At 40.4% G+C, this 121,182-nt stretch overlaps 8 protein-coding genes across 8 annotated transcripts in view; 4 read left to right on the top strand and 4 right to left on the bottom strand.

The window, feature by feature from the left end:
* The window catches only part of LOC109464562 (hemicentin-2-like), a 23,229-nt gene extending 11,331 nt beyond the window's left edge, over positions 1-11,898 (bottom strand). The window contains exons 1-9 of the mRNA XM_019761567.1: positions 11,862-11,898; positions 10,231-10,334; positions 9,380-9,671; positions 9,112-9,259; positions 8,831-8,946; positions 8,368-8,622; positions 7,733-8,044; positions 7,432-7,557; positions 7,117-7,281 (exon numbers count right to left, since the gene is read on the bottom strand). Of these exons, the coding sequence (XP_019617126.1) occupies positions 7,117-7,281; positions 7,432-7,557; positions 7,733-8,044; positions 8,368-8,622; positions 8,831-8,946; positions 9,112-9,259; positions 9,380-9,671; positions 10,231-10,334; positions 11,862-11,898 (1,555 nt within the window). The remainder of the gene's footprint in view (positions 1-7,116; positions 7,282-7,431; positions 7,558-7,732; positions 8,045-8,367; positions 8,623-8,830; positions 8,947-9,111; positions 9,260-9,379; positions 9,672-10,230; positions 10,335-11,861) is intronic.
* Positions 11,899-14,926: 3,028 nt separating this feature from the next.
* On the bottom strand, positions 14,927-20,516 carry LOC109464561 (basement membrane-specific heparan sulfate proteoglycan core protein-like). Its single transcript, XM_019761565.1, has 9 exons — positions 20,453-20,516; positions 17,164-17,469; positions 16,897-17,044; positions 16,640-16,755; positions 16,165-16,419; positions 15,694-15,918; positions 15,427-15,552; positions 15,099-15,281; positions 14,927-14,976 (listed from the first exon to the last, which is right to left on the bottom strand). The coding sequence occupies exons 1-9, from the start codon at positions 20,514-20,516 to the stop codon at positions 14,927-14,929; spliced, it is 1,473 nt and encodes a 490-aa protein (XP_019617124.1).
* A 7,674-nt stretch (positions 20,517-28,190) lies between these two features.
* Positions 28,191-45,993, top strand: LOC109464560 (hemicentin-2-like). The gene is made up of 10 exons (XM_019761564.1): positions 28,191-28,274; positions 40,022-40,133; positions 40,179-40,339; positions 40,559-40,864; positions 41,352-41,499; positions 41,963-42,078; positions 43,335-43,904; positions 44,453-44,578; positions 45,394-45,518; positions 45,847-45,993. Exons 1-10 carry the CDS (start codon positions 28,211-28,213, stop codon positions 45,991-45,993), a joined length of 1,875 nt encoding a protein of 624 aa, XP_019617123.1. The 5' UTR covers positions 28,191-28,210.
* Positions 45,994-50,460: 4,467 nt separating this feature from the next.
* Positions 50,461-68,803, top strand: LOC109464559 (hemicentin-2-like). Its single transcript, XM_019761563.1, has 11 exons — positions 50,461-50,521; positions 58,224-58,535; positions 58,803-59,108; positions 59,894-60,041; positions 61,917-62,032; positions 62,497-62,751; positions 63,279-63,477; positions 64,047-64,162; positions 66,721-66,906; positions 67,814-67,935; positions 68,672-68,803. The coding sequence occupies exons 1-11, from the start codon at positions 50,461-50,463 to the stop codon at positions 68,801-68,803; spliced, it is 1,953 nt and encodes a 650-aa protein (XP_019617122.1).
* Positions 68,804-71,252: 2,449 nt separating this feature from the next.
* LOC109464644 (PEST proteolytic signal-containing nuclear protein-like) lies at positions 71,253-81,190 on the top strand. The gene is made up of 5 exons (XM_019761655.1): positions 71,253-71,312; positions 71,565-71,791; positions 80,113-80,187; positions 80,511-80,569; positions 80,867-81,190. The coding sequence occupies exons 1-5, from the start codon at positions 71,270-71,272 to the stop codon at positions 80,988-80,990; spliced, it is 528 nt and encodes a 175-aa protein (XP_019617214.1). The 5' UTR covers positions 71,253-71,269; the 3' UTR covers positions 80,991-81,190.
* Positions 81,191-85,385: 4,195 nt separating this feature from the next.
* Positions 85,386-103,842, bottom strand: LOC109464650 (xaa-Pro aminopeptidase 1-like). The gene is made up of 22 exons (XM_019761663.1): positions 103,757-103,842; positions 97,394-97,512; positions 96,856-96,981; positions 96,322-96,385; positions 95,820-95,936; positions 95,379-95,471; positions 93,790-93,936; positions 93,308-93,403; positions 93,066-93,147; positions 91,948-92,143; positions 91,444-91,530; positions 91,006-91,056; positions 90,715-90,773; positions 90,334-90,411; positions 89,888-89,959; positions 89,488-89,548; positions 89,152-89,221; positions 88,681-88,785; positions 87,958-88,020; positions 86,882-86,958; positions 86,439-86,537; positions 85,386-85,952 (listed from the first exon to the last, which is right to left on the bottom strand). The coding sequence occupies exons 1-22, from the start codon at positions 103,788-103,790 to the stop codon at positions 85,746-85,748; spliced, it is 2,103 nt and encodes a 700-aa protein (XP_019617222.1). The 5' UTR covers positions 103,791-103,842; the 3' UTR covers positions 85,386-85,745.
* A 4,753-nt stretch (positions 103,843-108,595) lies between these two features.
* On the top strand, positions 108,596-112,226 carry LOC109464639 (protein shisa-4-like). The gene is made up of 4 exons (XM_019761649.1): positions 108,596-108,714; positions 110,084-110,267; positions 110,587-110,690; positions 111,196-112,226. The coding sequence occupies exons 1-4, from the start codon at positions 108,666-108,668 to the stop codon at positions 111,447-111,449; spliced, it is 591 nt and encodes a 196-aa protein (XP_019617208.1). The 5' UTR covers positions 108,596-108,665; the 3' UTR covers positions 111,450-112,226.
* A 651-nt stretch (positions 112,227-112,877) lies between these two features.
* Positions 112,878-121,182, bottom strand: part of LOC109464558 (adhesion G-protein coupled receptor G6-like) — an 8,708-nt gene continuing 403 nt past the window's right edge. Inside the window, exons 2-13 of the mRNA XM_019761562.1 lie at positions 120,125-120,289; positions 119,597-119,746; positions 119,036-119,163; positions 118,142-118,275; positions 117,355-117,489; positions 117,074-117,143; positions 116,313-116,445; positions 115,716-115,866; positions 115,145-115,246; positions 114,375-114,497; positions 113,553-113,639; positions 112,878-113,363 (exon numbers count right to left, since the gene is read on the bottom strand). Of these exons, the coding sequence (XP_019617121.1) occupies positions 113,251-113,363; positions 113,553-113,639; positions 114,375-114,497; positions 115,145-115,246; positions 115,716-115,866; positions 116,313-116,445; positions 117,074-117,143; positions 117,355-117,489; positions 118,142-118,275; positions 119,036-119,163; positions 119,597-119,746; positions 120,125-120,289 (1,491 nt within the window). The 3' untranslated portion in view covers positions 112,878-113,250. The remainder of the gene's footprint in view (positions 113,364-113,552; positions 113,640-114,374; positions 114,498-115,144; positions 115,247-115,715; positions 115,867-116,312; positions 116,446-117,073; positions 117,144-117,354; positions 117,490-118,141; positions 118,276-119,035; positions 119,164-119,596; positions 119,747-120,124; positions 120,290-121,182) is intronic.

The following is a 121,182-nucleotide window of genomic DNA, read 5'->3' as shown; positions in this document are numbered from 1 at the left end:
CCCCCCCCCGGTCCCCCCACTGTCAAAAAAGCCCGGTCTAGGTAGGGTTAATGACCTTATTCATTTTAATACTTTATAAATCTGTTTGCTTCTTAGATGTAATACTCGCATTGGTTCAACAGGTTCCACAGTTACAATGTGCTTGATTGATGATGCTTTTGGGCCATGGTTTCTGTAGTTTAAATCTGGTCCTCAGAGATTACATAACGAAATTTCTGCATACATAGAGTAACATGTGGTTTGATACGCTTTAATGCATACCCAAATGAGAGAGATTCCGAGAACTTTGTAAGACCCTGAAAAATTGAACATTTAAACAGACCAATACCTCCCCTCATTAGACAGCGATGCCAGTCTATATTTAGTAAGATAAAAATACGTCTCTAAGTTAAGATACCAACTCATATCCCTGTCCATATATCACGATGGTCAAATTTGGGCTCAAATATTCCAACCTTTTCATCGAACAGAATCATGTTCGATATGACGTCATTCGAATCGAATCATGTTCGATATGACGTCAATCGAACCGAACGTCCGTTCGATCCGGGGTCACCCACGGTCATGTACAGTAAACTCGCGGCTTCAAGCCCGTTTTTACACGGCTACCGCCTAACAGTAAAAAATCCACCTTTTCACAAATATAAACCAATTTCGGGACAGTATATCTATGACCTGTTTTATAGTGGATATGTAACATGTAACGAAGCTACTGCCGTCATCGTGTGCGACCTTGAAGATCGTAATTGTTGTTTACGGGGATATAAGTTACCCCCTGCACTTACTCACACGACCTGACATGCGTGCAAACAGGGTATTTAAACCGCAAGAAAAACAAATTCAATTTACCTCAAAAACATTTTAAATTGTAGGTAAGACAAAAATCTCGATCTGTGTCGGACGGATTTTTTAAAGATGGCGGCGTTCTGGAATTATCCGTCTTGGAAGTTGAAAAAGTGCATTTTTTGGCGACTTTTTCTACCTTAGCAACACTTTAACTTTGAAATAAAGAAAACTGTCCGACTCAAATCTTAATTTTGCTATACTGTTCTCTAAAATACAAAAATGTGGAATTTTCGGAGAGATTTGGGGTCGGTTTAAATCAGTTGTTTGGTTATTGACGTCGATTGTTCTAGAATAAGCATTCGACGCGTTGAGAGTGATTTCACGCACATTTAAGCATTGTAATAAAAACACTAACATTTGAGCTATATGCAGTGCTGATTTTATCACATTTGGACAAGAGAGTCCCCGTGAAACTGTTTATTATTGATGAAAAGAATGTTTACCGCTGAGACCGGCTCCACGAAAGCCGCGCGTGGAACCCCGGTAACCTGATACCCTCCATAGAATTGGAAACTTTACCCTAGAAATTGACCGCCGTGTATTTAGATCGGACGAATTAAGAGGTTTATCAGCTTGTAGCATTATGGCAAAACAGCTGATTCTTCTTACGATGCGTGTGCGTGTGTTTTTGCGTGTGTTTTTGTGTGAGTGGTCTGATAGAAATGTTTTAATCGTTTGTGATGATAAAAATGCCTGACTCAAACAATAATCCATTATGTACGTGCTGTTAATGAAAACTATATTTTAGTAATGTATAAAATACATTTAAATTTTGTAATTCTTAGTATAAGCTGTTCCGGTAAAACGTTGTGTTTCAACATCTTAACACCCAAAAGGAATACTGATGGCGTTATTGAGATTCCTTTTTTTATTACATTAATAGTGAGGTCAATTGCAGCCCTGCAATCCTCGTAGATGAGCTGATATATTGTTATAAGGTGCCAACTCAATGACGATGATCGTAGAGTGTTGCTGTATATCTTAAAACGGATCGGCCTGTAATACGGGTGATAACAGAGGTCCCGTAATAGCTCTTAGTAACATTCATGCTAAACCGGTCTCTTTCGTGCTCAGTGACCTGTTCCATGTTACCGTCACGCCAGTTTTCGTCCTAATTGTATCATGGCCAATGGCTAAGTTTGCATGTAAGACTGCACTTACTTTTATAATGTGGTACAAAAAGGTAGGTGAATTACTATTGCTGACATGTACGTTTTAGGACAGAAATTGTATCATTTGTGCGCCAGTTCTCCCACTATTGATTTGACCATAAGTTGTGTGTACTTATATTAATACTATGTCTGCTTAATATAAATGCAGCATACATTATTCTTGAGTTCAGAGTGTCTCCGGTATACAATAATGTGTGTATGGAAGAAATATTTTACATATTTTCGTGTGGCTGACATACCATGAAAATACATTTTTTAAAATAAACGAGTTAAGTTAATAATAATATGATAAAGAATAATGACTTTGATTGACACTTATTGCATGATATACTATCTTGATATTACCATTGCATACTTTAAAGAATGGTGGTAACACGGCCAACGTTATGTGTCTAGTGCACTATAACAATTGACTATTTACAATGATCATGTTATTATAAGATAATTATCTTTCATCGTACGAAATGCATGCTGAAATCAGCAAGAACGTTATTTCACGATAACGTTGAGGCCGATAAGGCTGCCCTCTACAGTCCCCGACCAGTTTTGGTATCATAATAATGCAATGCGCTTAAAAGCGATAGGGCAGCGTAATTAAAACACAGTAGGTCTTTAGAAATCAAAATACGTTTGGCTGAATTTTCATGGAGATATGTTACGAAGCAATTACCTAAACTAAGGGAATAGAGACTAGATTCCGACGGCACGTCACCCTCCCTCACCGATATCCTGAACAGACAGTATCATGCAGCAGTTGTCCTTAGCTGTAATGAAAATATTGATTAGCAGCACCTACCTTGATGAAGAAGGGTGAATAGTCCGGCTAGAGAAAACAGACAGACGTTCAAATAACTAAACATCTTGTCTATTTTTACGCTCAGCAGCTTGGTGGCAAAATGGAGCGTCGACGCCCAGATCGGTCTAGATGCTGCGACTGACAAAAACACTATAACACTATATTATATCATCCATAATGCATGGCCTAAGTCAGTTAGTAAAGATCCGGTGCACAACCTCCAGGGACAATGAGATCATGAACTTGCAGAAGGCTGCCTATGTATCTGAGAAAGCATTTGTTATTCTGACAATGGCAGGCAATTTATGTTGTTTAGATGCATGAAATCATCGATAACCTGTCACCTTATTACCAGAAAATAGCGATTGCTGACGGTTTCTCTTATGTGCCAAAAATATGAAAATAGTTTTCGCATGCGAAAGTGATTTTATGCCTACCTCCTAGGACCATAGCTAATGGACACAGTATCAACCAACAAATGGCGGGTTTGGCGGAAATACTAGGAATTTCATTGACACAAACATGAAACACAGGCAACAGTCATCTTGCAACACGCTCGAAGATCTCAAGAATACAATAAACCTGGTAATTCTTTCAACACAACTTTGAGAGAAAGTAATTGCGGAAATCCTGAGTCGATTACAACAACGGGAATTTTTCCTTAGAATCCAAACTCTGAACTAAGACCACCAAGGGAGCGTAGCGAGAAAGCTCGCCGGCAGGGGAGCAAAATTGCGACACGGACACCCCCGAGAGGCCCACTGATCAATGTAACATTGGAGTAATACAAGCCAAGATACACTTTCAGGATTGTGATCGGGATTTGCACAATTATTTGTTGGGCGCTGGAGAGTATACTAAAATATGAAAATGAAACAAGGCTGGAACAAAAAGCAACTAACAAAGGAATGTATGCGCCGAGGGGCATCTGAGCTATTTGTCTCATCATGGCAACAAAACCGTAACAGTAACCCTGACATGAAGAACAGGGGACAGCAAGCCGGGTAGTTTAAGTTTATATACAAACCACGGCGCAAAAAATTTATGACAAGTGTCGTTGGCTCAAAAGCCAGGCACTATGAATAAAATCAGGAAAAAGCCGGGATTCTCATAACGGGAATCCACAGCACTAAAAATTTATGACAAGTGCCATTGGTTTTGGAGGCTGCCCTCCAGAGCCAGGCACGGGTAACATAATAAAAAGCCGGGAAAACATAGTCCACAGCATAAAATTTATGACTGAGTCTCAGGCTCATGCCAGAGAACAATTCCCGGTAGAAAAATTGGGAATTCATAAAATGGCTTACGGAAGTTTTTTACGCATTTGCCCTAAGCACCACGGCAACCCGCCGAAAGTGTAATGGACACCACGATTGGATCCGCTACATAATTTTGACTGGGAATTAGTTATTTTTTTCTTTTTCAGGATGGCACCATGGCAGCCCGCCAAAGTGCCCACGAAAAAGTTTTGCGATGTAAAGATAAGTTCGGGGAAAATTTCCAGGAGGGTCTGTGACAAAAATTAGTATGTCAGGCATCTGCTCCCAGCACCACGGTATCCCACCGAAGGTGCAAGGGGAGATGTAGTCGATTTCGAAAGCAGAATCAAAAACAAATTTGGGTACCAACGTACACGCCTTTACACGGAAAAATCAATCCATGGGATGATTTCTAAAAGGATCTATCATATAGATAACAGAATTTCAGGCATCCCCCCCTGGCACCACGGTAACCCACCGAAGGTGCAAAGGGAGGTGCAGTCAGTTTGAAAACCAAAACAAGACAAATTTGGGAAGGGCAGTCTGTTAAATTATTCTTTAAATTGAATCCAAAGCCTTCAGGATGGCTCCTCGAATACTCTTGAAATATAAGAAATTTCCATAATCTGAGAAGTGTAAGCCGTCCTGTTGGAAAAGGGAGGGAAGGTAGCGGTCCAAAATGCGGTTGTGGCTCCACCATGTGAAGCCAGGGTTTTGACTTCTGGAAATCATGTCGATCATGCTGTACACACAGCGCTCACACCGGTCATTGTAAGGGATACCTGGCGGGTCAAAAACACGTTTCAAGGGTAGGCCAACTGTGGTCTGACGGGCCTCTGTTTTATTCTTCAAAGCTAAGGCCAGATCAGTTAGCTGGTATGCGACTTCCTCCGGTGACAGGGCTGTGTTGCACAAGTCGTTACAACCTAACTCTAGGTATACAATGTCAACCCGGGGTAGTTCATCCCACAAATAAGAACTGTAGTCAAAAGATCGTACAGTACACCCGGGAACAAAACGGAAGGTGAAACTACAGTTATCACACCAGAAACTCTGATCTATCTCCCTGCCAGAGGCTGTGACCGTGCGCCGTTGCAGGAACGAGTGCAGGCGGGCAACAAAGGAATGACCCAAGATAAGGATGTTTGTATTCTGGGGGGGAGGGGCCTCCGCCCTGACTGTCAAAGGAAACAAATAAAAAAAACACTCACCGCAAACGATTAGAAGAGTATTTCCGCCAAGACCCGCCGTACGGTAACTCACAAACGCACACGATGCAAAAGAAAACAAAGCTGGCAGCAATAGGACCGATAAAGGTCAGAAAAAAGGACGTGAGAAAAATGGGCGTGCGTCTTTTTTATTCAATCATTTTGGTAGATGACAGCAAAAGAAGGACAGGAATTGTTTTTATTAACAATTAAGTTGGGTTTTTTAATATTATATTGTTGCATTTACGGTTAGTTGTCGATATTTGAACATTACTGTCAGTGGGGGCACTTGCGATCGCATCTTGTACTGCAGCATGGCTAAAGCGGGTTATTGTAGTGATAACTCTTGTCAATTATTACTGATCTGTATCCAACCCATATATACACCTTTTATTGCTGTGGATCAAACTGAATTGAAACAAAAAAGGGACTTTTAGCGTCGACAAATAACGCTGAATTAGTGGTATGTTTTATGGAGTTGAAAGGTCTGCGATTTTTTGCGGTCCACCGATAACTGTATTAATTAGGATCTTAGACCAAGACATTAATTTTTTTTTACTATTCCAAACAGTACTATCCAATTGATCTTTTCTCAATACGCTAGAGCTTTAAACAACAACTTTCTGCATGGACTTTTTATTGTTACATAATATCAATTATAGAAACTGTTATCGTATTGAATAAAGAATAATGAAAATTTTTGTCAGGGGTCAAAAAGGTACACAGCGATCACTCAAGTTAGTTTTATTTCTTTTACATATAAATAACATACAATGATTGGCCTGAAGAACATCTCATTTGTGAAATCTACCAGTCCCGCACATATATCTGAATACGCTGTAAAATGAGTAATCAGCCAGTGAGCACATAAGTCACTCATTGCATGTTACGTCAGAAAAATCGTTAGCACATAGCTATCTCTAATATTTTCATCAAGTTAAACACTTGTACGTAATACTCCCACAAGATGTATTGATAAATATGCGTAAACGAGTATATCGTACATCGGTATAGTGTGTTCTTTTGATACAGATGACCGTTACATTTTACAAATGGCCATGCACATGTACACCAAAAGTCCCTTACATAATAAATCTACATCTAATTCCCTAACTATAATCTATAGCTAAAATTCAACAAAAACATCAATATCGATAACGACCGGCCTTTCGAATTGAGATATTCCTCTCCTAGCGTTAGGCTACCCTAATAGTTAAAAGTTTATACCAATTCTTTTACCTTCCAACATGTTAACACGTGTTAGTATCACACATTTACAGTACGCGTATAGGCAGGCGATGTTTTCTCATCATGGGCCCATGTCGCAGGAGTATCATCAATAGCGGTGACCTAGAAAATATATGTTTAAATACATTACAATGTCAAAGATAGCAAGTCTGCTAGTAATTATATTAATATATTCAGGATTACATTTGATATAACTCATTATTATCACATCACATCACCTGGTGAGTATCGCTAACATCGTAAAATGTCATTATTTCAAATAACATCTTTACAATCATCTACCCTAACTCCTTGTAAAAGGATTGCAGTGAAACCATGGTTTTTCGTGGCTCACTACCCAATGTTTGTATGAAAAAAAACTCCTACCTGTTAATTATAATGCGTAGTATCAATGAGAACATCAGCCACGTCTGTGCTACTGCTCTTCAGTGGAATAGGGTGGGAGGGACGTAGAGTGGACTAGTCCTGCATTGGTAAAGATATGTTTGAATTGAAAATATGTGATTGGAAAGAAAATAAATCTTCACAAATATACATAAGCACATTATCGTATAAAAAAAACGAAAACCTTAGATAATTTTATTTACCTGAGTAGGAAAGCCCAACCGACTCCCACTTCTTCTCCATCCGTGGCGGAGGACGTGGTTTGAGGGTACCGTACATCTCCTGTAGCTCCTGTAGGTCCTCCACACCGGAGTCAATGGTGCCAGTGTTGTACACGTACTTCGGTACAGGAGGCATCGGACGAAGGGCTGACAGGTCAAACGATTCTGACAAAGAGGGCATTTGTAAGATTACAACACACACTTGTTTGTCAACGTCGTAAGTATACACCCACACAACTTAGATTTCTATGATATTTTGCCATAGATCAAAATATAAAAGCTTGAACGCAATCATACCGTCAAGGTGAGACTTGCATATCCAACCCTTTTTCTTCGCGATGACTACTAGAATGACAGCGACGGTCACCACTAGAACCCCTCCAGCAGTAATAGAAGTTATAATGACAAGGTTCGGAGCAGACTCTGTGGAGCAAGCGAAAAAGAGTGAATATATATTGATGTCTTAAAAATACGCTCATGTTATTTTAACTTACTATATTTTTTATAAAGGTAATAAAGGGAATGAATCATTAAACTTCTAGTAACAGAAATGTGAGTATTGTTGGTGTAAAATATGATTATAACATATTTTCATGACCTTTGACCTCCAAGTGCATGTCTCGCTTGGCAGAACCAAACATGTTAGTTGTCTTGCAGATGTAGCTTCCACTGTCCTTCATAGCCACATTCTGTATAGTCAGTGACGACGTCATTTCCTGATTTCGTCTGGTCGTGACGATACGGAAATCAGCATCATCTAATTCTGTCTCCTGCCCATAGTTATTTCGCCATATCCAATTGATGCGTGGTGGCAATGGGTCGGCTTCTACTGTGCAACCTAGCCGAAGAGTTTCTCCAGTGTATGCAGATGGCATTGTCGTGTCTTCTTCGCCCTCCATGTAGGGTTTTCCTGTAACAAATAGAAAAATTAAAACTTTTACATTTTCAGACAATTTATTAGTAAGTCGATGAAGGTTAGACATCCAGGTAATACGATATGCCAAAAAACAGTTCCTCAAGCAAGGAGGTCATCCCCATTCAAAATCATATCCAGTTGCTCGAGTAACTGTTTTTTGGCATAATTTATTAGTAAGCTTGGAAGCTGGATTATCCGAGTTGTATTCCGTTGCGACTAGCTAGTACACTTGTTTTTTTTATAGCGATTCTGATTTGCTATAATGGCAAACTATGTCTATGTCAGCTTTTTGTGGAATGAAATAATAGGAAACCAACCTAAAACATCGACGAAAACATCCTTAGTCGTCTGAGGGAACCCATCGCTTATTCCTACGCATTGATACGTCCCCTCCACGTCGTAGCGCACCCGGTTGAACCGGAGTGGGTTTTTCCAGTGCAACTTTGTATTCTTCCGCCGCCACATTACTTTGGGTTTCGGATTTCCCTCGACAAGACAGTTAAGTGAGAAGTCATCATCATCTTGGAGTGCAGTAACCTTGTCGTCCATAGAGGGGTTGATCAAAGGTGGGTCTGTTTGGTGACAAATTTTGAAAATTGGTGAATTTGAAAAGGGTTAAATGTAAAACAGAGCAAGCGTGCTAAATGTTTGTACTGAATCCGGTCTTTGTAGCGTATATCAGACTGAAAGCTATGTGATTTTGTGCACCGCAATCGAACATGTGACATCATTAGGCATGTTCTTATAACGATCTTTTAATGAATAATATGACATACGTACACAGAACCTCTAGAGTCACAGTCCCTACAGCTACAGGTTGAACGCCGTTATCTGCCGTACATTGGTAAACCCCTGCGTCTTGGTGAGAAGTACTGGGAATCCGGAATATCTTCTGCCTAGGAAACAATATCAAGATGTAGCATTATTGGTCTTGTGTAACACTCAGCTTAATGTTTTCACTATGTTGCCTCATTACAGGTCAAAAGGTCAATGTATCTTTGATCACTAATATCTTTAGTTGCTTAAAACTAATATCTAGCGTGGTCACTACGTTTTATTACCCAATATTGTCATTAGGCAAAGCAGAATGACCGGGTCTTGTCCATCTGATGGTGGCAGGTGGATTACTCTCTACCAGGCAGGTCAGATCCGCTGTGACTCCCTCAACCACACGTACCGACGGAACGGGAACAGTGACACTTGGAGGATCTAAGAACGAAAAAAAGAAAGAAAGAGCTGTAATAAACAATTTAATGCTTAGTAATGTGTAGTCTTGTCGCTTTAATATAATAGCAAATCCATTCGTTTACAGCATAGACTTAAACTTACAGTACACCTGCAAAACAGTCCAGGAATCCTGAGCTGAAGTGATCTCCGGAAACGGTTGGCTCGCTCTGCAGGTCAGGTTCATACCGTTATCCCATTTGGTCAGACGCCGTAGGATAAGATCAAGCTCTACTCGACCTTCACTTTCTTTCTGGATCACATGTTGCCCCGTAACTGCCTCCGTTCCATTGTACCAGGTGAGTTGAGCCGGGGGATGGCCTCCTGAAGAGGTACAACTTAGCTCCATCTGCTTCCCTGCTTTACCTGGTATCTCTGCACCTCTGAGTGTAGGAGGCTGTGGGACAGGGACTAAAATACAAATTAATTACAGAATTCAACATCGAAGTTACATTTTCATTAAAAATACAGATTGTGATGAAATACCACCGAGAACTACACACTGTATTTAATCGCTTGTACAAACTGCACACTGTATCTTACCTACTACAGTCAACTTTGCTTCTTTAGATGCAAGACCGAAGATGCTACATGTGTAAGCTCCACCGTCCTCGAGGTGAGCATCCTGAATAAGTAAATGGAACTGTCCTTTCTTCTCGTCACCAACAACCTGAGGGGTTATATCAAACAAATCTCTGGAGCTGAGATTGTAACCTAAGGGAAGGCCAAAATATCTATCAATTCTTCGTTCTTTACTCATTTCAACCGTATATGAGGTGTTCATTAAAACAATAGATCTGACATGTTTTATGGTAGCTTGCACTCACCATTGTTGTGTTATTACATTATTACATTGTGAAGCATTTTAAAAGGAAAATAACCTGGTAACGTTGGTAGGTTGGGTTCACTCTTCTGCCGTATGCAATTGCTCCTCCGGGATACCTAAACCAACTTACAACATCATCTGCTGACAAGTCATTGAAGCTGCAGTGCAGTGTAGCTGTATGGCCCAGTAGCACAGCGGTGTGCAGTGGTACTGCATTATAGCTGACACCGTCAACTGTAATACAAACACCGAGATAAGTGTAAGTTTGCATGCTAAGAATTGCTTAACTACTGAAAGACTTATATAAACGTGGCAGTAGCCCACTTCAACAGTACAAAGTGTATAATAAAAACTTTTCTAAAGGAGTAATACATAGATTTATGGTAATGTCATAGACATGAAAAAGCGACAATCATAGTAGCCTTCTGGCTCGTGGAAGCAATACAAGACCGATTAGATAGCATATTACTATCGATAACCCCATTAGAGTTTTATGGCCACATAATCTTTGCCGTTTGCGTCCCAATTGTTGCAATCAGTCCGTGCGCACTGTGAAAGACTCGATCGTTTGCAGCAGCATCTGTATCTATCTAGCTCAAGGTTGAATCTGGCAATATTGCCGTCTCGGCATCTGGAGAGGCTTTGCCGCCGGCAGATGGCATGTCGCTTTCAATAAACATCACATATGCCGTCTACTGGTATTTGCGTCTGAAAAGGGGCATATAAAAACTATTATCTGTTTCTCTTCAAAGGAGCGAAATATTTGAATTATTTTTCGCATTCAAAATTTACATCTAGCCTGAAAAGCCTGCACATGAGATGTCTAAATTGAATTAGACTTTTTAACAACTAAACAACATTTCACTACTCCACTTAATGCAATTTAAAGCTGAATACTTTATAAATGCCTTTATCGGTTTGCTCCTTAGTCGTAGTACTCGCATTGTTTCAACAGGTGTCACTTTTACAATATGCGTGATTGATGGTGCTTTGGGGCCATCGTTTCTATAGTGTAAATCTCGTCCTCAGAGATTACATAACGAAATTCCTGCATACATAGAGTGACCTAAGGCTTGATATGGTTTAATGCATATCCGTAGATAGCTTCCGATGGAGTACTTAGTAAGACGCCAAAGAAATGTTATTTCGACCGCAACAGAATTGGCATTAAATTAAAAAAAACATCTTCCAATTATATACGACAGTTATGCAAGCCTACATTTTGGGAGATAAAACGTGTCTCTATGTTAAAAGACCAATCGAACTCTATGTCAATATAGTTAGATTAGGCGAATGAGGAGGTTTATCAGCGTGTAGTATTATCGAGAAAAACAGCTGCTTCTTGATAAGCCATGTGTGTGGTCTGATAGGAAAATATTTTCATCGTGTGTGATGTTTAACATTCCTGATCGTCACAAATAATACCTGAGCATGTACGTGCTTTATATTAAAAGTACATGTTAAAATTTAGATCATGTATAAGAAAACATTCACTGCTGGAAATATACGACAACTAACTTCGTGCTTCAACGTCTTAACACCTAAAAGGAATACTAATGGCGTTATTGAGACCAGTCCCATTTGATTATAGTAACGGTGAGGTCAATTGCAGACTGGCGGTCCTTGTAGATGAGCTGATATATTGTTATAAGGGGCCGACTCAATGATAATCGTACAGTGTTGCTGTATATCCTATAATGGATCGGCCAATAATATGGGTAATAACAGAGGTCCCGTAATAGCTCTTAGTAACATTCCCACTGAACGGGTTTCTTTCGTGCTCAGTGACCTGTTCCATGTTACCGTCACGTCAATATTCATCCTGAATGTGTCATTGCCAATGGCTAAGTTTACACGCAAGACTACATCGAGTTTAATAGGGTGGATAGTAAAGAGATAAGTGAAACATTATTGCTTATACCAAGAGATTTAGATACTATTTTAAGAGATTTATATAAATAACCTTGCCTGCCTACCTTGCCTGTAATAACAATAATCCACCTAATAACCATGTATCCATAACTTACATATATAGTTTTTTTAGGCTTTAGTGAATAGGTAATGTTAAATTTGAATAATGAGGGTGAGAAATTGTATCATTTTATTTAACCGTAAGCTGCGTGCACTGTTTTCACTTTTAAATATACTATGAACAGCAATGACTTTGGTTGACAGTCATTAACTGACAGCATATTTAATAAAGGAATAAATATATACACACACACACACACACATATATATATATATATATATATATATATATATATATATATATATATATATATATTAACATTGCCTATTTAGCAATACTGGTGACATAGCCAGTGCTATGTGACTAATGCACAATAATTAATGAGAATTTATCATTATTTTACCAACATGTTATCGTCATCTAGTGTTTCTAATTCTACGAGAGTATGCCATTGCGGCAACAAGAGCATCACCGTTGTGGTAAGGACGCCCTCTACAGTCACGGACCGGTTTTGCTATATGTAGTTATAACAGCCATGCATGGGGTTCGATCAGGGATAGGTCTTCAGAATTACAACACAACAGCAAGTCTTTAGAAATTAAACAACGTTATGCTGAATTCTGTATCAATGAGATCCATTTGTTGCCAAAATTATTTTTTTCTAAAGAATATAAAGACGATATGCTGACATGTTGCCCTCCCCCACTAATACCCTGTGAAGACAATGCTATACTGCAGTTCTATCTAGCTGTAATGAAAATATTGATTAGCAGCACCTACCTTGATGAACAAGGGTGAATAGTCCAGCTACGGAAAGCATAAAGACGTTCAGATAACTAAACATCTTGTCTAGTTTTACGTCCAGCAGCTTGGTGGCAAAATCGTGCTTCGACGCCCAGATCAGTCAAGATGCCGCGACTGACAAAAACACCATATGGGGAAAACTGAATCGACTCTGGGCGCATTAATATGGTATTCCGAAAAGCAAAAAGGCATGAATGCGTCTCGTCTGGCATTTCACAGTCTGATTCAGTGTGTATCAGTGCGCGCACACCCATAGACCCAGGCCCTAAATGAAAGCCTTCTACGGCCCTCGGGGAAAGCTGAACACATTAGTTTGGCTGGAGGAATCCAAGTAATGTGTTCCAATTACATTATGTCATCCATAATGCATGGCGTAAGCCAGTTAGTAATGATTTGGTGCACAACTTCCAGGGACAAGGAGATCATGAACTTGCAGAAGGCTTCATACATGTGTATCTGAGAAAACAATTGTTATTTTTACCGATATAGACAGGCAATTAATGTTGCTTAGATGCATGAAATCACCGATAACCTGTCACCTTATTTCATGAAAAAGAAACGATTGCTGAAGGTTTCTCTTATGTGCAAACAATGTGAAATGAGTTTTTGCTTGTAGATCATTCAGCAATTTTTGGTAGATGCAAGCAGTAGAAGGACTGTAATTGTTATGAGTAACAATTAAGTTGGCTTCTTTGAAATTAAATTGTTCATTTACGGTTAGTTGTCGATATTTGAACGTTACTGTCAGTGAGGCCACTTGCGATCACATCTTGTACTGCAGCATGGGTAAAGCGTGGTATTGTATAGTAGTAACTCCTGTCCTTTATTCATGACCTGTATCCATACAATATAAATATGTTATCACTGTAAGCTAAATTGAAAGGAAGAAGAATTTGTTGGCGTCGAGAAATAACGATGAATTAGTGATATGTTTTATCGAGTTGATTTGTCTGCGACGTCTTGCGTTTTAATGGTCTGCGACTTCATGCGGTCCACTGTTAACTGCATCAATTATGATCTTAGACGAAGAAATTTAACGTCTACTTTGGCAAACCGTACTTTCCGATTGATTTTTTTCGCAATACGCTATCTGCGATGAACTATTTTATTGATACATTGCATATATTATTAGTCATGGTAACTGTAATCGTGTTAAGTCATTAATAATGGCAATTGTACCAGGACTCAAGAAGGTACACAGTGATCAGTTACGTTAATTTTATTTCTGTTACATATAAATTACTTACATTTAATTACATGAAACACACATAGTTTAGGAAATCTGCCAGTACCCAGTATATGTCCGGACATGCAGTATAATGAGTAAATACCCAAAGAGCACATAGCTATAGGTCGCTCAATGTATTTTATGTCTAAGAACATCGGTATCACATAACTTTATTTTTATTATTATCTCTAAAATTTACATCAGGTTAAACACTCATCGTGTGTATTAATACGTTAGCGTATACGAGTAGATCGTAAATTGGTAAAGGGTGTTACAAATACAAACATTTCAGAAATGAGCGTGCACATGTACACCAACGTACAGGTCCCATCAATATTTGGTACACATCTAGCTCCCTAATCATAATCTATAGTTAGAATTCAATTCGATACGAGATATTACTCCTACCCTAAAAGTTTACACCACTTCTGTTACCTTTCCAACAAATGTTGGTGAACCCCCAAATTAATAGCACACGTATACAGGCACGCCAATTTCGCAAGAGTATAAACAACTGCGGCGACCTAGAAAATATATAGAAAATATATGGCATTACAATATCAAATATAGCAGGTATGCTGGCCACGGATAACATTTGATATAACTCATCATCATCATTATCACATCACCTGGTGATTATCACTAAAATGGTAAACTATCATTATTTCAAATAATCATCATAACCATCTTTATCCTTAGCTAACTACCGGTAAACCGATTATATTGTAAGCAAGGTTTGTCGAGTCAATTAACCAATGTTTGTAAAACTCCCACCTGTTAATTACTGTGTGCATTATTAATGTCAACATAGTGACATCCGTGCTACTCCTCTTCAGTGGAATAGGGTGGGAGGGACGTAGAGTGGACTAGTCCTGCATTGTGTTGGTAAAGATTAGTTTGGATTGAAAATGTGTGACTGAAAGCAAGTCAAGTGTTCAAAAAAGTACATAAGCACATCATCGTATGAAGATACGAAAACAGTAATTTTATTTACCTGAGTAGGAAAGCCCGACCGCCTCCCACTTCTTCTCAATCCGTGGCGGAGGACGTGGTTTGAGAGTACCGTACATCTCCTGTAGCTCCTGTAGGTCCTCCACACCGGAGTCAATGGTGCCGGTTTTGTACACGTACTTCGGTACAGGGGGCATCGGGCGGGGGGCTGACAGGTCAAACGAGTCTGACAAAGAATGAATTTGTAAGACTATATATATAGCACACACTTGTTTGTCAATATCGTAAAGTTATGTAAATCACAGATGATTTAGATTTCTTTGACATTTGGTAATTAATCCAAACATGAAAGCTAAAAAAAATAAATATACCATCAAGTTGGTGCTTGCATATCCAGCCTTTTTTCTTCGCGATGACTATGAGAATGACAGCAACTGTCGCCACTAGAACCACTCCAGCAGCGATAGAAGTTATGATGACAAGATTAGGGGTTGAGTCTGTCGAGCAAAAGTGCAAATATAATATGAATACGGTTGTACATTCTTGTCTTATCTTCTTATATCTCCTATAGATTTGTTACAACGCCAATGTAAATGTTAAATGTAAAAGAAAATTTAAATAAGACAACATTTTACTACCTTTAACCTCCAAGTGCATGTCTCGCTTGGCAGAACCAAACATGTTAGTTGTCTCGCAGATGTAGCTTCCACTATCCTTCACAGCCACATTCGGTATATTCAGTGACGACGTCATTTCCTGATTTCTTCTGGTCGTGACGATACGAAAATCAGAATTATCTAACTCTGTCTCCAGTCCATAGTTATTACGCCATATCCAATTGATGCGAGATGGCAATGGGTCGGCTGCTACTTTACAACCAATACGGACTGTTTCTCCAGAATCTGCAGATAGCATTGCCGTGTCGCTTTCTCCCTCCATGTAGGGTTTTCCTTTAAAAATAAGAATGTTGCATATCTAAGCAATCTTGGAAGCTGCACTATTCTCAAGCATTTGCGACAAGCTATTTTACACGTTGCTGCGTTCAGTGTGTATTTGCCATGGCAATCTGTATGTCAATGTTATGTATAATAAATAGCGAAGTGACAAACCCACAACATCGACGAAAACATCCTTTGTCTGTTGACGAAATCCATCGCTTGTTCCTACGCATTGATACGTTCCCTCCACGTCGTAGCGCACCCTGTTGAACCGGAGTGGGTTTTTCCAGTACAGCTTAGTACCCTTCCGCCGCCACGTTACTTTTGGTTTCGGATTTCCCTCCACGAGACAGTTCAGTGAAAAGTCATCATCATCATGTAGAGCGGTAACTTTGTCGTCCATGGAGGGATTGATGAACGGTGGGTCTGTTTGGAGGCAAACATTAACACTAAATGAACGGTATAGGGTACCAGCAATCTAAATGTTTACCCTGTATCATCTGTACGTTTTAAAGGAATACAAGTCCTACCTAGTAGCTAGATTACTGATGTACAGAACCTAACAGACTATTGCTGTCATCATCGCTAACCTTTCAAGTGTAATTTTCGTTTCGATATCAAAATGCTACAAGTATGTTACACTTACACATAACCTCTAGAGTCACTGTCCCTACAGCTACAGGTTGTAAACCGTTGTCTGCCGTGCATTGGTAAATCCCTGCATCTTGGCGGGACGTTCTGGGAATCCGGAATATATTCTGCCTGGGAATCAAGATAAAGAAAAAAAAACAATTCACATGAGATTATGTATTTAATAGGTCAAATAACTAGGAGGAACTCCAATCCTTGATACATTGTTTGTTTTTAACTAATAATAAAAGTAAACATCCGATAAAGTATTACTCGGTATTGCCGATAAGTGATGTAGGTCGACTGGGTCTTGTCCAGCTGATGGTGGCAGGAGGATTGCTCTCTACCAGACAGGTTAGTTCTGCTGTGACTCCCTCAACCACACGTACTGATGGAGTGGTAACAGAGACACTAGGAGGATCTAAGAACGAAGAAATAACATGAAATATTAGTAACAGTTTATGTATCCATATCATCTTTTTGCTTAATTATAAGTGCAAATAAATTCGTTTAAGGCATGGTCTTTAACGTATTACTTACAGTGAACCTGCAATACAGTCCAAGAATCCCTAGATAAAGTGATCTCCGGAAACGGCTGGCTTGCTCTGCATGTCAGGTTCATACCGTTATCCCATTTGGTCAGACGCCGTAGGATAAGATCTAGCTCTACTCGACCTCCGCGTTCTTGCTGGTTCACGTGACGCCCTGTAAATGCCTCCGTCCCGTTGTACCAGGTGAGCTGAGGGGGCGGGTGGCCTCCTGACGAGGTACAGCTTAGCTCCAGCTGCTGCCCCGCTTTACCTGGTACCTCTGCACCTCTCAGTGTAGGAGGCTGTGGAACAGGGACTAAAATACATTCTGATTAATTATTTCTACTGCGAAGTTCATTAAACATACAGATTGATGAAATACCACCGAAAAACAAACTTCATTACACCATGGAATGTATCTTACCCACTACAGTCAATTTTGCTTCTTTAGGCGAAAGACCGAAGATGTTGCATCTGTAAGTACCCTCGTCTTCCAGGCTAGCGTCTTCAATTCGCAAATGGAACTCACCCTTCTGCTCCTCCCCAACGACCTGAAGAGGATGTCAAATGTTTTTTGTCGCGAACTATCTAAGACGAAAATTGAGTTAACATATTGATTTTAGATTCATTACACATCACATTTCAATCATATTAATAGCTGGCGACCATGATGCTATTGTTACTGCTGTGTTTTCACGTTCTGAACTATCTTTTTACATATACAGTGACCTGGTAGCGTGAATAATTAGGGTCCACTCTCCGACCAGATGTTATGACTAGTCCAGGTGACCTGGCCCAGCTAACTACATCATGTGTTGACAAGTCGTTGAAGCTACAGTGAAGTGTAGCTGTATGGCCCAGTAGGACAGCGGTAGGCAATGGAACTGCATTGTAGCTGACACCGCCAGCTGTAATACAAATACGGGGTTTGGTGTTATCTTGCACATCGATCGTTTGAATTAAAGCTTATATAAATTTGGCAATGATACAACTACATATAATACAAAAGATATAACAAAATCAGGTCCCAAGATGCAATACATAGATTCACCATTGTAATTAATAGCATTTACAGAAGAAAAGGCAACAGTAATAGTAGCTACCCTGTAAATGTCATTGATACAAGACCAATTAGATAGCATATTACTATCATAACCTTATCAGAGTGTCGATCAGAATGTACGATCTTCGTCGTTTACGTCTCAATTGCTACACTTTAGAAGCAAACCGTCTGTGGACACGGTGAAAGACTCGATCGTTTGCATCAGCATCTGTATCTATCTAGCTCAAGGTTAAATCTAGCAATAATGCTGTTTCGGCTACTTGAGAGGCTTTGACGCCAGCAGATGGCATGACAGCTTTAATAAATATCAAATATACCGTCTACTGGTATTTGCCTTTGAAGAAGGGCATATGAAAATATTTTGTGTGTCTCGTTTGAAACCTGCCATTCTTTTTAGAGAACCATGAATCTAAATCATTTTCTATAATCCAAATTTACGTCTAGCCTTCAAAGCATGCAAATGAGATGATTAGATTGGATTAACCTTTGTTTAACCAGCTAATATAAAAACTGGATTTTCCTACTTGACTTAATTAAATTAAGCTGAATACGCTATAAATTTTATTTTTTTGCTCTTAACTGTTAGCTATTTTTAGTTGTAGAAGTCACATCTTTTCAGGGATATATGGAGAGACCGAAGGCTTGATATGTTTTTATGTACACCCGCAGATAGGTTCCGATCGAGTACTTAGTATGACGCTGAAGAAATATAATATCGACCACAAAGGAATTGGCATGAAAATAACAAACCCATCTTCCTATCAGTACACAGTTATATATATATACAAGCCTATATTTTGGGAGATAAAATGTGTCTCCAAGTTGAAAGACCAATCGCGGCCTATGTCCATATAGTTTGATTAGACGAATGAGGAGGTTTATCAGCTTGTAGTATTATCGCACAACAGCTGCTTCTTGATAAGCTATGTGTGTGGTCTGATAGGAACATGTTTTCATCGTTTGTGATGTTAAACATTCCTGGTCGCCACAAATAACACTTCTATTAAAAGTACATGTTAAAATTTAAGTCATGTATAAGAAGACATCCACTACTAGAAATATACGCCGACCCGTTAAAACTCAGTACTTCAACGTCTTAACGCCTAAAAGGAATACTAATGGCGTTATTAAGACCGGTCTGTTTTGATTACAGTAACGGTAAGGTCAATTGCAGACCGGTAGTCCTTGTAGATGAGCTGAATGATGATAATCGTACAGTGTTGCTGTATATCTTATAATGGATCGGTCTGTAACAGGGGTGATAACAGAGGTCCCGTAATAGCTCTTAGTAACATACCCACTGACTGGGTCTTTTTCATGCTCAGTAACCTGTTCCATGTTACCGTCACGCCAATTTTCGTCCTGAATATATCATGGCCAATGACTAAGTTCACAGATAAGACTGCATCGAGTTTAACATGGTCGGTGGTAGAAAATGAAACATTATTTCTTATATCAAGAGATTTAAATGATATTGAGATTTAAATAAATCCACAAATTAGATATTTAGCATTTTAGGCTATAGTCAATAGGTAATGGTCATTTTAAGAGCAGAGATTGTATCATTTGTGCGCTAGTGCTTCTACTATTTTAATAAAGAAAACATCAGTCTGCAATGTGCCTTGGGCATGTAATCATGTGTTAATGAAATGATCTTTAACATTTGTAATGTAGCTGATATATAAATATCAGCAAATTATAATAAGTAAGTAAAGTTAATAAAAAACTTAAATATACGATGAACAGCAATGACTTTGGTTGACAGTCATTAGGTTATATATTATCTTAAAAAATATTACCATTTAATTTGCATTTTCAACAATAGTGACATAGCCAGTGTTATGTGCACAATAATTAATGACAGTTTATAATTATTTAACCCACATCTTATAATCATAAAGTATTTCTGATCCTACGAAAGTATGCCTTTGGCGTCAACAAGAACGTCGCCGTTGTGGTAAGGACGCCCTCTACAGTCCCTGACCGGTTATGCCATATCTAGGTATCACAATTATGCAAAGCGATAGGAGAGCTTAATTGCAACGCAGCAGATCTTTAGAAATTAAAGAACGTTCTGCTGCATTTTTATGAAAGAGATCAATTCAATTTCTTGCCAAAATTATGTTGGTCTAAAGAAAACAGAGACTAAATGCCAACAGAACGTTGCCCTCCCACAGACAGACAATATCATGCGACTGTTCTCCCTGTAATGAAAATATTGATTAGAAGCACGTACCTGGAGGAAGAAGGGTGAATAGTCCGGCTACAGAAAGCATACAGACGTTCAAATAACTAAACATCTTGTCTATTTTTACGTCCAGCAACTTTGTGGCAAAATGGTGCGTCGACGTCCAGATCAGTCCAGATGCCGCGACTGACAAAAACACCATATGGGGAAAACTGAATCGTCTCTGGGCGTATGAATATGGTATTCCGAGAAGCAAAAAGGCATGAATGCGTCTCGTCTGGCTTTTCACAGTCTGATTCATTGTGTATCAGTGCGCGCACACCCATAGACCCAGGCCCTAAATGAAAGCCTTCTATGGCCCTCGGGGAGAGCTGAACACATTATTTCGGCTGGAGGAATCCAAGTAATGTGTTCTAATTACATTATGTCATCCATAATGCATGGCCTAGGCCAGTTAGTAATGATTTGGTGCACAACTTCCAGGGACAATGAGATCATGAACTTGCAAAGGGATGCAAATTTGTCTACTCGAGGATTTTCTATACTTATCCTTATCTAGAGGTAAAAAAGCCACTATTAGGAGATAATTCATTATTTCATAGGCTGTTTACAAAACACATTAAACCTCCAAATTTTGTAGTTTGAGTGATATATTGTTTTAGGATAACTAAATAGGTAAAATATTCCTTTGTGATGAAATAAGATAAGTCACAAAAGTAATCAAAATCCACTGAACCTAATTGACGTAACGTGACGTAATATAGTCGACATACACGGTTAAATTGGCAGTTATCGGTGAAGGTCTAAAATGCAGTGCTGTGAGGCCTCGTGCGGTTGTGACTCTAACTGCAGTCCTTAGCTACTAGTATTGGTTATCTGCCTTAGCTAGATACCAAACGTGTCCAGCTAGCGGGATTAGATTTACTAGACCATTATCACCATTAAATGAGACACTCTTCTAAATAGATAAGTTTATGATGATCCTAATCCTAGCAGAAAACGATTTAATATACATATTTTGATGCATAAAACATTTTATTTTTTTTAAGTTAACGTTATTACCAGTAATAATATGTCATTTTATCGTTGGCGCCAGAAACAATTAAGCATCTTGTTGAGTAGTTTTTTAGGCAGTTGAACAATGAATAAAAGTACCTGTAATATTAGATGTTGATCATTGGCGCCCCCTTCCAACATACAGCTGTCACTGCACCTAACATTTTGTTACTTTTACACAAAAATCGTAGTTTTTTTCCCTTCTTTACTTGATAACAGTAATATTTTATCCCTGTTTAAAAACTTTTGATTGGCATAAAAAAACGGACAAACATTACTCCAAACACACCCCTTTGATGTACCTTCATGTTCATCTTAAACAGTGTTTGCTATCATCTTCATATAAATCCTTATCTTTATCCTTTTTTATTGGGCATTATCTATTCCACCTTAACTTGCCAATGCCAATAACACAACCTCTATCTTATAGAAACACATTGGTGTCCTGAAATAGACTGTACATATTTGCATATTCCTGATGTCCACTTCTGCCCATAGTGTTTCGAAATGACCCTCCCGCGGACGCATAAAATCGCAGGGTAGTCTATTACCACGGTCTCGACGTCTGGAAATCCAATTAACCTTCGGTGCATTCCCATTAGACAGCCGGAGAGCATGAGTGCTGCTCGGGAGTAGTTTTAGTGTTAGTACCTGCCCAAGGTGATTGTTACGACTGCAAATATCTTCATACTAGGCTCACAATGAATACCTCCATTGCCTCCATCGTGTGTTATTGCCATAAATTCTTGTTCTTGGACTATGTTTGTATACAGAACATATGTGTGATATGTTGATGACGGTTAGACATCCAGGTGAACAATACTCATAGGAAATACAAACTCTATTACTGAATAAATTACGGAGAAACCTTACCAGAGAAACTACCTTATCTCTTACATATCAATTACTATATGAGCATATAGCTTTTTCCAGTTTCTCCTATATCTGCATTAGTTCATTAGTGACGCTGAAGAGGAGTAGTGGATGCCACCCGAAGCGTCTGGACATTATTCTCCGCAATTTATCCAGTAGTAGAATTTGAATTTCCAATGAGATGTGTGGTATCTTTGGACAAACCGGCAGCATACTGCTAACAAGGATCTCAGTGTGCTTTAACCTCTGTCTATCCCCGAGATACTCAGCACCATCTCAAAACTCTGATGTAGCATCAGGCAAACATTATTTTTGCTATATGCGGTTTCTAGCATACCCTAATAAAAACGCTAGATATTCTATACTAGTATTTTACACAATGTAAAAGCATCCAAATTGTCTACACTCTTCATCGACATCGCTAACCCTCTAAACCACTCAGTCTGAATTTAATATTTGGTTTCGTAATTTGATAGTTTTGTTAGTTTATATTATGTTGCATTATTTGTCCTCACATGTTCGGAGTAATGTCTGTCTACATTTCACAAACGTTTTGCTACGTGTTCATTATATAACTTTTTTCATACAATTTTACACACAGTATTAATGCCATTGTGTTCTTTTTATAGGCCTACTTGGAAATCGGCTAATGAAGCTGTTGGAGATACCCAGGTGTCTTCATAATTGAATAGAAATATTAAGACAAAACGTATTCTGCTTCTTAAACTAGAGACTGTCGTCAATATTCTTGTCACGTTTCTTGGGTAGCAAGTCTTCGCACCACCCGAGTCCTACAGCCCTGCCGAGCTGCTCATCATTTCATTATCCTTACCTGACCTACCTGCCTAATGTTCGTTCTCTCCTAAGTAAAGATCACTGCCCTAGCTAAGAGCCTCCTGAGTGGTAGGGGTGCTGAGATGAAGCAGGCACTTAAGGTCATAGCTGCAAAAGCTGTCAAACCAATTTGCAGCTAGTTTACATAAGTGCCGAAGAAAACATGATACCATAGACCACCAGAGGGAACATGTCCTTGTCAGTTTATATAAGTTATATACGTAACAGGTGCAATGACCAAGAGGGTAGTGTTCGCCTTGCATTCGGTAGGTTTTGAGCCATACTACGGACTTTAAAAATGGAACGCATTGCCTTCTCTGCCTGACGCTCAGTATTTGTGTTACAAGAAATCTACAAGTTGACTAGCCCTGCTTTATCCAGAAGCATGCTTGGGTACACTTCTGGATAGTCCACGCAAATCCAGGACCGTGCCTGGGCAAATCTACTGTCTCGGTTACACGGAGACTATCCCGAAGCATGCCTAATCCTAAACCTAACCCATCGAGGCATAGAACTAGATAGGTACGTTTCTGGACAAAATATGTCCCATTCTTTAGTGATTTCACGACTGTATGGCCCAGGGGCTACAGAAACAGTAATAGTCACCTCTCTATGTACAATATATACATAGGTTCAGGGAGGAACGTTAAATTTCAAAATTAAATACATCTTACAGATCTTTAATTCGGTGGATAAATAGATAAGAAAAGTTCTAAAGACGCTTAACGTCTTTGCCTTCTATACCATATGATGGTTGAAATGAAATCTGATAAATGGTATGTTGCATGGTAGGATGGAATGTACAATTATGAAAGAGAATTGCTTTCTTCGTGATTGATGACGTCTAATTTAGTTCGTATTGTCCACAGGGCATTCCTTGAAGATCTATTCGTGAAGAGCTTAATATGCCTTACGTCAGTTGTATATCTCGATATTTAATACAAATGTTTCCGTCTAATTCTATTGCATGCAATTTCTTTTGATCAGTTTGCTAATATTACCAAAGGCAATGGCTTATTTGTATTATAATAGCGTAAGACGTATGTTTGGAATATCCATTAACCCTAAACAGTACACCTGGGGTCCGCGCGGACCCCAGCACTATATATTCTGTAATATTTTTTTTGTTTCTAAAGATTTTTTCTGAAATTTTAAGTAATTGTTACCCACAAAGTTGTCTCTCAATACAGTGCAGAAAACTCCGTTTCTACCATTTATAAAAAAATTATATCTGATTTTCTTTTGGGGTCCGCGCGGACCCCAGCCGGCTTTCGATCATAATGGATACACTGGCGTTCTTATACATTACCTTATTTCCGTTTTTATATGTTTTTATGCACTCATCGTATGTCTACCAAGTTTTCAGAGAATAGTGTAGTAATAGAATTAAATTTTAATAACTTTGGTGTAATTATGACGTCATATGACGTCAGAGCTAATAATATAGTCCGCCATATTGGATTTTGACCAATGACGTCATCAAATTAGCATATTCTATGCATATTAAATGATTTAACTTATATTTAATTATGTAAGATGTTATTAATGTTGGAAAAGAAGTGTAATTTAATATAAAACTCAGAAAATTTTTATGTTTAAACCAAAATTACTTCTATTTTCAAAAAAACTGCCGGCTAGAGACCCGTTGCCATGGCAACACAAAAAAACATCAACTTTCTAGTATTAAACTAATATGTACTTTTTTCCAGAGACATTTTAGGAAAGGTCTCCAAATTTGATACTTCTAGCGCAAGCCGTTTAGCCGCTATCTGAGATCAAAGTTGGGCCTCAAAAGCCCCTTCAGTCTGAAATGGGTTTAAAAATCGGGTATTTCTTCTTGTCTTCTTTTCTTCACCAAAAAATAGAAAAAGTTAAAAATGTATGATTTTTGTATGTAATGTGGACACAGAGGTTCCCACATCAGTTTGCAAAACAATTGAGCTGGTAGCATGTTGATAATTTCTAAAAATTAGCAAAAAACTGTTCTGGGGTCCGCGCGGACCCCAGGTGTACAGATTAATCAGTCCGGGAAGGTGTACTGTTGAGGGTTAATGGTTCTTAAATTTCTATTTATATGATGTGCAGATGCATCCACGGAGTATTAAATGCATATTCAAAAATTGCTCATCACATGTTCTTTAAGGGTAATAGGCAAAACAAACCATATTTTTAGGTTTTACACCTAAAAACAGTTTGTGAGCTTTAGTGTTCACTGTTCATGTCCAAAAATCAGTGTCATCAGAAGCTAATTACATTTTGATTACAGTCTGACCTAACTACATTTTATTCCGTGGGCTCATTTAAACTTCAATTTTAAATTTATTAAAATCAATCAACACAGCAGAATCACAAAGTACTCATTTCGTCAACTATACATATTGAAAACAAGAAGAAACACGAGGCAATTACATGCATAAAGATACACAAATAGGACATGGAACACACACAAAAAAAACTAAGCCTGCATTTGACTATTGTATGATACCATGGTTTGACGTTTAGATACTAGGAAACTACAACCATTCTATCACAATAATTCCACTGTAACTACAAACGCAGACAGATGCCTTACATGTGGATCCCTGCCTTGTAAATTGATATTCTAATTTGCCAGCTTCAACAAATTGATTAGAACCTTTCTTGTGTATCTATTCCACATCGTTATCTCAAAGCCACCTACCAGTTACGAAAAGCTTCATGTCTCTACGAGATACCCATAATGAAATAGCCCGGGTGATTTCATGCTAGATTAGCAAAACAGGGAAATAATCCGCTGGGCGAGGATTAGGGAATTCATATACTAGATCCGATTAGGCAGTAATATGGCATTTAATTTTCTATTTCATGAATCTTTTATTGTCCTGATTTTTGGTTTATCCACCCCACTGAGAACTGAGAGATTCGCTGCTCAAAATACATCACATATTTCCATAGCAATAAATACATCAAAGGTGCAGGCAAATTGCCAATAGGAAGAAACCTAAAGACACCAAAGCAAGGAGTAAGACTGGAAATAACAGCTGGCGCTAGGCGTAAATCACGATTCACGCGACACTTCTTGTTAATCACGGTTGATTATCAGCACTCTTTCATGTCGGTGGAACATCTGAGCCGGGCGCCTCCAGAGATGTACGCGGCAAATTCCGCCAGATTACCCCCTCCCCACCCTGTAATCATTGGCCCCGAGGATACAAGCGTGCGTACATCACTCGTAAAATATCACCTGGAGCCGGGTATTTACACCGAGTGACGCGCACTGCTGTGTCAATTATGCACAGGGGGATGTTTCGTTTTACAAGAGTATTAATAACTCAGCATTCTAAAATCTAGTGTGATTTGAGGCATTAGATATTATTGAAGCATTAGATTAATCTTTTTGTATGTATTTACCAAAATGCATTTTTTTTTTACTTCTCAGATACATACATATTTTATTTGCATTACATCTTACGATGCCGTCATATTAACTTACCATTTCATCAAATATACTGGAGTGACTTTTAATACAAACGCAGGAAAAATCTTTGGATATCGTCGGGTTTAAAAAAATGTATCTATGGTTATCAATCTAATATATATTGCTTAAACTTGCTAGAAGCTCATCTCTTAATTTTTTTAACAGCCAACCTTTGCTCTTGCACTGCCGAATCGTTTTCTATTTTTATCGTCCACTACTGAGCCATGTATGTAAACACATCTGTTGGTGTACATAGCATGATACCTTATCTGCCCAACACATGCCGCGATGTAGGCTTTCCTTTGTACGCTCCGGAAATGCTACTCGTCGGCCATGCTATGGGGTTAAGCCGGCTGAAATACCCCTATTTGTTAGCTTATCCCACTTTGTGTTGGGTTGTGATAATATATACGAGGCCTCAACAGTTTGCAGTCGATGTAATACGAATTCGTCGTGGTTCATCTCATGCGTTTTATTCCTAAAATCTGTTCTTTTGGCTATCTCTGTCTGGGCCCACCAGCGTCAGCATCTTTCACCGAACTCTACAATCACCACTGACTTGCCACAAAGAAAATAAAGAAGAAAAATATGCCATCCAAGTGGTAAATCCTAATATATCAGCGGTCTCAATGTGCCTATAGACGCTACATAAAAGTACGGATATTTTGAATGGCAGGCCTGCTATTACTAACACACCACTATTTTTGACATCCTGTGATGTGTACCCAATGCTTTATATTCGTGTGAAAACATTCTGATACTTCCCCCTATTTAGCTGTTTTCTATGCTAGCTTTTCTCTGCAAGGTGTCGGCAGATGTTGTCCAAACCAATGGTCCCATTGTGGCCGTGGCTCTTGGCTCTAAAGGCTGTCTACGGCTATTCCAAGTAAGATCAAATGCATGGTGCTACTGAATTCCCATTTCCTTCTGTGAAGCAACAGCTGTGGCATCGCTATGGTTCGTCTTTGCCTGTTTTATTCATAAAACTAGATCTCCATATTATTCATATTATCTAACTATGGAAGACTGTAATGATATAACCTTAGGCGCCTAGAAACTTAAAACGTACTCCCTGTTGAAATCTAAAAACCAAAATCTTATAAATTGGGAGAAAATTGGAGGCCCTGCCTGGGGATAGATGAGTGGGTGCAAACTAGTCGTGGCTCAAGACCGTGTAATCCTACTGATGTACTTGCTAGTCAGGGCCTAATGTACGGAGACGGTGTTGTTTTCCGTCTGACCGAATGGGCCCTGGCAAGCTCGCAGGAGACATCTGTGCTGGATGGCATTTAGTAAGAACCACTCCACGATCAGCACCAAGGAGAGAACGCTGCACAGCGATATGGCGTAAAATTCTTTCCATGACTTCGCAAATTTTCATTTGAATCTCAAAAGTACTGCGAATTTGTAACGTGCGTTTGTTGCCTTATTCCATTCAATGTATCTAAGACTTAAGAATGAGGATTAAACCCACCCCCGTCTATACGAAATGGAATGTTCCGCACTGCCAGGTAAACTCGAAATCGTTGGGCGCGATCGCTAAGTGAAGCACAGACCTCTCTGGTACCAGACACACAAGCGGCGAAATGGTTGCCTTACCCAGAGCAATAGTCTGGATTCTCCTGCTCTGGACGGAGGTCCTTCAACCAGGTAAGACCACCCTACGGGTACATTTCTATTTGCCGTTAAAAATCTCGTTGTTTGTGACCTTGTTCTTTTACGGACACAGACACTCGGACAAGCAGGTAGCCTATATTTCACTTTCTGGTAGCATCGCGGCATGTGATAGAAAACATAATGAATAGAGGGGTATGAGAAGTTGTACTGCCCACGTATGTTGTTATGTTACAATGTATGTTAGGCGATAAGGGGCATGAGGAATGTATCATAGACTAAAAAGCAGCTAGATTGTAATTTGAGTTTATTTTTAATGTTTACGTTACCCTTTCATATGAAAAAATTGTAATATTGTTCAGTTATCACACTATTCGTATGCCTTAACAATTTATGCTGTATTGCAGATTCAATATACGTAATATACATATAATATCATAGTTTATTTCAATACTAATATTGTATACAGTCGTTACCTAATATACATTAGAAACCAAATTAGAAAAAAATTAGATAGCATGTTTAACGAATGGTTGCCTATTCTCATCTTACATGTGTTACATTGTAGATTTTATGAAATTATAGCCGAATATTACGATTATATTATCAAACAGAATTATAATGCATGACATTCACCTTTCATAATATCTTACAATAAATCGAAACGTGTTTTCATTTTCTTTCAAACTACTCATAATGACAAGATAGTTCTTAATGTCTTGCAAAACTTTACTTTCATACTGACGTTCCTTCGTCGTTCCACATAAACGTTTTTATCAATGTGTAAGGGAATTCCCCTGACCTATATTTTGATGTAGGCAACAGTGATGTCCATAAGATATGATCAGCAATATCTGAGGCTTTATGTGTCTGCAATGTAGGTCTCAAAATGACATGGCGTCTGATATGTAGGTCTCAAAATGACACGGCGTCAGATATTTAGGTCTTAAGATGGCACAGTGTCTGATATATGGGTCTTAAGATGATACAAAGGTTGTGATGGAAGAGCGCCCTTATCTTGTCTTGTCTGTTGCTCTGATGTGCATGGGTTTAATTGGTTACTGGCGTCACGGTTGATTAGTGTGGCTCTGTACAGGTACATTCTTCCTGTAAGATATGGCAGTGTCAACCCCTGCAAGACAGACGGCGTATCTAATTTTACATCATTTCGGAACTAGGAAATTAGCTGTGTGGAAGACATGGTACCGGGGCACCCGAGTCATTCATCTCGTCATCGAATGAAAGATGATCGATTTTTCTCCTCATGTCGGCGTCTCGGTTACTAAAGTTGGTAATTATGAAACGTCCCGGTTTTTTGGCAGGAGGCTCAGGAGATAGCAAAATTACAGTCGGTAAGATGAAACGCCTGCCAAAAAATTAGTCCGGGAGAATTTATTTCAAATGGCAGTGTGTCCCAAAAAGTTAGCATCGTCAGCTCTTCTTGGTGCTAACACCAGTCCTTTGCGAGTTTCTACACGTACTGCGGATTTACCATACCTCCTTTGTTATATTGGTAATATCCAGGTTTTTGTCCCTGCACGGTCCTTAAAACCAAACTACGTGGATCCCGGTTGAATGGAAGATAGCAGTTGTCATACTAAAGGTTGCTTGACGGAGAAGTTACTGTAAGTCTACAAATTTCCGCGGTATATTTAGATTCGCGGAATTCGCGGGGACCTTTGTACCGCGAATCTATTTCCCCGCGAATATGTTTTGCGTAAGTGTGCCCCCCTCCCCACGGCGTTCACGAGCTAGGGCCGATTCACGACGTTAGCGAAACGCTGAAACAACACACGCGATCTACAAATCACTGCAAATCAACTTTATTCTTAGCAAATGTACGTATGTTGAGTACCAAAATCTTTTAAGTTATACTGATATCAAAAATGATAAAATTATGAGACACCGAATCGCGATACTGCGGCACTGGCCGTGTCAAACGTGCACCGCCGGACAAAAATCTTTGCGTGCAGAGCGCCCGGGCCATGCGCGCACGGGCGCTTGAAAATTGCGGGCACATCGGGCAAATCTACAAATATTTTGATGAAAAATAGAACTGCTGGTATCTGGAAAATGTTAGTTGATTCTCTTTTGCGCCCTGCTATGCGGGCATTTTTTTTCTTCTTGTTTTGCTGGATAGAAACGCTACCGTGGGCCTACAAAACCGAATGCGACCTTTGCATACTTCCGGGTTCAAAATCTCGCCGAAAACGGCATAAATTTGCTTAGGAATATATATTTTCCCGAAAGATGCTTACGATTATGCATTTCTTCACTAGATTATCGATGTGTAGTCTTGAAAAATAGCGTTTTAGCGCTTATTTCCGAACAAAGAAAATTGTTTACACGCGCGTCAGATTGATAGAGCTTTACCACCGGCAGTCTCGCGCGGTGCACGAAACAAATTTTTGCGCCGCATTTTTGGAGATAAATGTCGGAACACGAACTTTTATTATTTTAAACATTCACTTTACAAGTTCTTCTTGGAATGGCCAAGGAGAAATCGCGAATCTAAAAATACCGCGGATTGTCCATTTTCCCGAAACCGCGAACTTTAGGCCCCGCGAATCTAAAGAGACTTACAGTATTAGATTTATAGATGACGCCGATGTTACAGGTTCCTCGCTAATCCATGTAAATAGATTTGCTGCCTGATGATACCATGATGTATGTTGCCTGTTATATGAAATTGCTAAGGTTGGGAACGTTGGTTATTAGCGTTACTCATCTTCTGCCTCGTACTTATGAAACAATTGTATTATTACTGTGAATTCCTAATCGTCCTTTAGGCTTATGATAAGAATGCAATTTGATTGATACACCTTGAAGTGTGCAATTTGCAAGGCCGTAACTTAAGCTGAGAGCTCGAGTTGTTGATAGAATAGTTATTTCCAACATTTAGGGTTCTCCACTATGTTATATTTAATTTTTAGTAACTCAGTTTTAGGGGCTAAAGTCAATTTTTCTGTGGACAAAATTAACGAAAACATAATTATAGAAAACACGGAGTGAGCATTTTCCTTTTGCTTCAAAATGTTAGCCTGTTGTCCTTATAGTTTTCTGAGTCGGTGTTTTTTTTTTCCTCCCTGCTCTTCTTAGCACCCCCCCCCCCACTACTACTAAGCAACCAAGCTTGGCAGAAGTTTAGGAGCAGTCTGACCAGGTTTAGGCCACGCCTACCTTTTTTTAAGAATCGAAATGAATTTGAGTCACACTTGACCCCCCCCCCCTCACCCAAGACTGCTAAACTATTCCCAAACATCAGCTAACAACTAGCCAAACATGGCTGAAACTCCCGTCCACATTTGAATGTTTTAAACATTTTGAGACTTTGGGCTGACGCAGCAGCAGAACAGTAGCCGACCTCGCCTCTTAAATTGACACACCGACGGGAAAGAGACGTGACGGGGAAAAGACGTGACGGGGAAACGATCTGCTACCCGCCGAACAGCAGCCAAAGAGGGTCAACCTTGCTCCCGACCTACTCCTCACCATGGTTGGGAAGAGTTCAGAAATGTTTGGGTAGCCTGGAGTCCAGCCTTGTTAGCTTTGGTCTGCTCCCAAAGATCCGTTACCCAGCCTAATACCCATCTTGAGGAGCGAACCAAAGCTAAGAAGGCTGGACTATGGGCTAGTGTTTGGGAGTCCTGTCAGCTATGTGTGACAGGGGCTTGACGTATCGACCCTGTGTAGGTCTGTGCATTAGACCCGCCGTGCCGTCCCCGGCATTTCACACGGTGCCACAGGTGGGACATCCTAATGGCGCCATGGCAGCGTGAAGGGCACGGACTCCATCTGTAAGAAACAGTCCTTCCCGCGTAAAAGTTGTGTTTGTTTATCCTTTGAAACTTATATACGTATGCGACAACACATTTTGGTCAAATCACCGCCCCATCTAACGGCAGCCTTCAATTCCATAGCACAGACATTTCTGCGGGCTAGAATACAAGTATGAGGCTGACGAGGCAAAAATCTTGCACGATTTTGTCAAATGGTGTGCTTTGTGTCCCATTAACAACTCAACATAGTGCTAGCGACAGTACACTTGGGTTCTATTTTTCTGCCATAGATCATTCTCTGCCATTGCCTTTTATGATTCCATTTGTAAAGTGAAACAAATGCCGTACTCTAATGTGTTTAAAATAAGAAAATATTACGTCTTACACAAGTGTATAGTTACAGTAGTGCAGTAAAGTTTCCTGCGTGAAGTAGATACGACTTTAAGTGCCCTAAAGCAGGCTTTTCCTGCCAACTTTTGGACATATGTCTTGACTAGGTAATGGCCGGGTAAGGCTGGCGAGACAGAACACCAGCTCTGTGCTCTAAAGATCACACACCACTCTACAACACGGTCATGGAACAGTAAAAACCGTTTGGAAAATGATGACAACAAAACGAAACAGATGGATGCCCCTATACTAATGTAACGTTTGAAACCCAACTAAAAGGTCTCCATAACGAGTGTCGATGTTTCACCGGCTCAGTTGGACTCAAACCAGGCACTTACACTAACTCTACACATGCGGGGAGGGATGGCATTTCTCTTTATCTGTCCCTAATAATTTACAAGGTAGGATTCTCCACGTGAGCTCTGTTTCCTTTGATAACCCGTTTTGAAACAGAACGCGTTTCGGAATCAAGCATGACAGATCCCGGGCCTGGACGGTGGAATCCCGTGAATATGTGTTGTTGAAATCATCGTAAGGCCACGAGGATCGGTGTGCGCTGTAAAGTATTCGTACGGGCATGTTATGGCCCATTTCCGGTGGTTAAGAGGGATTGTTGGGGAGTCTAATGGTGTAGGTGAGGCCGTGGGGATCCTCTTCACAGACGGTGCGCAGTATCTTGAGTGAGACAGTTTAGCTATAAAAGCTTCAAGGTGTATTATCACATACTGAAGGTATGTAGAGGAGCGGGTCTCAAGCATTAGGTTGCCTGTACGAACACCCTTGAAGCGGCAAACCCATTTTCTGCCGAACACTACAGCATTTAATCGACGACTTGGGGCGATTTTATCTGTGGTTTGATAGATGGGGTTGACGTGAGGTATTACTCAATTCCGGAGTGTGGTAGAGACCATCATCATCAGGGCGCATAAAAACCCCCAAGACACCTCCACGGACTGATTTATCTTTGAGGTACTACCTTAAAGCAGCTGTCGTCTTCCGATTCCTTGGCAAATCTTCACATTGCGAGAACCGCATTTAAGTTGAACTGTGACAACTTAATTCTAACTTTGCAAGCGTAAGCACCCCATTGCTTCTGCACATTTTTATGGGTTGAAGAACGAATACATACATGTTGGATGGGTGCCATTATGCTGTTACTGTGGAGGTGTTAAATCAGTGACTAAGTGGGACGACTTATAACGACAAGACAGTCATTTCAAATGCAACGGTTCATCAGAGGTGAGACATAGCGTGTGGAGGGGCTCAGGGGATGGTTTCACAAGTTCATACGTCTCCTACAAAAGGTATTTAATGTCGTTGGAAAGATTCTCGAAAAATACAAAAGTCTACGATTTGACGCATTCAAGTTTACCAGTAAAACGTTTAACCTAACATGTGCTATGATTAACGTCTGTTGCAAGTTTCTGTCCGAAACAAATAGCATGGACAAAGGTAGCCTGGTTACCAAACCTATTATAGATCCCAAGTCCTATATCATCTCTATGATAGGTTTAGGAACCAGGCTAGGACAAAAGAACAGTGAAATAGGGTACAAAATAACAATACACTCTACATAATAAAAGTTAGTTATATGGGACTATCTTTGAAGGTTTTCTCTTCTCTTTTGTAAACATATTAAAGGTAGATAGTTGGAATTGTCCTCTGCACTGCATTTAAAATATTTATCACCCATATAAAGATTTGAACTAAAAGCTGCTAATGTTACATGTATGTGTATTGTGAAGTTGTATTTTCTGACAACTTCCCAGGCTCCCTAATACCCTATCTACAACTAAAAGAATTCGGATGGACTAACGTCGACTTAATGTCTTTTGTAAACATATTTAGGGTCCATAAACAGAATTTGGGTCTTCTACACTGCATGTGATGGATATAAGATATGCCTTACCCATATAAAGCTTTATGCTACTGATGTTATATGCACATGTGTATTGCGCGGTTTTAAAATGTATTTCTATGACAATTTCCCGGGCTCCCTACTATCCTATCTACATGTACAGCTAAAAGACTTTGGATGAACTCACGTCGACTTAATGTCTTTTGTAAACATATTTAGGGTCCATAAACAGAATTTGGGTCTTCCACACTGCATGTGATGGATATAAGATATGCCTTACACATATAAAGCTTTGAACTCGGAGCTGCTGCTGTTACATGTACATGTGTATGTGAAGTTGAAAATGGTTTTTCTGACAACTTCCCATGCTCCCTAATACCATATCTACAGCTTAAATAATTCGGATGGACTCAAGTCGACTTAACGTCTTTTGTAAACATCTTTAAGGTCTATAGACAGAATTTGGGTCTTCTGCACTGCATGTGATGGATATAAAATATGCTTTATCCCTATAAAGCTTTGAACTTTATGCTACTGATGTTATATGCACATGTGTATTGCGTGGTTTTAAAATGTATTTCTCTGACAATTTCCCAGGTTCCCTACTATCCTATCTACAGCTAAAAGACTTTGGATCAACTCACGTCGGCTTAATGCTCCTGTCCTTTACTCTCACACTGGCGTGCGGGTATTTTACGATCTCCAATGGTAGAATGTGCACGATAAAAGCAAGTGCTGCGATTAGTTTTACATGGCCTTACATCGACATCACCATAGATTTCACATTCAGACAGTCAACTGAGGCGGCGAATGCATGTATTGAAAATGCAATAACATTGACTCCGAGCTTTTTATTTTGGACATTCTGTACACATCATTCTGGACGATTTATTTTGGATGATTGTATTTGAGAAATTTGTGTGAAGAAATATAATTGAAATGAGAACGATATCAAAAGAGGAAATTTATAATTTGTTCAATAATCTTTTATTTTCACCTTCATAAAAGTAGTCATTGAAAATAACATTTTTAATGTTAACGATGTGGATGAATGAGTCCATGAATGATTGAATGAAGATTTATTAACGCGTCATATATGTATGTTTTGCACCGAGCTAGTGTAGGCGTATGATAATAAAGACAACGGAGAAAGATACAGTATATTTGGTACATAAATCAAGAGAACAGAGGTACGGATTGACATGATTTACCGGAACTTAACAAATATATAAATAAATGCAATGCAGGAGCAAAATCATTAAACTAAGATGTCCAATCAATGATGCAAAACCATGCAAATAAACGTAAAGTAAAATAAGTAGTTAGTATAGAGTTCGCAATAAACACAATACAAGTAATACGTGACTTATGCCACAGTCACACATTTACGAATTTTACCTCCCGACAACTAGACGATTTTTTTCGAACTCCCCCCAACCCTAGTTAGGAATTGTTCGGCGCAAAGTCGGTAAGGTCGGCCGGTATTCGGGAAAAAAATTCGGAGAAAAGGTCGTGAGTGTGTGATAGCGGCGTTTAAGACCCGAGCCGTTGTGTAGCACAGTTCGGACCCTAACGTAATTAGTGACCCTTCGACCCCTAATCGATCGATGTCCCCCTCGATCAATAAGATCGATACATCTCATCTCCAACTGACCACCAGGAAGGATTTGTTAGCTTAATTACTTCACCTCACACTGATAAAATGTGGAACAGTTCTTCTTATCCAATTTGTACTGCAAGACCGCCAGCCACCTATCTACCTGATGTTATATTGATTGCTGTACTGTAGCTTGCCATTTTGTAGTTTTTTCTGTAGCGTGTGGTGGTAAGCTAAGGATCTCTCAGAACGATATGAAGTATTTATAAGCAGAGTATACCGTTAGCCCATTACAGTGACTCTATAGAATCTTTGTTTTATGTCTCTTTTTCATTGCATTAGAATATCAATTGCTGCTCGGAATGGGCTACAATAAAAGCTCCGGTTCCAGAAGTAGATTGAAGCCTATTTACTGCCACGGCTCACTACATAAATGCTTGGCATTATAAATCCACGTATATACTTGCAATAAAGCGCCAAGTTTATATACTACACAAAATCTTATTTCGTATTCGGTGCTATAGAAGTTTTCCATTTATGTGTTTATAAATGACTGTTCACATTGTAGTAATATTGCATTGCTCTGTTATTGGGCAATGAAGAGCGTTTTGACTAAAACTACATATCACGTTTATGCTGCCTATGTGTCTTACTAGTATGGGTTACGCTACTTGTATATGATATGGAATATATAGTACACATATTTAACTACTATTATAATATGTTTGTAGCTATTTATTGGTGGTACCATAAATCGAAGGACAACTCTCGTAGCTTATTTTGGGGCTATTTCAAACGTTTGAAATATGGAAATGAAGACAGAAATGAGACAAGAAATGGCAGTAAGCTTCAAATATCAGATTTCCTGACCCTGAATATTTACTGTTTTGCCACCCTGAAATTTTATTGGATGCCTTTAAAGTGGGTATCTCACTTGTAAACAGCGCCTGGCTAGCAGTAACCATCATATATAGGATTTCCTCATCCTGAAAATTTACTGTTTTGCCACCCTGAAATTTCAATGGATGCCTTTAAAGTGGGTATCTCACTTGTAAACAGTACTTTAGCAATGACCCATGGCTTTTACCCAGAGTCAGAGAGGCCAAGGGTGAGGTGAGGGTGGTAAAAGAAGAGAGTTGCTCCCCGACCTTTTCACATTTGTATCTCTTTGAAGTTTGACAAGTCACTTTTTCTTTAGCCTCATGGGATTGAACGGGGGTTCAATTTCAAGCACGGAGAAACAGCGTTCTTAAAGTTTCACGTCATGTATCTATGAGATACAACAACTAAAAGAATTATTATCTTTGAAATATTTGGCAACTTCTAAAGCTTATGCTACTGTGACTTGAGTCATTGGGCAAAGATACAATTTCTACATGATAATGTAGTACGTCCAGCGTTCATCATCGTTTAGTAATAATATTTTCTACTCGTTTAGTAATAACTTTTCTACTCGTATGATGGGTCCTACATGACAGAAGACAATCACTGGTAGGATCCTGGGTTTTGGGGTACCACCAGAAAATAAAAGACTCATCTTAGGGGTTGTTTCGATCTACGCAGTTTAAAATCACCTTAAGTATGAACTACTGTATGTACATATGATAATGCGGGTCAGTATACATCTTATCATACATCTTTAATATCTTATCATATCATCTTTAATATATTTCAATTCTCAGTGCAAAAAAATATTACACAGTACGCCTTTAAGCCGCACTTTACATGATGCACACGTGGATTGTCCATGACATTCCCTGATGGAGCACCTATATATATTTCATCTCATGAGACAGTCTGAACCGTGCATGTAGGCGGTGTGACCGATCCCAGGTTCGTGTGCCGGTCTCCCTGGGTGGTGGGTCTAATCAGGCGATCAGCGCAGAAATCGTTAGATAAGCCCCGATCAGCGAGGCATATTCTCCGCGGCGGGTCCCTCGACTTTCTGGGACTACGCGCCACACACATCGCCTGCTCTGTCAGCATTTTTAAAGTCATCCTATGTGACTTCGGGGCATTAAAACTATTTTCCTGTCTTTTTTCTTGTCTTACTTTTTAATGTAATGAGTTTAATCAACCCCATCCACAGATATCATACAGATATCTGTGACACAAAAAAATGCGATTTCGGAAAACGGTTGATTGTTTTCTTTCGTAGGCTGGCTCTAGGTATATTACTGGTGGTACCAGAAAATAAAGATACCCACGTATACGTATATGTTGTTTTAGGGGTATTTCAAAAGCTTTAAGTTTGAAATTATGACAAAAGAATGAAAGAATGAGTTAAAAGAAATCTTATGAACATCAAAAGATACGGGCCAAAAACAGAAAGTAAATGTCGACATACGACTGACTTCCTCATCCAAGATTTTGTTCTGTTCTGCCTCCCTGAAATTGCATCGGGTGTAATTAAAAGAAAATGGACTAGACTGCATGCACTGCAATTTGTGTTGACAATTTAGAGCTATGAGTTGCTGCGTAATGAAAGAACCTGACTACCTCAGCTCTACATGTCACTTGTGATCTAAAACCGGTTCTTGAAGCGATGGCAAAGAATCGCCAGACCTTAGTGTGTGGCAATGTGAGATTTAAAGGAAAATTGTAAACCAAATTGGAATTTGTACTTGAAATTACCTGTGCACCCATCTACTTTGTGCCTGGGGTCCCCAATACAACAGTACCATCAAAATGCTAGTCCGACCTTTTTCTTGGTTCGCTAGATGTACAAGAAGTCAATCTACCTATAAATAATATAAGAGCCCGCCGGGCAATACCAGGCAGTTTTGTGTCCTTGTTAAATCAATGAGTTACAGTAGAGTGGGTGAACGTGGTGGTACTCCTGGTATTTTGTCAATAAGAGCCAAATTCTACAATGTATAACTACATAACTCTTAAAGGTTTAATACTAATGTCAACTTAAACATAATCTCAATTCATTTATATCTACTTTAACTGAAAAGCAAAGTGAATTTATCTAATGATAGTTTTATTTTGTATGTATTAACTATATATGTTCATCATGTTTTGTGGTGAGCTTTACCATGTACAGTGAGGTAAAAATCCGAAGAAACTGTGATTTCTTTATTTTCACGCCAACTAGGTAACAGTTGGGTGATCTTCTTGCAAATGACTCTTGTATTCAACGGTAAAAAAAACTCACTTTGAACTAGTTAATACTCTTGTAGACTAGGGATAAGCCGTTCTAAATGACATTACATTGTCTTCAATGTAGCCACCTATAGGCACACCACCGCGGCACGCATGTGGTATATGTAAATTCGATTTAATATCATCAAAAGACCAACACGACGGGGACCATATGTTCCACCTGATATGAACCACTTCAATTACAATACAGGATCGTGATCATCGATTCCCTTCCCTAGGGGGGTAATCGGCCATTAGATCATAGAGTGAATGATGGAGGGACGCGTGAAACTATGGTGATAGGATTGAATGCAATTATAACTTTGGAGAACAGTAAACTCAATATGAGCAATGAACCGCAGCAATTGGATCTGCTTTCTTGATAGTGTTACTGGAGTTGCATGCTGGTGGATCACATGAAACAGTTTTTCTTCTGCTGGCTTGATTATACCAAGGCATAACACGGCAGAAGAAGTATAATGGATGTAGGTTTTCTAGTATGGCATATGCTACAATTCAGTAATTATGAATTTCTATATGGAACTTAAGTTCTCTTTTCTAGCCAAAACCGTGTCTACCTACTAGTTCTATGCCTAAATTTGTTAGAGTTTCGGGTCAGACATGGTTCTGGATATCTCCATGTATTCAAGAACGTAAATTTGCCCCATGCATGGTTCTGTATACGTTTGAACTACCCATAAACCATGCCTAAACTTGGTTCTGGATAAGCACGGTTCTGTATACAAATGCTGACATAGCGTTGCGGTCACATTCACCGAAGATCGTCGCACGACCTTATAGATACTCTGTACCGTGAACGTATCATTACAGTTAACAAATAATTCCTGGACTTTCTTTTTCCTGCACCTGTCGTCACCGTGAATATATAGTTCTGTGAACATGTCCACTTTTCTCAGATCGTGAAATTTCCTTACCGTGAACATAAAGTAAATTACAGAAAAGGTCAATAACATGTTTTTATACTAATTTTTTTTTTTTTGTTTTGTTTCAGACACGGTTGAATCTGCTTACTACCAGAGCCGGCCTCAATCTACTGCCGTGCTCCAAGGGGAGACCATCGTACTCAGCTGCGCCTTCGCCGGTCTGCTGAAGGATGAGGCCGTGTTGTGGGAGGGTCCACCCAACTACAGGATCATATCTAACGGCAGGAGCGTGTCCCGAGCCTTTAACAGACACAGGGTGGTGGGGAAACCGTCCAGGGGTGAGTTTAACCTGGAGATACAGGACGTCCAGCGGGAGGACACGGGCGGATACCGCTGTTCTACACTCTCAGTGGAGGCTGCAAGTGATGCTGTTCTCACTGTTGTAGGTAAGAATAGAATGAAACGCTTGCAACTTGATTTGCAATCTGTATCACATACATGTACGCAAAAGCGTTGTTGCAACTCATGTTTGTCAACGTATTTCATTTTGTTTTCGAACTGTGCCTAGCGTATGTAATTAGTACCGGGTCCTCTGTTCTCCCTTGGAATAGTACATGTACGTGTATTTGTAAGAGCCCTTGTCGATAACAATTCCTATATTTAAGTTCCAATGGAAGGCCCGCCAGAGATCACAGGAGCGGAGACCTCACTAGAAGCGGGCTCTGAGCTGTACCTCCGCTGTAAGTCGCGAGGGGGCTTCCCTGCACCGAAGCTGGCGTGGTACAATGGGACGAGAGTGTTGCCTACGTCTGCGTCGAGCGAAGAAAATTCCTCTGAGCGGCGGATGATTGAGTTGTTCATACCCAGGTTAAGCAAGTGGGACAACGGGGCGAACATTTCATGCGTGGCTAACCAGGGATACCTGAAAATTGTCAAGCCAAGGACAACGTCTAGAATACTACGTGTGAACTGTGAGTAACCATGCATCGTACTTGTCATTGCATAAACACTACGCGTCATCTATCAATGCAGAGAAGATGTTCAACACTTTACTTTTTCCCAATTTCTGGAATAAATGGCATAGTTTGTACCGATTAAGACTAAACGCATGTGGCATATGAATGTTTTATGAAAAAATTAAAGTATTTTGAAATTTCGGGGAAAATACCGAATAACACATTTGCCAAGTATATTGTCGGCCATCTTGGATTTTGACATCAGCAATAAATCTGAATTTTTAATGGCATGATAAAAATGGCATAAATTGCATGAGATGTTTTTAAAAAGTGTTAGCATTGTTGTCAAATACATTTAGGAGAAAGCACCGAGTCCGCTGGCTGTTGCGCAAGTTGTCCAGGGGTTATATTAATTTATGAGACATGAAACTTGGCGCGGGCCCCCCCAAAAGTACCCCCTCCGTCTAAATGGGGTTAACAAACTGACATGTGCCCTCCACAGACCCGCCGACCATCTCGGTGCCCTCCCCCTCTATCCACGTGAAGGAGGGCCAGTCTGCCAACCTGACGTGTTATGTCGACAGCAACCCTCGAGCCGACCTCACCTGGACTAAGATGGGCGGAGTGTTGCCTATAGGGAGTATTCAGAGGTAAACTTCAGACAGTGCAAGCTGAAATTGTCGTGGATGTGACCTTATGATACACAATTGACCCCTCACCCCAACGTTGTTAACCGCATGCTAACGTTTATCGTCTTCCACACCAGATAACCCAAACATAGCTGACAGTCTGTTGTTCAACAAATAAAAGTACTAGCACTAAAACCCATAACTATAGCACCCTGTCAAAAAAAAGACTATGACATTTTTACAACTGGTTTTAGAATGTAATCTCTATTTATTAATAAAACAAGGCCTAAAATGTTTACGCGAACTGTGTAATTACTGGTTTTTGCCCTGCACTATATATGCTCTCGCACGGTGTTGTACCTTTGAGTAAGACATACGACTGGGGTCCCTTGTTGTTAGTCTTTAGGAAAGTAATATCAGAATCATAATGTCAAACAGCGATATGGGAAAGCTGTTGTTCATTTCTTCTTTTTTTTTTCTTTAGAGACAAGACTCTACAGATACCACGAGTGTCGAAACTCGACAGCGGCGTTTATAAGTGCGAGGCTGATAACGGCATGTCTCAGATCGCTACCGGTGCGGTTACACTGGAAGTGTTCTGTAAGTGAACATGCCATTTTTATATTTCAGTCCATACCAAGGTATGGATGAAATATATTGTGTTCTCTGATGTTTCTTCTTCTTCTTCTTCTTCTCCTCCTCCTGCCACACAGTCAAAGGGATTCAACTCCGCCATCATTCAGCCAAATGACTTGAAATTTGGCATGGCGGTAGAGTGAGCCAATACCCCCAGGCGTTTTTTTTTTTCATTTTTTTGATACAGACCTTTGAAAAATTTTTATGAAGGTTTTTTGGGGCATTTTTCGCAAAAAAATGAATTTTTGGATCCTGAGCCCTGGTTTTACAACCAAATGATCTGAAATTCGGTATAAGAGTACCTTGAACATGTGTCTACAGAATAGCAGTCACATATTTGGCATACACCACTTCCAAATGACTCATTTGGGGGACTTTAATGGCTATTTTTAGCAAAAAAAGGGCCAAAAGTGCTATACCCATTCCATGTTCTATCTAAAGAATGGCCTGTTCCATCAGCTGTTGGCCATGGAACACGTGTTCCATTGCGGGTTACCTGAGGTCACATTGCACATAAGTCGTGCGGAATGACCCACACATTCAATTTTAGGTGCCTAAGACCTTCAAAATGTATCAAATCTCATCATTGTTAGTATTTGCATACCTGTAATAAGACTAGTAAAGCTTTCGAGATGCAATGTGCTTGTTCTTGCATCTTTGTTCTCAATTACATAGCTACTATATAATTCATTTATTTGAGAATCTTTGCCAGTTTTACACTGGGGTAAGTTTGGAATAGTCCACTTTTGCGTGGGAGGGAGATGGACTGAAATATGCTGTATTTGCTCCCAAGCAAATGTCGGCCTCTCTAGTTTGTACTGTGTTATGTTTGTTTCTTTTGATTACGCTCTGTAATGATGTAAATTATTGGACTTTGTAGTGCATAATAAACGTTCAGATAGTAGTATTTGACCCATCAAACACCGAGTTATGCCCCTACTCTTTTCGAACGATGTGATGGGTTCTTTAACGTGCATGAGGTGTGACTCTAATGATCTCCCCAAAACGGGAACTTCAAGTAGCTTTATCCACGTACATGTATGTGTGCATGTAATACTTGTAATAACCTAGTATTAAAGCTAAATTAGAATCACAGAAAACCTCAATGATTTCAATGCATGTCGTAATGGCCAATCTATGAACTTTAGATGTACGTTTTGTAATACTTCCAGCTTTGTAATACATAAAATGTGATATTTTCTGTCTTTTCTATGATCTAGATCCTCCGAAAATCGATTCCAGCATGGACTCTAAGGTTACAGTCTTGTTCAATCAAGACGACTTTTCCCTGAAGTGCCAGGCGGACGGAAACCCCAAACCTCACATCCGCTGGCGGCGGAAGGATACAGCACTACGGTGGGAAAACCCTCTCCGCTTCCACCGGATACGCTATGACGTAGAGGGGATCTACCAATGCATCGCGACCAATGACGGCGGAGTACAGTATGCCACACGGGACGTAGAAATCGACGTAGTAGGGCAGCCTGACATACGGGGAGGACAGAGCCTGGTCACGGCTAACAGTGGAAACACCGCCCGTCTGTACTGCGACATCGTAGCTGACCCGGTGCCGGAAAAGGCCAAATGGGTTTGGAGAAACAACCAGGGGGTCGAGACCATACTACTTCCCACGAATAACGGAATAATGATCAATGAACACACTACAGAAGAGGGGACTACCAGTATCGTTACTGTACAGGAGGTGAGAGAAGAAGACGGGGGTGTCTACATCTGTAAGGCAACCAACATGTTCGGAAGTGACCAAAAGGAAATACGTCTCAATGTTAAAGGTAAGTATTTAAAAGTGTGGCCAGATTCCATAACATTTTTGTTCTTTCCACTGTACAGAATGACAGAGAGTACCTGATGCTGAATTGGTAATTCATCTGGTAGTGACAATGCCGCGAGTTTTAGTCATGATATCAATATTAATCATAAGTTGATTAATCAATTCATTAATTGATTAACAAATCATAAATGTAAGACCATTATTATACGTTTATGCTATTACAACCGAGTAAGTTCTTGTCATGGCAGGATTAAAATTAATGTTATATCTCACTACAACTACACAGAATGATGTGAACTACGTACTGTTTAATAATATTAGTTCTTCTCATTTCTTCAGGCAACTGTATTTATGAACGAACATATGGAGGTTATGATACACGGTTTGTCTAGTTCCATAAGGAATACCAATTTTTCTCTTCAGTCTGATTTAATAGCAATCTACCTCCGTTAGGTTGTTCTCTGGTGCCTAAAGCCCTCTATGTAAGTAGCAGCAGCAATGCTCCAAGCTATGTTTGCTATAATTACATCCCAGTGGTGTTGCCTACAGGTTCCCGGAGTTCTCTCGTGGCCATCATCTCCGTGTCTGTAGTAGTGATTGTCCTGGCAGCGGCGGCGCTGGTGGGAGTCTTGTTTGCCAAAAGGAGGGGCTGGATATTCAGAAATTCCCCGCAAGGTAACGTACTAACGACTTATCATTTGCTGTTACGGTTTACTTCATGTAATGCTTTTTGTGGACTCCACCATGTACCTTACTTTGGTAAAGTTGAGATAGATAAAGAAATAAAGAAAGAAGAATACGTATTTATAATGAGTATACAGACGGTGCAATTAAACAATAGTGAAAATTGGAAATGGTGACTATTTAAAGAACTGCTAGGGAATAAAATCTAAACATTGGAAGATAAAGTATTCCTCTTTCTACAATAAGTGGGTTCTGGGAGGTTAACAGCGTTCTGGCTTTGATAGTCGTAAAATATTGCAGTAGTAACGCGTTACGATTTGATACAGCTATATGTATCAGAATCAAGCTCTAAAATAAGGCGGTAGCCTTTAGTCAGTTGACTGATCCAACATTTTATAACATATGTAACCACTGTTACGTTCTATAGGTAACACTGTACGGACCCCGTCTCGACCGATGCCACCTCTACCGAAGCACGCCCGCAAACCCGGCCATGGCACGAACGACTCCGGTGTGGAGGACCTGGAACTGCAGGAGATGGACGGCACGCTCAAACCACGGCCTCCGTCGAGAGTTGGCAAAGACTGGGCCGCCATTGGATTGACATATGGAGGTGAAATCTTTTAATCATAGTCCCGTTAGAGGACGCAAAGTAAAGACACTCAATATCGAACGTCACTCTTCAGGAATTTAGAAAAAGTCATAGGATTTGTTAGAAACTTCAACGATACTGCTGATAATGTTATACCGACTGCAAAGAGGTTCCTCATTAAGGATTTCTTGTCAACGGTTGCATTTTTCCCCAGGACTGGCGCACACGAACACACTACCGCCCTACTCCACGGTAGAGCGGCACCGTCCGGAAGGGGAGGATGGCGGCGGCGTGTACACCGCTATTCGCGAGGAAACTTCCACTACAGACACGGTGATGGTATGATTTCATTCTTTGCCTCTGGTATCTAAAAACTTGAGGTTATAAATCAAGTTTTAACTGTAATTCACAACAGAATGGATTTACCCTAATTTTTTGTCTTTGTCAAGGAATGAGCAATCCGTTGCTTCTGTGACGTCACGTTGTGCAGATGACACACGTGACTCAGTGATCAGTGGGTCATAGGTTGCAGAAAGCCTGTGGCGCCATCCGTCTTTGTTGTGAGATTGTTGAAATGTCCTGATGTAGGTGGCCTCTGCAGAAAATCGTGCACAAAGGTCTGGATAAAGAAAACAGCAGTAACTACCATCTCTTTGTTCCCGTACAGGTCCATGTTGAACCACCTCCACCGCCCCCCTCAAAGGACCTGAAGAGCCGGTGGAAGGGCGGCAGGAGCCAGGCAGGTGTGCGGGGCAGCACGGCAGACCACGAGGAGGAAAACGTGCTCAATGAGATACAGGCAGACAGCGTGTAACTCCCCAAACCCAAGAGAGAGGCATATCATCGCATTTACGATGCAAACACACGCTTTTACGTGGGCAGTTCCGTCGTGTGGTATGCAACAAGGCGAAAAAGGAGGATATTATGTTATCTTTTTGTCAGATTGCTCTACTCCAAAAATCGCATTATCAAAGAAACTCGTTTTCCGCAACACCCATGCTTTACTGCTAGTTTGTCTTCAAGGTTTGTTGTTCATATGTCCTTTTGTATATATATATTGGGCATTGTTCTTTAAATGTTTAATATTTTTATGGGTTTTTCATAACTGAAGTTAAGACCAAATAAGGTAACACACTTGTTGACACTTCGAGGACATTCTACGCATTTCCTTCACCAGTCCAGATAGTTTGACTAACGGTAAATATGTAGTAAAACAAAGAACAACCTCCCTACGCTGACTACCAATTATATCTACATCCAAGAGACATTCCAGAAGAATCATTCACAAGTTTAATAGTAGGCAGAGTTTTTTTTCTATTGGGTATAATTACCAGTGATGTTTGGTAAAACGGAAAAATGAAATATAATGAAAAAATTTACTCTGTAAATATAGATCGTGAGGTCGTGAAATGTATATACTTTGATGTCGCTCTAACGACTATCATCAGAGATTGTAAGATGTCAGTAAAAGGATACAGCACTGTCTATAAATCTCTATGCCATCGATGCAGATTGCATTGCTTTGAATATTACTTGTAATGCCGTGTCACTAAGATAAATAATTTCCTAGTTGTACCACCATTACCAATGGCAATGGCAATGTTGTGCTTGAAGCTGTCTCTAAAGATTCCGTTGGTTACCGCAATGTACTGGATGCACCTTGAAACGTCTGGCAGTCTGGTAGTCTACAAATTTGTCCAGTTGCTTGTGTAACAATTACCTTGTGTCGTGTGTGTATAGACTTATTTTCACAAGATTATAATTCTATGAATGATATCTCGATGGCAAATATTAAGTCAATGCCAGCGTGGCTGGAAATTAAATGTAAATCTAAGCTGCCACTCATTTGGATATCCAAAGTGCTTTGTATGTACTATATTAGCACAAAACTGTGCTGGTAAACAAATACAACAATGAAGTACATGTGATGTACGTACGAATCATGCAACAGCAAATACTTAGTCTAGTGAATAGTGACTGACATGTTGTCTTTGTACATCATATGGACATGATTATTATCGATGTTTTGTAAATTTATTTAATCTAAGAATGGCCCTAATCATTGCACTCACATTGTGTAATAATGCAATGTCAGTTTCAGTCTGCATTGATAGACTGCTTCGCACATGATTGTTCGATGGGGCCAACGTTAAGCTGTTATGTCAGTCAGAATAAAGAGAAATCAAAATCTTACATTGAAAGAGTGGAACTCACTGTCACCAAGTACAGTAGGGGCATTGTCAATAGATAGCTTTAAACAATGTCTAGCGCTAGAAGTTCAAGGGTTAGGTGTAACAAGTCGATCGGTGTAATATAGCCAGCTGCCGCCGCGCCGCGTGCCTGCGAAGCTGGTGTGTTACGCCGAAAGGCGGTTATACCGGCTATACAGATACAGATACAGAAAGATCATCTGTGATTAACTTGGTAGAAGATTTTATGAAGTCCAAACCGTAATTTCCAACACAAGTAATTCTCCTTGTATACAAAATTTCTGAGTGTGTACGGTCTTTGTTAGGGAATGAAGAACCCGTAGCTTCTATGACGTCACGTTATGCAGATGACACACGTGACTCAGAAAGAAGTGAATCGTAGGTTTCGGCGATTCTGTGCCCCCCCCCCCTCCTCTTTGTTGTCCATGATAACAAAAATCAATTTCTTGTGATGAAAAGTACAGTTCAAACTTGCTAGAAATCAGTACAATGTATAGACTATAAGCTGAGGCAATCCATCACTATAATCTTATACAGCTGCTATCTGCCAATAGATTCACACCATTGATTTCCTTTGTCAAGTCTAGGTAAGCTGTGTCTATAAAAAGCTGACCCCTTGGTATTCTTTGCAATGGAATTCCTGGAAGATACGGCATGTCACTATGGGTTTACTGGAATTTGCCCACCTCTCACGTCTTTTCAGCATCTATCATCGTTGTGTCCGTAATGGGTTTTGCTTGACCGTTGGGCCCTACTTTGCCTCCCCGTGGACTCATTATCTGTGGTCTCGGTGGATCCGGTAAGCCCCACGGGCTTTGTGCCTGCCATGCACCGGCTTCTGCCTAATACCACAGAGTAGGCGACGATTACTATACAACAGCTTTCCAATACCCGATGTCATATAACCACAGCCGTTAGCAGCTGCATCGATATCGCCAAACGCATTTGCAACAGTACGGTGGATTGATATTAAGTAACGCCGTTAGACTCGGACGGGTTTTGCCACCCATATCATAACTATCCCCGTGACTCGGCTTATCAAATGACCGTTTCTAGAATAACTCTAAACACCGATATAGAACAATACATCAGGACGGTCGGAGGTAGAGATAAGTCCAGCGAAGTCACGAAAAGCGGGTCGAGGGCAGCATGTTAGGGCAAGGAATTCCACCTCAATCTGACTCAATACGACAAAACGAATGTATGAAGCTTTATAAATGGCTGTTCTCAGTCGACTGTTCTTACATATTTTATACATATCATGTCTTACTTATCATGATCTTTCTTCTGCCTTTTGGCGTTTGAAGAGAGTCTTGCCATGCGAAAGATTATAGGAATAACCCAGGTAACCCTATGCTGTGTAGTTTACATTTTCACATTTTTTATTCAACATTTTAAGCAAACCCAATACTACAGATTTAGTAGTACTTGAGCCATCTCTACAGAAAACTATCATCCGTTTTAAGGTCACCAGTAAAAGATTTAATATCCCTTCTGTGACATTCCTGTTTCTCTGAAACAAGTTCGAGATAAAGTTTTATCTGATACCAGGGCACCATTATTAACATGCCAGGGCCGTAACTGCCTGTGTAAACCAGAGAATCAATTTAATGGAAGTCGAACATACGCATATAATCCCACCCATTCCAGCTATATCCCTGGTAATGTGCCTGGGGAATGTTTAACAAGCTTCAAACATCACATACACGGCAAATTCACATTCAAGACATACCGTAGGCGTTTCTCTTCATAATATTGGGCACGGCTCGGTTCCTGCATGAATCTCATGAGGTGTATGAAGGATGACTTGCACGTAAGGAGGAGCAGCCAGAATGACTATGAGCTTCTGGAACTAGTTTGGTACTGGCTGATTTTTGCAGTACAATGAAAGGAGTTTTCTGTGCTGGCGAACTTAATTTTTTGTCATCAGTTACAGTCTACTGTAGACAGTGCACTATAAAAGTTGTAAAGAAGTTTATCATACTCGATGGACCACAAATATATGTATAACTAGCTGGTAAATATATAGTACTCCAACGAAAAGGCGAGTTAGATGTTCAAGATTACTTCGACAATACGTTTGATAAATCTAAAAAAAACTATCAAATTAAAAAAAAAACATGATCCCTTCTACATGTTCATGACCTTTCATAGTACATGAGACTGTCCAGTATTTAGGCCAATTTAACAACCTTTGCGTTTATGACCACAAATGAAATGAATTTCATAAATTGATACATAACCCGCAGAAGGTCGTTAACATTGCCGTGATGCCGTCTCCCCCTGCCCCGCCTGTGTGTATCTGTAGAACGGTAAAGTTTAGTGTAACGATTTATTCATGGTAATCCTTCGATTGAGGATAATGGTGGCATTTGAAGCGCCGTCCTGACGAATGTGACGGTTTGTCACAGTCTCTGTCATGTACCGCGTCCGAACCGCCCTCGGCTATCACCATCCGTCTCCCTCCGCGTACCGACCTGTCGTGCTGGCGCCACCTAAATACCCAAACGTCCCGTTAGCCATTTGATCGCCCATGTAGTCCCCTTCATCCAGCGGCTGCCTCATGCTGCCTACAATAGTAATAGCTTCAGTGCAAACCAGAGGGGACTTGGTTCAATACATCAGTGGAGTCTGTTCCGCGCTTGTTACGATATGTGCCAGTGCATGCCCCTGTGAGTGACACGGACATCATATTGACCCGGTTTGTATGCAGGATCCAACTCATCTCTTGAAAGGACCAAGGTTATCGTTCTCCCTGAAGAGACTTCGTACTACATCATATAATTCGGCGGTTCTGCCTCGCATCAGACCTGCTGCTGCCTACGCTGCTCTAATAGGGTAGTGAGTCAACCGGTGGACGTACCGTATCCAGATACCTTCCCACAGCGTTTTCTACTAGCGGTTCTGAACGACACGTTTCCAGCTGTTAATTTACTTTGGATGCTGTCGGCAGACAACAATCGTCTCTCTTGTTTTTCGCCGGGATTACACAGGCTAGGCGGGGGTGCCCGCTTCCCTAACTAGCTTTAATCGCAAGCGGAGCAGGTGTTCTCTTCAGACGGGTCGGAACCATGACCGCCGCCCGGAGATGGATCGTCCTTTTCATCCTGACGATCGGGTGGTCATCTTACGGTAAGGGTGTGAAATGCTTGTCTTAAACAGTAGCACTGTTGTGTATGGTATTTATATGTGTGTTCCGTACCTGAGCGTAGACCATGTATGTGTATTGTGTGATGAAGCATCAGTGTATTGACGTATTGACATTCTTCTTATTAATAAACAGTCAATCTAGACAAAGTATGAATGCCCTTATGCAGCATCTGTAAGGCATGACAGAATAGGTCAATAGGTTATTTTTCCACAATGGGGATAAAATAAAGGCGCGTTAGCAACCCATGGGCGGAACTGTACAAATTTGACACGGTTGTCAGTATGTGTGACAAATTGATTGAAGAAAAACATTATGTAAACTATTGACACCAAACGGTTGAAATAAACAATATATTAACTACAAATATATAGAGAGCAATTACCGGGTGTTTAAGGATTGCTGGGATGAGGCTATTGAGGTAACGTTTGGTCTCAGTAGGTAGTATGTATTAACGGCTATGCCACAATAGCATACTGTGTTGCTGATTTCGTGTCGTACATCATAGACATAGTTAGAATTTATAGAGAATTAGAAATTCCTGAAACACATCCAACGAGACTGTTTAAAAAAGACAAATCCTTATAGAAAATTTGGTCTTTTTTTTAAAAAATATGTCTACTCTGTTTACATGACTCCAAACATTAATCATTTTTCAAGTCACGCACTCAGCTGAACTCAGTGCTCAGAAACACAAGGCTTACAAAAGTCATTTCTTTCATTTCCAGTCTCATTTATATTGTTTTTCTGTGTGCAGTCTCTACCTCCTGAAGGTCGGTGATAGACGACAGTGCTGCAGCCCTCCTGGTATTCTTGTTCGAGACGAATTCAATTTATCTTACATGACACGTACAAACCTGAGGGATAATTCCATTCCTCGGGCTCCCCACTGGTCCCTCTTCTATCCCACACCAATTAAACGGCTCATGATTAAGCTCAAAGCTCTAATGAAAGCCCTCTCGACTGAAGCAGCTCATTAAGACCGTGCACGCAACCAGACTACACCGTGTAACAAATCGTCATTACAACTCGGACGAATTGAGCGGCAATCGCGGCGCGAGTACGGAAAATTAGCCGTCCGTAAGTGCCGACATTTCGGTCCGGCTTTTATCCCCTTCTTATAAACTGCTGGAAGTGATTTGAGGGAAACACTTTGAAATCATCCTAGAGTGGACAAAGGAAGTGGAGCTAATGCCGCGTTACGACTGTAGAACGCTTTATTCATACCCTGACATTTCGTTTGGAACTTTGAAGTCTGGATCGGCGCATGAGCCCCACTCATTAAAAACCTTGTTTCGCCGGCAATTACGCTTCAGAGGCCGACAAAATGGTATCATTACGGACTACATTCTTGGCATTTAAAGTTGTCATTTCGGCGCTATGAACTACACGTCAAGCATATGTATTTCAAAGTTTTAGATATTTGCTCTGTGATTATTGTGATATTAAAATATCGCATGAATTAGATAGTAATCTCAATATTGGCGGCAGTTGAGAACCAGCAACAGATGCGACTGCATATACACGGAGGAGGCGCTGCGATTAATTGCTGATATTACATGCATAGGGAATATAGATCCCACGTGTATCAAGTTATCGACTATCTCATCCACGCGAGGACCATTTCGCATAATAACTGAATCGAAAACAAAGACAATTCTATTGACTTTACATCAGCATACGTTTCTTCTGCCAGAAAACTGAAAACGTATCAATCAGCAAGAAAAATCATAATAGATTCTGTTTACCGCACTGGAACATCTAAAAGAGCCCGTATTATGATTAGCCAAGCTGGGAAGCAACCCAAAACACATTTACGTCGGCCGTAGGTATCCCTGGTGTAGAAGACGGACTCTGCACGATATCGACATTAATAATTCTCCTCTTGTGTGGTCTCTGTAATAACCTGACCCGTGGAAACCTCACCGGTCCCTGCGGATGTCATCAACCAATTGATGGACGCGTATTGTGTGCTAAAAGTTTGTTTTGTGTCCACCCTATTCAACTTCAGTCCATCGATCCCCGCTGCCTTTACCACCTGTATTTTCCTGGAACTGTATCTTTTGTGTTACTGGAATATAGATCAACGGTTGGCGCGAGTACTGGCGCGTATTGTGTGCTGAAGGTTTATTTTGTGTCCGCCGTACTTAACGTCAGTGTTTCGATTCCGGATGCTTTTACGAGTACCGTCTGTATTTTTCTGGAAGCGTATCCTTTCGTGTTACTGGAATAGATCGACGGTTGGCGCGTATTGTGTGCTAAAACTTTATTTTGTGTCCACCGTACTAAATGACAGGCCATTGATCCCTTTGCATTTTCCTGAAACTGTATCTTTTGTGATACTGGAATAGATCAACGGTTGACGCGTATTGTGTGCTAAAAATTATTTTGTGCCAGCCGTACTAAATTTCAGGGAATTGATTTCTGTGTGTTTTCCTGGAACTGTATCTGTTGTGTTACTGGAATAGATTAACAATTGACGCGTATTGTGTTGTTTTCTGTCCGCCGTATACTCAACGTCAGTCCTTCGATCCCGGATGCCTTTATTACCTTCTCTTCTGTATTATTCTAGAAGCGTATTCTTTTGTGTTTCTGGAATAGATCAGTGGTTGGCACGTACTGTGTGCTAAAAGTTTGTTTTGTGTCCACCATACTACATTTCTGGCTATTGATCCTTGTGTATTTTCCTGGAATTGAATATTTTGTGATACAGGAATAGATTAACGGTTGACGCGTATCGTGTGCTAAAGGTTCACTCTGTGTTCGCCGTACTAAATGCCATGCCATTGATCCTATGTATTTTCCTGGAACTGTATCCATTGTGTTACTGGAATGGATAAGTGGTTGGCACGTATTGTGTGCTAAAAGTTTATTTTGTGTCCACCGTATGAAATTTCCGCCCATTGATCCCTGTGTTTTTTCCTGGAAGTGTATGTTTTGTGTTACTGGAATAGATCAGTGGATGGCACTTATTGTGTAAGTTTGTTTTGTGCCCGCCGTACTCAACGTCAGCCCTTCGATCCCGGAGGCCTTTAATGCCTGTACATATATTCCTGGAACTGTATCTGTTGTGTTACTGGAATAGATCAATGGTTGGCTGCCACATTGGCATCCGTCTGTGGAGGAGTCCCCTTATCGCATGTCTGCCGGGGGACTTAGCTCTGCCTGATTAACTCTGCGGCAATTTAAGATCTGAACGGCGGGATCGTGACAACAGCCATGCCGTGTTGTTACCTTCACAAAGAAGGCTTTGTTTTCGGTAGTGTGTGTGTGCGGGTTTTCATATTAAATAACATTAAAGAGTGCGTCATATTTATTATAATATTTACAATAGGATAACCGTCATTAAAATTGGAGTAAATGGATTTACAGAATTCGCTAATAATTTTATCCCTTACAATCTTGTTATGCATGTATTAGAGTATTGTATACGTTAATGATGTGACAGTGTGCTGTAAACGTGTTTTACGATAATTTGCTTTAGGGTCGAGCCCATGCCTAATACAATCCCCTTCCATTTGAAAGAGAAAGATTATACAATCAACCGGGATTCTGTTCCAATATCAGCGGTCTCCTAATCTCTTCAATTGCGCCAAGTCCTCCCTCGCCACCTGCGCAGTTTCCGGAGCTCTATACACGCTCACATTAAGGTAGCAGCTTTCAACACGTAGCAGATTTGATGGGTCAAAAGTTAATCCCACTTAGTCTTAATTCGTGCCAAATTTGGCGAATCCTCCCGCTGCCGGTGAGATAAGCTAGTTTTCTCAGTCTGGCAGCCGCCGTGAGGGTCAGCAGGTCTGGTGTGCACGTTTCTTTAGTCCCGCACGGAAACTCAATAGTAACAAGAAGTCAGGGATAGCATACCTCCATTAGATATTGTACTTCCAGTTGTACCTCCAGCAGAACATCAAAGCTTAGGCCTACTTACTTAAGTGGCTACAAGACCAGGCCAGACACAAGGAAAGGACCTACACTCACTTGATGTACCGATCCGGCGTTAATTGCCTGTACCTGAGAACAGTTATTTACTATTATTATTACTATTATTATTATTATTATTATTATTGAATATTTCGAGCTTTTGTAAGCATAAGCATCATCTTATCTAATTTATAGTTTTCTAAATAACATATGTTTTATATGTGAGACTCCTTTGGCAATATTTCATTTCAAGATTTCATCATTTATTATACTGATGTTAAACTTTAACTAGCTTACATATGTCACGCGTATGAAATTATCATCATTTACAATTAAGTAAATGGAATCATAACATTATCACATTGCAAATTAGGTGATTATTTGCATACTTAGTAATTGGCATATTTTTCTACCTGCAAAGGTGAAGTAACAGCACGGTAATGTGTATGTTGATAACTATTCAAAAGAAACTTCTTAATATGCAAGTATAATCTATTATCAAAACATTTTCTGAATGGAAATGGCCTTGTATTGCCTGATATCAACTTTTTGCGGCCGCCAACGATACAAAAGATATATAATTTATCATGTGCTATGTCTGTTCCTATTTGTGCCCAGCATGTTAAATCTAATTTGCATGCAACATGGGTTGCCATTTCGTTCCACCTTTCCGTTTTTCCCTTCTACATTAAAGTTATGTTTAAGTTAATCATAATAACCTTTACCACAATAAGTGCAATAAATCCCGTAATTGGCGTAAAAGCTATGTTAGAAATTGGCCTCAGATCAACCATCTGTCTACTGGGCTAATTGTATACTTAAGTGGTGAATGAGGCCCCCCAGTGTGCACTGACAATGATTGCAGTGTGTTTATCACCATTACGGTACAATATGGCAACCCATATATTAAAACAGATATAACCATTATCTAAAACGCATCAATGCTTGAAAACAAAGTAATGGTACAGTAGCATAGATTTATATAACAATATGGTTATTATGAAAGCCAGGCTGTAGATTAAAGCAAAATATATTATGGCACATTGTCCAAAAAGATTGAGATCTGAAAACAGTGCATTTGGTTGGCTAAATAGTCACCCACAACTCACAACGAAAGTTTGATAAGGAAATGACTTACAGCATATACCAGTGCCTCTCGCTCAACGTATTTTAGTAAATCAGAAACGTTCGTTTCTTTTTTTATGTGATGTAATGATATGCGTCACACTATCTGATTCTGAAAATTGCCAACACAAATGAAGTCCCTAAGGTCAGCTATACCACTTGCCGAGGAGTACTTTGGTCTGTTCCACACAAAGAGCATGATATACTCTGCATTATTCAGTTGTCTCACTGCACGAAAAGTTTTTACCACTGGAGGCAAATACCAGTAAAGCCGGGTAAAATGTTTACTTTGTAACTGAACTTGAGAATGATAGTAAATAAAATTTTATTAATTCAGAAGTAAATGAAGCTTTCCAGATTTGGGGTTTAAGTTTTCACTACCATGGTTAAGTTCAGTACTGTTTGCAAAAATCCAACTACCATTGGTAAATCCAAGTTTTCGTGCAGTGTATGCAACAACACTCACTCACTCAACACATATATATTGCGCACAGTTTCATGCAAATTACAAGAACGTCGTGTTTAGAATCGACGCATCCCTACCTTGACTCTGAACGAAGGAAAAAGAAAAATAGCGTTGGTCAGAAGCCACATGTTCCACTAGTTGTACTTCGTCATCTGGAACGAATGCTGTCAAGCCCATAGGTCGGGTAATCAACCACGGGGTGATCCACACTGATTGCCGCGAGTATTGACCAATGAGATCAATATTTAGCACCGGCACTTCTCAGGCCTGTCTTACAGCTTACGTTGCAACGTTATCTTTCAATTGGTTTCTATTTTTGCAGTGTTAACTTTTTTGCATCAACACATCAAACTGAGCTGTAGGGGGAAGTACTGTCTTTCGTTGTCCTTGGACGCATGGATTAATCTGTTGGTGTTATTTTCTCCTCGGCGTTATTACTTCTGTACTATTTATAACCGCCTTAATAATTACAGCTATATTATATTAAGTATGTGTAATCAAAGCACGAATATAAATCTGTTATAGACATCTGATATACATTATCATCAGATGCTAAAATAATTGCTCAAAATGATTATGATTGTATCTTTATTAGTGTTTTAGTCAGAGCAGATCGCAAATGGACTGTAGCATCTATTGATGTTAGCACATCTTGTACTTCAGAACGATAGAATTAAGCATTCATCCTGATTTAAGGGCGTTTATGATGTATAACATCAAGAAAGACATGTTGCTATCATACATTACGGTATCATGGGGAATCCACCTAGTCAAGGTTCACCGTGGAGCCGAGTGATTAAGAGGATCCAAGAAGAGGTCGTCTTGCAAGGAACAATAAATTCTTATGAATAATGCCGTTAACGGAGATCGTTACGTTGTTGCTGATCATGATCATCTACTTCATGATTCCCGCGGCGCTCGCAGAATCTAAGAAACGTTTCGACCAATCTTGTCAATGCATCAGTAGAGAGCCGCCAATCATTTGAGCAAAGTTCAGTCAAATCCCTTTCCTTTATCGCAGCGTTGCAGCAAGCATTTTAAAAGTTAAGCATTTTTTTAACTAAGAGTTGAAATATTTCAATTATCTTTTAGTGACTGTAATTCACTTCCAATTTTCAACATAGCTGTGCAACTATCTCGTATCTCTGACATTTATGGTTGATGCTAAAACGGCCCATGCGAAGTGTGCCCAGTTTGAGGGAACACAACAAACTACCACAATGTAAACAAACATGGCTAAAAGCTGTGGTTTAAACACACTCGTGTGCGTAATATTTCAGCACCTCCACTTCCTAAATGGCACTTATTTGCAAAGGAGCAGGGCTAATTCAACTTATTTTGTAAAGACATGACCAGAAGATTGACTTCTTCTATCGTTCTATATGCATCTTTACCAGATCCAACCTCTTTTAACTGCCGCCACTATATGGATACAGTATCGCAATGTACAACGATGAAGCGTTAACTCAGATGTGATTGATAGAGGGAAGACACACACTAATAAAGAAGAGACAGGCCATTAATGTAATTAATGAGGCAATGATTGTCCCACGGGGGTGGTGATTAATGGCGTTAATGCCTATCATGTCACTAAGTGTGCTTCAGTGAAGGAGCAGCTGTTGTGATAATGGCGTTGTGATTTGTAAAGCGTGCCTATCGATTTGATTTGAGAGCTTGGGTGTCATTGAACGTCTGGAGTGGGCTTGGGGTAACCAGTCTCAGGTGGAATGTAATGAAAGCGTCTGCTGCGTTTGTAAGCTATAACACTATGCTGTAGGTAAATGCCCAATGAGGATGCCAACTTGATGCCAATGGAGACTGTCAAATTGGGTGAAATGTCAATATTTAATTGATTTAGAACACACTATCCAACCAGAAATCCCCGATGATGAAGAAAATATGTTAGAAGGAACATTGTGCTAGTGGCAGGATGATGTTTTGATAGACAACGCACCTGCACTGGTGACTTATGGTATTCGTTGATGTATGTTCCGAATCAATGTTTGATTGATTCGAAACAGTGATGTTAAGTGTGAAGATGATGTTTTGATAGACTTGTAAGACAACACACCTGCATGGTGCTATGATGATTTATGGTATTCGTAGGATCTCTTTTCAAAGGAAGATTTATTTTTGGAAATTAATCATCATAGTCAATGTTTTTTTGTCGACAGCTAAAGGAGCCTCCTACCGGACAACACCAAAATCTGTGGCGGTTCTAACGGGCAGAGTTGTCACTTTGGGTTGTTCATTCAACGGATTGAGCAGCAATGACCCGGTCATATGGGAAGGACCACCTGACTTTACTGTGGTATCTTCGGGAACAGCAGTTTTCAAACCTTTCAATCGACATAGAATTGTAGGAGACACTAAGACAGGAGAGTATAACCTGGAGATTCGCGACACGACCATAAGTGACACAGGGGACTACAGATGTTTCACAACGTCGGTAGAAAAGGCAGGGGATGCTACACTTACTGTCGTTGGTAAGATTTATTATACGTGCATTCAATGAATGGTGGGGCGCCTTTCTTTTTAGAAACGATGTAATAAAATGTCAACGAGTATTAAATACGGTGCTGTGTAACCTGCAAAGGTAGCTCCAATGGATATGTTTCTGGCAAACAAAATATGATACAGTATCCTCACGCTCTTGTGCGTAAATATGTGTTGAACGTATACGTACTGACCAAAATCCTACTATATGTAAATAGTTTATTCAGCCTAGTAATAAAGCAAATCGCCTTTCCTAGCTCCGATGGACGGCGCTCCTGACATCACTGGAGCAGAACTTCCTCTGACGGCTGGGGACGAGCTCCTGCTGACATGTCGTTCCCGGGGTGGTTACCCCCCGCCACAGCTGACCTGGTATAACGGCTCACAGCCCTACCGATCCACCCGCCCGGCCCAACCACAGGACACCGGCGGGACGGATATAGAACTCTTCACACCTGACGTGACGCGCTGGGACAACGGAGCAAACTTCACCTGTGTAGCAGACCAGGGATTCCAAAACCTGGTGAAGACCAAATCGGCCTCCCGTATACTCCGTGTGCATTGTAAGTTTTTGCTTTATTCTAAAACTTCCATGAAATGCATTCAAACATTCATTCCTATATTCTCACGGCATACACTTGAAGTTTTAGGGTCAAGCCCCTGTCACACAGGGTTAAGCCCCAAATATGGCCTCCCAAGAGCGCAGCCGTGCGGCTAAGATTAGGTCGGGACAAGATTGGCTTTGGTTGGCAGGTGGTTGGCTGTTGGTTGAGAGTAGGTCGGCAGTGTTCTGAGCGTGTTCGGGGGGCGGGGGGGGGGTTCAAATTTTCCTTAAATTTAAATCAAATTCCATTAGATTCGTAAAGAAAAGTACCCGTATCCTAAATCTGGCCATACTGCTCCCGAACTTCAGCCAACGTTAAGCTTGGTTGGTTAATGGTAATTTTGTTGAATGTGTGACAGGGGCTTTATTGGTTAGACCAAAGACAATCGTTACATTGTTTCTAGAGTTTGAGTAGATCAATGCGATTTATTATGTTTACCGAAGGAAAACATGCTTGTCTTTGCTCAGTTTCCTCTTCTTCTTCCGTTTCAAATACTGACCTCTGACCTGGTTAACCAGACTGTCTCTCACCATGGTAACTGGTGTTCGGTTACATCATCATTTTATAGTAGGAGGGATTTAGACTCCTGTCACCATATATACGAATGTGTTTGTCAATGAGTAAGAATTAATAGAGCAGACCATATGCGAAGGTAAACATTATGCAATTGCTTTGTAAATGTTACCTTTCTAGTTATATGTGTTTTTTGTTTCATCCTAACCACGTAAACTGCATCCCCTCAGACCCACCAATAGTGATCGTCCCGTCCCATTCCGTGCACGTGTTGGAGGGGAGACCCACTAACCTGACCTGTTACGTGGACGCCAACCCCAGGGCAATCATTAGCTGGAAGAAACTAGGAGACGTGCTGCCACTGGAAAGTGTACAAAGGTATAAGTGTACTAATGCAATTAATCCTATTCAGACAGGGCTTTTTGGCCATCTTAAGCTTGTAAGGAGGGTCGAAGCCCGCCCCCCGTAACTCTAAAAAACTACTTGTTGTATGACCACCAAATTTTCAGAGGGTAATATAGTAGTGGAATTAAGCCATAAGAGCCTATTTTTGTTATTATGGTGAAATATGACATCATTATGACGTCAATTATGTGAGTTTGGGCCTAAAATCGTTAAAATAGTTTTTTCTCGTAAAGTCATTCAACAAAACTTTAACAAAAATTGCCTACGATAGAATATCAACCGAGCTCTCTACATCTATTGTGTTATCCAGGTTATGTATTGACCATAATGCAGCAATATTGGGAGATTACTGCAAAACTCATTATGCGCAAATGCTTGGGTAATGACCGAAGTAGTCAAGCAATGATCACATTATTAAATTACACTGATCTTCCTATAATTTGGCTGGGAAATTTGAAAATATCATTCTTCTATATGCATTGCAGAGATACAAGATAATTGAATTCATTCCTTGAATAGAATGCAAACATAGTTCAAAATTCTAATAACGTAGATGCGGAAAGGCAAGCGTTTCTGTAACAGGCTTTGTCATGAGCTACTTTTACAATCCCCTTACTGGGTTTCCATTGATCTTTGGTGCGTTTTGGAAAGCTCTATAAATCACCATTGATGGTCGCTGATTAAAGACCTGATATGGAGGAAAAGTTCTATAATCTCATCAGGAACGGACCAAGCCAGATTGCAGATAACCTACGCCGTAGGAGATGATCCCAAGGCATTGCCATTGGTTAATCAATACAAATTTGGCTTACCGACTTAGACCAATCTTGATAGAAAGAAGCCAAAACCAATACAGATAAGATGCATAACCTCCTACGTTAGGTTATGGTAGGAAAAACTATCCAAAGCAAGATTTTGCAGTATAGTCGGGGGGAAATCATGTCTTCCAATCGGTTTTTGCATTTTGATAGCATCAGAAGAATCTGGTTCGAACAAGGTTTGTGTAAATTCAATAGGTTTTGACAATCTCCCTGATATGAATGATGTCGTCGGACTGAATGTAGGTACGAAGTCATTAACAATGAATGGTATCATGGATACAAATCAATCAAATAATCAATGGCAACAGTTCCTTGACATTGAATACTAACGTTGGTGACAGAAACAAAGGGTTGCGTCCAGCCGCCATTAATTTACTTGTCTGCACTTGGACGGAGGATCCTCTGGGGTATATAGTGTTACCGAAACTTTGTTAACGTTTCATGACAGAAACTGATGTAGGTATCGTATCAGTTTTTCTTCCCAAGAAGACGCTCCGAATCGTCATGTTTCTTTGCATCTGTGCAGTACCAAAGTAATCCGTTCATTTAGTTGTCTGCACTTGGACGGGGGCATCCTCTAGAGTGTACCGCGTTACCAAAACTTTACTAAGTTAAACTTTTTACGACAGAAATTTATGTTGATAACGTATCAGATTCCCTCCCAAGAAGAATCGTACTGTTTCTTTGTATTAGTGGTAGTACCATGCACAGTAGGAAGGAATACCGGAATACTTTAATTTACTTAATTGTCTGCACTTGGACAGGGTGCTATCTAGAGTATATCACGTTACCAAATCTTTGCTAAAGCTTTACGACAAAAACTGATATGGCTATCGTATCAATTTGCTTTTCAAGAAGATATTCCGAATCGTGCTATTTCTCCACATCAGGGATAGTACCGTGCCTTAATTTACTTGTCTACACTTGGACGGGGCGTCCTCTAGAGTGCGCAACGTTACCAAAACAGAAACTAATGTAGCTATCGTACCAAATTTATTCCAAAAGTCGTGCTGTTTCTCCGCATTAGGGGCAGTACCCTGCACATCCCGAAGACGTCCCGGAGAGACAGCGGTGTGTACCAGTGCACGGCTGATAACGGAGTAGAACCGACAGGCGTGGGGTCCGTCAGTCTGCAAGTCTTCTGTGAGTGCACGTTGCATAATGTAAAAGAAGTGCATGCTGAAATGGTGGTTTTTACACATTAGATAAACTATGGATTTTCGTAAAACATACTAGGTCATAGCTGCTATCAGCCTTCAGAAGTTGCTGGAAAGAATAGAAATTAAACATTATGAAGTAGATAATATGACAGGTGAGTTAATGTGCTAAAGGAGTACGGTTTACCCCTTCAGAGAACTTAGGGATCGGGCCACATTCCCTGACATGTTATCGGTCTATCTACTGTTTCCAGCCGCTTCTGAAGCCTGGTAGATGCTAGGGTCCTGTTATAGCCTTCCAGTTGGGGAAATTAAACTAGATTCAATTCACAAATTCAAGTAAAGCCACGGCATGTTTGCAAACTCCGATTCCTCTGTTGCTTGGGAAATAGTGCTTTGTGGATTCCTGCTGTCTGAGCGTGGAAAAGATAAATTCTGTTCAAAATGCAGATCCCCCAGTTATAGAAACAACCATGGACGCCAAAGTAACGGTTATGTTACACCGGGAGGACTTCAGTTTAAACTGCCAAGCGGAGGGAAACCCCAAACCTCACACCCGCTGGCGGCGGAAGGATACAAGTTTGTATTGGGAAAACCCACTTCGCTTCCACCGGGTGCGTTACGACGTGGAGGGGACGTATCAATGCGTGGCAACAAGTGACGGATTCCCTGCTGCCAAGAGAGATGTCCGTATCGACGTAGTTGGTAAGGTGACATTTTTCGTCACATCGAATGCACAGTTTCAAATGACAGCAATGCATTTTGCACCATTTGAACGCCATTTTGTGGTAGAATAAAGTCTGTACAACAATGAGAGAAAACATCGATATTTCTCTATATTTCATCGATAGTTCTCCATCTTTATATTACTAAGAAATACAGACAAATTTACATTTCTATTGAACATAATGCTAGTACTAGAATGGTGACATTTGCAAAGCAAATGCATAATGTTTACCTTCGCATATGGTATGTTCTGTTAATTCTCACCCAAATACATTCATATACATGTATATGGTCAGACAGAAGTCTAAATCTCTCTTGTTATAAAATTGCAACATGATGTTACCATGGTGACAGACGTCTGGTTTCGGTCATTGACCTTATTTTTGGAGAGGATGAAAAAAACTGATCAAAATATGTTTTATTCGATAAACATAACTAACAGCTCTATTGTATACATGCATATACAATTCTGTACTTAGCCCTGTGGGTTTTTCATTCCTCAAAAGGTCAGCCTCAGATCCAGAGTGGGTCGTCTTTCGTCTCCACCCGGGTCGGGGGCTCTGCTCGCTTCCACTGTGACGTAACGGCCGACCCTCTTCCCGACCGCATCACCTGGTCCATGAGTAACAAACTGGGACAGGAGATCAACCTGGTAACAACCAATAACGGCATCTCCATCGACGAGAGACCCTCGCCGGACGGAAGGTAATTGATACTCGATACTTTATTAGGATATCCATTTGTTGCAAAAGCAACTAGTCTTCCTGTAGTCCAAAACACATAACTTTACACATACTATAGTCTCCACCAGACTTCTTTTGCAGGCTGAATAAATCGTAGAAATCGGCCTAAAAGGGTATTAATTGGCGAGAGAAGGTAGCCGGCCATCGACGATCAAATTGGCCTGGAATTCGGAAGAAGTCTGTGAGATGTCGCCACGATAAAAAGGCATAAAAGTAATCCCCTTATCTACGGAACAAGGACAGGTCAATTTACATACATACTACAAAATACATACTACACAATCAAATAAAAACGACAACATTACACTACTATACAACATGAATAAAATAATGACTTCTTGGAATACATCAATTTGCTCTTACTTGAGATACACATGATTTCGTCTACGCAGTTTTTGCACGGGAATACTGAATAAGTCCTGATTTAGGACTGTCCTTTGATCTTAGATGTTTATTACTGTAGATCTGCGGTAGGTTGTTACATTTGGAAATGCCTCTGTATCAAAAGCATTTTTTTTCTTATTCGTTGAGGTCGAGCGTGCTGTCCCTGACAGACGTTCGGGAGGACGATGAGGGAACCTACATCTGCAAGGCTTCCAACATGTTCGGCTCCCATCACAAGGAGATACGGCTGGCAGTCGTAAAAGGTTTGTTAGATAAAAACCCGTAAATAGTTTCATCAGGTTTTTAAAAGAGACTATTTTTTACACATTGTCAATTAAGTGTTTTATTCAGCAGACGTTTCGGTGACCGTCTGTCATCTTCCTCATTGCAATTCTGACTGGTTCACTTTGCACAGCACTGGTGTCGGTGCTATAGATGCATTCCCAAACCTAAAATATTTACATATCTACACGGTTGCAGGAAACTGTATGTGACAGACGGTCACCGAAACGTCGGCTGAAAAAAGTTGGTTCAACTTAGTTGTGTATAATGAGTCTCTTTATTCGGCCTGTTAAGTACAAAAAAAAAATCAATCGTGGTTCAAAAAAGATTCCCATTCTCAAACACAGCCATTTTTCTTTGCTAGACTTTTTGGAGATTGGTGGTTGCCCGGCGCCTAAGTTATATTCTTTTTACATCCAAAACGACCTTTTAAAGTTTACAGCGGTCTGGTTTACTGCTAGCTTCTGAAATAAACTGTATGCAGCCTGCATGTGAGCGATAACTTTACAGGTAGCCATGCGTTTGGCTTGCCTTCTAAACTAAACTGACGGTGCTGACGGCAACTTTAAATACTAATGGGCAACCTGCCTTTTGGCTTACATTGCCCAGTGGACAGCTGGAGAAAAAAAGCTGACAATGCATGCACTTCGCACGACACATGCAGTTGTGTCTGCATAGAAATATCTTTCAAATGCCATGCATAAGATGTGGAGCCATCCCATACAATATACTATATCCATAAGGGACAAGGCTTGCATAAAGATATGCCAAACGACATTTGGCATGTTGAGCCCAAGATTACCCAAGAGGATGGTACGGCATTTCTAGTCTAGGCTGTGTTCGTTAACAAAGGACAAAGGAGTGCCAGTGCCTCTTGGACAAAGTCCAATGTAATTCTGGCGCTGGTGATGAAATTAAGATTGGAGGTCTTGGGACCTTGATCATATTACAAGCGCACAAATGAAATGCCTTTCATTGACCAGACACCAAGCTTTTATTAATATCCCTACATGGAAGAATGCCATTTGTAATTATAATTCTGTCTGTAACAGTCTGGCTGATCATAAAATGGACCCAAAATCTCATGCTGACCTAGTCATATGTGATTATATTAGATATGATTTTCTTTAGGACTATAAAGTTTCCATCGACCAGGCATGTTACTCCATGTGATTGATAGTGTGGAATTGAAATAACCCTCGATGAGTCACTCACTCAAAAGGTCGAAACTCTCAATAAAACTGAAACTGGAGTCAAGCCCTTAAACACCATGATAGAAGGCCTCTTCTATCCTTTGGCTTGCTCAAGCCTCTGTCACACATAGCCGAATATGGTCTCCCGAACACTGCCGCGAACTCTCCTCAGCCATAGTTAGGAGGAGGTCGGCGGAAAGGTCGGCTAATGGTCGGCCAGGTCAGCTAATGTTCGGCTGCGCTAGCTGAATGTTTCAAAATCATTATTATGCTGGCAATGTTATGTCTTATACCATATGTTACAATTTTAACACAAGAATATAAAGGCAAATATATGAAGTCACTAAGTACTTCTAGCTCTGTTTGACTGATGTACATATCCGTCAAATAGATAAAGAAGGCAAACATTGAATTTTCTTTCTCGCGATGAATATATATGGTACTTAGTTATATGGGAGGTGGCCGCACTGTTTTTTTTGTGTACGATGATGTGGCATAACAATATAAGTTGTAGCTTAAGTGTACGTCACATTGTCTATGTCCTTTGTGTAATGCTAATTGAAATAAAAATAAAAAATGTTTTTTCTTAGGGAGCTCGATGGCTGTCGTCATTTCCATATCCGTAGTGATCCTTGCCGTAGTGACCGTGATGGTGATTTTCGTCTGCGTGGCCCGGGCCCGAGGATGGATCTGCATTGGTGAGGAAACAGGTACGCAAACAAGGAAAAAATACTCAATTTTAACCTCTGAGCGATAACGTTATGCTGAGATATATCAAACTAGAGAAGTAACATTTGCTTTGCATAGTGTTTACCTTCGGACATGGACAGTGAAATTGCAACATTATGTAACCCAACACCAGTCGCCATGGTGGCAGACGTCAGCAAATCATGTCATTGGTCAGGTCATAGGTCACTGCTCGGAGAAGAAGAAGAAGAAGAGCGGAAGAAACAGAGCAAAAACAATTTTTTCCTTTGGTAAACATAACAAAACAGATTGACGAAGTGATGGATATCACTTGAAATGTCAGGAAGAAATCCGCATGATTTATCCAATCGTAGGGTTCGAATTGCTTATTGCTTACTTAAATGTCTAACTTTCATCAACGTAGAAAATTTCAATATTTACTACTATTCACTATTTACTACATATCTACTATCTGGAAGTTGGTGATTCGCTACAAGTCGCCCAGATTGAGGCCTGGCAAATCCCCATCTCGCATTAGCCACATGGTGATTAAAATCGTCAGCAGAACTCAAGGAAGAATATAGTGTGTGATTTAGTACACTAATGGACATCCTAAACAAGCAAACAAATAAACAAACCTGTTCCTTACCGCTTTCCAGCCGTGGCAGTCCCCCACACGAAGCCGGTCCCCCCGCTGCCTAAGTACGCCCGTAAGCCCGGTCACGGCACCAACGACTCCGGTGTGGAGGACCTGTTGGAGCTGCAGGAACTGGACGGGACCCTGAAGCCACGCCCCCCTCCCCGCACAGACAAGGAGTGGACGGCAGTGGGCTTATCCTACACCGGTAGGCTTCTTCTGTCTAAGTGAAACGAAGCTACGTACATACATGTATTATCCTCCATAGCATGCCAAAAACTGGGGGTTTTGGGGTCTTCAGGGTCTTTGCTACAAATGTGCTATTTTCTGATTGCATATAGACAACATCAGCTCAGCATACTTCAACGTTTATCTGTGTGAGCTACAACAGAGACTGCCACTCAAGGATCGGTCTATACAGCCACAGGAGAACCTGTTCAAGGAGGCGCGTGCCATCGTCTGCCCAGACGGAGGGAGGCCAATGATGATGATAGACAACATAGCCGGCCTGATAGAACTTGGCTGATCAGAAAACAGCCAACGACCACCAAACCCCCAGTTCTATAAGCCTGCTACGGAGCATACGTGTCTTTTAGGCTTCAGAAGAGGCTGAAAGAGTAAAAATAGCCAAAAAGATGTCGACAGATAACATACCAGAGGTGTTGGTCCGCTATAGAAGTACAGTTTGTAGCCGCTTAAATGCTTTAAAGCCTTGTAACTAAATTGCTGCAAGGCTGCATATGCATTTCTCCTACGATTCTTCAACCACATGCTACTGTAAAATAGACCGACTAACGATCTTGGTCGGAACTGCATTAATACCTTGTCACAATCTAAAGGACGTGTAAGCCTGGCCAAAATGACACTAAACTATCACTTTTACATCTTCACAGTCTAGTCGTATAGTAATTACGGACATGATGTTGAGGAAATAAAACTATCATTGAGACTATACATGCATGTGAACCTGAGCGGATGCCAGACCCATACACGCGGCCCAGAGTAGTAAGCCACAGGGTCAAGTTGATCTGATGAACTGTCCTGTGTAGCCTACTGTAGGCCCTGGAAACAATCTGGTGCACCAAGGGTACACTGATACATCTTTATTCTTGCAGGTCTGGCCCACCCAGCTGCACTGCCGTCCTACTCGTCATTAGAACGGCAGCGGCCGGACGGACAGGACATCATCTCACCGGAGAGTATTCTGGAGGAGGGCCAGGGGGAGGACGCAGTCACAGTGAGTACAGTTTGGTCTGACTTACCCTTCAACATGTTGCTGTCTAAAAATAGTCTCGGAAACGTATTTCGGTGACCTACGGCTGTAGGTAATTTAAACGCCAGAAGCTATGGCCTAACAAAAAGCTGGCATCTTACCAAGCTGACACGTGCCGTTTTTTCCGTGTCAGGCATAGCACTGAGCCATCTTAATTCACTGTTAAGCGTTGTCAGGAAATTATTCACTTTCATTCCAAGTTGCACGGTTTTCCAGTTCCTTTTATACACGCGCTGTATATGTTCACTGGTTCCGTCAGCTCATTTTTAAAATGACGCTGTAGGAAACGTCGACCGGAAACAATTTACTACATGTAAAGAAGAAGCTAGGTCCCGTTCCTACTTCTTGCCGAGCATAGGGGGAGTGCCCATCTCCCTTTCTGTTGCCCTTGGGCCGCACAGTTGTGGAACCCGGCTCTACAGCAGAGGGCTAGTATACTGATAGCGTTGTGTGTTTGACCTTCCCATACTCTTTCTCATAGATGCTAAGTGCCAAGCAGAGAAATCAGTATGGTATGATTCGGCCGGGTTTTGAACTCATTACTTCACGTCAAAGCAAGCACTCTTTTCGGTTAGGCTTTGCACCGGTGTAACTACTGGAAAGGGGTCTTTTTTTTAGTAGATTTTGAATTGTCTTCGAATATTGTTTATTACCTGAATGTCTAACCTTCATCGAGATGATGTGCTTTGCTGTTCTCCAGGTACAAGTAGACCCACCGATGCCTCCTCCCAAGTCGCGGCAGAAGATGTGGAAGAGACGGGGCGGCAGAGGTCCACAGAACCACCACGAGGCAGAGAACGTACTGAATGAGATACAGGCGGAGAGTCTGTAGGTCCGCGTCTGGGCAGCTGCACTATAGAACCCCTGTCACACATTCAGAATCTTCCTACTCTTCAAGCAGAGGTTTTGGTTCAAGTATTTTTGGCGTGTTTTTAAGGCTTTTTATCAGTTTTTTTTTGCACTGGAATCTTTCTTACTTCAACCTATGAAGCTAGCTTTTAGGGTGAAAAAAATATTCCAGTGCAAAAAATTAAAAGAAATCCTGATAAGAAAGCCTAAAAACACGCCAAAAATAAGCCAAACCCTAAACCTCTTCTTGGAGAGTAGAATCAATTTCGGGAGCAGTCTGACTGGATTTAGGCCACGACTTCCTTTCTATACGAAACGAATCGAATTTCAGCTAATTTTGACTGCCAACTATGCCCCGGCCTCCTCCAGAACACAGGCCGACCACCAGCCTAGATTTGCGAAGCTCCTCGTCCACATTCAAATGTTTTACACGTTTGGCGGAACACCAGCCGACCGTGCTCCCGACCTACCCCTAACCACATTGTGAGCAGTTTGGCTAGTATTCAGGAGGTCATATTCCGCCATGTGTAACGGGGTCTTAACCTGCGGCATAGCAGGGGGTAGATAGAGACGGACGAGCAGTTGTCACTTGTGCTGACTGGGGTTATCCGATGAGACGAACGTGAAGAAAAAGGGCAGTAGTAGCAGTTGGCATCTTATAAAATACGAATTATGTCAGAAAAAAATCGTCAAAAGCCATTCGAGTGTGTAACCTGAGTTTTAGACGATTAAAAACACACACTGGCAGGGTACTTCAACCAATAAAGCCACCCTTTATCCCATAACGAGAGAATTTTATACGGCAGAAATTGTGGTAAATATGACTCGTATGCGCAAATTACTGACTTTTGCCCTGAAGCTGTGGGACACGTTCCTTTCTCATTAAACTGTCGTAGCTCTGTGCAACGTCTATCAGTCACACATGTAACGTTATGTCAGTCACTAGTTGCTGTTAAGATAGTCTAGCAATATGCGCCTAAAGTAATGTTGTACATTAAGCGTTACTTGTATGGAGCAGAAAGTACACCATTGGTTTTGAATCGAACAATAGAAGCCACAGATAAAGTGGATACATGTATATGCACAAATACTTGCAAAAGCGGTATTCCAAACACCAAAGGGAAGGCAATGATCGGGCAGCTAAAAGATGCACCTATGGGGTCTTTTTCGTAAATATGTATGCGGAATTAACTTTTTTTGTCAACGTTAACATGAAATCTAGATCTGTGTTTGACCTGTAATCAGTAGATTCTGTATGTATATGAGTAATCCAATAAACTATTGACAAATTGTAACTGACTGATAGAAAAGAAATAAGTACAGTTATGCAGCAAATTTTATCAAATTAAACTACAAAGTAGGTACAATGGAATATATGATGTCGTAAAACATTTGTAGAAAAAGTATGATAATGTAATTGGCTTTAAACTAAAGCTTCTATAGCTTACATGTACATTATGTAAGTGTGCTGCTCGTGTGTGTATACAATATGATTATTGTCACAGACATGCAGACTAGAAAGGCTTGGCTTTTTTCTTCATTCTTGCACTGGCACAATGTGACAATGTGACACTGAAAATCACCTGCACCAGATACATTTTACTACTTGCACCAGTCAGAATTTAGATGCACATGTTTTATGAATCATCCTAAAAAAATGTACTTCTTTTACACTTCATTAAAATGTAGATGGCAAGATGCAGTTGATTCACAAATAAAAATCCACATGTATATTTGGGCGCAGTGCAGGTTAGGTGCAGGTAGACATATCAGAAATACCTGAACAGCACTAGCTTTATTTTACCTGCACTTAGCTTTATATACAGGTGGTATTTTAAAAACACTATAGGTTTATAAACTTATTTGAAGATTTGGTACGCCAGAACGGCTACGTGAAGCAAGTAATGTCTCATCTCATTTCCTGAATAAAAAATAATAATAAATATGCATATCGTGTGTATTTACTTGTTTTAATCAGTTATTTTGAGTGATCTCTTGAACGCAACTATTAAATCCCAAAACAGATGTTGGGAGTAGAATCCTGAGTTCCAGATTTGAAAAAAAAATCGTTATTTCCTTCCCAGCACAAGAGCTATCCTACAATTTGTATTAATGGCTGCAGTAGCAAAACAAACCGCCCGGTCACCTATCGAGACAACCCATCCAAGCTCTCTCAATTTATCAGAATCAGACATACACACGGATGGACGGACGGACACACACACACACACACAAACACACACACACACACACACACACACACACACACACACACACACACACACACACACACACACACACACACACACACACACACACACACACAGACACAAACACACACACACACACACACACGAACGCTGCCCAAAAACATATTTCCCGCCCTTTTTCGAGATTGTTCACGCCCATTCTCCCGACACGCATAGCGGCATTAGCTTACTCCGGTAACATGGCTGACAACAACCAGGAAGATCGTGCTCCGACTCTAGAAGGTTGTTTCCCGACTTTACACGATCCCTTTTACGACTGTCACCTCCAAATCAAGACTGGTAGCATTCACAGAGCGCCTCTATTCATTAGAAGAATATCCTCTGCCATCTTCGTAATGTAGAGTAACGAAATTATTGCAGATTTTGCGATGGTGTTTAGGCGGCATAATCATATGTGAGGTATTGCATGAGTGCGCCCCCCTCCCTTCATACGGCCACCTCGGCTCAACTATGTCAGTGTATTTCGACCGGCAGATAAGCGGTGGAAGAAGACGACGTCGTCTCCGACCAAGAGAAAAGCTGACGGCGACGACAACCCCGAGAGAGTGGCACCGGCCAAAGCACAGAAACCGTCGGGAGGGATTAGCATCAGGCTCGGCGGAGGAAACCCAGTCGCACCGGCACCTGCCAAGAACTCTCCCGGGGCCGGCTTCGTATCGACCAAGACGGTTGCCCCGATTTCTATCAAATTAGGCGCAAACGTAAGTGCTTTATTTGATGTCTTACAGCTGGATTGAATGTTATATGTTACTAATACCTTCGCGAAGAAGGTTATGTTTTCGTATATGTGTATGTCCATCTGTAAACACGATAACTCAAGAATGGATTGTCTTAATTTTGGTAGGTCACTTGGTGGATAGGTCTAGATGAGACCTCGAATGGTTAGCCTTTTGGCCCCCTGGTGGTTTGATATTGTTGTTGTAAGGTATCTTGACAGAAAAAAGCTGGGAACACATGTAAGTGGTCTGTTGGCGCCTGGGGGGATAAGGGGAAAGTTTTTGAGACTTCCATTTTCCAGGCCACAGGTTACTTAGAAACTGACCCTTGTCTGGCAGAGAATGATTAAAGGCATTAGGTGCAATTTAAGGGTGGCAAAATAGCATTTATCTGGGTGGCATAATGGCAGAGGCTCAGAACCAAAAGTTCCCTGGTTCGAATCCTGCCATGACACCGCCCTTGGGAAACACGACTTTCCTCACTTCGCTCAGGAGTATGCCAGAATGATCATTATCATGATTGTGGGCTTTAAAAGGACAACCAAACCAAAACCCCCCAAAAAAATCTTGATGAGGAAATATGACTGATACTTTACTGTCATTTATAACTGTCATTTCTTACCACATTTTTTCATCATCTCCTACCTTTTGAGCATTTGAAATAGCCTAAATACAACTTACTTGAGGAGTCCTTATATTTTTTGGTACCACAAAAAAATAACTAGAACTTAGAACCAACCTACTAACGATATGAAGCAAGCAACCGTTTTCTGCCAGTGACATCACATTTTTGCCTCACAGATATCAGTATATTGCTATGGGATAGGATTGATTCAAGTTAATGAAATAGCTGTATGACAGAAAAATTGAGGTCAAAAATTCAATTTAACTGTTCTGAAATTGCCATGCGTGACTTTAAGACGATAAAATATGGGGAATTTATTCACAGCTAGCCTGAGTAACAACATTTCACCTTTTCATAGTGGCTTTTACATCCACTTAATGTGGGGCTTATTACCAGCTGTACGTACCTGGCACCCAGGCAGTGTGACGTTACTAGTAAATGATCATACCTGTATGTTCCTGACAGATTCTTTAGAAATTCGATTGTGTATTCTCTACAAGGGTTCTCTACAGAATTTTTCACAGCATAATGGACAGGTACAGAAGGACAATTTTTGGTGACTTTGGCTGGGGAGAAACAGTATATAAGGCGGATGGGCTTTGCTTTCCAATACCATGCTATAATATTGACACTGTGGATTAACAACCCACTGCCTCTATAGCCTATAAAAAAAGGCTATGGGAGCTACATGTATGTTTGCTGTACCTTTTTATTTCATTCAACATTGTCAGTTTATATAGACAGTATATAGTGACTGGCTTCTTAAACTTGGCATATCAGAACCTATTACACCACCTCCCACAGTTATATCCATCGAAATGCCCTTAGTACAGGCACACGACACATAACTATTACAAGATCTACCACTGCTTTAGCTGTACCAGCCCTAGCCATTAAGCACTGCCAACAATAACCACAGGTATAACCTCAGGTTAATGAAATTGAAATCAACTCAAAAAGTCATGCCAGGTGCACCCAACCCTACAGTACGTCTTGCCAAATCCTCCTCTGTAGACATCACCCTTAAAATTAAGGTACCACCGCCGGTATTTTCAAATCAATTGAGAGCGCAAGGTCGTCTCTCTGAAGTGAGACCTTAAATTAAGTCCTGCCAACATGTGTTGATTGGTACAGAAAGTGATACATGTGTGTGCTACATTGGAAACCTACTGGTACTGGTGTATTTGATACCTTTAAGTTTAGAAATGTTTCCTTTTGCTAATGTGGAATGTGCAAGTAAATAAATGTATTTGCTAAAATTTTCTAAATTCAAATGTTCTAACAAGCCCAAGATTTTTGCAAATGTTAAAGCTATTTTTGGTGTCTTTTATTTTAATTCAAAACAAGGAGAAGTCGTAGACATCATCCCTCCATGAAATAGCTTGTTATTTTGTAATCTTTTGGTGTATTTCAATAGAGATATTATGAGTTAAACTTTGTTTTTATCAGCAGAATGATTTGTGGTGGCACTTTGTATTTGTCAAGCTGTCATGTGCAGGCGTTTAGTGTCTTGTTACCATGGTTTGTTTACTTTGATGGCCAGCAGGTCATTTGCCTTAGCCTGGGTACCATCCCCAGTAGTATATTCGCAAACTCTATAACTGTTATAGAGTTTGCGAATATACTACTGGGGATGGTACCCAGGCTACATTTGCCTGTACATGTAGGTCAATGACCAGACAAATGACCTGCAGACCAGACAAACAAGATTTATTTTCCTGCAGATCTGTCTAGGGGTAAAAATAGATAGGGCTGCCTGGGTCTGACCTGCCAGCTGGAGGTATAAACAAAAACACCCTGTCCCAACTTTTGGGTCAAACAGACCATCCTATTATGAAGTAGGGGTGAAAAAGTGAAAATCCTTTTAAATTAAGCAATAAAAATATGCGACAACCTGCTAATGCACTCCAAAACACAAAGAGACTCAACAACTACCCACATACCAAAAATCATACCAAACCATCCCCCAGATTTTCCAAACATTCAACACAAAAAGTCCAACATTAAACATTTTGTAAATATCAAACGCAAACAGCTAGGGGACCCAAATTTAAACCACTAAACCATGTAATAACAACTACATGCTACCTTAATATCGCACAAACAGTCCATAACGCGAAAACAACAGAATAAAAAAATTAAACTGCAGTACCAAGGTCAATCACCAGGGGCTCAAAGTCAACCTACACAATCTCCAAGGCCCCATCCATCAATCTGCCAAATATCGTACAGTTCCTTCTCACCGATCTTCAGATATCAGACCAAACATGAAACGGAGTAAAAACAGTACCCCCATTTTCATGGAGGGTAACAAAAACTAGAGCATCATAAAAGTTATATACATACTGCACATATACATGTACTTACTTATCCCATATCCCAATGATAAAATAATATGGGCCATATATAGACTAATTTTGATGTTTACATTCTGTAAAAAGTGAAATAATACTAAAGTAAGTAGTTGCAAGATTACTGTACAACATATAAGTTACACAGAGTGTTTTCTTGTTTCATCAGTTCATGCATTGGAACAAAGTACAAGTAAATAGAGCTGTTCTAAGTCCAGATGTTTAATAGCTGCATCAGTGTGCACAGTTAAATGCATGGTGTCACTTTGATACACTGTCTATAGCCATGGTCTGAATTCTAGGGTCCTGGCCTGGATGAAAGACTAGAAGAAATCCCAGCCAGCAGACACTGGGATGTTATTATTGGAAACAGCCACTCTGTTATTCTTGGGAGTTAGATGTTTCCCCTCTGGTTCTAACCATGCACTGGTATGCCAGGGATGTCTCTGTAGATTTACAGCATTATTTACCTTCGTATAGAAGGTTATGTGTTAGATTACACCATATACATGTGTATTGAGGTTGGCAATTTTTTAAATGGTAAGTACTACTAGTCATGTGGTTGCTGTATCTTCATGATATTTGGAAGGTAGGTGAATTGGCATTGGGACAACAAAGGTCAAGGTCAATTATGGGTATTCTAGTAGCTTTGTATAGTACTGCAGCAGTCATGTGTGTGATATGACGCGTTGCGTACATGCTTAAGTTTTTTTTTGTTGAGAGGACAGGAAATCGGAGGGGGGGGGGATTTTTCCAGATCTAAAGCTGTGTGCCTGATAAACAAAAGAAGGGCTGACATTCTAATGTTGATTATTTTTCTATTGTCCCAAAAATGTCCCAAAGTGTCTTTTAGTTGTCCCAGTCTAAATTTCAGTGGTCAGTGGCCATTGAACCACCTTTAAATTCGAGCCAGGGTGAAAGAACTTCAGGTCGCTTCCAAAGCCTTACACAAATATGGTCAGGCTGTATCGACCTTCCTCCTAAATCTACCCATAAGTGTTGCTTAGTGATCCCCCCATACAGACCCCATTCAACAGCTTTAGTTCTGAGTTTCTCAAACTCTACAGGAGCCCAATGGCAGACCTGTGTCTGTTGTGATATATTTTAGTGTGATTAATGCTTGCACCCTGGTGCCACTGTAACCTGATAGTGAAAAGTTCCCAGGGGGGTCGCCCTGCCTCAGTACTTTGAAGTATTACATCTGTTCTGGTAGCTGTCTGATAAATGCCACGCTAAACTGTGCAGATATGCCCAGGGTAAGCTTTACAGTGCAGGGAAATCAGGCCACGCTGGGCATGAACTTTGTGTGAACTCTGGGCAAGTTTTTTAGCCTGAAATCCAGCCTTGTTTATAATAGCAGGGTTTGAAATTCATTTTGGAGAATGGTTGCACAAAAAAACTTTTGGGTGTGTCATTTACAACAGAATAAGTAGAGAATGTCAATTAAACTAATTAATTATTTAATTTCTAAAGAAAAGTACTATAGCAATGATTCTTTTATTTTTCTGATGCCTACATGTTATGCAGTATGCTGTATACTACTAATACATTAACCATCTTTATAAATGTAAACCTACAATGTAAATTTACAAAAAAATTGGGTGCACAGCTCCAAAATTTGGGTGCACTAAAGTGCACAGTATTTCATGCCCTGGATCTGCTACCAAAAATTCTGTACTCCCTAAATTTTTGGGAGTGAACCAGCCTGGATTTCAAGCTACTTATTCTCCTCAGTATCATGAAATGACTTGAGTGGGAAGGCCACCCCAATTTAATTTGTTGATTTTCAGATTTCTTCAGAAAAAAATTAAGCAACAGAGTAAAAAAAAAAACACCTGTAATCAAAAACAGGCATCCTATGATAGCCCCAATTAATCCTTTGATTATCATAACGGTTGTAAAGTCAACATAAAAGACTGGTTCATAATTCAAAAAAAATTTTTGTACGTAACCACTGCATTGATAGATGAAAAAATTGTAACGAGTAGGAAGAAAAGGACTTTCTTTAACCTTCTGTGCCCAAATACAAGCACAGTGGTAAAATGTACAAAATGTCTTGCTACACATATCAGGGGTCTCCCCAGGAATATTTAGGGGAGTGGTGCTGGAATTTTTTTTGGAGGGCACGTAGTGCCCGACGCTGCGCGAAGCGCGGCTGTGAGGGGGGTAGAGGTCCGGAGAGGGGGGGGGATTCCCCCCCCTCTCCGTAGGAGAAGCTGTTGCATTTTACCCTTCTGAGATGCAGTTTGTAGCCTTCTCCTGCAACTTGAGTTAAAAATCTTACTAACTAAAGAGATAGAAAATCAAGCCAAATTAAGTACAAATGTAGGGCATTAATGAGTATTTGTACAACAAAATATACACATCCATTTCAACATAATAATTAGTTGGTATGGTACATTGTCTAGTCTGGTCAAAGTCTGGATTCTGAAGAAAAAAAACTTCTGAAAAAAACAACTTCTGAAGAAAAAAAACTTCTGAAGAAAAAAAACTTCTGAAGAAAAAAAAACTGAAGAAAAAAACTTCTGAAGAAAAAAACTTCTGAAGAAAAAAAACTTCTGGAGAAAAAACTTCTGAAGAAAAAAAACTTCTGAAGAAAAAAAAACTTCTGAAAAAAAAAAACTTCTGAAGAAAAAACTTCTGAAGAAAAAAAATTCTGAAGAAAAAAAATTACTGAAGAAAAAAAACTTAATGAAGAAAAAAAAATTCAGCACAAAGTTTTGATTAGTTTCCATCCCATTGTTTTCCTAAAAATCAATAATGTGATTTTATCAATTTTAATCGCCCTAAAATTAGCTAAATCGGCGCTTTAGGGTGATTGCGTAATATGCGTGCACTATGACCTTTGACTTTTTACGGGTCATGCAGCTCTGTGCCGGCCGCCCTCCCACCCCTCGGCCGTGCGTTTTATGGGAAAATTTCTACTTTTTTAGGGGTTTCGGGACCTAAAAACTAACATCAGAGGGAAAATAAACCACACACGTTATTTTCATGGTAAATATCGCTAAAATGGACCACGCATTTTTCTTCCGCGTTACCGATTTTTAAAAGGCCTCGCCATGTGCTTCACGCCGATAGCGACTCGCCTTCCCCCGTCCGGTTTTGTGAGCAAATTTCTGCTTTTTCAGACATTTTGGAACTTAAAAACCGACAGCAGGCGAAAAATAAACAACATACATTATTTTCATGGGAAATGCCGCTATACTGGCCCAGACATTTATCTGTTGCGTTAACCGAATTTTGCGGCCGCCACATGCTCATGGTGCGGTAGGGTAGGGAATTTTCCACGGCTAGTTCGTAAACGCATCGGCTTTATAAACTTAGGCCCGATTTAGACTAGAAACGCTTAAGGGGTTTTGGCCAGGGAAACGTTTCGGAACGGTTAACCGTTCCCGGTCTAAAGAGGAAAAAACGGTTTGTTATGGGTTTTCGCGGACCGTTTCCGAAAACCACCTCCATCGTGGTTTTCGACCGTTTCAGAACCCTTCAGCGGGGGGCCCGAAACGCTTTTTGCTAGGTCTAAAGACAAAGGGTTTCTTGAAACGGTAAACCAGGTCACGTGTCATATGCTAATCACATGCTAATAAGCCAGCGCGCGTCCATTTTCTGGTAGATTCGCGCCATATTCGATTGTGTCCATTTTCGCCATTTTATATCGTGTATTTCTCAAATTTTCGTCATCCTTTACGTCTGGAGGGATAGCATAAGGCCAGGGGAGGGTCTGGACCCAAGAAAAGACCCGCTGCTTGATCAGCTTGTGGGCCGATCAAACTATACAATCCCGCTTGGAGACCTCGCGTAATAGGGAGGGCATACAGATGCTAAGGGCATACTGGCGGCTGAGGGGTATTTACGCACCCCAAAGCAGGTTCGGGCGAAGTTCAAGGCCCTGAAACACAAGTAACGTAATGCCAATGAGGCAAACCGTAAGCGGCTCGGGGAGGATGACCAAAGGTCATCATAGGTCACTGTGGGTCAGAAATATCCTGCGCCACGGGCGGCCCGAAACGCTTCCGCCTCTGTGTCTAAAGACGAACCGTTTTCTGTGGCGAAACGTTTCGTACCGTTTCGAAACGGTATACCGTTTCTAGTCTAAATCGGGCCTTATTTTCGGGGTCGAGGGCTTTGTTTTACAAACCAATCAGACAATTAGCGTTGTTTACATGACTTAAAAACGCTAGCGGGGCACCCGATGTTCCACCAATGACAGCTATTCTCTCGGTAGCGTCGTGTGAAATGGTTATTGTTTACTCGTTTATCGCCCATTCACAAGTTTCAGAAACAATGCCGACGGGGAAAATGGACGCCACTCGCGTCAAGATTTCGATGTTTTTTGCCTATTTATCCGCGAAAATACAAAGAGAAGACCCTTAATTTGAAAATTTTGGGAGTGGCGCTAGAAATTTTGGGAGTGGCGCACCGCCGTTGCACCATTGCTTGGGGAGACCCCTGCATATACAGACAAACATTCTGTACTGATGTTTCTAATTTGCTAGTAAACCACAGGAGGTACACTAGTAGAGCTGTCTTCACTTCCACATGATACCTGACAGACAGAACATGTCACATGTGGCCAGCCACAACATATGTTCCTGCTTTACTCTGGTCCCCTAAGTTGGACATGATTAAAACTTGAGTGCGTATTTTCAGCTTGGTGTGTGTCGCAAATCTCTGATGTTGCCAATTACTTTTACAGGTTAGCCCCCAAGAGCTCAATAAGTAAATCTTTTAGTAGTACAGGGATGGGAACTCTTGGATGGTTATCTTGGCCCACTTGTTTTGAAGTTTTTTTTAAATTTAAGGGGACAAGTGCAAGATTTTTGGTTAGACGTACCAACTAGTGCTAAGTAACTAATACCAGCCTAGAAAGGGAAAAAATAGTCATGCTTTCAAGTGCCAGTCATCAACTAAGAATATAGGTGTACAAAAACTCATTCTTTCCTAGAACTATCACAGAGTGGAACTCACTGTCACCAAGTACAGTAGGCGCATTGTCATTAGATAGCTTCAAACAATGTTTAGAGTTAAATGTTCAAGGTTTAGGTGTAACAAGTCGTTCGGTGTAATGTACGCCAGCTGCCGCCATGCCGCATGCCTGCGAAGCTAGTGTGTTACACCGAAGGGCTGTTCAACTGGCTATACAGAAGATTTGAAAGTGTAAACTTTACACTATAAAGTATTTTAGAGTTTTTGGATAAAAAAGGGAGCACTTGATTTCTGGCTTCTGTTCGAGGCAGCAAAATAGGATATTCCTTTAACTGATTTTGGGTCAGAGTTTAAGTTTGAGTTCAAGGTTGTTGTTTTTTCAATTTTCCTCTCTTCTTTTCTAGAAACCCAAACCTTCTAGTTCACCTGCTGCACAACCTGCCAAGAAAGTTGCAGCTGTGTTTGCAGAAAGTGATGATGTAAGTACACAGAAAGTGATGACGTAAGTACACATAAAGTGATGATGTTAATACACAGAAATTGATGAGGTAAGTACAAAATGATGTAAATACACAGAAAGTTTTGATGTAAGTACATAGAAAGTGATGATGTTAATACGCTGCAAATAATCATGTAAGTATACAGGAAATTGTGATGTACTCAAGAAATGATGTTTTAAGTATGGAGAAAAAGTGTTGCTGTGTACCAGTTTAACCGTATTATGTATAATAGAGAATCACCATGGACTGACCAAAAGCATGAGAACTTTAAGTTACTCAACTGCGCATTTTTATCCTTTCAGGATGATGAACCAGAAGAGATGCCACCAGAAGCAAAGATGAGAATGAAAAATATCGGAAGGTGACACCCTTAAGCAACTTACTTTTACCACCACCGTTATTGTACTATTGATTACTAGTATGAGTTCTTTGTGTGAAAGACAATAGAATAGCTTACTAGGGATACTTGTCTTCTGTAGTCATTCCATACTTTTCTTTGTAAATACATATATAAAGGAATGTTGTAATGCGCACTGTCTAGCAATGTAGCATGTGCAGTGTACACGTAGTGGTTAACAACCCTGCTTTAACCAGGAGGTTAGGAGTTCAAATCCAGGCTGTTGCCTTATGTTACAATAACTTTCTTCTTCTTCCGCAGAGATACACCCACGTCAGCAGGCCCCAACTCCTTCAACAAGGGCAGAATCGGCTTCTGTGACAAGGCCAAGATGTGGGAAAGAGATCTCAAGGCAAAGGCAGAGAAACTATCCAAAGATAAATAGTGTTACATGTAGAACTTGTTTATTGAACGTTATGTTTGAAACTGCCTTAAGCCTTGGTCACAACCCGCCGTACGTGCTTTTGCGTGCTGTCTACTTGCAAAAATTTGGGCAAACGTAGGGCATCCGTGCGTGGTGAGTACCGCCTTCGTACGGAATCCTACGGATTTTGGAGCATGCAGACACGCCGTAGAACTTTAAGTGCATGTAAAACTTTTTCTGCGTGCGGTCTGCGGATTCACCACCCGTGCGTGCGAGTACGGGCAACGCGCGTGCCCTGTAAGCACTGTATGTAAGAAGCACGTGTAAGTACGGTAAAGTGTGAGTGACGTGCGAGTGACGTGTGTCAACGCCATTCCATCCCCACGTTTTCAGAAAAAAGCGTAGCAGACGTAGCCTGCCAAAAAACGTACGGACAAAAAGCATGTATGGCGGGTTGTGACCAAGGCTTTAAGTAATTCTAGAAACTACATTACATGTGTAGTTATATAATGTGTACTGGGAAAACTGTTGGTTTTAGTAGGTTTTGCATTTCAGTTTAGCAATTACATATCTCAGGTTTGTAGATGCTTTGAATTTTCATAAAGATGTTTCATAGCTTGTTAGATTTCAAGGTGAACACTACGTTTATTTGGTACATTCTATGTCAGGGCTCGAAATACTTTTTTCTGCAAACCTACTTTGGTGCAGACAACATTCAGAATTTCCTTTACCAGACAAATTTTACCTTTAATACAATTTCTTTACGCAAAAAAACTGAAATGTTTAAAAAAATGTTTCTAGTAGCACCATTTTTAATTTACCAAGTTTGTTAAATATTCAATGGTGCTATTTGAAGAATGCAAAGTATTTTTTGACCACTGCCAATCATACATTTTACAATGTATGTCCCCATACTACATAACCAGTGCAGGTTAGATGCTGGTAGATATCAGAAATACCTGCACAGCTCCAATTTTACCTGCACTAACCTGTATATGCAGGTGGTGTTTCGAGCCCTGTGTGTTACAAGTAATTAACTATGTTGTACTGCAGTATGTATGAAGATTAATCTTGGTTGTATAATGTATAATATTACTCAGGAGTGGATGTGGATATACATGTATGCCTTATGTAAATCAAGTGCAGATGGACTATAGTTCAGTTCTATGGCAAATTATGTAAGTTTGTCCTGTGTGTGTGTGTGTGTGTGTATGTATGTATGTGTGTGTGTGTGTGTGTGTGTGTGTGTGTTTTATCAACATATGATGTATTAGATATTACTATTCAACCACATGAACACATGCAGGAAAATATTCTGTGTAAATGAAAAAAATTGGAAAATATTATCAAACACAATACATGTGTATGACCAGAATACATCAGGGTGCATCGCTACTTGTTATTTGATAGTTGTGATTTCTTGCATAACTGTTAGAATCTATTGGTATACAAGTTCAGTAAAATATGCAAATAATCCCCACCAATATGCATACATGGAGCAAAATTACGGAATCAGATACATCCATGAATAATTCGATCAGGTTGGTGAATGTTTGAATAGCAAAATTGATTCACAACCACTTGTTTAACAAGAGCTGACATTTAAGTGACTGTCATCTTCATAAGGGAAATGAGAGCAAATTTAAACAGTTACTGTAAACCCAGTCATAATTGCCTAAATGAAATGAAGGTCATCAAAACGTTGGCTCTTGTTAAACAAGTGGTTTTAAAAATAGCACATACTGAGGCCAAGGAAAAAAATGTTGTGTTTCCTGTTTTACTACTGAAAAAATCAGGGTCGGTAAGTAGGGATTATCTTTCTTTTTTCTTTATTAGACTTTGGCAATCTACATGTATAGGGATCCGACGTATACAACACAGTTTGATAAAGTAAAACTTGCATGAGGACACTTAAAGTTTCAATGTCAATGTTGGAAAACTATTGTACAATTCATTACTCAGGTCTCAGATCAGGGAGCTAGAAAACCCATATGGTTGATCAGTTCGATAAATGTATGTCCCTTGCAGGAGTACCCCCCCCCCCCCCAAAAAAAAGTCTAGTTTTTCTAGGGTCAGTCAGAAAACAGGAAACAACATTTTTTTTCCTAGGCCTGATAACTTTGTTACATATCACCTATCTCATTGTTTAACCTAAGCTAATGTTTTACTTTAACCTTCTCTCTGCTGCATTACTCTGTACCCAATAGAAAATTGGAGGTCAAATGGCTACATTGGTGTGCTAAAGGTTAAGCTACAACTTTAAGCCTATGTTTTACTTTAACTTTCTCTTTGCTGCATTACTCTGTACCCAAAATTGGAGGCCAAATGGCTACATCGGTGTGCTAAAGGTTAAGCTACACCATCACACTTGTACATTCCATACATGCTTCTTTTCTCTCCCCAACATACAACTTGTACTGTAGACAGGACCAGACTATTCTGTCGTCAAAGTGTGACATCCCTCAGGAACTATCACACTTCTCTGATACCAGAGCCATGTCCCCACATGACCTTGTAAGGCCACAGCAAGTCATTTTTATGGATGACATCAGGGCGCACATTAATTTTTGCCTGATTTTGGAAGAAACAAGAAATTTGTTGCCTTCTGAAAGTGGTCAACATGCCGAAAACGGGCAAATATGTCTGTTGCCATGCTGGAAGGTGGATGGCCAGATAGATATGAAGAGAGGAGACAAGAAAAGGCTCTGATTTATTGTTTTATTTCTTGCCTTGATGCAGTGATATGTGATGCAGACTGTACATATGTGATGTTCCCACTGAATAAAAACCATTTGTTCAATGATTGAGTCAAAATTTAAACATGTAGGAACCTTGTTTTATTCGGCCTGCCTTGTTTTGTTTTCACCTGCTCGCATTAGGTTTTGAGTCTGTGGAGGATGCATATGTCATCCATAAAATTTACTTGCTGTGGCCCAAAAGAATTTGTCAAGATTCCAGAGGCTAAGCCAGACACTGTTGAAGTAATGCTCTGTGGCAGGTTGAAGGCTATAAGGTCGTTGTAACTCACTCCAGATGCCAGTTTGGAAGTGACTTTAATGGTATCCAACTTGCAATTTCAGGGCTGAATTTCAAAGTCAATTTTCTGGTAATTTTTTTGTGAATGTAAGAAGTTGAATCAACCCTTATATCATATACCATTTCATAGCATCTGTGAGGCAAAAATTTGATGTTACTAATGTTGCTTAAAGGCAATTACGAGCAATTTCTCAAGCAAAAACGCCAAGAAATTAGCAAAATACCCCAGGTTATTGTTCAACGGGTAGTTTTTAAGTTCCTACCTTGTAGTGTCCTTAAAGTAGCCTGGGTGCCATCCTATTTGTATGGCGGCGGTTACTATATTCGTTTAAAGGCATACAATTAGGATGACACCCAGGCTAACCTTAAAGCATGTGGATATGAAATATGGGAGGGGCTGTCATGTAGAATATGTAGAAAATAGCTCAAACATATATGTGGATCAGAAATGACAATAGTAATGTGTAGATTATATGTATTCGCTTGAATTGGGGAAAATTATTGGGAGCTCACTCAAGTCACATTCCAGAATATATACTCCGGAGTAAGAAAACGTGTAAAATTTCTCCTTCATCACTCCTGTGTTTTGAACATTTCATTTACTGGAATTCATGATCAGTATGTACGTTTTTTATAGTTCTAAAGGTGTGTTCAAAATTGTCCCATTGAAAACATGGTGTGGAAAACGTTGTTCCCTTATCACTATGCTTTGAGACTAAGGTGCATAATTCATTTCTCGATGTTAAATTTACTGTAGCCCTTTGTCGTGAACGATCGGAATTATAACCTTCCTGTGTCGTCCATCAAGGATTCATTCGGACTTGAGTTTGATTTTAAATTATTATTTTTTTGGTTTGTGTGTTTTAACATACGATGAACATTTATTAGTCTTCAGATTTCAGTGGATACACAATAACTTAACAAAAACGTGGTGCGAACCAGAAATTATTGCCAGTGTAATTTTAAGAACTTTTTAAAAGGCTTTAATTATTTTGCTCATTCCTTTTAAAATTTTCAGTCGACGATTTTACTTGTCATGTTTTTACAACTTAACGACAATAAGCATATTTTCTCATGCAAGGAAGTCCAGGTTGTTGTTTTCTTAATTGAAGCAAACTGTAGGAATTAAAAATGATATACTTGAAATCATTTTTTTAATTCGTAAACTCCTGAAACACACGGGTAGAATAAGGTAGGCTGTTCAAGAAGGGATTATTAACAACTACAACAATGATTCAAGTGTAAAACGGCTCTATCTAATTTGCATATTTCGTATTCAGATTTCTTATTGCACAACAATTGAACAATGTGCAACGTATGTCATCTACTAAAATGCTATGTAACAACAAACATATTGGACTAATCTACCTATTAAAGACGTATGTAGTATAAGATAAGAATGCTGTGCAAACCTGGTGCAATGTCCCTTTGAACTAAATCTTCACTAGCGTAGCCCTTTATGATTGAGTACATGTATGAATATCCACCGGTAAATTCGTGCATAGAAAACTAGACTTCAGTAATGTTGTCTAAAGCCATTGTCACACATAGCCTTATATGGCCTCCCGAACACTACCGAACTCCCCTCAACCATACCTGGTAGTTAGGAGTACAATGTAGGTCCGGAGCAATTAAAAGCGGATTGGTTGGCTGGTGTTCGGCCAGGTAGGCTACGACCATGTTTGGCTGAAAAGTAGGTTCCTAATGTGTGACAAGGGCTTTATACAACCAACAATATATCTACGTACTAAAAATACTACACACAACAGCAAACGCAATGATGAAAACATAAGAGACGGCTTTAGCTCCTGAACTAGTTATCCTGCTCGTTTCGAATGGCTGTGTGTTTTTCATTAACCAATCATAGACGTCGTTCTTTCCCTGACGCTGAAGCTCAGGTCCAATCGTCTCTCGCACCTTTTTGTGGTAGTCGTTCAGCCATGTTAGCTAGGAAACAAAATGTTTGAAAAATAAGCATCAGAAGTTATAAGTAGGAGATATAACCAAAGTATAAATTTACATATCCTTCAAATATCCACTACTGTGTATTCTATCTATTTATCCATACGCATAAAGGGTAAGTACATAATGTAAAGAAAATCAAATTAAAATATTAAGTTAAAAGATTATTTCGTGGTTATAAAGTCAATGGAAGAAGACCAGTTATAGATTATGTTGGTCTTCTGCCATTGAATCTAATACCTACCGGATAATATTTAACACAATTAAGATCTTAATAATCAACCATAACCAGCAATCCATAGAAGACAAAAACAATAAAAAGAAAACATATTTTTCATGAACATGAATGTGACGGATTGAAATCAAATCATTATAAATGCCTTTAATAAACGACAACCAAATAAATAAAACATAGAAGCAGAATTACTGTTACACATAGAGTTTTAGATATAATATACAAAGTCGTATTACCTGATCCATGTTCAGCATGTCAAATTTGATCATTTTCTCTGAAAACGGCACCAGTGTAATTGGTTCAAAGGTCAGGTAGGTTCTACCGCCGAAGTTGTACTGAAAAGGTATTATTGAATTCATTATTAGTTAAAGTAATCTTGACTATTACTTATAGTACTTATAATTATTCCTATTTAAAATGTGATAAACAGTAAACCGGGGTGGGGCATTATGCATTACTCGTGAAACATTTTTTAAAAGGTTTGAGACCAACGTAGAATAGCAAAGTTCTTCCTTCACAACCACTTACTTAACAGCATGAATGGACTTAATTGCTCGACAATCGTACAAGTATCAATGATATGAATTATGTCCAAAGAGAAAGTACTTTATCTATAAGTTAACTGATGTTGATTTCGTTGTATTGATTCAGGAAGAGACTACATCTTTAAGTAAATTACCTTTGTGTCTGCTTCTCTCACCATAGCCAGGGTCTCCAAACGAATGCCGAACTGTCCGTCTTCATAATAACCCGGCTCTGTGTGAGGGGAATCGTTTAAAAGAGATTTAACGTTAGACAAATGTATTTTTAAAAAGCAGTACAAAGATCTATACACGGGAACCAGTTATTCAACAAAAGCAAGCTGAATAGGTATACAAATATCTGTATAGCTGGTATAACCACCCTTCGGCGTAACACTCTACCTTTAACTCGCAGGTACGCGGCAGCAGCTGGCTACATTACACCGAACGACTTGTTACACCTAACCTTTGAACATCAGACTCCAAACATTGTTTATAGCTATACTTAGAAATAAAACACTTTTTTATGCGATAACAATCGTTAGATATTTTTTTCTGTAATATAAATGGATTGTTTACATGCAATTAAAACACAGTAAGGGAGCATAGAAATGAGTGAGTCAGATATAAAGAGAAATGTATGAGAGAACTTTACCAATCGTGATGAATGTTCCCTCTTCCCCAACAGGAACACCCTCGGTACCGCTAAAGTACGGATCTAAAGTGATAGATACAGGGAGAGAGACAGAGAGGGAATACAACCTAGTGCAAAATCTCGATCATTGGGATCATCCAGCACCCTTGCATCAACTTGCATATAAGATTCAATGTTCACCTGAGTTAATTGGTAAGTTACATACTAATAGATATTGAACTCGTCTGTTCTCTAAATCAAGAAATGTGAGCCACTGGAGTTGTTAACCGGATTTCTCAGTCTTTATCAGACATTTGACATTTTTGCGAGAGGAGTGAAGGAGGCCATCAGCACCAGGGCACACCAACTTTCCATCAACCGGGACGGGGAGGGGGGCGTTATCGACTTCCGACGAATTTTGACCCAGCGTTGACGTGCGGATAAATGACAGCACTGGATAACTGGTGAAAACTGAGAAATTCTTTCAAAAATTCCGGTGATCCAAGTTCCTTGTGTTGGAGAACAGTATAATTTTCTTTATGTTTTTGACATATGATGCATGGGTACTGGAGACATTCCCTGTTCTTATCATATGTTTACCTATGGTAATAAACGTTCCCGTCTCTCCAACCGGGACACCTGAGCTGCGGCCAAAGTAAGGATCTATGTGAAAGGCAGTTAGTCAATATGTTAGCAGCAAGTTAGTAGGTTATCAGCAGTTAGCGATATGTTAGCAGCAAGTTAGTAGGTTATCAGCAGTTAGCGATAATTAATATATATATATATATATATATATATATATATATATATATATATATATATATATATATATATATATATGGAATTGACAGCAAGTTATGGTATGTTAACAGCAATTAGAGTTACTATGTCATCAGCAGTTGGCGGGTTAGTACAAAAATGCATTTTGTTATCAACGGTTAGAAACTGTTAGTATGTCACCACCAGTTAGCTAGTTAGTAAGTCACCAGCAGTTATAGCAAGTTAGTACATTTTATCATCAGCAGTTAGTAGCGAGTTAGTATGTTATCAGCAGTTAGTATTTCATTAGCAGTTAACGAGTCAGTATCTCATGAGCAGTATAGAGGGTTTATATTTGATAATGAGCATATGGCCTTCCTGGGGACATAAATTTTTTTTACATCATCATCGTCATCTCATGGACACACATGACAACAACAGGGCCGTCTCGTGTGACGTTGCTCATGCCATCATAACAACTTAAAACGTCTTCCTTCAAAGATCCTGATCTCCTATTTAGAATATTGTAATAATTTAATATTTAGAACAAAAAGACTTGCTTACCTTCGTGCACGTTGAGAAAGGACCCCAGTCCGTGCCCCGTCCCGTGACCGTACTCCAGCCCGCGGCTAAACAGGGGAGCCCGAGCGGCCTGGTCCAGCCGGATTCCTGGCATTGCAGTAAGGGGGAATCGAAGTTGAGAGCAAAAAGGTATCATCTGTATCGGTATAACTGAACTTCGGAGTAACACATGTACACCAGCTTCGCAGGCATATGGCAGCTAGTGAGCGATCTTGCAGTGAACTACCTGTTAAGCCCAACCTTTGAACAGTCACCTAACTGTAAACTCTGTAGTCACTCATCTAAATGATGATGCCCCTACTGCACTTTGTTGCAGCTAGGTCTATTCTACAATAGTCTTTACAAGTATTTATTTAATAGCTAAAGGGAGAAATGAGTTTTTCACATATATTTCAAACTACAACTGTTATTGTATTTATATATTTTTACTTGCAAGGTAAATGGAAGTCTTACCAAATGTTCCTTGCTTGAAGACTTGAAGGAACTCGTTGATGGCACCCATAAGAACCAGGGTATAACATTCCTAACAAAAATCAAGGCAATAAAGGCAGTAAATATTTGTTAAAGCTGGTGTTAACGTATCAACAATGGTCTAAGTTAATATTTAAAAAATGTTTAATAACTGTTGTAATATGTTATGTACGTATGAGTAAAGAATACTGTTGCCAAACTGTCTTTCTTCTACTTACACATAACATACAATTTGCACCTTGGTTTTGAGTACTTTGTTGGTAATCAAAATATGGTGAAATATCTTGTTTATGGAATGAAAGAAACATGGTGTCCTACTCGCTGATAGTCAGTCGGCTGCCCAAAGTGCAAAGTTCTGGTTACATCAGTAGTGCCGTCCCTGAACAGAGATATTTAGAGCAAAATGCTAAGTAAAATGTAAGGTTTATATTTACTGCACAGTCTTTGACAAGTCAGTTTCACCGTCTTCCAATGCCATTCTACTTTTGAAAAGATGGATTAGACGGATGTAGGCATTGGTACAATATTTAATATCTACAATACACATTGAGCATATCAATCAGGAGTTTTTGCCTGAATGTCTTGCAATTGCAACTGATTTCAACGTTAAAGCACTGAGTGAATGATAAAGAACTATCTATCAATTGATGAATGAATGAGTGAATGGTTGAACTACCTAATAATGGACGACAGTAAATTTACAATGTTGTTTCCTTACCTATATTGACCACCTGAATCAATTAGATAAACATCTTCTGTATTGACTGCCCTGTTTGTCTCTTCAGTTGGCCTGTAGAAACACAACAAAATGTAAATGAAGCTAAAATTGACAAAGCATACTAACTTCCTTTTACCTTCTCATGAAAAAAAAAACGCCCGAAAGAACTTGAAATTCCGCTTGCACATATTCCTACGTCCAGAAAGTATTTTTTATGCATTGCAGTCACTGTTTTGTGGACATGCATTTTCTTGCGTTGCACATATTCTTCAAACATCAAACTCACCTGAAAATACTAACCGCCCAAGCCCTTCAGGAGCTTCACCTATACCTATTCCTATGCCCAGAAAGTATCTATATTCTGGTGCATTGCTTGCAGGCACTGTATTGTGTACATGCATATTCTTCCGTTGCATATACAGTGTATACTTGTAAATCAAACTCACCTGTAATGCACGACTGCTCCGTTGGGCCCTGAGGCTGATATAGCGGGGAAGCTGAGGCCCATGTAGTCCCGCTGTCGTCTGTACCAGACATAAATCGTTTCACTAAGCAATTGAATGTAGCCTACGGCAGATTTCTCTGCACGAAAAGTTGGATTTACCAATGGTAGTAAAGTCGGGTAATGTTTTTTGTACTGTACATGGCTTACAATGTTAGTAAATAAAATTACGGTATCGTCATCCAACCAGAAGCAATAAATCGTCAACAATATACAGATAATGTGATCATCATGATCATTATAAACAATAATTGTAACAGAATTTCAGAAATTTCTAAATATTATGATAATAATAGTAATAATGTTCTACATTTGACATACTCACGATCGTAGTTGTTCGAGATAGTCTGCTCCAGATATTTCCGTCACAGATCCACCAGGTACCTGATGTTGACATATGGTAAATAATAAGTATGAATTTCTGCTTTCCCACATAGATTAGATTTTTTTTGTCAGAATGGTTTTTACTTATTGGTTACCTGCTTTTGACTTGTTGGTTACCATTACTTATTGGTTATCTTCTTTACTTATTGGTTATCACGTAAAACACTTGTTCTTGCCCTCAATTGCTAGAATTGTGTAAAGTAAGAAAAGTGAGAAAAAGATTGCAACTAACCGCTTCCTCGAGCCACATCAGGTATTCACACTTGGCCACGGCGTCACGGACCTAGGTTCAAGAAAGTATATCGCTGAATAATATCCCCCAGAACTTGCACGTTTATGTTGACCCAAATGAAGGGTAAGTATTGTTAGGGATAAGTCATGTCATGAACCGCAATGAGGGGGGATACAAGCTTTTACTGCAGCGTTACCCGGCAGTGGGAAGTAGAACTAGTCATCACTTAGAAAAGTAGTAAAATGACTACCAAAATGTAATGCAATGCGATTGTGCAGATAAGTTTCAAAATGTAGAGATCACTAGTACTTGTCATCAAACATTGCTTATATAGCGATTTGATTATCCATGATAAGAAGGATATGCGGCATAGATCACCATACTTGAGAAGACCTGAAATGTTATGTTTAGACAGCAGAAGTGTTCGTTGACACTCACGTGAGCATTCTTCAGTCCCTGCTGTTCAACTGGGTTCTTCTTAGACTTCATCTTCATCACCGGTGACGCGTCAAGGATCTGTTTGCTCTGTGAATTAGAATAGATAAATCCAGTAAAGCGTTTTTTCATTTTAATGATATAGGAGGACAGAAAGTAAAGTTAATTGGACTAGTTCTATTTTGTGCTTGCTTATGCTGGCTATATATAACACCTGTTACCCTCAACCTTTGCACATTCAACTGCAGGCGAAAAAGATAATGTTAAAATGATAATGTCTCGACACATTTAATTCTAAACATTGTTTAAAGTATCTAGTAAATATGCCCCAACTGTACTCGGTAGCAGCGAGTTCCACAATGAAATACAAATTTTCAAACACCTCAACCCTTAGTTGATAACTCTGATATTAAGTTAAAACGTATTTCTTGTTATTTTCTAAGCTGCTATTCGACACGTTATGTTCGAGCTGTAGTTAATAACGCTATCGTCTCTCACCTCCGGTACTTTACTGAAGACGGCATACGTGGTAGAGGCTGAACTGATCCAGATCTTCCTGATGTTGGAGTCGGCGGCCAGCGCCTCCACGGCTGTCAGGAGGGTGTCGTACGCCGCCACCTGCACACATGACGCACCTGTCGTACAGCCCAGCTGCAAGTGACTTCTCACGTCATCTGTCACTTTGCTCATGTCCAGGTACAACCTACAGTACGGAATTAGTCATGAAATATGTATAAAAAAACTAGAGAAGTAACATTTGCAAAGCAAATGCATGATGTTTACCTTCGGACATGGTCTGCTCTGTTAACTCTTACACATTCACATACATGCACTACTAGTATATGGGGACAGGAGCAGAGCAGACCATAAAATTGCAAATTATGTAACCCAAGTCACCATGGTGACAGACGTCAACAAATCATGTCATTGGTCAGGTCATATGTCACTGTTTGGAGAAGAAGAAGAGGAAGAAACTGAGCAAAAGCAAAATGTTTTCCTTCCGTAAACTTAATTAGTCACGAAATGAATGTCCTTCTGGTACAGACTGGGCCCAAACATATCCGTTGTAACTTGACCTGACAACCATGCGGAAACACGGACACGCAGCCAGATATACTGATACAGCCTAGCTGCATGTGAGTTCTCAAGCCATCAGTCACTTTGCCCATGTCCAGGTACAACCTGCGGTACGACAGCAATAACTAAGTACATTTGTATAACAGCGAGCGCTACCAGATATAGACGTGATTTATAATGACTGTCCCTCTGCGACAGACTGGACAGTATCCATTACAATTTGACCTTTGTGGGGTCGTGTGGCATGCCGCCGATTTTGTGCCCTTAGGGAAGGCACGTGCACTTAACGTCCACTTTCCTCGAGGCCTCCCTTCACCCAAGTTAAAATGAATATGTCTATTCTCCGTTCATGCGTTTGTCCTCTGCGTTGGTGGCGGCACGCTCAAGTTGGAAAAACTTGAGCGTGTCGTCATCATGTCTTGTGATAAATGTTGAAATTAAAAAAAAATGACCGAAAGACAATGCGGAAGCACAGACATACACACGGGCACACACACATACCGTGAAACACATACACACCAAAAACACATGTAAACATGGGCACGTACTTGGCGGTGTCGGCAGTGACAATGGCGTACGCGAAGAAGACAGGGTTGAACGGAACATCACTGCCTCGCAGGTTAACCAACCCTAGAATAAAATGATATTGCACTTAGCTTTTGATTGACTTCTACAGTTCAAAATTAGTCGCTTTAGGGTCCTTAAAGAATAATGACAACCACACAAGGCAACCAACTACACAGAAATAAACCATAATTAAATTGTTATTATTAGAGGTATATCCACTTACAGGCCACTTCGTCCAGTTTAGTCAGCACCAGTGCGTCCGCCTCTGTCTCGGTCATTTTCCCCCGTATGTCTGTGAGCTTGTCTTCCCAGGACTTCCCTGGGATCGAGACATTCAAGATTTTAATAAAACAATCCATTTTAGCGATTGGACAAAGACTATGTGTCAGTCAGGAAGTGTAGGTGCCAAAATGTTATAGTACACGAATGTGTTTGAAAGCTGAATTTTTAACACAGCTTTCATTCATGTTTGTTACATTCTGGTAGTTTCTAGAGGTGCCACAAAATGAGTGTGCAACGTGTGGGCTTTTTTAGTGCCAACCATAAATTTCAAAATATTAAATTATTAAAAAACACAAAGTTTAAAAAAAAGAACGTAAAAGAATAACTATCTTTTTTTCAATTAAGATATTTCAATTTTTGGTACAAAACGTTTCATACTGCGCCTGTAATGTGATCGTAAACCAGCATGTTTTGAAAACACACCTGTGTAGTTCAGACCGAGAGTGATAAGGGGCGCTGTTGAAGGTGGCGGTCTGTCAGTCCAGATATCATCAATCAAGTTTCCACCACTACTGCCAACTAAGGATATACCGTCTGCTTGTAAAGCATCATCGTACTGCTTCCATGTACCTATGGGTTCATGCGAGTTAGTCGGGTTAGTGGAGGGTTAGTGGGTAGAGCACATGTTAGCTGTAGACTGTCATAAACGCTTTAGCGAATGGCATTCCTGTTTGTACGAAGGCCCACAACGACACATCCATATATACCTCTTTCGCTGCCCTTCCACACCGCGCTTCCAAGGGATATGTCTTGTGGAAGAGGTGTATGGAAGGTATAGTCCTCGGCAGCGTGGTGTGGAAAGGCCGCCGTATAGGTGTATGGAAGTGTCGTTGTGGGCCTTCGTATGTTTGGAAGAAGCGCCTCGCTAGTTGTTGTTATTTGTTGCGGTACATCTGTAAGAAGAAACCTCAGGTAGAAGGGCTATCTGCGTTGTGAGGAATGTACGACGTGCTATGAACATGGGCTTTACCAAAAATACAGAAACTAAACAAACTTTTATGCCTTATAATTCAGGTAAAATTTTGAATCAAGTTTGATTTATTCGAAAGAAAAATGATATGCACATTTTTTTAAAAGATTCACGTCCCATATCCTCAAAACACTTCATTCCCTTCCATGACAAGTTGTTAGTATGTCATATAAGTAGATGTCGTTAGGCGGCGCTGTTAGTGCATCACATCCAACCAGATCCCGGCCACGCCCTAACCTGTGTACTCCAGTCCAAGAGTTATAAGTGGTGCTTGTGATGGACCCGGGCGATCCTCCCAAAGATCGTCCACCAGATTTTGCGGCACGCCAAACAGACGTATTCTTGCATCTCTTAACGTTTCCTCCAGTGCTTCCCATAACTCTATGTGGGTCGAAGGAATCATTAGATTTTGAATAGCTTTCATTATCATTATAATCAGTGTCATCATCATCATTATCATTATTATCATCGTCATCATTATCACTATCGTCATCCCTATAATCAGCGTCATCATCCTTACTATCACCATAATCATAATCATCGTATAAATCGTCATCATCATTAATATAGTCGTAATCATCGTCATCATCACCATCGTAATCATCATAATCATCTTCATCGTTATCACCATCGTCATAATCATCGACATCATCTTCACCATAGTCATAATAACAATAATCTTCAATAGCATCGCCAAAGTTATTGTCAATACCATCATCTTCGTCATCATAATCATGGTCATCACTATCATAATCATCGTCATAATCATCATCACCATCGTCTTTACCATCATCCTTATCATAAACAATCATCGTCATCACCGTTACCATCATCCGTTGTGCAATGGTTCAAATGATACCATGTCACCGTGACTATGTGAAAGTTCGTAATTCAATAAGGATCACCCCTTGCGGAGGCCAGGCGAACCCCTGCCTTGTATACTAGTAATAAGTGTCAAGGCTCCTCATAATAATAGCACTGTGCTAGTTGGACTGTCTTTGCTGTATCTTCAGCCTAAGGAATAGATAAAGTGTGTACTCACTGATAGAGACCAGCTGTGGGTCCACTCCCACCCGTCCTCCCGGGTTCAGCTCACTAACCAGCCACTCTTCTATAGTGGGGACGTCTTCTTCGGCTTGGGGGAAAAACAATAGTTAAAATTGATACTGTTGTTCGTGTTTATAATAGTTACATCACGTAGTTAACAATATTTTATCAGGTTAATGAATGGTTCTTTATTCCTAACAATTGTTGCGAATAAAGAACTTTGCTATTTAATCGAGAAGTGAAATTGTAGATTCTTAAGCAGTGAAATTTCAAATTCTATAAAATGAGAAGAAATACTGGTGCAATCGGATTTTGCAAGTGTGCATATGCAAGTTACACGTGTTTTCCATTTAAAAAAAGAAAAAGGAAACGTAAGCTATTATTGAAATAAATCCTGTAATGTCAACTTAATTGTGACGCAGATTTCACTACTCACCTTGTTTCATGAGTATCCAGTTACAGTCCAACTCCTGTTCCCCCTGTAGGAAGTACCGACTGTCTGTCCACAGCGCCGCCTTACCGCCGGATGCGTCATTCGTCACTACTGCAGTACCTGGGACAACCGATAGGGTGTGTAAAGGGACATTATGGATATGTTAAAGGGGCATTACGGATATGAATGTTTAGGCCAAGCTCAAGCCTTCTAGGTGAATTCGAAAAAGAGAAATATCAAATAACATTGAAAATTTATTTAGCTCTCCTGGAAAAAATGAGCGCGCAATTCGAATGCAAAATTGAGGGTGGCATGGTGCATTTGGCCATAGGCGGTGATCTCGGGTCAATTATCACCTAAATATCACCTACATATTCACAAGCATCAAGTTAGCCACAAGCTCATTAAAATCCAAGTGCCTCATTGTATTATTATAATAAGATCTTTGCTGGGGGTAAGTCTGGGCAGCCCAAATTAACAACAGCAGAGTTAAAACGCCCCCTACCTGCTGACCCGGTAAATCCACTGATGAACTCACGACGTTTGTCCCGTGTGGAGATGTATTCACTCTGAGGAGAAAATATCTATTGTTAGATACAAGTATTTGTTCTGAGTAGTGGTTACAGTTCATGATGATCAGTATCGGATAGAATGAATGGCACAAAGGTTGAGCACCATTCTGGTGATCATGACGACCTAATCATCCACTCAATATGGAATCATGCGATCACAGGGTCGCAAAACAAATATAAATATTCTGGATGAGGAAATCTGTACGTCTGATATGAACATTTACTGCCTTTTTCTTAACACATTTTTGTCATCATTTCTAAAAAAAAAGCTTTGTGAGTCCCTTGTCCATGGTTCAATGTATGGCGACAATAACAAAGCAACCAATGTACTAGTCTATTCTAAAAACTATGACTACCATGCAAATGGAGTACTGACATATTGTATTTTAAACGTTTCTGTCCATTACAATGCATTCTCTCATTGTAAAAGCGTTACATACAGGCCTAAGAATATGAGTAGGTCTCACCAGATGCGCGTCTCCTGCAGGAATAATATAAGCCTGTATAGAGCCGGCGAAGTACCCGCTAGTCTGCATGGCCTGCCGCAGACTGGCCAGCAGGGCTGTTGTGTCTTTAGCCGTCGGGGGGATGTACTGAAGTATAACACAAGCAGCAGATAAGAGTTAACTGTGTGGCGCAACGACAGAACGTTAGACTTGGAACCAAGAGGTCCTGAGTTCGAATCCTGCCATGCCACCGATCTTCAGACGAATTTCCTCACTTAACTCATGTGAAAATTAGTATGTCTGTTGTCCGTGCGTTTGTCTGCGTTGGTGGCGGCATAAAAATAAGTAGATAAAAACTTAATTGTGTCGTCGTCATGTTTTGTACTGCATTTTGGGATAGGAAAAAAAAAGATAAATCAAACTCTACAATTCTCTCTTCTGAAGAAGAGTGACAAAGAAATTTACTTTTCAATCATTCCGCAACCTGACGAAATTATTTTTGGGTTCTAATAGAAGTCTCTCAAAGAAATGTGCTAAACTCCATAGAACAACGTATTACCGGAGGCGTCGCTGTGCAGTCCCTTTCCGTATCGCCAGGGGCTCTCTTGACACGTGGGGATCGTGGATGGATGCCATCCCCTTCGCTGACAGGGTCCCCTCTAGCGAAGAACACGGCTCCTTCGTGAAAGAAACATGGGAATTGATGCTATGCAACCATACAGGGACACTTAAGTAAAACAACATTATAGGTCATTTGTAACTTCATGAAGGAGGTCAATGACCTCAAAAGGAGTATTATAATCAGTTGTGTCCGTGCGTTCACAGCTAAAACTCACGTTACCTTTGCTACGTTCGTATGTAGCTTGCCATGTCGTCTGATAGTATTTGCGAGAGATTGCACGTTGTTTGTTTGTTGTTGTCGTTTGACACCGTATTAATTTTCAGTAGCCAATGTAACATTACCAAACGACACCCCCATCTTCAAGTTTTGGAACAGTCTCCAGCTATTGCCAATAGCCGCTTTGTGTGGTTAGCCTAGCTGACGTCCTCCAAGCAGACGTCGTTCGGTTGGCCCACTTGTTTATCCTCAAAACAATATAATCGGGTAGGATAACGTTACATAGCAGATAACTACGTGGCCTTTGCGTGCTCTGTACAGGAAACGGTGGTCTTCAAGGGCGATTAGGTTCCTTTCAGTAATCCATGAAGACTTTGGACACACCAAAATTCTTATCTTGAAATCTCGCTCTGCGATATCTCTCCAATGCACTTGGCCACGCAAACATGACAACACGAGAAGTTACCGTACATTCCTTTGCCAAAAAGGAATATTTTCGTAGCGTTCGTGTGAATGTGTCTCTTTCTGTCTGTAAACACGATAACTCAAGAAGGCCTAGATGGGAATTTGGTTGGTCTTGGTATAAGACGATATAAAATCTCACACGTGCCCTGTTAAAACGTCCCAGCTAATATTTCATTCTGTCTCTTTGGATAAACAGAGGCTCAATAATCAATGAAGGAAAGAAAAGGAAATAACGGGCGTGTTAAAAAAAAACTAGCTCACGAATTGTTCCTCATTATATCATTGTCTAATTCTTTTGATATGTGATGGTGGCGTGGCCGCTGATATAAGGTCAATGTAACTTGAGTGCGTCGCCATCTCGTCTCTATATCTGTTCTATAATTTCAACAAGTTAGAGCTACCTACCATCGAAAATTCGTGACCCTAGCATGCCCAGATCGTGAAATATCAAAACCTGAAGTTATGCTGCAGTGCCAAGCAAACCCGCAGGGGGGCCCAAAATCTAATCATTTCTAGGTCTTATCAACACGTATCAACCTAAATCATTATCCATCGAAAGCGTGAAAATGTCCCTAAAATAAAAAAGCTGTATCCTAAGTATTTCTGCTATCTGTTCCCAAGCTTGGCACTACCATGCAGTAGCCAGATTTCCGTCCGCTCACAGAACGTGCGGTTTGGCTGTTGGCACCGGTCCAAAGTAGCGCCCTAGACGGGAGGTACGAACTGGATCCGATAGTCTCAGCGACCTCTGCCACGCTCTGTTTAACCTGCATCAACCCTGGTGCCCCGAAAGGTGAAGTTTTCAGTACCTGTTTAGACCATGTTGATTTGATCATATGTCAGTCGAGCGCGCATGAATTTTCGTCCGTACAAGGTTTGCTACTGTTCGGCTCCACTAGCAGTGTATGTCAAAATGATTAAAACTTTTAGAGATGGACAAGAATTTCGGTCATGGTTAGCTGGTCGTTTTCTAGTGTTCGGGACTATGTCAGCAGTGTCCGAGGGTCACAATATTGACTCAAATCTAACTCAAATGCGGTGCGATTCGTATTAAAAAGTACGTGACCGAAAAATCCAGTCATACTGCTCCCGAACAAGCACAGTTGGGGCTATCATCACTAAAAAGCTTTTAAAAACTACTGCAATGAAATGTACAAGGATTAAGTGTAACGAGTCGTTCGGTGTGATATAGCTAGCTGCCGCCGCGTCGTACTTGCGAAGCTTGCGTTTTACGCCGAAGGGCGGTTATACCGGCTATACAGATACAGATACAGAACTTCAGCCAACCTTGGTTGGTTAATTGGGGTCGGGGTAAGGTTCTGAATGTGTGACTATCATCGTGCTTGTCAAGTAGAGCTTGCTATGACATTTATGACCCATTATAGTGTCTGATTTATTTTAGCACGGTGGTTTGAAAGGTGATATAAAACGGGAGTAATAAACCCAGAGGAGAGACATGAGCACCCTTGACTCACACCGTGGGGTTTAACGAGCTACAACTTGTGCGTGTTACAATATACTGCATGCAGGTGGCTTGCACTGTAAAACAATTATGGGGGTCCTGACAACGCTCTACGCTGACTTCGGAAACCTCTCGATTACGATTTACGATAAATTCCAAGTGGCTACAACGGCGAATACGCTCTACGCAAAATGCGTAAGTTACGCTCGACGTTGAATTCGAGAGCTCCGTCTACGCTCTACGTAGAATTATATCGGGTGATTACGCTCTACGGAAAGGGGCCCCCGGGCCCCCATTATAATTTAACCCCTGTCGCACATTTAGACCCTTCCCTGGAGTTCAGGAGGTTTGTATCCACTGACAGAGCCGTATCACCTGTGCTAGAAGAGCGGGTTAGAGGTGTATTACTAGAGACCCTTTAATTAAGCCCGCGTTCCCACTATGGAACAAGCTACCACGTGATTGTTTCCCACATGGTTACAACCTTAATCCTTTGAAGTGTAAGGTCAACAAACCTCTGTCCTCACTGGCTGTACAGATACCCAAAACATTTAAGTGGCTACCATGAGCCTTGTCTTGTGGTGAATTATGAAGTAAATAAAAAAAGAAAAGTAACCCCCCCCCCACAAAAAAAAAACAGCCGCTCTAAAAAAGCTTACGTATCTAGGAGGCTGTGTCCAAAAAATGAGTTTTTGACCTGGCACACATAAGTCGTTGAGGCATTCTTTCAGTAACCTATAGCCCTTACACGGGTTCGAAACGGCTGGAAAAAAGTAGAAAACGATCGAATACACAGACTAGTCTCTACCAGGCTTTGGAAACAGCTGGAAAGAGTAGATATTGGCAAAGTTGACAGATACCATGCCAGTGCAGTGGAGTCGGTCCGCTAAACATTTGCCGCCAACTGTACTCTTTTATCAGACCACCTCCCCTGGCATGTCTATTTGGCCAATATCTACTCTTTCCAGCTGCTTCCAAAGCCTGGTAGAGGCTATCCTATGAGGGCCTGCGAAGGGGGGGGGGGGGTCCCGACAACGCTCTACGCTGAATTCGGAAACCTCTCGATTACGCTTTACGATAAATTCCAAGTGGCTACAACGCATTACGTAGAATTAAAACGGCGAATACGCTCTACGCAAAATGCGAAGAGCGGTCCGTCTCTCTACGTAGAATTAAAAACGGCCGATTACGCTCTACGGAAAAGGGCTTGCGGGCCCCCTCCTATCAGTAATCCGAAATTCCAGTCTCGATGAGGGGTGGAGTATTTGAGACTATCGGTTGAGCAATTAGCTGCTGTTTGATTGTAAATAGATGTTATGTACACAAGATAAAGCACGAGTGCTGTTTTTATGTACGTCCGACCTGTCAAGGGAACTCAAGAAATATTGTTTTCGGGTTAAGAAGTCAAGTGTTTTTCAGTCCCAGTGCTCCAAGGTGTGGTTTCAATCAACGTTCAGAAAACGGAAATGTTTCCAAATACAATCTTTGGAACAGGTAGTTTAAAATGGTGGAAAATCTATTCTTTTTGCGATTCTCCCTCAATCAAAATTTGTGAAACAGCCCTGATAGTAGACTGGATGCCAGACATTTTTTGCAGGACCTGCACAGGCAAGCTCCTCGGCTCTAGGGCTAACATCGCTCCCAAAATACTTAACAAAAGTTCACTAGAGACAGTATAGAATGTATGTTTTTACATTTTAAGCCTACTGGTCGAAGATATTCTGGATGAGAAAATCTGCCTCATATTGCATCTACTACCATTTCTTATCGTTATCATTCACTGAACAAAACAAGCTACATGTATATGTGAGGCGTCTTTTTATTATCTAGGTGCCAACTATAAATAGCTACATGTAAATGTACAATATGAATGAAGCAACAAATACAAATGAAGCAACTGCTTTTTGTCAGTGACATCGCATTTTTTTTAACCTCACAGATATCAATATGTTATGGCATGGGATCGATTTAAGTTACTACATTAAAAGAATTTTAAATGAAACTTTATTCGCAAAACCATGCCCAAAAAGAATGAGCACAAAATTGACCTTAACTCAAAATTAAACCTTTCCGCCATAAAAATTGCATTTCCCCGTGTAAAGGGTTGGTCAAAATCCCTCGGGCTCAACTCCTCCGTAGCGGTAATTTAAATAGACGGGCGTAGTGCTTTTGACCACCGAATGGAAGAGGCTAACGGCCCGATATCCAGTCTGGCTGCAGAGGTACCAGTTTTGCCGCCCTGTCATCGCTTTGCGTGGCTTTAAGTAACCCCGAAATCGCGATTAAGATCATCTTACACTAGCGACCTCCCGGCCCTTAAGCCTAGCTACCCCCACTGAGCACGAAATTACACTAAAAGGTCCCCCATATGGAACACGTTATCACCAAAACAGCCGACCGACATTTTAATCGTTATAGCAAGAGCCGATTAATTTGACAAGATACATGTTTCCAAACAGACTCACTATGAAATACTGACATGTTGACATGGATTATAAAAGATTTTATCTGCCGTGAGAAAAAAAAAAAGGACCTAAACCTACGAAGTTGTCTAATGCAGTTTTTATGGTTAAAAAAAACAAATTTTCCAATTCGATATTTTAGTCACTAATCACTAGTTACATACTAGGTAGAAAAACAATATCCCAATGTATATCAACATTATGAAACAAAAAAAAATGCCGAAATTTTTTAAGGAAAGTTAGGAAAAATAGAATCAGGGCTGATTTTGGGGTACCATCTGGAAAAAAAGGACTCATACTATGGCTTGTTTAAATTTCTTCCATGTTTAAATGCCCAAAGTACAAATTGGCTTATGTCTAGCAGCATGTGTCAATGTTATACAGCCTGCTATTCAGAATATGTCCAATTTTGCCTCCCTGACAATGCACTGGATACCTTTAGAGTAGTTTTTAGGGATTTAACCCAATTTTCAAAGTCAACATTCTAGTCATTTACCTACATACTGGGTTAAAAACTACATTATCCCAATGCATATCGACCATCATAAAGCAAAAATTCCCAAAATTCTGACGGAAAATGGTTACTGGAAGGGCCCTGGGGCAATTTTTAGGGTACCACCCAGAAAATAAAGGACTTGATCTAGGGGCTTGTTTCTGCAGTTTTAAACGCCCAAAGTATGAAATACTGATTTAAATGTGCTTATGTGAAGCAGTATGTGTCAATATCATAAAGCTTGGCTTATTCAGAATATTTCAGATTTTGCTGCCCCCATTGGATACCCCACCCCGTCCTGTTAAAGTTGTCCAGGCGTTGACATATGGGGCCGTTCCGGGCACTACCTGTTGACCTGAGCCATCAAACATGTTTAAACAAATAAAACCTGTGTGTAGAAGGGGAGGGGGGAGTGGCAGAGGTAGTACTTCAGGGCGCTTTCTCTTCAACTACACGTGTCATAAAATAGCCATAAAGACAACGCCAGTTTTCTTCGCAGAAAGTTGCAACACCAACGGAACAAACTTGTCAATTCATGGTAAGATACGTCTGTCACTTATGTAGCTCTTTATGCCATGGACGTCACACACACAAAGATACCTAAACCGTGTTAGCTTATTAGATTGCCTAACTAGTGGGAAATCGCTGGTGGTGACATAATGCCATCTAAGTCTCACTTGCGTTCCTTATTATAAGACAATAACCTTTATCCCACGTTGCAGTTGACTGATGAAGCCTTTGTCACACATTCAGACCCCCCCCTCGTCCTTTCTTTGTAGTGACATTGACAATGTGTGTGGGCAAGGTGGTGTGTTTCACACATCGAATCACAGTCAATGGGTATGTGTACAAACGTTGTTATTCCTTACTTTAATTGCCAATTAATTTTCCATGCAGACCTTTCCACAACTACGTCAATAAGACAAGAGGAATTTCGAGTATGGCTCATGATCTGAACGTAACACTTGTTGAACTATGAATATCCTACGAAAGCCTACAACATCAGCACGCAAAACTAAGATCACACTACGGCCATGATATGCTACCGCCTTGCTGAAAAAAAACGTCATACGCCCCTTATCCTAACACGGCCAAACACAACAAAAGAACTAAAGTCTACAAACCAGTGCAGGCTCCAAGTGTCCTCTGTTTGGACCTTAGTAATACGTTATCTATAAAAGACATGTTAAACGATAACCTACCTGTACATAGCAGTAGAATGGTGGCAAAGTGCATGGTTATCCCTGGTGTCCCAACTACACTCGTCTGACGACCTCGAGTTAGTGACTTCGGTGGTAACTGTCAGAATAGACCAAAACAGGATGGGGGAGGAAGCATTGAATTTCTGAAAATATTGTATCATAAATCACAAAGCGTGCTTTTCTACTTGCTGATGTGTTGTCAGTAATATAATATTGTAAGCAAAAATACACAATGGGCAGCATTTATGTGTTTTAACTCAAAGGAATTGTGATTTTAATTTTATCAACCCCTACCGCTCAGATACTGAAGCCCAGGCAAATAATCCAGGTCTCAGATCTTTTCACGCCCCCCGAATATTCCAAACTTCCAAGTGGAGGGGAGCCCATGATGCACTTCGGCAGAACGTCTCGTTTAAGGTCTCGCGTATTCAGGGATGACATCACCTCTATAGTTTTCAAATCTTGTATCAGAAAAGATATCGTCTGCAACGACCAAAATTCTCATGCGACATTGACCAAACATCCTTGACTTGGTAGATTTCAGTGTCCACTTGGCCTTGGTCTAGTAGACTTCAGTGTTCACGTGACCTCGGGCAAGAAGAGTTAAGTGTTGACGTGACCATGGTCTGGTAGACTCCAGAGTACACGTGACCATGGTCTGGTAGACTTTGGTGTTCACGTGACCTTGATCTGGTAGACTTTAGTGTTCACGTGACCATGGTCTGGTAGACCATAGAGTTCACGTGACCTTGGTTTGGTAGACTCCAGAGTACACGTGACCTTGGTCTGGTAGACTTCAGTGTTCACGTGACCATGGTCTGGTAGACTTCAGTGTTCACGTGACCATGGCCTGGTAGACTTCAGTGTTGACGTGACCATGGCCTGGTAGACTCCAGTGTTCACGTGACCATGGTCTGGTAGACTTCAGTGTCCACGTGACCATAGTCTGGTAGACTTCAGTGTCCACGTTACCATGGTCTGGTAGACTTCAGTGTTCACGTGACCACGGCCTGGTAGACTCCAGCGCCCACGTGACCATGGTCTTGTAGACTCCAGTGTTCACGTGACCATGGTCTGGTAGACTTCAGTGTCCACGTTACCATGGTCTGGTAGACTCCAGTGTTCACGTGACCATGGCCTGGTAGACTTCAGTGTTCACGTGACCATGGTCTGGTAGACTTCAGTGTTCACGTGACCATGGCCTGGTAGACTTCAGTGTTCACGTGACCATGGCCTCGTAGACTCCAGTGTGCACGTGACCCTGACCTTGCAGGCCTGATAGTTCCGTCAGCACGCGTGAGCCTGACCGGATGTCTTGTGAACTTGGCACCAGATTCTTACCCAGATGTCTGACATTCCTACCCTTCCACAGAAACAGCCGGATGCAAACAAACTCGAGAAATCTGGAGAACTCCAGGACAGACTTGTCTTGAAGATGCCGACAAAATTCTCGAGAATGCAGTAATGACTTCAAAGAACTTTGCTAAAATCGACCTCTCGATGTTTCGAGAGAATTTGGCAAGGAGGTCTTGTGCTTAGGGTACTAGTCTCAGAATTTGGTTCTGGGTTCAAATTCTTTCAGGCCGCATTTTGTCCTTGGGAAAGACATTTACTTTAAAACACCTATTTCCTGTGGCCTAAATCTAGTGTCAAACTGCTCCCGAACTTCACTTAACCTCGGTTGGTTAGCCGGGTCGGGGAAGGTTCTGTGAAGGTGAGACCGGGGTTTAAGATTGGTGCCAAGCGTGAGGAAATTTGTTTTCAACCCGTTCGTTTTAATTTAATAAACTTCAACACTATCAAGTCTTTGACTTTCCGTCAACGTTCTCCAGCTTGGGTCACGCAAGGAGAGTTTTTCTGCGACCTGATAACATTCTTCGAGGAAAGTACCACATATGCGTTAATCGGCCCTTTACAATCCATTGTAAGAATTAGGAGAGTAGAAACAGAAAGACACACCAAGCCAAACCCGGGCGCCACTTCATAACCCGACGCTCCTACCGAATCGGCTAAAAGGTCTAGACCCATTGGCCGGGTCAGTTGGTAGCGCCTATAAACCCCACACTGTTACAACACATTCAGGACCTTCCCCCGACAATAAACAAATAAGGGTCGGCTAAAGTTTGGGAACAGTTTGACCGGATTGTGACCATGCCTAGCTTTATACGAATCGTATTAAATTTGAGTTAAATTTAAGTAAAATTTGATCCCTAACACTGCTGAGTCATTCCCTACCACTAGCCAACCACCAGCCAACTATGACCGGACCTTTAGTCCACACCCGGATGTTTTAATGTTTTAGATAAGTTTGAAAAAATTTGGCTGGCGCAGGCGACCAATAGGCGACATCGACAAACTAGCAAACCACAGCCACCTGTTAATGTTTAACCATGTGCACATACATTAAAGCATGTACCATAATTAGTACCCTTGTATAGCCAATATAGAAGAGCAATAATTCCCGTGTATCTACGTCAATTGAGTTTCATTTTCACAGACGCTGATTAAATGTAGGCCAAGGTTCAGAGGCCAAAAGCTAGTATAGGTTGCCCATCAATATTTCAGGTTGCCGTCAACACTGGCTGTTTATTTTAGAGGGCAAGCTGTAAGCCAGGCCACCTGTAAAGTGTCGTTCATTTATACCGCCGAGGAGGGGACACTTCATTTTAGAAACCGTAAGTCGGGCCGTCAAATTTGAGAGTTCGAGAGGAACTAATATTTCAAAATCTGTAGGCTCAGATTGATCTAACAATAAATACCCCATTCCCTTCCATTCCTATCACATTAGGCCATACTGCCTTAATTTTATGGATGACATCCGCCCTCGCATTGATTTTCGCCTGTTCCCCCCAAAACGCACGTCCTCCGAGGCTCTGGCCTGGTTCTAGGCCTGGGTAGTTAGCGACAATACGGAGCCTGTGGTAACTCTGGAGGATGGCACCCAGGCTGCCGAAGCTCCACGACTCAAGAACTCAGTACATACGTACAGTGCCGATTCATAAATTCCGCAAAAAGCCAGCATGTGCCCGTTTGTCGTATACGTCACTATGTACTGCCCTAAATTCACAATACCAGCTTTGCATTCCTGTGGTTTAGTAGCATTTTTATTTTTGACCGGACTTTTTTTTTATTCGCCCGCGCGCATTATTTTGGGAGTCTTCAGAGGATGTCATCCATAAGATTAAGGCGGTGTGGCCTTACCACAAATAACATCATGCCAGTGGAGTTGGTCCGCCACAGGAGTACAGTTTGCCGGTCGGAACTGTTCTCCTTTGCTGTCCAACTCCCGTGGTATATAATCTGTCTATCTGGCCAATTTCTACTTTTTTCTGGGGCTTCTCAAGCCTGGTAGAGGCTAACATTTCCTGTCAAAGACACATAAAGCGTATACAAGTATTATCTTTACTCTTCCAGAGTTATAAGTTTCAAAAATCATTGTCACTGGTTCAATCCTCCTTCTATAGTCTTATATAGTATATTTTCGTTTGCGCAAACGTACGTTGTAGCTTTCATTGTTATGAAATTAAAAAAACGAAGTTTTATGTTGTTTGGAATTGCCAAAGCTCTGAATTTTTTCTTTGAAAAAAATTAATAAAAAGGGCAATAAAACTTGATGACGTCATGCATGTGCATGTGGTACCAATTTTTTTTTTTGGGGGGGGGGGAGGGGGGCTTATGTTGCTAGCTACCAATATTCAGTACAAACCCAGTTCTCTTTCATTCCTTTACCAGTAAAACAGTGCAAATTTAAATCACCAAATTAGCCAGTGCAGAAACCTTAATCCTTTCCTTATGACGAGAACCGCCTCCTAAGAGTCAGCACCTGCTATGGTAATGTTAATCCATTCCACACAAGCTGAGCAGGGGGATAGAATTACACAAAATCCGCAACTGTATGTTAGATCTCATGTCACAAAAGGGCCGAAGCGACCGGAGCTGCAGGAATAACAACATTCAAGCAAGCCCCAGTCACACATAGCCAAGTATGGTCTCCCGAACAGTGCTGAACTCTCCCAAATCGTGGTTGGGAGGAGGTCGGGAGCAGGTCGGCCGCCGTCGGCTGGAGTTCGGCGAGGTTGGCTACTGTTCGGTTGCGCCAGCCTAAAGTCTTCAAAATGTGTAAAACATTCGGTTGTGGAGGGAAGGTTCGGCCATGGTTGGCTGTTGGTTGGCTTGTGTTGGGGAGTAGGTCGGGGTGTGATTGTCAGTCAAATTTGACTCCAATTTAACTAGAAATCGATTCGATTCGTATGGAAAGGTATGCTTGGCCTAAATCTGGTTAGAACTTACGACAACCTTGGTCGGCTGGTGTTCGGGGAAAGGTTCTGAATATTTGACTTCAGCTCTAACAGCTGAGAATTGCGTCACCAAGTTTTCGTGCCAGATAACAGCAGAGTCTTTCTTCACTTTCTAGTTCAGAGTAAGAACTTCAATAATATTGTTATCAACTGTCATTGCATTTAGCTCACCATCGGTTGTTCAATACGCCTTACCAAACGTCTAAATTTCCGACATTGCTCTGTGTCGCTACTCAGAATCATGACTAAGCCTTCTACCCCTAGCGTAAACAGGTAGTACTGCAGTTGCAATCCATACATTGGCTAATCATTAAGTATCAACTATAGTCTCACCTAGGTGACAATTCAAAGGGAGCCATGTCCGTTGCTAAGTTCTACGTAACTTGAATACATGATAGCGAAATAAAGTTGAACATCATAGAAGGGGACAGCTACCTATCCTATGGTTAGGACTCTGTTATCATTAAACTGTATTTTGTACCGGTTAGAAATACGTTTAGATATGTGTACTGTCCCCCGTTTGTCAAATGGTGCGGTCAAATGACGCCATTACAGGTAAAGGAAGTAGAACAGTAGAAACACATACTGAACTGCGTCACAGTGAAGCTACCATGTTCCTGTATTTGCTAGTGTTTGTGCTGGCTGTGAATCTCACACCAGGTAATTTTCATCTTAATTTACAACAATCAGTTGGTCGTGACATTGTTCTAGATAAAACCTACCTATAGCTTAATTTTCTCACACACGTTGATAGTATGTTTGTACATTACATGTAGGTATTATAGGTGTACGGTCAAATACAAGTTTATGTTAATTATTTTTAATTTTAACTTTTTATCATTAAGACTTTTATGGAAGGATTGACATAACAGGTTACTATCTATCACTTTTTCGTGATGTCAAACCTGAAACCAGACTGTAACGTTTGAACATTTTAACTTGACCCGGAAGGACCCCTACTCTTTTAGATATGTGTGTTGGGATCCATCCTTTAACGTACTTGTAGTGTGTATTTGTCTATCCGAGAGATGTCCCTAACTGAAGCTAGGTACTCATTTTCCCCATGAGTCAAATGGGGAAATAGGTGTAGATGTGCCCTTCCCTGGGATTTGAACCCAGACCCTTCGGTTTCTGAGTCAACAACCTAACTACAAGACCACCTTACCACCTGAAAGGTAAGACTAGACGTTTCAAATTGTGACCCCAAATTTAGCACTCGACTGGAAGTTTATTTTGACATACAGACGTTACATTGGTCCCTAATCTTTTCCATGTTGCTTCTGTTTGCTTTCTTGTCAAGCGACCTATTTTCTGTCTAGTCTCTACTAGTCTAAATGACGTTCGTTCAAAAACAGTAAAATTTAATGAAATAGGAGGAACAATTGGCCAGGGGAGTTCAGCCACCGTAGAGTTTACTTGCTCTTACGGAGGGGAAATGAAACTCAAACGGCAGATCTACTCCCCTAGCTATGGAGACCCTATTTGTGCCAAATTTTAATCTCCTTCAGGAAGGCCTGTTTGAGGCTATTTTCTGCCTAGAATAACGTGTTTCAGTTGCCATGGTCACATTCAATCTTTACACCATGAAAATAGCTTTCCAAAACGTATAAACAGTAGTCTTTTAAAAAAAATGTCAATCAGATTAAAACGATATTAAGAACCTATGATTTATGAACTAGTTCTCGTGATCCATTACGTACCTGGTAGTCAGTGACACAGTTTGTTTAGCAGTAGGTATTCTGTACCATGTCTGATAATCCTGTATATCATTAACTTACGTGACCTGCAAAGGTCGGTACAATAATACGATTACACTGAAACCAATGTGATTTTCATGGAAGCGACTGCCTCGAGAAGAGGTTGAACCTGTAAATAGTACTTCACACTAGTATGTATAGTTTCAGTAAGATGCTACTGTAGTACTGTAGTGCTTTATACATTGCCCATATCTAATGTAGCTCATAAGAGCATAAACGTACAATAAAGATCTTTCTTTCTTTCATTTGCGTAATATCTACCTGTGTTTCAGGTGAGGCTGAGAGGTGTAGCGGTTACACAGAGTATGGCGGACACTATCGCCCCGGGTTTAACTGTCCGGGCCGCTATGACGACCGTGATGAGATATACTGCTGTGGGACCAGTAAGAACAAGTACTGCTGCGACGACTGCTGGGACAAAGTCTACGGCGCCTGCCACCGATACTATGGCTTCAGGTTCAACCTTTTCTTTCGAATTCTTTTATTAATAATACCACAACTTCATTGTTGGGTGATATCCATTGTTGATACCTTGTGTCTGTGTGTGTGTGTGTGTGTGTGTGTGTGTGTGTGTGTGTGTGTGTGCCAGTGTGCATGTGTGTGTGTGTGCCTGTGTGCGTGTGTGTGTGCGTGAGAGTGTCTCTGTGTGTGCCAGTGTGTGTGTGTGTGTGTGTGTGTGTGTGTGTGTGTTTTAGTCACTCCCTAAGACAGCTGTAGCAATATGGCGCGCATGTATATTTGACTAATGTGTTGTCATGTTGCCATTTTCTCCCAGTATGGGTGGTAAGGTAGGAGTGGGGCTTGCTGTAAGCGGATTTCTGCTCATCCTGGTAGCCATAGCCTACTGCTGCCGGGCCAAACAACTACGACAGAGAAGAAGTGAGTTAGATTTTGTGTTGTTCTTTCTTAAATTTTGTTGTTTTCGGGCTTTTGCCACTAAGCTGAACACCAGCCAAACATCGCCGACCGTCCCGTCCACATCCAATTGTTTGAAACATTTTGAAGCATTCAGCTGAACAGTGGCCGAACTTCCTTTTTATTGAAACATACAATGACAAGACGTGGTGGTGACACACTCAAGTTACACTTATATTCATGTCGCTACCGGACAATACGTAATACAAGCAAGTATAACACGAGTTATCATACAGAAGTTGAATAAATCAATCAATCAATAAGCTAGTGAAACACATACATAAACACTGACAGGATCGATCAAGACACTAAAAAAAATATTGGATTCCAACAAAAAAGTCTGCACGTGCAGCAGTATTTGAGTACAGAATACCATCTGAAAGATGAACCATTCAGCCCCCTACAAAGTTTCTAACTAAAAAAAAAAAACTTTTTTATATAAATATTACATATAGTCTTCTTCTTCTAGACCAGCGGCAAACTGTGACGACGGTGCCCTACCCCGGCCAGGAGCAGACCCAGTACCCGCCACCTGGCGCGATGTCGTACCTTCCGCCGCCGTCAGGGGGCGCAGCGGCGTACCCACAGTCTACTCCGGCGGCGTACCCACAGCCTCCACCGGGAGGGTTTGTTGCCGCTCCCCCGCCCTACCCTGGAGGAGACGCGGCGTATCCTCCAGCGTATCCCGGTGGACCTGCATATCCTGAGAAACAGCAACCTTGATATATTTCATACCGGGTAATATATGGCCCGGGGATATCTAGAGCCATGTCCATGAACGGTTCTGGATACTGGTTCTGGATACTCCACGGGTATCCAGAACCGCGCCTTTGACAAATCTACATTCCAGCTTTAGTACCTGTTTTAGCGCTAACCATAAATGTGAGAAATGCGACGTAAATTGTTGAAATTAGTAGAAAAATTGGAAGTAAATAACAATCGCATAAAGATTTTTCTCATATCTTAAAATTTTGATGCAAGAAATGCTAAGATAAAAAGAAATTGATCAATGTGTTTTTAATATAAAAAGAAACAGATTAATGTGTTTTCAAGAGACTGGAATTATGACAACTGTTGTTTATCCTGTTCTTACTTGACTGTCACAATTAGTTCATCTATTAGGCACTAATACAGAAGTTCCCTATAGAATTGCGCTTAGTCTAGAATGACGACATATGTTTGCCTACCAATGAATCAGTGTGCCTTACTGCAGTTTGATGTGATGTGAGTTGGTACTTACTTACATATGATATTATTTTGAGATATTACTTTGAGGTATTAAGAAGACATGATCATATTTTGTTCAAAAAGTGTCACCTCCTAGATTTTATATAAATCTTCATTTTTTTCAATAAACTGGAAATAAAATGTTATATAATGCCCCTTGAAGACAATATCAGATATTGACAAAGAACAATTTAATTGTAGAAGACTAATTATCAAGGCATTGTAGCATTTCTTACTTTGTATTACGAATCACGATTAGTTTGGTTTCAAGATACTACTTCTAGTTCCTTAAGTTACACATAAAGTTGCCGCTTTATACCAATATGATATGACGATTTGAAGGAGCTACCCTTCATTGTTAATTAATGGTGACACAAGGCAGTGAAGCTCATTTGATCTAATTACAAAAATTGTAATAAACATAATAAACAATACACATGGCAAGGAGTGTCTGTGTTAGTACATTTATAGTCTTTATTGCAAAAAAAATGAAGAGCTAGGATTCACCTTTGTTTAATTTTTAGTAAAATCTAATTATTCATCAAAAAACAATATTCACATCATTGCAACGTAAGGCACTGTGGTGAACGACAAAAATTCACTCAATCAAATATGTAACCAAATTTACAGCAACAAATTCTCATAAAAGCTTAACAGTACTAGTAACTAAATTTTCCTACAATCATATTTCTTGCATACAGACAATACAGCTATTTTACATTATTCAAAGTGGGAGGTTAATAATTAACAAAGGTTTGAAAAATCAGTATATTTCAATCATACGTAACATCAATTAATCATAAGTGTTACAAATTACAAATTTGTCATCTGATCCTAATAAGATAAGATATTCATTTTATATAACATGTATAGTATAAATGTTAGTAAATTGTGATTCTAATGTATACTCTTACGTTGAATCTTTTACATTTAAGAGCATTCTTGATTATATAACTGCCAATTCTTCAATTCTGTACAATTAAATCTCTCTTCCTATGAAGCAAACGACTCCATATCTTTACAAGGAATAACCAGCTTTCCATGTAACATGTAACATGTACAGTGTGGCACACACATAAGATTCGGCAACAAACTCTATTTCATAAATGTTACGTCGATTTCAAGGTTGGCTGACGTTCGGGAGCAGTTTGACCGGATCTAGGTCAAGACAACATTTTTATATGAATCTAATTACAAATTGAGTTAATTTGGAGTTAATTGTAGCCCCGAACAAATGCCGACCCTTTATCACAAACATTGTCGGTTTGGGACACCCCGTGTCTTATATGGTTAGCTTTTAGATTCGCGCCAGTGGGTTAAAAGCCTCAGGCGCGTACTGGTAGGCTTCGTTATACAGACCAGTCTCCGCAATCTCCCGCTTGTCTTTAGCCAGGCTGGTGGTCGACTCACCTGCAAGAAGTTAACGTGTTCTAAATACATCCGTAATAATTTCATCATGTTGGTAAATGATTAAATTCATTTATTCACAATGACTCTGACGTTTTGATGATACGTTTCACTATATTGTATGTAACAATATTTTGAACTATAACCATGTGGATTCGTATAATCTGTTTTAAAGCACAACTGTAAACTCACTTTGTGAGAACTTGCGAACCATGGATCCGTTGCTGACCGGAGAGCTCCTTGTCCTGTTGGCCCTCATGTGGCTACGCGTACTCCAGGCTAAAAAAAAGAAAAGAACGAACAGTTGACGTGAATAGAGATATATGTAGCGGCACCATTCTAGCTGTTGTATCCAGGACAGTGGTTTATCAAGGACCATGCTAATGCTTAGGTCACATTTCCAAACCGGGGCCCGGCCGGGCGGGTTGTACGAACGAAAAATCAACAATTCATATCAAGAATATATAGAAATAGTGCCCATGACTATCACTAAAAGCTTTTCACTGTTCTGTTGTCTTTTATATCGTATTTTTCGTTCCCAAAAGCTGCCCGGCCGGGTCCCGTGTAGGATTTGTGAACCCAGCATAAGCACTAGCGAAACGCGCTTGGTAGTCTACACGTATGCAGAACCGTACCAGGGGCGAATCTACGCTCTTGGATACGTGACAACTACCCAGCGCCGTGCCTGATACTAACCCGAAAGTGTTCTGGATACAATACTAGCAACAGGAAAGATACACCAACTAGTTGAGAAAGAAGAACCTTACAACATCAACGTACAAAGTACAGCACATCTCTTGGCCCAATGTAGCATTCTCCGTGCCGTTGCAAATGTTGCTTTCTAAAGATAGAAAGAGGTTTAGAAAACCGCCATCACACCAAACTTCAGCAAGACCGAGATGCAAAGTTGGGAGAACTTTTATCTGCTGCAAGGAGGAAACTTGTCGCAAGGAGGAGCAGCTAGAGCGGCACACCCACAGCACAACCAGAAGGCTTCAGTTTTTAACAGGGTACCTTCGAACACTGGCCAGGGTGAGTTATTTCGTGAGGAGGGACAATCCGTGCTCTTCACATCAATGGAGATTGCGGAGGGAGTCCAGAGCATTTGATTTCGTTTTGGTGCTGTTTGAACGTATACTGGGTATAGAACATAAAATCACGTTAACGGGAACAATTTTCCGGCTTTTATGTGTTGAATCCGCCACCTTGATTTGAAATATCAAGTATTCATCGCAACTGAATAAATGTGATTAACATGTACGAAGAAATTATTGATTGGTGTCATTGATAAAATGACGTATCTACATTCTTTGACAAGGTTAATCTAATATTACCTGGTACGTTATGACGGTATTTACATGTATGCAGTTACGTGCGTTACTTATGGTAGGCTTCCAGTACAATTTCTGGACGGCAAAACAAAAAAATATATATATATTCTCGAAATCTGTTTCATGTTGAGAGTTACTGCAATTTTTAGCACGTTTTCGTCACCATTTATACTTGAAGTGTTTGAAATAGCCAAACACGCTACGTGGGCTGTCCCTTCATTTTTGGTACCACCAAAAAATAGCTAAAATCAACGTTTTTTTCAGCAAAATCGCATGTTTTCTCACAGATATCAGTATGCTATTGGATTGGATCGATTGAACTTAATACATAAAAAATGAAAATACAGTTTTGCCTGAAATAGCATTGGATACCTTTGAAGCAGCTAACGACTTTAAAATAGGTGTTAATTGAATAGGCCTATGTTCTATAACGTTCAGTTCGTAAGTACATACCTGTACTACCCGGGGGAGGGTTGGGGCAGCAGGGGATCATCCTCCTCCAGTTGTTCTGGACGTCTTTCTTCATCACGCAGTGGAAGATGAAGATAAACAGACCTGAGGTAAATATAGAAAAAAAAAAAAACATCATATACACGATCGGTGATACTGCCATAATATCATCACTGGGCAAAAATTACTTTCAAGCCCAAGTAGCTGTCACAAATATAGGGGTACTAAGGTCAGGAGTAAGGTCGGCTGTGGTTGGATGGTGTTCGGCGAGATTGGCTACTGTTAGGCTGCGCCGGCCGAATGTTTCAAAAGGTTTAACATATTTGGATGTGAAGGTTCGGCAACGGTTAGCTGGTAGTACGTCAACAGTGTTCGTGGCGAGTTCGGAGGGGGGGGGGGATCAAATTTGAAATTTAACTCAAATTCGATTTCATTCTCATAGAAAGAAAGGCGTGGCTTAAATCTGGTCTGACTGCTCCCCAACTTCAGCCGACGTCAGTCGGTCTTTCAGCCGGTCGCTTTCACCAATACTAAACAGGGTAATACAAGAAAATGAAGGCATCTAATTTCTCACCCTGTAGAGAGTTGAAGATGGCGAACAGGTAGTTGATGACGACGTTTGCCTCCCGGATAGCAAAGATAGCCAGTGCCCAGGTCAGCCCCAGCAGTATGGACAGTCCTACGGCTCCCTTCAGCTTAGTGGCCGTGTCGGTCTTGGTCGATTTCTGTAATGACAGTTGATAAAGTAAAAATTTTATAGACTGATAAAACCAATGTTTTGCTACTTTATACAGGCAAACGTACTTTTTCCTAAGACAAACCTGTAGTCCCAAAACATGAATAAAGATGAATGAATCTATTAGTTTTGCAAATTATGTCATGATGATTATCACTCTTGTAATTTACCAAAAATCGCGACGATCCGTCAATCTGTTATTGAGTTGTCTTCGATATTTTGATATATGCCTCTGCAGTTCAAGAACAAGTTGCTAGAGGGCCAAAATTTGTGAAAAGTATTTCCGACGACAAGAATTATTCACAATCAAAGATTTGTGAATCTAGGATGCCCAGCTCACGAGTTATCAAAACTGGACGTTCCACCACTATACCGTAACAAAAGCAGAAAGAAGATAAATGTATCTTTTGGTTATGCTGAAGATTTGTTACGGACCTTGAGTTTCTTCTGGTCCTCCAGCCCCACGATAGTCCGGATGACCATGGTGAAGATGATGAAGTTGACGATGATGATGAAGAGTGCCGGAGCGAGGAACGCTCCCAGGAAGGCATAGCGGGACAGCCAGCAACTACACAACGGCAAGGCGTGGGAAGTCAACTATATGAACGCTTTAATACCATAGTGACCGTCTGTCACCTTTACCAGGGTACTTTTAAAGGCACACAGAGGAGTTTTTAGGGCTTGAAAGCCCAATTTCTAAGATCCAATATTCTAGTCATTCATAACATAACAAGTTGAAACCACACTATCCCAATGTATATTGACCCTCATGGAGCAAAAATTCCCCAAATCCTGACGGAAAATGGTTACTGGAAGGGCCCTGGGCTAATTTTTAGGGTACCACCCAGAAAATAAAGGACTCATATTAGGGCTTGTTTCTGCAGTTTTAAAGAGCCCGAAGCATGAAATGCTGACTCAAATGGGCTACTGTGAAGCAGTGTCAATATCACAAAGATTGCCTTTTTCAGATACTAACTTAAAGTTTCCAGTTTTGCTGCCCTGAAATCGCTTTGGATGCCTTTAACTGATTAGATCACCGTGTACACAAGCTAGATAATACTTGTTCACTGTGTACTGAAGCCATGTGTATGTGCTAACAATGTGGTTTCGAACGTAATGTAACTGTGCCATACGTAGATTTTTGTTTGTTGCAACAAGAGTGGGATACGCGGCTCCAAGTGGCAGGCTATACTTACATGCCCTCGTAGGGTCCATAGCTCTTGTGGTCGATGCCTAGGGTGATCCCTACTACAATGGCTGGTATCCCTGAATAAAATGCAGAAAAAGAGACGTTATATAAGAAATAGTAGGTGATCACAAACAAGGTTTAGGCAATTTTAACTGCTAAGTCAGTACTTAAAATAAGTTTGGTAATTCATAACCAGGCTCCTCGATTTATCAGCAATCGCGTGTTCATATATTTTATACAGTATTTTTATTGATACTGATTTCTAATAGTATACAAATAGAAACCTACCCCATCCAGCGAGGGCTAGCTTGAACATGAAGCGTTTGTAGTAGGTGTTGAAGACCTTGACCAGTGCGATGTACATATTCAGGGCTTCCAGACCCATCCACATCATAGCGGCCAGCAGGAAGTAATGCATCAATACTGTAGGAGACGGGCGATCAACAAGATTATTCTTACAACTATTATAAGTTACAAATAACCTTTATTGTGCATTCATGCCATATCAGACTAAGTACAGGTAAACAGATGCAGTACATACAAAACTTCTGATACTAGTCAGATGATAAAAACATTAGCTCTAAAACTGCTCTAATACAGAGGTTCGGCTTTTTTCGTCTCTTTGTGATGTTGAGTATATATATAGTTGAAATGGTGGTAAATTACAAATTGGCTGTTCTTTAACTCAAAGGAATTTCAACGCATAAAAGTTTTGACGAATCGCTGATTCTACCAAATTTTGGTCTCTATCGTAATACAGATATTCATATCACCTTGAGTATACTGTATCGTTTAACAGTTTGATAGTTTAATAATAAAAAAAACAGCCTTGCAGCCTGTAAAACACATGCTGAATAACACTGATTTTTTACAGTTACTTGTCTGGCAAATACAAATTAACATTGCAATACATATACAACATTGCAATACAAAACACACGTCGAACAAAAACATCACAAAAAGCCTCACAGGGGCACTAAAGGAAAGGCCAGAGAGTCCTACGAGTCGTACTGCGAAGATTTTTATGAACGTTTATCAACGCACGCCATGATATACAGAGGGAAACCTGTCTTACCTGCGAAGCTCATGCACAGCTCGTCTATGCCCAGGTCGTGGATAGATGTGAGCGTGACGAACAGGGCGTTCACCATAAACAGCGCCACACAAAGGTTAATCAGGATCTTTGTAGGAGTCTCACGGCGAACTTTCCTGTAAAAAAATCAAAAACAAATATAAACATTGCCATAAATATTGATTTGACGAATGTACTATTTTGTAGTGTTTGAAATTTCAGGCTTCTTGATTTAGCTGCTTTTACCACAACTCTCCAGTGTCACTGACGAAAGGTAGTTGATGCCCTCTGAAACGTCTGACCGTTTCCAAGATCATATACATTTGCTTGTCTGGGTAACTAATTTTTTGTGTTTCTTGTTTTAGTATCTACATAAGGGCACAATGATTTTCATTCAACCGGGACGGGGGGCGGTACCGACTTCCTACAAACTTTCCGACCCAGCGATGAAGTCACTGATGTAGGAATATCACGTGTCTAAACTACGTACGTCAGATAGTTGATGAAGAGTTTTAGTCATGATCAAAAATTATGGAGAGTCAATTTCTTTGAGTTGCAAAACTGTTTAATTTTCATTATTTCTATATTAGCGTCTTGTTGCTCTAAATAAGGCGGGTCCAAATTACTTCCACACCTACAAAACTGTAATGTTTTTGATGTGTTCAAAACTTCATTTACTGTACGGGTAGATTCTCGTAATTGATAGATCACCAACTTGTCTTGTTTGTATTTATCTTGGTTTTATCCACCTTGTAATTATGCATGTACTTTGTCAATGTGTTTTATACTCGTTGTATGTTTTTTAGTGTTATATAATCAACTTTTGCTTTTTGACCAATACTCAATAAATATATGTCAATAAATATAAAAAAAAGAAGGCTAGTATCGAAGACATACTTGAACATCCCAAACGTCAGCAGACTGAGGAAGATCCCGATGAGAGACACGCCGCAGCCGATATAAGAGATGACAGACAGCGCCGTCTGGTGACCCTTGGACACTCGTGCAGATGTACCGTATACGTCCTGGTGGAGGGTAGACAATGGCATCACTTGCATTACTACATATTTGTAGGATAGAATATGGACGTGGAAAGCTGCTTGCAATGTCCATGGCAGAAATAAGCCAAAATGGCAGACTGAATAGAATAAATTAACAATCTTGAAAGTTCATCTGCGTTTGATAGAAGTTATGATTATGATGAAAATCAAAGGCGTAATTTCCAACATATGATCACAGAAGAACGTCGTAATTCCATTTTTTGTTGAAAATATTAATTACAGTTTAAATTTGCTTCGTATGAATGAGACGTTATAGTGAAAACATGAAAAAACAGCAATAAATTAACATTTTTTTGTAATTCTTAGGCGTAGAATACTGGTCACAAAGATTAGAATTATACATTAAAAAGTTTAAGTAAGGAAGTCTGTAGTGTAGGCGTAATACTATGTTCCCTACCATGAGCAGTGCGAAGTTGGTGAGATGGTCACAGTAACAGTCCGTCTGTCCGTTCTCTGTCACGTCCACCCAGCAGCCTTCAGACGACCAGCCGCCCATCCCGCCGTTAGACTTCATGTCCCACCACACACACTCGGGGTTGTCTCCATGCTGAAAAGAAAAACAGGATTGAACTACATGTAAACTATTCACTTAAATTGTAATCAAGTGTGTCTTGTTACAAGTTAAATTGTCGTTCTACATGAACTCTTGACCAGACTCTTGAAAATTCGAGAGTGAATGGGAGGTTGGGCTGTGGTTGGGGAGCGGTTGAGAGTAAGTCAGCATGTTTGGGAGAAGATGGCAGCAAAGTCGGCTCTGAATCAATTCTTATTGACAAATGGGCGTGGCCTAAATTTGTTCAAGATTCAGATTGATATCTCCGTTCAAGGTTCATGCTTAGGTTCAGACTGCTTCCGGACTTCATCCAACCTTGGCTGGTTGTCGGTAGAAGGATCCGGATGTGTGACAGGGGCTTAGGAAACGTACCTGCACATGTGTGAAGACCAGTTTGACCGGGTCGGACAGGTCCTTCAGCACCAGGTGCCCGATGGTTGCCGAGATGATCCGACTGTTGAGTCGGTCTCCGTCGATGACCGGTTCTTCTACCGAGTTGTAGACCAGCTGAGACACCTTTGCGGCACGCTCTAATATCTAAAGTAACAAATCCAGTTGAATAGATTTCAAGAGACTCGATGCTACAAAAGCATTCTAATATGTCTTTAAATGCCACAACTCCCACAAAAAAACTCGTAAGTTGTTATTAGAAAAAATACAAAAACTAGAAAGGTAACATTTGCAATGCAAATGCAAAATGTTTACCTTCACATATGGTCAGCTGTTAATTCTTACTCAAATACATTAATATATATGGTCAGACAGGAGTCTACATCCCTCCTACTATAAAATTGCAACATTATGTAACCCAACACCTGTTACAATGGTGAAAGACGTCAACAAACTAGAAAGGCCGACATTTGCTTGGGAGCAAATACAGCATATTTCAGTCCATCTCCCTCTCACGCAAAAGTGGACTATTCCAAACTTACCCCAGTGCAAAACTGGCAAAAGGTTCTCAAATAAATGAATTAAATAGTAGCTATATGACAACAAAGATGCGAGAACAAGTACTTTGAATCTCGAAAGCTTTACTAATCTTATTACAGGTATGCAAATACTAACAATCATGAGATTTGATACATTTTGAAGGTCTTAGGCACATAAAATTGAATGTGTGGGTCATTACACACGACTTACGTGCAATGTGACCCCAGGTAACCCGCAATGGAACAGTGGTCCATGGATGGAACAGGCCATTCTTTAGATAGAACATGGAACGGGTACAGCACTTTTGGCCTTTTTTTTTGCTGAAAATAGCCATTAAAGTCCCCCAAATGAGTCATTTGGAAGTGTTGTATGCCAAATATGTGACTGCTATTCTGTAGACACATGTTCAAGGTACCCTTATACCGAATGTCATATCGTTTGGGTGTAATACCAGGGCTCAGGATCCAAAAATCCATTTTTTGTCGAAAAATGCCCCAAAA

The sequence above is a fragment of the Branchiostoma belcheri genome, unplaced genomic scaffold (assembly GCF_001625305.1).
Source record: "Branchiostoma belcheri isolate BF01 breed outbred unplaced genomic scaffold, Haploidv18h27 scaffold14, whole genome shotgun sequence".
NCBI classification, from domain to species: Eukaryota; Metazoa; Chordata; class Leptocardii; order Amphioxiformes; family Branchiostomatidae; genus Branchiostoma; species Branchiostoma belcheri.
This window is presented reverse-complemented; position numbering and strand designations above follow the sequence as displayed.

Excerpts from the sequence above, each read along its gene's own strand:
- LOC109464561 (XM_019761565.1), bottom strand. The coding sequence starts at position 20,516 with ATGTTTAGTTATTTGAACGTCTGTATGCTTTCTGTAGCCGGACTATTC. Across the intron at positions 15,282-15,426 it reads ATGCAAGCACCAACTTGATG|ACTCGTTTGACCTGTCAGCC; the intron begins GTATATTTATTT and ends ATTCTTTGTCAG. Across the intron at positions 14,977-15,098 it reads GGTCGGGCTTTCCTACTCAG|GACTAGTCCACTCTACGTCC; the intron begins GTAAATAAAATT and ends AACACAATGCAG.
- LOC109464560 (XM_019761564.1), top strand. The coding sequence starts at position 28,211 with ATGGTTGCCTTACCCAGAGCAATAGTCTGGATTCTCCTGCTCTGGACG. Across the intron at positions 40,865-41,351 it reads TAGAATACTACGTGTGAACT|ACCCGCCGACCATCTCGGTG; the intron begins GTGAGTAACCAT and ends TGCCCTCCACAG. Across the intron at positions 42,079-43,334 it reads GGTTACACTGGAAGTGTTCT|ATCCTCCGAAAATCGATTCC; the intron begins GTAAGTGAACAT and ends TCTATGATCTAG.
- LOC109464559 (XM_019761563.1), top strand. The coding sequence starts at position 50,461 with ATGACCGCCGCCCGGAGATGGATCGTCCTTTTCATCCTGACGATCGGG. Across the intron at positions 64,163-66,720 it reads ACGGCTGGCAGTCGTAAAAG|CCGTGGCAGTCCCCCACACG; the intron begins GTTTGTTAGATA and ends ACCGCTTTCCAG. Across the intron at positions 67,936-68,671 it reads AGGGGGAGGACGCAGTCACA|GTACAAGTAGACCCACCGAT; the intron begins GTGAGTACAGTT and ends GCTGTTCTCCAG.
- LOC109464644 (XM_019761655.1), top strand. The coding sequence starts at position 71,270 with ATGGCTGACAACAACCAGGAAGATCGTGCTCCGACTCTAGAAG. Across the intron at positions 71,313-71,564 it reads TCGTGCTCCGACTCTAGAAG|ATAAGCGGTGGAAGAAGACG; the intron begins GTTGTTTCCCGA and ends TTCGACCGGCAG. Across the intron at positions 71,792-80,112 it reads CTATCAAATTAGGCGCAAAC|AAACCCAAACCTTCTAGTTC; the intron begins GTAAGTGCTTTA and ends CTTCTTTTCTAG.
- LOC109464650 (XM_019761663.1), bottom strand. The coding sequence starts at position 103,790 with ATGCACTTTGCCACCATTCTACTGCTATGTACAG. Across the intron at positions 89,222-89,487 it reads AGCCGACTGACTATCAGCGA|GAATGTTATACCCTGGTTCT; the intron begins GTAGGACACCAT and ends GATTTTTGTTAG. Across the intron at positions 86,959-87,957 it reads GGGAACGTTTATTACCATAG|AGCCGGGTTATTATGAAGAC; the intron begins GTAAACATATGA and ends CCCCTCACACAG.
- LOC109464639 (XM_019761649.1), top strand. The coding sequence starts at position 108,666 with ATGTTCCTGTATTTGCTAGTGTTTGTGCTGGCTGTGAATCTCACACCA. Across the intron at positions 110,268-110,586 it reads CACCGATACTATGGCTTCAG|TATGGGTGGTAAGGTAGGAG; the intron begins GTTCAACCTTTT and ends ATTTTCTCCCAG. Across the intron at positions 110,691-111,195 it reads ACAACTACGACAGAGAAGAA|ACCAGCGGCAAACTGTGACG; the intron begins GTGAGTTAGATT and ends TTCTTCTTCTAG.